At 52.7% G+C, this 134,253-nt stretch overlaps 11 protein-coding genes across 18 annotated transcripts in view; 5 read left to right on the plus strand and 6 right to left on the minus strand.

The window, feature by feature from the left end:
* Window positions 1–3,952: 3,952 nt before the first annotated feature.
* Window positions 3,953–7,743, plus strand: B9D1 (B9 domain containing 1). Of its 2 annotated transcripts, XM_026704435.2 has the most exons (7): window positions 3,953–4,100; window positions 4,819–4,887; window positions 5,390–5,501; window positions 5,607–5,703; window positions 6,000–6,062; window positions 6,429–6,496; window positions 6,883–7,743. In XM_026704435.2, exons 1-7 carry the CDS (start codon window positions 4,029–4,031, stop codon window positions 7,026–7,028), a joined length of 627 nt encoding a protein of 208 aa, XP_026560220.1. In that variant the 5' UTR covers window positions 3,953–4,028; the 3' UTR covers window positions 7,029–7,743. The 2 variants fall into 2 exon arrangements, with proteins under 2 accessions (XP_026560220.1, XP_087768934.1); XM_087912808.1 differs by lacking the exon at window positions 6,000–6,062.
* Window positions 7,744–12,575: 4,832 nt separating this feature from the next.
* On the minus strand, window positions 12,576–32,797 carry EPN2 (epsin 2). 2 transcript variants are annotated; one of them, XM_026704432.2, is made up of 9 exons: window positions 32,692–32,797; window positions 21,649–22,432; window positions 19,475–19,587; window positions 18,538–18,630; window positions 18,085–18,244; window positions 16,651–16,827; window positions 15,724–15,813; window positions 15,126–15,350; window positions 12,576–14,488 (listed from the first exon to the last, which is right to left on the minus strand). In XM_026704432.2, the coding sequence occupies exons 2-9, from the start codon at window positions 22,241–22,243 to the stop codon at window positions 14,142–14,144; spliced, it is 1,800 nt and encodes a 599-aa protein (XP_026560217.1). In that variant the 5' UTR covers window positions 22,244–22,432; window positions 32,692–32,797; the 3' UTR covers window positions 12,576–14,141. The 2 variants fall into 2 exon arrangements, with proteins under 2 accessions (XP_026560217.1, XP_087768933.1); XM_087912807.1 differs by lacking the exon at window positions 32,692–32,797 and adding an exon at window positions 31,309–31,516.
* Window positions 32,798–38,099: 5,302 nt separating this feature from the next.
* Window positions 38,100–46,335, plus strand: GRAP (GRB2 related adaptor protein). Of its 2 annotated transcripts, XM_026704431.2 has the most exons (5): window positions 38,100–38,393; window positions 39,177–39,274; window positions 40,669–40,791; window positions 45,301–45,469; window positions 45,864–46,335. In XM_026704431.2, exons 1-5 carry the CDS (start codon window positions 38,316–38,318, stop codon window positions 46,047–46,049), a joined length of 654 nt encoding a protein of 217 aa, XP_026560216.1. In that variant the 5' UTR covers window positions 38,100–38,315; the 3' UTR covers window positions 46,050–46,335. The 2 variants fall into 2 exon arrangements, with proteins under 2 accessions (XP_026560216.1, XP_087768932.1); XM_087912806.1 differs by lacking the exons at window positions 45,301–45,469; window positions 45,864–46,335 and adding an exon at window positions 43,125–43,462 and having other exon boundaries at window positions 38,175–38,393.
* A 496-nt stretch (window positions 46,336–46,831) lies between these two features.
* Window positions 46,832–87,796, minus strand: SLC5A10 (solute carrier family 5 member 10). The gene is made up of 14 exons (XM_026704430.2): window positions 87,736–87,796; window positions 86,813–86,917; window positions 86,569–86,628; window positions 86,105–86,209; window positions 81,626–81,731; window positions 80,914–80,994; window positions 79,194–79,399; window positions 78,174–78,309; window positions 55,240–55,347; window positions 54,959–55,109; window positions 49,331–49,499; window positions 48,744–48,959; window positions 47,747–47,843; window positions 46,832–47,370 (listed from the first exon to the last, which is right to left on the minus strand). Exons 4-14 carry the CDS (start codon window positions 86,198–86,200, stop codon window positions 47,195–47,197), a joined length of 1,542 nt encoding a protein of 513 aa, XP_026560215.1. The 5' UTR covers window positions 86,201–86,209; window positions 86,569–86,628; window positions 86,813–86,917; window positions 87,736–87,796; the 3' UTR covers window positions 46,832–47,194.
* Window positions 57,175–80,673, plus strand: SACK1G (scaffolding CK1 anchoring protein G). 2 transcript variants are annotated; one of them, XM_026704429.2, is made up of 5 exons: window positions 57,175–58,350; window positions 69,421–69,588; window positions 73,421–73,545; window positions 74,242–75,699; window positions 78,727–80,673. In XM_026704429.2, exons 1-5 carry the CDS (start codon window positions 57,868–57,870, stop codon window positions 78,980–78,982), a joined length of 2,490 nt encoding a protein of 829 aa, XP_026560214.1. In that variant the 5' UTR covers window positions 57,175–57,867; the 3' UTR covers window positions 78,983–80,673. The 2 variants fall into 2 exon arrangements, with proteins under 2 accessions (XP_026560214.1, XP_026560213.1); XM_026704428.2 differs by having other exon boundaries at window positions 57,176–58,350; window positions 74,242–75,775.
* Window positions 87,797–90,486: 2,690 nt separating the features above from the next.
* Window positions 90,487–100,236, minus strand: PRPSAP2 (phosphoribosyl pyrophosphate synthetase associated protein 2). 3 transcript variants are annotated; one of them, XM_026704426.2, is made up of 12 exons: window positions 100,189–100,236; window positions 96,458–96,536; window positions 95,594–95,746; window positions 95,258–95,310; window positions 94,764–94,830; window positions 94,319–94,491; window positions 94,111–94,226; window positions 93,719–93,774; window positions 93,313–93,461; window positions 92,792–92,862; window positions 92,372–92,518; window positions 90,487–91,958 (listed from the first exon to the last, which is right to left on the minus strand). In XM_026704426.2, exons 3-12 carry the CDS (start codon window positions 95,710–95,712, stop codon window positions 91,800–91,802), a joined length of 1,110 nt encoding a protein of 369 aa, XP_026560211.1. In that variant the 5' UTR covers window positions 95,713–95,746; window positions 96,458–96,536; window positions 100,189–100,236; the 3' UTR covers window positions 90,487–91,799. The 3 variants fall into 3 exon arrangements, with proteins under 3 accessions (XP_026560211.1, XP_026560209.1, XP_026560210.1); XM_026704424.2 differs by having other exon boundaries at window positions 100,072–100,236; XM_026704425.2 differs by lacking the exon at window positions 100,189–100,236 and adding an exon at window positions 98,229–98,505.
* A 468-nt stretch (window positions 100,237–100,704) lies between these two features.
* Window positions 100,705–102,688, minus strand: LOC113438981 (chemerin-like receptor 1). Its single transcript, XM_026704617.2, has 2 exons — window positions 102,458–102,688; window positions 100,705–101,980 (listed from the first exon to the last, which is right to left on the minus strand). Exon 2 carries the CDS (start codon window positions 101,963–101,965, stop codon window positions 100,925–100,927), a length of 1,041 nt encoding a protein of 346 aa, XP_026560402.1. The 5' UTR covers window positions 101,966–101,980; window positions 102,458–102,688; the 3' UTR covers window positions 100,705–100,924.
* Window positions 102,689–103,652: 964 nt separating this feature from the next.
* Window positions 103,653–111,220, plus strand: SHMT1 (serine hydroxymethyltransferase 1). Its single transcript, XM_026704421.2, has 12 exons — window positions 103,653–103,693; window positions 105,518–105,638; window positions 106,354–106,499; window positions 106,931–107,046; window positions 107,189–107,349; window positions 107,574–107,655; window positions 107,966–108,178; window positions 108,292–108,408; window positions 108,669–108,791; window positions 108,994–109,110; window positions 109,579–109,689; window positions 110,273–111,220. The coding sequence occupies exons 2-12, from the start codon at window positions 105,540–105,542 to the stop codon at window positions 110,443–110,445; spliced, it is 1,458 nt and encodes a 485-aa protein (XP_026560206.1). The 5' UTR covers window positions 103,653–103,693; window positions 105,518–105,539; the 3' UTR covers window positions 110,446–111,220.
* On the minus strand, window positions 111,162–116,739 carry SMCR8 (SMCR8-C9orf72 complex subunit). Its single transcript, XM_026704419.2, has 2 exons — window positions 114,301–116,739; window positions 111,162–113,324 (listed from the first exon to the last, which is right to left on the minus strand). Exons 1-2 carry the CDS (start codon window positions 116,634–116,636, stop codon window positions 112,871–112,873), a joined length of 2,790 nt encoding a protein of 929 aa, XP_026560204.1. The 5' UTR covers window positions 116,637–116,739; the 3' UTR covers window positions 111,162–112,870.
* A 241-nt stretch (window positions 116,740–116,980) lies between these two features.
* Window positions 116,981–128,999, plus strand: TOP3A (DNA topoisomerase III alpha). 2 transcript variants are annotated; one of them, XM_087912809.1, is made up of 19 exons: window positions 116,981–117,032; window positions 118,688–118,747; window positions 119,001–119,074; window positions 119,236–119,311; window positions 119,524–119,632; window positions 119,848–119,991; window positions 120,307–120,477; window positions 121,018–121,118; window positions 121,206–121,280; window positions 121,656–121,738; window positions 122,350–122,557; window positions 122,913–123,098; window positions 123,450–123,579; window positions 124,826–124,939; window positions 125,038–125,203; window positions 125,764–125,907; window positions 126,100–126,222; window positions 126,882–127,576; window positions 128,237–128,999. In XM_087912809.1, the coding sequence occupies exons 2-19, from the start codon at window positions 118,697–118,699 to the stop codon at window positions 128,407–128,409; spliced, it is 2,823 nt and encodes a 940-aa protein (XP_087768935.1). In that variant the 5' UTR covers window positions 116,981–117,032; window positions 118,688–118,696; the 3' UTR covers window positions 128,410–128,999. The 2 variants fall into 2 exon arrangements, with proteins under 2 accessions (XP_087768935.1, XP_026560203.1); XM_026704418.2 differs by lacking the exon at window positions 116,981–117,032 and adding an exon at window positions 117,211–117,987.
* Window positions 129,000–129,428: 429 nt separating this feature from the next.
* The window catches only part of MIEF2 (mitochondrial elongation factor 2), a 5,969-nt gene continuing 1,144 nt past the window's right edge, over window positions 129,429–134,253 (minus strand). The window contains exons 2-4 of the mRNA XM_026704422.2: window positions 132,409–132,675; window positions 131,176–131,350; window positions 129,429–130,631 (exon numbers count right to left, since the gene is read on the minus strand). Coding sequence (XP_026560207.1) covers window positions 129,574–130,631; window positions 131,176–131,350; window positions 132,409–132,555 — 1,380 coding nt within the window. The 5' untranslated portion in view covers window positions 132,556–132,675 and the 3' untranslated portion in view covers window positions 129,429–129,573. The remainder of the gene's footprint in view (window positions 130,632–131,175; window positions 131,351–132,408; window positions 132,676–134,253) is intronic.

The following is a 134,253-nucleotide window of genomic DNA, read 5'->3' on the forward strand; positions in this document are numbered from 1 at the left end:
TGAAGTCAGATTTAATGGAGAATGTCAGTTGAATTATTTATCCCCAAGAGCCTGTACAAATATTGAGGAAGATTATTAGCCTTTATGCCACTTCCAACATCTTTCCACGATGAGAGATGAAATATGATTTTTCACTGAATGAGGGCCGCATCCACAATTGTTCAGGGGCAGGAGAGACTGTCTTTAAGCAAAGGAGGGAGGCAGAGAGAGAGACTTTCAAGTCAATAAAATTAGACTTGTCCTCTCTAAGCATTAAGCATCTCATTATTTCAGGTGAGACGGATACCAATGACTCATCATTACAATCCATGTAAAGATACAGCAGCTTTCTGCAGCTCAGCCATCTCTTACGATAACCGTCAACTCCAGACAGGGAATAAAGAGGCTAAGCCATTCCTGCTGGACTGGATTCTTGGCCCATCTTGTCCAGCACTTCCTTCTTGCGGAGGCCAACCAACTGCCCAAGGAAGCCCACCAGTCTTCCAGTCTTGACCAACCTGTTGACCAAGGAGCAGAGATCATCCTTCTCTTGATGTTTCAGGCCAAGGGTGGTAAACCTGACCCAGGAAGAGTCCAGATGTGGCCAAAGGGCCAAGTTGCTGACCCTCTCAACGGAGGCCCCATTCTCCAGCTGAGTTTCAGAGTCGCTCCTCCTGGCTGGCAGGATTGAGAGAGTTAATGGGGTGTCCCTGAGAAGAAGCACCCAACTGCCAAACCATTTTCTTTGATGCTGGAGTGAGTCACTTGTTAAGGCAGGAGGACAGGTACTCCAAGCGCCTTTCAGAAACAACTGGGCCAAGGAGGGACCGAAATGCAGACACCAACCAAGAGGCCCCTCCTTGTCTTCTCTCTTTTCCTCCCTGTTGAAAGAATTAGGATTTATATACTTGCTTTCTTCCAGAGAAGGCTTTGATTTATGCTTCTTATACAAGACAACATTGTGCGCAAGCAGGAAGAAGAGAAATAGGAGGAAATCATGTTTTCAGCCTTGGCAAAGAAACACTCTGCCATCACCAAGGCGAAGGGGGTGTAGGAGGGATCTGAAATGCGATTGCTAATTGCAAGCAGAGAGATCTACATCCCCCGGAAGGGTTCGCTTGAGGTTCCCCAGCAAAGCTAACTCCAGGTTGCCACCCAAACGCGGCTGCTGCTGCTGGTGCTGCAGAAAAGCAATCGGGGGGTGCTGCAGCTCCAGGAATCCCCCCCCTGCTCAGGCCTGATGCCCCCCGCCCTTCCTTCTGATGGAGAAGCCAAGGGGCTGTTTCGATAAACTGGGCTGCCCCCCAGGAGACCCAAAGTCCTGTTTGGATCGTGACCACAAAGGTGAAGAGGTCCTTGGCTGGGGCTACTAAGAGGATACCGAAGGCCTAAACTCTTAGGCCTGCTTGGTGAAGCCGTGAATAATGGATTTCAAGGTTTTGCGGTCATTAGCTAGTGCTGCTGCAACACCCCCATCGCTGTTCTTCTACACCTTGGCCAGGAATCCCCCAGGTGTCCTCAACCACCACAAGGTATCATTGAGCCGGATGAAACTCACAAGTTCCCTCTCCTATGGAAGATACTTCCCATTCCTGGGTCTGAATTTCTAGGAGAGCACACAGGACTAGAAGCTCACCTAAATAAAATCCACCCCAAACAAAAGTGAAGGCAAAAATCTGGACCTGGTGTGACCATTGGTGACCAATGGTCCTGGGAGCAACCGGAAGGTGCATTGGGGTGGGGGGCTCCCCCTGTTCCCCTTGAGGAATCTTGGATGCTGCTGCTCCCAAAGCCACGCAGGCTTGAGGAGTGCTGCAGGTTTCCACCTCCTACCCCAATTTCCAAAAGCTGCTTGAATGCAGCCCTTTCACCTTTCTAAAGCTTTCACAACAGTGACGTGGCTTTTGTGGCTGGGGCCAGAATTTGGGAGAAATGAGCAAAGAGGCCAGAAGGTTCCTCGGGTGGGGGGCAGACACGGCCGTTGCATCGGCCCTGCCTGGGGGAACCAAATCAAGAAAGCTGACACGGTAAGGAAGAGTCTAGGAGCTTCGCAAATTGGGCTCGGCAGAACTCACACACAAACATACACACACACACACACACACACACACCCATCATGCACTTGGCAAGAGTTCTTCGTGGAGCAAAGCCGCCGCAGCTTCAGAAGATGATGCCCTGGCATTTGAATGAAGTGACGGTCAAAGGGCAGGTTTTCTCCAACGCCTGTTACAAGGAACTCTCTTGGTTCGCTGTCTCCCAGGCTGCCAATTAAGGACAGGACACAGAGCAGGGCCTGGGAACTCGAGGGAGACCAGCAAGAGTCCCAGAATAGTTCATCCAGGCTGGTTCTTCCCCAACCACTTTGTCAGTCTGCTGCTTCTCCCCATCCAGTAGGGAGGCCAGGAGGACTCAAGATTTGGGGCTGTCTCTGCTCAGGCGTTGTGGCAGGAGACCCAGGCCAGAACCTCCAACAGGAGCAGGCTGCAGAAGGCAGGTTAGCACTGGCGGCCCAAGGAGATTTTTTTCTTATCCAGAATAATTCCTGCATTGCCCTCCAACTGGCTTTCCAACAAGCAACCATAGACAAAGCAGGGACAAAACCACAAAGCACAGTTTACACATGTACCAAAACAAAATAAGAAAGCCAAAGCAACAAAAACAGAGATATTCCCCAGTTCCCAGAACATTCTGGAGTTGAGCAAAACACAGAGAGAGAGTCAGTAGCGCTCCCCCCACATACACACATACACACATACACTTTCCGCTCTGAAAAAAACAGGCTGCAGGAAGTCTCCCGCTGCTCCCACCCGAGGGTTGGCTGGCTGCTTATTTATTTATTTATTGTTTAGCGGGTTCATATTCCTGCCCATCTCATATACTGGACTGGAGGTTGTTATCCAGGGCATTAAGAAAGTAACGAACTGGGAAACCACTTGAGAGGGGTGGTGATGATGGAGAAAGATTAAACTTGTCCACAACCCAACAACTCTGGGCAGCTCACAACAATCAAAAGAAATTGCAATCATGTCATAATTGAATTAGATAATTGAACAGGGACATCTAGTGGTGGCAGAAACCCAGCCTGGCTTAGAGAAGCTTCCGCAATAAAAATAGGGAAAACGCTAACAAAATTTAAGAGCTTTTAAGCTCCAAGGCGGCCCTCTTTTTTGTGGTTATTTCATCTTTTCATCTTACAAATACCAGTCTCTAGACTTGGAATTTTCTGGCCATTTGGGTTCAATCAGCCAGCTCAGCATCAGGTATATAGTCACTATATATAGTATATAGTCACTATACATAGCATGTTGAAGTCTCAATGCACGAGGGATTGTTTTGGTTGTTTTTGCAAAGCTGCTGTGTCAAATTTAGTAAATCCAACAGCTCCAAATATTGAGTGAATCTCTTTCATACAGTGCCCCAAACTCCCCATTACTGCTGGTATTATAGTTGCCTGTTTTCTTCCAAAGCCTTTCAACCTTAATGTGCAAATTCCAGTTTAAGAGATGTTTCTACAACAGGCGTGCCACGTTTCCACCTTTCTCAAAATATTACCCCCTGCGAATAGAATGCAGTTGCTAGAATGGTACTTTTAAGGCAGGAGTCTGGCAACTTTTAAGATTTGGGGACTCCAACTCCCAGAATTCCCCAGCCAGCTTAAAGTTGAAGCCTGCAAGTCTTAAAGTGGCCAAGGTTGGAGACCCCTGCTTTAAAGAGGCAGCTTTGGTTCAAGTTCCCTGGTTGACCCCCGGAGAGGGGAGTGTCATCCCCGTGAAGGGGAGCGGGGAAGGTTTACTCGCAAAGTGTCCGGGCAAATGTAGAGTGGCTAAATCCGGACCGCCCTGGAGGTCACTAGCTAAGGTTGTCGGAAAGGCTCCCGTATGCACACCACAGGGCAAGCGCCTGAACAGCGTAGTCCTCCTGGCCAAGAAGTCCAGCCCTTTCGCGCAAAGGCGGAAATTGTCCCCAGAGGCTCGCCGTCCGCCGTTGCCAGGGAGGGCGGAGGACGCGCCCTTAGCGACGGGCCTCTCCCTGCCGCTCTGCGAGGCCCGATGGCGACCAACCCCACCGCCAACCCCACCGTCTTCCTCCTCATGGTCAGCGGACAGGTCGAGAGCGCGCAGGTGGGTCAGTGGGCCGGCTTCATCCAGCGGCCCCCCGAATGGCGTGGCGAGCCGGCGCACTTTTGTTTCCTCCCCCCTTCCGGAGGGCGACTTGGTATCTCCCGCCCGGGCGCCGCCTATGCGGTGGCGCATTCCAAGTCCAATGGGGGGGGGGGTGGATTCTCGAATCCGGTGTCTTGCAAACACAGGACACCCGTCCCGGTTTCTGAGTCCCGGGTCCCCCTTTTTGCGCTTAGGGAAACCCATCGGAGGGGGTCCAGATGGGCGTCCAACGGTGCAGCTTTTATCGCCCGGATGCAGTTTGCAACTGCAAGGCGATGCGGGAGGGTTGCTCTTGCGCGATGTTCTGCTGCGCTCTGAATTCTGAAACCTTGCACCGTAGCTCCCCCAAACTACATTTGAGGAGGGGGGGTATTCTAAGGGTGCTGCAGCGGGCGCCCAGTTGGGGAAGGTGCCCATTCTGCGCTCCTGAGGTCTGAACAGCCCCGCCTGCGATTGCTGCAAAGAGACCCCCACTCCCTCCTGTTCCCCACTTGCTTTCTGCCCCCTCCGTGAGACAGGCCAGTCGGAGAGAGGGAGACCCTTCTGGGAAAGGGGCCGTTTTCTCTTATGTCAGTCGCTGGAAGAAGCGAGTCCTTTTCCACGCGTGGCTTGGTAGGTACAGTGGCAGGTTGGATCTCCGGTCAGATTTAAACCCCGGACTTTCTCCTCTTTGCAGTTTCCAGAATTTGACGAGCTCTATTGCAAGTACTGCTTCGTGTACGGCCCCGACTGGGCTCCGATTACGGTGGGTCCCCCCTTTGTTAGCTGTGGAAAGGGATTCCGCTTAGGGGGGCAACCCCCACAGAGCGAGCCCATTGCAGCCTGAAGCCCCCTCCTTGCCAATAAGAAATGCACAAGGGGTTAAAAGAAAAAAAAGGGGGGGGTAGGGGGGGGTTCCTGCTTGTCACTCTTGGCCACAGGAGGACCTGCTGAAATGTGGGTTCCAACTTCTGTGGCATGGAGCTTTGGGCTCCAGGCAGAAAAGGGGAGGCGAGACCACCTGGTCACCTTGCAGAATGGAGGTCTCCAAACCTGGCCCCTTTAAGACTTGTGGACTTCAGCAGAGCTGGCTGGAGAATTCTGGGAGTTGAAGTCCACAAGCCTTAAAGGGGCCAGGTTTGGAGACCCCTGTTTTAGAACATAGATTAGGAGAGTTGGAAGGGGGCACCCTGCTCAACCTCTCTGCTTGCGCCAGCTCCGGGTGCCCCCAAGATGGTTCCAGCTCCGTCCCCTTGGCTTTCCCGTAGGGCCTGGAAGAAGGCATCTCACAGATCACGTCCAAGAGCCGGAATGTCCAGCAAAACCTGGTCTGGAACTTCCCCATCGACGTCACCTTCAAAAGCACCAACCCCTTTGGCTGTAGGTGGGGAGGACCCGGGGGGAAGGGAGATGGGCCTGGGGACTGTTTTGGGAGGTGGGAAAGGCCAAACTCGCCTGCGATTGTGGTCCTTTCTGTCCTTGCAGGGCCACAGATCGTCATCAGTGTGTATGGCCCTGATTTTTTTGGGAATGATGTGGTTCGGGGATACGGAGCCGTCCACGTCCCTTTTACACCTGGCAGGTGAGATCGTCACCCTGGCAAACCTCTCTTGTTCCGGCGCTTGGTGCAGTTTCGATGCGTGAAAGTAGCCCTCGTCCTTCTTTGGACTGTAATTTACTCAAGAGTATTTGATTCTTTGGGGCACCAGAAACTCAGGGAAGCAAACCAGCTTAGGCACCTTATTAGTGATTTTGTTTACCTGCCTGGGATAGAGGCAGAACCAAGTTTGGCGTGGGAAGGAGGACCAGATTCGGGGTTCATTATTTCTGTTGATCAAATCTCCTGCTACTTTTGGATTGCCCAAATTCTGTTTTCAGGCACCAGAGGATCCTCCCAATGTTCATTCCAGAATCAACCTCCAGACTGCAAAAGTTAACAAGGTGACTGCATCGTTTGTCCAATTTTTTTTTTTTTTTGAGGAATTGTTCTCTTTTGAAAACAAGATATTTTTGCCTGCTGAAAAAGCAACGGTTGCTTGGTTGGCTGGTGGGTTTCTCCATCATACACTCCTCTTGCTCCGTCCCTCACACTTTTTCAGAGAAAATCACTAGTGAAAAAGGATTCATGAATTTTCAGTTTGGTGGAGAATGTGGTGATTTATATATATATATATATTCAGGGAAGAAGAAATTCCAGGATGGAGGGAGCTGTACAGGTGTTTGTTGGCATGAAGTCCTCAGGACTTTGGCTGAATAGACCCCGGCTGGGGTGACTTGATTCAACCTTCCGTTTTGTCTTTCTCCCAGCTGGCTGACGGGCAGATATCCCGAATTCACTGACCCCAAGGTGGTAGCCCAGGGCGAAGGCCGTGAAGGTAGGTACTTGGGAGTGGTTTTGCCTACTGTGGTTTTGCCGGGCAAAGATGCCCTTGCATCCGGAGAGAAGAACGTGTGCCCATATGTTGCCAAAAGTGAGAGCTTGCTTATGGTTGAGGCTATCCCTACGTCGGTCAGGGGATGCCAGCCGCCAGTAAGTTTAGGATGGGCAGAAAGCAAGGAATGCCATGAAGAAGACCGCCAGAGCTCAGAATTCCAAGCGTTAGGGAGAATGCCACGCATTTGTGCCCCGTGCCAGCTTATGGGGCTGCCCTATTAGCCACAGAACCCCAGACAAGAAGCCTCTTGGCTCTGATCCATTTCGTCCATAGTAATGGGGTTGCTTTGTAATAGCCCTGCTAAGCCTCCGTTTGCTCCTTTTCAGTGACCCGGGTTCGCTCACAAGGCTTCGTCACAGTGTCCTTCAACGTGGTGACCAAGGACATGAAGAAGCTGGGCTACGATGTCAGCTCACCAACCCTCGCCAGCTCCTCACGCACCTCGGTGACAGACGCGATGTATAAATTCTAAACTTGCAATTTGGGGTCCTGCAAGACGCAACTCGGAACTGACCAAGGTTATCAGATAAAAGTGTTTCTGTGCCAACCCAGGAGAATCCCAGACCAGACCAGTGCAGATGTACAGAAATCACAGTGCCTGAGGGGTTTGCAAAGTGGATGTGGGTATGATGGCCAGTTGTGGCTATGATAAGCCATTGGCAGTGGGGCATTGCTTCACTTTGGGGGGCATTTGCTGGGTGGGCCAGAAGCATCGCTGACTTTTGATTATTGCCACAAGTTAAGTAGAAACCGTTTCTGTATGCGTGCACGCACTCTTTCACACAAACACATCCAGACATGATTAGGGTTATCAGGAGGGGTTGGGTGAGAAAGGAGACTTTCTGGTTGCATTGTGCCATTTTAGCACCATCACAGAGTATTCTCATAGTTTGCATTAATAGCCCATGTGTCTGTGGGCGTATAAGGAGGAAGGAGGAAGAAGAAGTGAGTTTAAAGCTATGCAAATTATTTCTAATTTCAATATGTCAAGTAGGATCTAAAACAAAAACACTGGTCTATTTTTTTTTTCAAGTTACAGGTTTTATAAGAATCTCTTATCCCCATAAAGGTCTTGGAGCGTGGACTTGATTTTCAGTTTAAAATACAACCTGGTTTAGGAATTTGTACAGTTTCCAAATAAATCATTTCTGCACGGTCTTTGATGGACCATTAAAACGAAAAACAAACCCTGGTCCATGCCTGCTTGTTGTTTTGTAGCAGCAGGAAAACATTAAACGGTGTGTAGTTCTTTTTTTTTTTTAGAAAGCTAGAAAAGGGATTCGGTGGATAAAAGCTGCCCTGAGGCTCCGGGCCACCCAACGGCCTTGTTAAAAGTCAGAATTCACTCAGCAGGGGGAGACACAGCCTGGGAAAATCCAAGCCGCTCCCGCCTCAGAAACTCTGCAGCTTAATCTGCTCCGAATTGCCCCCCCCCCGTGAGAGCCGCGAATGGCTGCTGTGCGTGTTGCAAGCGGGGCGTCCTTTGGATCCCAGAAGGAACCCTTCACTCAGCATCCAACCTTGGAAGGCAGCTCCGAGGATGCCCAAGTAGCGCATCTCCAGTCTAGGTGGGGCAGGCTTTCTGGCTTGGCTGGCCTAACCACATGCAAAACCTTCCCTTCCTTGTTAGCGAAGGGTCAGCCAACAACCTGAAGAGTGGAGAACTGGAGACGGAAACGGTCCTCAAAGGAATCGCACCTTGACGTAGTTTGACAAACGCCTCCAGGAAGAGTAAACGTTTATCAGGCCAACCACTGCAGTAACTGAGACAGGTGTGGGCGTTAAATTTACTGCTGTGCTAATTCCAAAGAGGAATATACACTATAGGTGCCCCCACTTACAACGCAAACAAAGCTCTAGCAGAGTTGGCGGTGTGTGTGGGGGGAAGGAATGGTTGGTTTTGGAAGTCAACCTGCTACGAAGAAGGGCCACTCCGGGGGCAGAGAGAAGGCACATGAACTTAACCAACATTGGCCATTTTAAAGAGGTTTTCTTGAAATCCCAGGCTGCCTCAATTCTTCTCCTGGCCGTGAAAGCCAACCCACCAGATCATTTTTCAGGTCGGCGCAGAAACAGAGGATCCCTGGAGTTTTTTGTGGCCACCAACCGCAAAAGAATCTCCCAGAAAGGAAGTGCTGGATGCCAAGAGCTTCCCTCTGTCCACCTATTTTCCTCACGTGCCTGGAACTTCCTGTTCTCATCATCCTGTTATCACCCCGATCGATCTCTTCCGGAAATTCCAGCTCCTCTCTGGTTTGCGGGTTAAGAGGATCGCAAACAGTGAGATTGCAGAAGTTTTTAACAGCAAAGTGCCGAGAGATTATTTTACATTCTGCTAATCTCCAAGCAGTTATGTTCTGCCTACCGAATTAGGAAAATCTGCCCTTTTAGTGTCAAATATCTCTAGCTCAGGTGGAGGATAACGGTGGAGATTTGTTCTCTGAGCTTGTAGGTTGGCTTCCAAAGGTTTCGTTTCCACGCTAGCTAACCTCTTAACCACCCTAGCTAACCTTCCATGCCAGCAGAATTTAGGGGATGTCCGTGTTCCGCTCATCAGACCCATCACAAGACCCTCACCTGAGCGTCACCAAATTCCCACCTCAAGATCTAATGACCACATGAAGGAGCAGGAGAACACAGACGCTGACATCCCATGAATTCTGCTGGAGAGGATAGCTTGGAGGAGGAACCTCCTGCATGGATGGATGGGCGGGAGAGGATGGGAACAAATCCAGAGAGCGATGGCAGTTCTGGGACATCTCAAGAACTTCTGGTTGCTGCAGGAAATCCAGTCGGTCACAGTGGAAAACAAGCTTGCCAAATGCCAGGGAGGGACCCAGAGGAGTCATAGCTTTGGCTGGATGAAGAGCTCTGGAATGCCAGGACATCCTCCGCCCACCTGCAGCTCCGGGTCTCGTGAAGTAGGCCTTCAAAGGAGCCCTTCTCCTGGCATGGAAGCAGGAGCAGGAGGGTTTGAAGCAGCCGGCAATTCAGGGTGGGCCGGGGGGTTGACCAGAGGTGCTGGTGCACGAGCCACAGAAGGGCTCCCATCTGAACCAGCAGAGAAACCAAAGGAGCAAAGGAATTGCAGAGATCCTGTTCCAAGGGCACCAGTTTCTCTCCTGGACATGAGATGGAGACTCAAGCACAGCCACTTCGAAGTTCAGGTGGGCTCCACAGTCCATGACTCAGACTGAGATGGTCTTTTCCCATGACTTGATATGGTCTAACAGGAGGCATTCGGAGAATGTTTTTCTAGCACTAACCAACGTTGCCGCTCCACAAAATGATGGAAAGATCTGGGCCAGCTAGGTCACCAACAGATTAAGGAACAGAATTGGGACGACAAGGGTGATGTCTGCAGACGGAGCTTTCCAAAGTAAAGAAAATTGCTTTGTTGGAAGCCAGAGTGCTAATCTAATTGCTCCCTCATTGGTCGCGGATGAAATGGAAGTACATTTCATCTGTAGGGAAGAGCAGGCCAGCTGCCTGATCAAAGGCTCCATTTGGTGTCTGGAAGGATGAAGAGTTAAATTGGAGGCAGAATTATCAGGAAAAATGGAAGAACTATCACAGAAGTGCATAAAACAGATTCCACAAATGAGCGGTGTGCAAATCTAGAGGGACAAGTGATGTAATGTTCTGCTGGGAGGAGAAGAGAAGAGCCAGAACTTGGGGAGGTGGAGGAAGTGGGGCCCACTGGCTGCTGCTATGAACAGATGGCTTGAGCAACAGTTTGGTCCGTGGTTGGTGTTTTGGTTTTTTAAAAAAACCCTACAAAACCAATTATTAGGGGGGAGAGTAGGCAGACCAGTCCTTCAGAGGACCAGAGCAGCCACATTCATGGATGCTGCGAAATGCCTGCATCTCCCCGGCCATTTCCCCGCCTTCCTGTCCTCCTGCTGGGGGCTTTGGCAGCAAGCAGCCTCTAGTTGGCTTTCGGTTGACCTCCCCAAGACAAAAATGTCTTAAGCAGCGTTGGCGCTGATTGGCGCTGGGCTCTTCTGCCATACGGTGAAATAGGGTGCAGCTCTTGTCAACGTTGGCTGGGACATCCCAGTCCATCAAGTGCTCCGAACAGGGTTTTCTTAGGAAATTTTCATCCAGGAATCAAGACACGGAACAAACCCGAATCCAAACTGACTACCTTCCACCCGGAGGGCCAGGGACACATCAGCCAAAGTGGCGGAGAACAGGGAGAAATCTCCCCGGGGCCACCATGGAAGAGTGGCACCCGCCAATATCTTTAAATCATCGTCTCTCCTGCCTCAAACTAGGGTCTTCCAGATGTCCTGGACTACGAGGACCATAATTCTAAGCCGGCTCATTTTATCCCAGCTTCCCCTCTGGACAACCCTTCAAGGTTGGAAGTTCTATGGGGGAACCCATCAAGGGTCATGCATGCCATTGGCACAGAGATATTATTATTTATTATTATTATTTAAAGAACACCCATAAGCCTTCGCTGGATGAGGGAATATCTGCTAGCGTTAGAGATATTCCCTCTCTAACAGTCTGGGAATATATGAGCAATATGTGTTTAATTCTGACAAGACACTGAATTCTGACAAGCCCCAGCTTTCTATGGCTGAGTGACCATCACGCTCGCTTCTGCTATAAGGGGACATTATATGATACAGCGGTACAAAGGATAAACGATAGCCGATAAAAAATTCAACAGCATGTATTCGAAGTAGCCCGTTTCCAACAGTTAGGAAAGTAGCTCCAAACGTTTCCCTAAAGATTCTGCCACAGAAGCCAAGTCAGGCTAGAGATTTATGTCCTGCTCCATACAAAACAGGTGATAGAAAATGGAGCGGAAAGAAATTGGGTGTCATCACTTTCCTTGAACTAGGGAGACTTTTTTAAAAAAAAATCTGGTACAAAGAATGTTATCTTTTTAGTCCCTTTTCTCTATCCCCACATGTGGGTGGGTGGCCAGCCAACACTACCTCCTGTCTCGAACCCTCAACCGTTTGCCCATGTATGCTAGCCCTCTTTCCTCTTACTGAGAAACTCAGTGCAAAAAGACAGACTTGGCCGAATAAAAATTGAGCAAATAAAAGGAGAAATGAATTAATTTAACCAGAAAATCTCTTTAGGAGAATTCTGAAGTTTAGGTCACTTCAAAGAAGGCGGGATTGGAAGAGAAGAGGACAGTTAATAATGTTGTTAGTCTACATTAATTGGAAGGAAAGCAATCCCAGGAAGGTGACATGTTTAATTTAAACTATTAAAAAACCTTTGGCTACTTAAGAAAAAAAAAATCACCAGACAACAACACTCCTGTTGACTGCAGACGAAATGCTTATTTGGCATTCTGTGCCTGGGTTAGCTCCATATAGTACAAGCTCTTTTCTTCCACTTGACCATGCTGGCCACACAAGGCAAGCGCAGAAGCTGGAAGAGGACCTGGGTGGAGAAGGCCACACTAGGGTGTTCAAGGCTACCCAGTGTGAAATGGCCTGTTGTGAGGAATCAAACACAACAACTGTGCCGCAAGGTAAAGGACACGAAATGAGAAGTGGAGGCAGCTGGCAATTGAAACGCCCTCGCTTGTACACATTAACCGTGCAATGTCTGTCTGTCATGATGGCATCCTGGATTATCAGATATCTTCCCTCAGGGCCACCAGCAAAGCACCCCTCTTGCCACTTTCAACCACACCACTGCTTTTGACAAAGTTTGCCATGACCCCCGCTGGCACAGTCCGCCCACCCCGGCACGGATGTTTCTTCAAAAGAATAAATGATTAAAAGCTACCCAACAGCTGTCCCTATTGCGCACAGCGAGGGTGCAGCATCAAGAGACCTCGTCCAGCGGAGAACATCTGTGTGCAAGCACCCATACGTGTTTATGCGTGCTTTCTTGTAGTTGCCATTTGAAAAGAAAGCAAGAATCTTCAAAGAGTTATTAACTACTTAAACCTGAGTAGGACTTAGTAGGAAAAAAATGAGCCGAAAGAATCAAGTTTACTTTTTGGAGAAGATTGTAAACAGAGCCAAGTAACACCATGGAGTGCATTCTTTAGTTAGAAGAGTTTAGTTAATTAAAAGTAACATTCATACAGCAATGTTTTGTTTTTTTAAGTTGGTGAAAGTATTACAAGAGAGAAGTCATTTATTTTCCATGATCTTCAACCTCTCAAAGGCTTCCAGAAGGTTTTTTTTAACATGAAGTGGAGAGATGGAGTCATAAAACGGGGAAACTGAAAGGCAACTGTAGTGTTTTCCTTTTTAAATGTCACCTTAGCCATATTCCTCTCAAAATTCATGTTACAGGAGCTATTCTATTCACCCCCCCCCAATACAAATGTCTTTGTTCAAAAGTAGGTGGGTTTGTCGATATTCCCTTTAAAATTCTCTTCATGAAAACCAAGAGCTAAAATATTTATATATAAATAAGAAACATTAAATCAAAAAAAGAAGAAGAGAACTGGAAAAGAAAGATGGTATCTTAATTTTTCCACTAAACCTGATAAATCTATCAAAACTATCGACTGTTAAATAAGAACATTATAAAAATTAGCAAGAGTGAAAACGGAACGCTCACCTGGCGAACTCAAATCCAAAACGGCCCTGTCCTTAAAAGTGCAAAAGTATACAAGGATTACTGCATAATAACAAAAGGTCACCCCCAGATCAGTTCCCGAGTATTACCCCAGTATTACCTCGGTATCCCCCACCCTATGCCTTTTTTAAAGCCTTGCATTGCAAGTCAAATTAAAAGGGCACGTGTAACTAATTCCCAAATGAAGCCACCATCAGAAAGCACGGAGCCAAAGCCAGCCCTGAACACCAGGGCAGCCTGCCAGCCCTTCCGAGGGAAGCCACGGGCCGTCCGTGGTTAAGTGTAGAAATTCAACACTGCATACAAAACAGCACACTTGCGGGGTTTCACAAAAACTTTGCGGGACTTCACAGAGCTTGCTTCGGTTCTCCTCCCGCAGACGAGCTCGCCCGGCCCTCCCCACCTGATTCTCAGAGGGGAGGGGGGGGAGGAAAGGGAGGCACAGTTTTGCTGGACATTTTAGTGTGCAAGGATGTATAGAGAAAACAAAGGCCAGGTGCCTCTTTCGCCAAGACTGGTAAGGACTCTGGGTGAACCAAACAGTCTAGAAGAAGAGCGTGTGGTTATGTGCACACATGTTCACTGGCACTCTCTGAGTCTCGAACGGGTGTTTGCAAGCACGGGGTCGGGGCTGGCTCGGGCTGCGGCACTTCCGGGTGCGGCTCATGGTCCTACAAAACAACACAGGGAGGGGGGGCTCTTTGAGGTGGCAAACTCTTCCTATTACCTTGAAATGAGTAACGAAAAGGAGGGAGCAGAAACTGACTCTGGTGACAAACGGCGAAGCGTTTCTGCTGCAAGGCTGCCGAGAACCCGAGCGAGAAGTACCACCTGCGGCCAAAGGGCAGGCTGGGCGAATGGCCGAGGGCACCGGGAGTCCCCGCCGAAGGCGGCTACATACAGCAGCCCGCCAGGCTAGCCGCCCCGGTCTCCGGCACTGGCGGTTCAGCCCAAGCCAGCCTCAGAGGAGGTCCTGCCCGCCTTTCCCAGGGGGGCTCCGCACTCCGGCCTTCCTTCAGAGGAGGAAAGGGTTGGTGGCGTTGGCCGGCTGAGAGACCGAGGCGGGCATCCCCGGGTGGCGGAGAGGCTGTGCCACGGACCCCATCGCGCCCACGCTGCTCACGCCCGGGCCCATCTGGGTTAGAGGGGCCACCGGGCCCGCAGCTGGCAGGGGGGCCAGGACCACGGGAGCCACAGAAGGAAGGGCCCCCAGTTCCGGCCCCAGCGCCGCGTTGAAGGACAGGCTGCCTCCGAGGACGGGGCTGGCCCGCATCTGATTGAGAGTGAGGGGCTGCGGCTGGTTCACTTGGAAGGGGTTGACTGTGGCTGGAGAAGGAGAAGCCGACGACGCTGACGACGATCCTGGGAGCAGAGAAGAGGGGGGAAGAGTCAGTCCACGGCCTCCACGGCCTCCAGTCGGACAGCAGCAAAGAGCTACCCAAGCACATGGTTGCCACCGAGGCCCCGTTCGGTGCAAGGCCAAGAGGCAGGGGCCCTCCCGATGGGCCGTGCAACGCCCACTGCCCAGGAATGGGGGCAGAGGAGGGTCTGCAGCACCCCAGAATCCAGATTCCGCGGCTGGTGGCCAACCAGGAGGGCAACTGAGCAACTCCGGTCTGGGTGGAAATGAAACATGGAACCAGGGTCCTCTCACTGGCCCACAGGAGCCCCCGAGTCGCCCCAAACCTTTCCTCCCAGGCAATTCCCCCCACCCCCCACCCCCAAACCTCCACTGAGCAGTGTGGAGAAACTCCAGCAGCCTCTCAGCTGGCTGGGGAATTCTGGGAGTTGAAGTCCACACTTCTTCCTGTGCTTTAGGATGACTGCCTCAACTGGGCTTCAGCTGACTCCCCAAGAGCCCACCTTGTGTTTCTGGGTCCTGTTCCCGCCACGCAAAACATTTATTCCCTCCAAACGCAGCTACCAAATAAGCGCATCGTGACATCAGCTGCTGCCCTTGAATTCACCTGCCCGTTTCCCACCTTCGGCAATGACGTACCTGGAGCCAAGAAAGGGTTGAGGGACGGTGCTGGCTGGAGGGGCTTGGATACCAAGGAGTCCAGATTCACCAGAGCAGCATTGGAGCCCAAGAAAGACTCGGGCGTTTTCCGAGCGGCGCTCTGTTTACTGCAGGAGGAGGAGGAGGAGGAGGAGAAGGCGGCTGGCTGGCAGTCCGAGAGGTCCGGGCTGGTAGTCCCACTGTTCTGGGCCGACAAAGCAGAACCTGAACCGCGGGAAAGGAAGAAAAGACGGCTCTTGGAAAAGATCGCTCTCAAAAGGACACGTTCCCTCTACTAGGCCGGGCGCTTCCCTCAAACGTTAGCCGGTTGCTTTACTCGTCCCTCTGGTTTTTCTTTTTTCTTTCTGCTTCGTCCAAGGGACTGAAATCCCAGCCTGACCAAGCACTGACCCTGAGAACGCCGACCTGTTTTCCTAAATCTTCACAGGAGTCAGGTTCTCCCTTGTGGCTTTTTTTTTTCTTCTGCTTCTTCTTCTAATTTGGGGGAGGCTATCAAGATCATCCAGCGGTGTTTTCCCGCCAGGTGTCCAAGCCCCCTTTCAGAGCAGCCCAACTACGGGGTCCATTTCAAAGATACCTTGCTTAGTAGTCCGAAGGGTGTCGAATTCAGAAAAGTCGTCTTTAATTGTCCCGTTCAAATTGCTGAAGAGGTCGAAAGATTTGCTACCTGCAATGCAAAACAAGAATCTTGCCACCACAGCCAGGCCTCTTTCTCTATAATCCTAGAAAAATACTGTCTCCGCCAACACCTGCCAATCAGGGTGTTAATTCTCTCTCTCTCTCTCATTAGTGGAGGACAAGATAACTGGTTTCACCCAGCTGCAAAACTCCACCCGAGAATCTTGGCCACCCTGACTGGAGAGGCTGGGATCAGGGCCTTTCCATGTTTGGCTGAGCCACCAGCTCTTGACCCCTGCAGGATGCCCTCACCTAGGGGTCTCCCCCCTCGGCAACTTTCGACTCTGGGACTTGAAATCCACAAATGTTATCAAGTTGCCAAGATTGGAGACCCCTGCCCTAACCTATTTAGCTTCATCAGGAAACCTCTGCTAGGTTCCTTCAGCCCACCCGCCAAAGATTCGGGTGAGTGAATTCCCAGCACATGAGCCTCTCGGGCTCCAGACCGATTGAAGTGGATTTCTTTCAAGAAACAGACCAAGCTACCAGTGGCCTCAGGAATGGAATGGAATGGAAGTGAGAGGAGTCCTGACACAGGAACGCCTGCATCCTAGGAAAACTCCCCCAAGTAAAAAACTGTTTTGCCCAGGGGGGAATGTCTGGGGAATAAAAGGAAAGCGTTAGAATGTCCGCCGCTTCTCCTTTGCTGAAGAGAGACGGCCGTCACCTTTCATTGTTTTAAAGAAAGCCTTCCCATCCCTTGAGCTGGGCTGTTCTTATTTCCCACCTCTGCATCCGCGTGACGGTCATTCTGCCCCCACGTCCAGCCCCTTCTCACCCACAGGCCAGAGAAGATGCCTCAGACTTAGCCAGGCATCCTACTTACCAGAAGCAGAGATTGGCTTGTTGACTGGTGCTGTTCCCCAGGGGTCCACGGCTGTCTTGGTTGCCACAGACGAGGGCTGGGAAGGAGCCCAAGGATCGGCACTCTTTGGGAGAGGCTGGGCAGCTGAGGAGGCCGCGGGGGCTCCCCACGGATCAACGGAGGTGGCTGGTTTGGCACCTGCAGGCAAAGGAGGTACAAACCCCGAAGCTTCACAGCAAAGTCAGACCTTACCAGCGAGAGGGCAACTTCCGTTTGGAGGGGTTTATCTATTTAACCCTAATCCCAAGTCAGATGCTCCCCAACAGGACCAGGGGCAAATAGCACACACACAACCTTTAGAACCCTAAGTCAAAATTTGGTGCGCCATTTTTCACAAGAGAAATCCTAAACTCACACATGGGATTTCAAGTAGGGCAAAGGAATCTTTTGCTGCTTCTGTTGAAGTTAAACAAGGAGCCATTAAGAATCCTTCTTGATCTTCTCAGACACTTAAGATCCACTTATCCGGATCTACTTGCTGCCTGTCCAAGGCATATTACCGTATAACTCATTCATTATAAACTAGTGTCTGGCAGGATTTTTTAATTATTATTTTTTAAAAAACTTAAAACGTTGTTTCTTGATTAGCATAGCATGATTAAGTGACAGAATTAAAATATCAAGTCACTATTCACCCCGTCTTCTTGGCACATTGATTTGAAACATGAGAAACCAAATTCTGTTGGTTGGTTGTGTTGAAAACACACACGCGCACACATTAAGACGTTGATTCACATCTACAAACAGGTGCAGGTTCCCAGTCACTGTGTCCCGAAGATGGGAAAGACCGCAGAGCTTTCCGGAGAAAGCAGCTAATCTCTTCGCTGCTGCCTCCATTTCCTGCAAACGTGTCAACCATTCCAGGCAAGAAGGGCGAACTGCCTGGGGCTTCCCCTAAGTGGAAGCTTCCCGAACAAGCTGCTCTTTCATGAATCGGGTGACAAAAGCGGGCAGACGCAGCAATGGCAGCCCTGGAGGACAAGACCCCCTTCTGAGAAGGCGCTGACTGAATGCCACTGGAAACCCAGTCCAGCTAAGCGAGACTTAAAGGCCTCTGTTCCGCTCTGAGCCGCCCTTTTCAGCGGCATTTAGATGCATAAATCTGATTTCTTCAGCCCCCTCCGAGGGAGCCAAGGAGCTGGCAAGCTAAAACAAGGGCCCGCTATCATCGAATCGAGTCAAAGCCCGCAAGGCATCGTCGCAGCTGCAGGCCCGTTTCCTTCAACCTTGGGGCGGGGGATGGGTGGCATCTCCCTGGGTTTAGGAATAAAATGTTCCCCCAAATCCCGGCCTTCCCAAAGACACCGAACTACAAGGGAGACCCTCCGGGGACCGGCACCACCTCGAGGGCTCTGGGGGAGAGGGCAGCAGCAGACCCCTTTGCCCCACTCTTACCGAACGATTGCCAGGGATCGGAGGGGGCGGTGCTGGCTGGAGCGGCCCTCCAAGGGTCGGCCTTCTTGATTGCAGCTGGGGGCTTCCAAGACTCTCCCTTGGGGGCCGGGGTGGCGGCGGAAGAAGGCAGCGCGTCCATGAGGTCCAGCAACGCTGCGTGCTGCTGACAAAGGTTATTTTTAGCCGGGAACAAACATTCCACGGGACCCCCACAAATCCCCCTTTTTTTCAAAAAGGAAGACGACGGGAGCGCAGGGAAGGGGGCAAAACGCCCCATTTCACGCTTTTCAGGAGCCCCCGGCTGATCCCTTGGCCTTTTCATCCCAGTACGGAAGGGACGCCCCCTTAGGCTAAACACTCTTGTCTCTGAACAGTTGCAGTGCTGGCTCTGTTTCTAATCCGTCCCACCCTCCCCGCGAGCTCCGAGAATTCTTTGCAAAGGATACCGCCTACCTCCTTCTTTTTGGGAAATTTGACAGTATCTCTGCGACTTTCTTCCAACGCCATCTGCAACCTCAAATCATCGCCGCGGCGCAGGCGCTCTTCCTGCAGAGAGGAGGAGGGGGGAGGCTTAAACCAGGGTCCCACAATGGCTCAAGCAAAGCCACAAGTCCGGCTCGGGACTCGTCCGTGCCCTCCCCTTGGCGTGACAGGGAAGGGCACTTTGCTCTGCTGGCACTTTGCTGGCCTAGGCTACAGCCAACACTCCCAGCCCAGTTGCGTCACAGGTAACAGCTTCATTACCTATTCATCTACACATCCCAGGGAGTTGAAATCCACAAGGCTTAAGACGTTGACACGTCTGGAGAGCCCTGATCTGGTGGGCACCAAAACCAAAGAAGCTAAAGCGCCCGCTCTCCACTCCTGCTTCACCTCCCCTGCAGAGGCACGGGTGCCTCGAAGACTCAGAATTTTCCACTCTCGTCCACTGAATGTTTTAGAAGCCAGACTGGGAAACTGGCCCTCAAGGCCTAATCGCAGACTTGCAAAGGTTTTGCTTAGGATTTGACTGATGGTTCCAGAGTGGCCCAATGGGGTGATTCACATCCATTCCCCAAAAGGCTGCCGCTTTCCTTTGATCGTGCGTAACGCGTAACAGCTGTCAGACGCTTCCACGGATCGTCAGCTCCTTGCTTAACCATGACAGCCAAGCTGGGAGGCACGTTTCCAGGAGCCATTTGCAGTTCATAGAGGGATTGGGGCGGTGCCGACAGGGCCCCTGCAGGGTTGCGGAACCGGCCCCCTGCTAATCCAACCCACCACACCCAGAAGGGGAGGGAACCGAGGGCTGTGCTCCTCCCAGCCCTTTGCCTCCTTTCACCTTTCCGGAGGAGACAGCCGAGCAACCCCAGGTGTACCGGGTGATGCTGCTGCTCTGGGAGAAACCCACCTGTTCTGCCACTTCTCTGCTCATGGCCAAAGCCAGCTGCAGCTGCAGTTCCTCTTCCCCGCTGGTCTGAGGCCGGGCCTGCTCCAGTTCCGAAGACACTCTTGGTGAAGTAGCTGCAAGGGGAAAACGGGCACAAGCTCGGCTCTCTCCGAGCAGCTCAGCTGCTGAGGCCTCCCCTTGGCCACCTCAGCCGTCCTCCTCCGCAGGGTCAGCGCCACGTCCACAACTGAGGCCAAGTGGGGGGGGGGGAACGGGACACACATTCCTCTCATCTACCTTTGAACGGTAAGGTCCCCGGGCAGACTAGATTAGATTAGATTAGAACCCAACCCAACCCAACCCTCCTTTTAGTAAGAAACAGATAACCCAGAATTGTAAACTGCCAAATCTGCCTGAGGAAAAGTAAACAGGAGGTTTACAGTCACAGATCTTTGGGGCTGGGAAGAGGGGATTCGCAAAGATGGTTCTCCACTCTAACTTGCCCTCTCCCCAAAAGTGACGGGAGGGGCAGGCTGAGGTTCCCCATTTCGCAGGCTGCACATACAGACTGATCCGAAAGCCGGGTGGGGTGCCAGGAGGGTCTGATTGGGTAGGGGCCCCTAGGCCCCCCACCCTTTAAGATTGACGCTGACACTCTTGAAGGCAGGCCCTAAACTGGACTCACCCTAAACACAGAACTGCTGCCTCTCTCTCTCTCTGCCAGCATGAGGCCCTATCAGGTGGCACCAGCAAGCCGGGCCGAGGGGCAACCTAACAGCCTGGGAGGCTCTTACGGCTGGGAAAGGTTTCCTCTGCTGACACGCACCCCACTGTCTGCCGTTATTCCTTGGAAAAAGGGCACACTTAACGTACAGAAATCCCCAGGCCTCTATCCCAGGCCTCTTCTGTAGGTCAAGCTAGAAGGGCAAAGTAGACAATCCTCATAAAGAAATATTGCCCAAAAGCTACTACGCTCTCCCTGGCATTCTGCTTCCTCCCCAGGCCTGCTTCGGTCCATGAAGCATTCGTCTGGACGCGACGTCAAACCAAGCGAAAGGTTCACCCTCCCCCGGATCCAGACCAGGAAGCCTTGATAAGGACGATTCCAGGCACACCAAGGACAGAGAGCAAAACCCTCCGGACTCAGCGCGGTTGGCCCGAGTACATCTGGTTAGGACAGCTCACCTCCCTCAGTTTCCACATTCAGCTAACTGCAAGTTGTTTCTGAGGCATGCTTAAAATTTCTCCGGGATTTAAAATCACAGCAGCCTTTCGGACTGAGATGCGCCGACTTCCCCGTTACATTTTATAAAACGGTGCCTGCAAATGGGAGCGACCTACCTCCACCTTCCACTCCACATTTGAAACCCCTGATGTCATGAGGAGACCAGCAAGGACAGCTCAATCACCACCATTTCTTAGATTTCCGGAGCGTCCCGGCGTTGCAGTGAAAGCCTCGTCTCCCAACGGCCCAGCCTAAACGGTTTCCTTGTAAGCCATGAAGGGACCCTTTGTTATCCTGCTACAAAGCGCCTGATCATTCCCTCAGATGTTTGCGCAAGATGGCACTGAGTAGATCCAATTCGGACACTCTGAGACCTGCCCTGTCGCCGCTTCCCAAAACCTTTGGATGCCCAAACTACAAGGAAGTCAAAAACTGGAGCTCTGCCATGGGGCAACTCCAGGCTGGGTTCCCCGACACTAGAAGTGACCCACATCCCAGAGGGTATTTCAGCTGGCTGAGCCTTCTGGGGAACCCCAGGGCTCCCCACTAGGTGTGTCTGAGAAACGTTGCCCAAAGGGGGGGGGAAGGATGGCAACCAGGCTTCTCACAGACTCACAGAAATTACCTTAGAAAATTACTATTACCGGTCCAAGAATCTAGTACTCCAACCTTTCAGCTCTAACAGTTCAATGAGACATTTCTCCATCTCTATAAAGATGCAACAAAATTCTCTACCAGAGAAGAAGACTCCAAATTATAACCAAGCGGGATGGGATGGAACACCTGCAGGGAGGTGTCTCCAACACCGTTTCCAACCCAACTCCAGGGCTTCTTATTCTGCTCCGGAGAACATCCAAGCACCAGCCGAGCGAGGGCCAGACCCCAGTAGCTGGTTCGCAGGCCCGCCTCTCCTCCCGTCGGAAGAGGGGCAGAGTGCGGAAGGACCCCAAAGCCCACAACCTGCACTTACACCCATGGTAGGAAGCTGGGGAGCCTCCCGATTTCCCGTACTCTTGCTCGGAGTAGCTGGTGGACAGATTGGGCTGGCTGGACCCTCGACCGAAGGAGATCTGGTTGCTCCCCACCCCGGTGGCCACCTGAGCCATTCGTTCTTTGGTCTTCAGGGCCTGGGCCCTCTCGGCCTTGAGACGCTCGTCGTCCTTCAGCAGGGAGACCAACTGCTTGGACTTCTCGCGCACGTTGATGCCCTGGTCCTTCCCGTCCCGATCCACGTACTGGAAGTCCTTCAACGTCTGGATGGCAAAGATGTTCTCCTTGCACTGCTGGGCCACCCGCTCCGACCCGGTCTTGATCAGGTAATCCAGCAGGGTCAGAGCCTTGTAGACGTGCCTCCAGTTCTTGCCGTGGTCGTTCAGCCGCTTCCAGATCATGCTCATGATTTCCGAGAAGGCCACCACGTTGTACGTCAGGTCTGCAATCTCGGTCATTAAGGAGCTGGAGGGGCCCCAGGGGTCGTTGGAAGTCGCTTCCCGGACCTTAATTTCGGCCTCCGAATAATTGTTCACAATGTTCTTCATCTGCCGCCTGATCGACGAAGTTGTCATTTTTGCCGCCTGCTCCGTCAAGGCAGATCTCTCCCCAAAGTCCTCAGGGATCGGCCGCCAGGCCAACGGTTCCCCCCCTGCAGGTCCCTCGGGCAGGACGATGGAGTGAGAACAACCGACGGGCAGCGAGGTCCGATACAGTCATTTCCTCTCCTCATCAACGGTATGAAAGGAGCCGGGGAGCTTGGCCTGAAAGGGAGGGGGAACCCCGTTAGTAACCCCGTGACAATGGCTCCCTTGCATTTCAAAAGGTGGCCGGACCCAACTCCGGCATCCCACCCACCCGGACATGGCGGAAGGGGACTGTCCATTGGCTCACGGGACCGGAGCTTGCCTCAGCGGCACCTAGCTAGCTACATCACAGCCAAGGCCGCTCCCGAAAGAGGCTCCCAGCCCCACTCCCAGCGATGCTAGGCAGCCCCGTGCAAGCAGTAGCGCTCCAAGAGCTCTTCACCGGAGCCCCCAGACACAGAGAGAGAGAGGACCGCCGGGAGCAGCTCGCATTGCCAGCTAAAGGACCAGGAGGAGCAGGGAACCATGGCCACAGACAAGATGGCAGCCGCTCCTGGAAGCCACTTCTGTTGAGATCGTTTCCCCTCCTCCCTCTGGCCGGTTCCCTGAATCACGGAGCCCCCAGGGACGTAACCTCAGGGCCGAGAACCCACCCTGGCGCACCCGAGATAGGTGTAAGGGCGCCTCCTCTGACCCGCTTCTGCCAAGGCGCCCTCAGGCAGAGCAGAAAAGATAAGACAGATCATCCTTGGGTAAATATAGAAAAGACATGATAAATGGCTTTCATTAGAAGCAAAGCATTACATTAGCAGGGAATTAGCTCTTCTTTAAAGAGGCCCTGGCCGATTATTACTTTGCTGATGAATCGTCCAGGAAACGTGTGAACTCAGCAGAAACGGGGTCTCCACGGGGCCCTGAAGCTGCAACTGCAGCACGAATCAAAATTAAAACTTTATGCAGCAGCTGCTTGGCGAAAACACCCGAACGCGAGTGGACTTGTCCAAGAGAAAAGAGAGGAGGAGGAGGAGGAGGAGGAGAGGGGGAACTGCTCGGGCAGTTGCAGCAAACTGTCAGACGATTGTCCCTCGCTTCTCTCGGGCTCCTGTGATTTATTCCTGCAACTGAAGCTGTATCTGCAATTAGGCCTCCTGATATGCCTGGTGCGGCCACTGGATCCCACCTCGAAAACACTTTGCCTTTTCTGGCCTTCTCAGCCAACGGGCAGCCTGTGACTCAGGCGGAAGGAAGGCAGGGCTATGAACAGCGGAGGAGAGAAAGCGGGGCAGAGGGGGACGCATGTGCAGATTGGAAGCTAAATTCTTCCCCAAACCACATCATGGCAAACGGTCCTTTCGCCCTTGGGAGCTTCTTTGGAGTCCTGTCCTTGGACAAAAACCTTGGACAAAGCATTTCACAATCTCAGAAGCAGCTTCAGATGCTCACAATAGTTGTGGTCCCTAAGGGCCATAAGCCTCGTTTCTAACACAATCTAGGCTCTGTCATGAAAGGAGCAGCTGACACTTTCAGGCAGTTTTGTTTACAGAAGTAAGTGATCCGCCACCGACTTCAGAAATTCTAACTTGTGGTTTCCAAATCCTCAGCGGATTTTAACCTGCGTAGCTTTCCAAAGTCACAATATAGCTTGGGCTCCCCGTTTTAGAGATAGGGCCTTTCTTTTCATTAAGTAGGAGGCCATAGACGTATCTATACAGAGAAGGAATAAATGTTTATATTTATCAGCAATAGGCAGATTAATACAATTCAGCATTCAAAACTCCAAAATGAAGAGCAGAAAACACGAATAATTAGCACCAGGCACAGTGTTTTAGCGTACCTTCAGTCCTGAGGGTTAACTCAAGGTACCCCAGGGGTGTCCAACCGTGACAACTTTAATAGTTGCAGACTTCAACTTCAATGGCTGGCTGGGGAATTCTGGGAGTTGAAGTCCACAAGTGTTAAAGAGGCCAAAGCTGGACACCCCTGAGTGACACTCTCCCACTTGTTAGAGAGCACAGGGCAAAAGGAGATTCATACCGTAATACTCTGTGGGTAAGGAAAGTAAATCACAATTTATTGAAACTGCAGGAAAGTTCTGAGTTTTCAGGATAATAAAAGGCATTTACGTAGCTACAGGTTTTTTAAAAAGCCGATCAAAAGCAACAGCCAGAAGATGTTCCTGCGTTCTTCTAGCGAAAATGTAAAACGTGCCAGAAATGTTTCTTGTTCCAGGTCTGACACCACTTTGGGGAGGGGGGGGGAAGCACAGGATGGCCCAGGCCCCATCTGTTGACTTGGAATCAAACCCCACCAGACTTCAAAGGGGAGCCCGGGACCCCCTGCAGCTCTGGAATCCAACTCTTTCCGGTGGTACAAAAGGAGCCAAAGAGACCCCCAACCTCTCCTCCCCACTGCCCTCCAATTCTAAATGGTCCCTTTTTCGGTGACCTGTGGGGGGGGGGGGTGAACAGAGAACTGGGTTTTCATTACGGCCATTGCTCCAATCTTTCATGAGAGACTTGAGGGAGAAGTCACAAATCACCAGACACCAATAAGACAAAGAGGCTGCGCATTTGACGGGGGGGGGGGGGGGGGGGGGGAAATCAAAAGATTTGTTTCCAGAGCTAAACAGGAAAATGAATCCTATCTTTCATTCTGTCACATGCAAACATACAGACGGTTAACAGATGCCATAAAACTCGGCATTAGGCGTAAAAGTCCACATGCAGGACACACGTCAGATCTTTCCTGCCTTAGTAAAAAAAAAAGGGGGGGCGGGGGAGCCTATCAACAGAAGAACAGCAAGGAGTCCTGGAATTTTCTTGCCTTCCAACTGTCCAAACATGAAGTTCTGCAGGGGGAAGAAAAAAAGAAGAAGAATCAAGCCAAGGTTTAGAAAGTAAAATGTACTCCAGGAGAGGAGAAGAAGAAGGAGGGAATCCGTGTCGTTTCTCTAAAGCACAAACTACTTTACTTCATACAAGTCTCCTGTTTCATCATTCAGGTAACAGCTGCCTAGGCAAACAGAGACCGTGGTGACAGAGTCCCCCCCTTTAAAACTTTAATAGGATTGTCTCACTTGAAGGCAGGCTGACATGCGCCTACTTTTATTTTATCTTCTCCTTCTTCTGCGCTATCCTCTAATCACTCGGGGCTTCTAGAACGAAAGCTTCAGCAAGGAATTGGGGCGAATCTGTTCCCAACTCTCTGACTCTGCAACTTTGCAGTTGGGACTGAGGTGCTTTCGGGAGAATTTTTCTATGGGAAAACAGGGATTACCGGCCAAGTCTATGTGCCTCGGATTCCTGAGGGACCTCATCCGCTGTACCATCGTGCCCCAAGGAGCTTAGGAGTGCCCACCCGCCATCAAGGGATCTGCCTTTCCCCAGCAGGATGAGTTCATCGTGGGCCTTTCGTGCGTGTTGCGCACTTCAAGGCGCGTTACACAATTGGGTGCTTTTGAAACAAAAGCCAGAAGAGATCCTGTTGAACCATCAACATAAATCACTGAGAAGAGAGGAGGAGGAGGAGGAGGAGGAAAACAGGAAACCTGATTCATGAGGAACAACAAGTCCACCAAGTATTTCTGAGATTAAAACACAAACACATTGCTATTTAAGGAATGGAGAGACAGCAGAGAGCTGTAGATATGTGAAGAAGGCCTCAAACCATTCCAGCCCTGGAATTATGCTAATATCATCGCATTGCCCAATGTAGGCTTCCTATCAACAGTACAGCAAAGAGTCATGTAGATAAACACAAACAGACTGTCTGGAGAGGAATGGAGCTGCAATTCAACGTATCTAGATGGTGCAAGGATGGGGAAAGCTAGATTAGAGAGAGAATAAAATCAAATTTCCATACCCAGAGTTTTCTTGGGGTGCAGAGTAGGACCACTGCAGATCTTACACACTGCTGTGGAAACAGAGAAGAAAACCCATTTCATACTTCTCTTGATTTTACAAGGTGTAGAGCCATGTTTATGATAAGATGGGATGTGCCACAGGAAAAGATTTCCCAAATGCTAAATGACAATTTGCTCATTTTAAAATAAAGCTTACAAAATTCAGAACACTTGGCTTGCAATAAATGGTATTGTGAACAATCTGGACATTGCAGGCACAACATCCGTGTTACCAAACCCTCCAGACAATCCTTGCTCAATGATCTTGCATTAGGACATATTAAACTCTCCGCTTTATTGAAATGAAAAACAGGAAGTGTTTGCAAATCACTCCAAAGTACCCTTGCCTTACTGAAGTGCCAACTCTGTTTTTGGTCAAAGGGACTGTAGCAAACTGGCTAAAAAAGGGGGCAACTTTGTCAAGAGTTATCTGTAACATTATTGATTCAACTAAGGCTATAGACAGTTCAAGTATTCAAGACACAAATGTTGCCAAGCCAGCAAGCAATAACAAACAAACAAAACCCTAAACATATACCTGGAATTGGATGTTTGACATAATCTTTTCTTACTTTTGTCCCCTGAAATGCAGAGTTCGTGTAGCATAAAATATACTTAATTTAATTAAGGAGTTAATTTTAATATTCTACCTGCCTTCAGCTAAACCGAGGCGGCATAGAGGATAAAAATCAAGACGTCGTCGTATACTAAGCCGAACAACGAAAGTTTTGTTTGCTTGTTCTCTGCTTCATTTATGCAAGAACAGTTTCATTCTTTAATTGCAGATTCAGAGAGCTGACTAAACCTCATAAATCACAATAGCCCAGAGAAGCTATTATTTACTCTTTCAAGATTAACTCAATGAGATCAAGAGGATACCAGCCTCATGGACCAGTGAACATCGTCAAACAACTTTCAAAACACGAGTATCACTTTAAAGAAGAAAGAAATTATATTATAAAGAAGATCCAGAATTTAACTCCACTTAAATCCCTTAAGTAAGCCGGCAACTACAATCTGGGGGAAGAAGGTGAATCTGTTTTTTGAACCTTTAAAGGAGTTAAAGAGTGTCTGTCTACACATGAAGAACATCCTGAGAAGCAAACATTTTCCACTTCTTCTTTTCTTCATCGCAAGGCATGCAACAAACAATTAACCATTAAAGTTGCTTCCAAAGTCATAAAAGTCTCCCCCAAGCACGTTGGGAAGCTACAGAAACTACAGGGGCATTGAGCACGGGAATCCTTTCTGGCTACTAAAAACCAAGTTTGAAAACAAATACTTTCCATCAGCCATTTATGTCAGTGAGGCTGGCTTAGGACAAGCGAGTTAAAACCTGAAATTCAGGAGAAGCGAGGAACCGGCCTAGAATTCTGTACTTTTCCACTGCCACTCCTTCCATCTTCCCAAGGTCTCAAAGCATGCAGGGATTAAGGGGGGGGGGGCGCGATGCCCCAGGGCCCTACGCAGGAGGATAGCTGAAATTCCCTCTCCTCACACACGGCCCTGCTTCCGGCAAGCAGCTCGCGCTCTGAGGGGTGCCGCGTGGGAAAAGCAGAGAGGGGCCTCTATTTTTACTGTAAGCAAGGCCCGTCACCCAACTCCGCAGTCACTCGGAGAGCAACAGGATGAAGAGATGACATTCGTGGCAGGGCTTGTTTCATACCTTGGGAAGGCTTGTGCTTCGCTCTCACCGACTCACCCTCCCAGCTAGGAAGGGAACTGGTCAAACTTGCAAGCCAGCGTTTCTGCACCTTAGTCCAGCTGTTATAAGCCAGGGGCATCTCAGGTTTGGAGCATAACTTCTCAAACTGACCTATGGTCCACGGAGCAGATTCAGCAGACTGAGTTTCGCTAGCCCTTTCTGTGACCTCAACGGGCAAACGGTTGAGCAACGTCTTTTTGGTTCAGGGTAGCTAAGAACCGCAAGCCAAGCTGTGTTTAGGGAAATGTGTGACTATTACTAATCTTCATCAGATCAGCTTCCAAAGAACCCAGGAAAATAGTTTCAAGATCCAGCAGAAATCCTGCATCTTATGGGAACACAACAGCCGGTTTCTATGTATGTTGGGCTCCGAGTTCACCTCCTAAAAAAGCGCCCTCTTACTATGCTCAGCAAGAGAGGAACCAAAAATAACTGGGGCCAATAAGGAAGGGTTTGCTTGATGGATTCACACCACAGCCCTGATGTCGCCCTGGGTAACCTATTTAAGTCACTGAGAGGCGGCCTTTCCAGGCCTTCCAGGGAAGCTCACAAACCATCAGGCTCATAAAGTGGATTACAACTGCTTTCCCATAAACTGCATTAATATATTTGTATCACATTTATGCTGCAATGAATTAAAAATTAAAAACAAAAGATGAATAAGTTAAACAGCAAATGAAACAATAGCAATTTAAAACGAAATTAAACACAGGCTGCCTTATAGCCCTGTAAAGTGCCAGTTTCTCAGCTTTGTGACTGAGATCCAGACTTCATGTTGTTCTGCAGATGTGATACAGTGTAGTATCTACAGTTCACAGCAAACATGGTCTTTGGCCATATTGGCTGGGAACTAAATGTAATATATAGATGTACTTATGCCAATATATGTGTGTGTGTGTGTGTGTGTGTGTGTTTTCTGAGGTTCTCGGGTATTTGTATGTGGATCTTTGGTTGTTCGGGTTTTCTCCAGCGTAGATTCGAAGTATCTGAGGATCGTTGATGAAGTCTCATTCATCATCTTCAGGCTTCTGTCTTCGGCTCTGTGCTTCTCAGAGTTCACTGAGAAGCACAGAGCCAAGACAGAAGCCTGAAGATGATGAATGAGACTTCATCAAAACGTTGCCTAGATACTTCGAATCTTATGCGGGAGAAAACCCAAACAACCAAAGATCGATCGATCTATCTATCTATCTATCTATCTATCTATCTATCTATCTATCTATCTATCATCTATCTATCTATCTATCTAATGTTTTCTTAAGTTTTTGTGGGTACTTACATGTATGGTATTCAGCTTTGTTCGGGTATTTTCCCACGTCATTATAGTTGTGCTTTTAAAGTTGTAGCAACGTTTCAGCAGAATCTCATCTGCCATCATCAGACGAACACAATACCGAAGCCTGATGATGGCAGATGAGATTCTGCTGAAACATTGCTACAACTTTAAAAGCACAACTATAATGATGTGGGAAAATACCTGAACAAAGCTGAATACCATATTGTCATAAGTATATCTATATATTACATTTAGTTCCCAGCCAATGCACACACACACACACACACACACACACACACACATCATGTGTTACTTTACTCTAGAAAGCTGCAGACAAACCAAAATACTCATTATCTACAAGTCAAGACTTGAACGTTCATGTTGTGTAGTTAGACTGGTTTATTTGATCCCTGGCAAATGGCACTATTCTTCCGCATGAAACTTACTTGCAAGACGTCAGTTAAGATCAGAACGAATGAAAGGAATCTGAAGACATATCGCTAAATGATGGGAGAATGCTTCCGGTTTTAATTCAAAGGCTACAATTTGCCACACACATATGGTGGCAATTACTTCCATTAAATTAGTGGGGCTTAATTCTGAGCAGAAATAGTCTGTTAATAACATTACAAAAAAAATATGTATTCCAATTATATGGCAATGTGTTTACCTTTCTCCGACAATGATAATAAAATACAGACAACTCATATTGTCGAAATGCCACAAATATTTTTTTGCAATGTATTTTGACCTGGAAGCTGCTAAACTGCCAGACAAAATAATCACCACAAATTTCCATTGCAACAACCCTGAAGTTAGGCGTGTGGGTTGCAGTGTCAGTCCCTGCATACGATCAGCCTTTCCTACCCGCAGAAGAATTTTGACACTCTCTATGGGGCTGTTCAGGAGAGCTACATAAATTTAATCTCATGCTTGGCTGACCATGCCTCACATATTTCGGTATAATTTACTCCCAGGTAGGCTTCCACAGAGTCAATTGACAATTGAACATTTCTAAGTGACGCAGAGGCAGTTCATACATATTAAGACTCCTAACTAACTCGGGTGCACAAAAAGGGCACGCACTCCTTCTCAATGAAGTTATCCTAACTCTCTTCACTTGACTTTCTTAAGGAAAAAAAGGAGGGGAAACCCCAATCACAACCCCACTGCACAGATTTCACAAGCTCCGTACCAGCATGCCAGCCCAACTTACAACCGGCTTTCTTCAACATACCACCTCCAGAAACAAGAGGCCAACAACTCGCAAAATTCCAGCACTATCAGCGGAAATTCTTAGCTAATCTCCAAGGCTGAGCAGGGCCCGAAGAACCCATTAACGCTTGGATGGGAGACCACAAGAAGTATCAGAGCTGCAGACTAGACTAGAAAGTAGAACAAAATAAATCCCAGAACAGCAGAACGTACCTGTCTAAGAAGTTAGGTGTGTCTCCACAAAACCACTTGGAGTTGATTTACTATTCCATCTTTACTTAGTTCTAATCCTCTTAAAAGGCACCAAGTGAAGGAAGGTTACTGTACCCAATGCATCTATAACCAAAACTGGAAATTATCGCTTAATTGCAATCAGCCACTATTTTTTAATACTGGCATAAATGTAAGTGCATTTTCTCAACTGCGCTGCTGTACAACAGGGAAGAAAACAAATTTCATCACTGCAAGTCCCTGTGCATTAAAATGTTAAACTCATATTTATATGACATTCAAGTATCTCCCAAACTACACAGACTTCTAATAAAATGTTTTAAAATTCAGTAGTTTGGTAGAGAACCCAGAACGTTTGCAAGGGCAGAACGAACGATTCAGAAAGGAATTATGATCTGCTGATGTGCACAATGCAACAGAAAATAATAGAAAAATAGCTGGAAAATTATTGAACATCAGACCTCTCCTTTCTGACAATTCTGATTCCAATTGACAGAGCAGAAGGAGAAAACGTATTTCCCAGCTACTGACTGTTCTGGGGTTGCTGGAACAACCTTGGATGACACAAAAGAAAGACCGCCAGATTTCACTGCCATGAATAAAAATAACTGCTGCTCTCATCCTAAATGAAAATGACAAAAAAGGACAAAGAAAATCCAGGGTGTTAGGATCTGACCTGCCATACACATCCTTTCAGAATGACTCCTTCACAAAGACGTACCCACCCAACACAAAACACAGTCCCGACTGCAGGAATTCCCAGCTCCGAGAAGACCGCACAGATTCACCGTTCCACCAACGTGTCTGAAGCACCGAAAGCCGTCTGCATTTCAAATCTGATTCCGGATTTGGAGAAAAGAGGCGGCAGAGACTCTCAGGAATCTTGGTTGTGTCACCCACACCACACCTTAGGCCATTCTCCACCCTGTGTGTGTGTATGTGTGTGTGTGTGTGTGTGTGTGTGTGTGTGTTTCAGATAAAGACAAACATCTCCCAGACATGCAGAGAAGCTCCCATAACTCAGACCGACCACTTGATTGACACCTTTCGGATATTCAGGAGCTCAAACACTGGCCTTCTTTCCTTTTGCACACACACAACTGACCCCACCCCACCCCCAAATTCTTCCCTTGTGGGTCCATTTTAGATAATTGCACAACTTTGGTCCCATTTTTGCGTTGAAGCTCCATCCACTTCCAAGTGCAAGCCACACCCACGAGAAAACCACAACAATAATGGGGAATATAAGCTGGTCACAGCTTTCCGCCTATCCCTAATTCTGCCAAAAGGCCACAAGCTTCGGGGTGGGATTGGCTTTGAATCAAAGGCACAAAAGCTGCATGAAACCTGCCTCGGCCGCTGCTGCCGGCTCCCGAATTTCCTCGCTACCCCAAAATTAAAAATTAAAATGAAATTAAAATGAAATGTCCTCCTCCCAAGGCCCCCTCCGATCAGGAGAGGTTGATGAACGGTCCCCCATCTGCATCAGCCAGGAATAGTTGGGGATACAGCCAGGAAAGCAAAAAAAAGGGGGGGTGCAAAAAGGGGGTCAGCCCTTCCCTTAGATGCCCCCCATGCAAACCCATTTCGAAGGGGGAGGGGTCTTTGTTGTGCAGGGAGCATCTTTTACCCAAGGGGGAATGAAATGGGGCGGGGAAGGGGGAAGTCACACCAAGGCAGGGTTGACCCCATGCCCCCCCCTTTCTGGCCCCACAGGACCCCCCACCCTTCAAAAAAACCCTCTCCTTTCTTCCCCTTCCCCCCCACCCAAAGAAACACAGAATAACCCCCCACACCCACAAAAGCGAGCCCTCCCCAACGTGGTTCCCCCCTTCCCTCCGTGGGGTGGCACCCCCTCCCCACCCAGAGACCGCCCCCGTCAGTGGGTGGGGTGGGGGCGCCAGCGGAAGCCCTCCTCCCTCCAAGCCCCTGGGGCAGGCCAGGGTCGGGGGGGGCTCCCTTCAAAAGGGGGGGGCTGCGTCTCGGGGAGCAGAGGGGCAGCCAGAGACCCCCCTGAGCGACCCTCCCCCGAAAGAGCCTCCGGAGCAGCCCCGGGGGGGCTCCTCAGACCCGGGGCCGGCCCCGTCTCCCTGCTCGGCGTCTCCCACCTGCTGCCGGCGGGCGTTGCTGGGCTCCGGGCTCCGGCGGCCGCCGCCGCCGCCTTCGACACCCGCCGCCCACACGCGCCATCCAACATGGCGGCCCCGCCGAGGGAGGAGGGGGGGAGGGGGAGAGAGAGAGAGGAGGGGAGGGGAGGGGCGCGCTCCCGGCCGGCCGGCGTGCCCACGTGAGGGCGTGCGCGCAGCCGGAGAGGGGTCCCCGCCTCCTCCCCCTCGCGCAGGCGCCCTGGCTGCCGAGGAGCCCGGGATTCGCGCGTGCGCCTTCGCAGCCGGCTGGCATGCAGCAGCACCGTGGAGAGCGCGCGCGCGCGCGAGCGAATGCAGAGATGCATGGATGCAGCTGCCCCCCCACCCCGGCATCCGCGCCCGCATGCATGGGCCGCCTCATTAAACGGTCCGAAAGCGACAAAAAGGGTTGCAAAAGCTGCCCAGGGATGCGCTGTGACCCGGTGCGCTTTTGCAATCCGGGTTTCCCAAGCTTGCATCTTTCCACTCGCAGAATTATTCCCCCAGCCCGGTCGGAGAACCGCCCCACAGGGCCGGGCGAGAGGAAGCCGGTGGGGCGAAAATGCAGCCCTGCCCAGATCCTTCTCCCACTAAGAACTGCACGGCCAACTGAAAGCATCTCTCCCTCCCCCCAAGGGGCCATGGAGATTCTCGGTCCTCCAGGTCCTGGTTCTGCCAAAGGTGCTTTTTTCTTCTTCCCCGGGAGCCAACTGGACCTTCTTGGTTTTTCTTTGAAGACGTTTCACTTCTCATCCCAGAAGCTTCTTCGGCTCCCCTCAAGGAGCCCCACCCTCTGATGGAGCAACCTTCAGGGCCTGCCTGGAATAGCTGCTTTCACTTCACTTTGCTTCTGGGGCACCTTCCTTGGCGGGTGGGATTCTGACCCCAGGTGTCAAAGCGGGGCTAGGGCTCTGCTCTTTTCCTGAGGAAGAGCCCCCCTCAAAAGCATAGTGCCCCCAAAGCCAACCCCTCTCGCTGGGCTGAACAGCCGTCGCCTGCAGGAGCCCTTGGATGGGCAGGGAACAGCTGGACTGCCCTGCAATTGTGTGTCCACGGGGTGCTTCATTTGCTGCCAAGCCAGCGGTATGTGCACATGGAGGCAGCATCGGAAATAAATATCTTTTATTGTGTTTGTTTCTGAGCAAATGCAGCCCAACCTCTGCCAAATCACGTTTTCTCCCTCCACCCTTTGATGAGGCTGAATCTTAGGAGGCGGCTCTGGGGCTCTGGCTTGTGTGCAGTTCAGCCTCCAAATCTCAGCGGGGTTCTGTGTTAGAAGGTCTGTCTGCAAAACACACACACAGGGGGACACACACACACAGGCAGCCCCCTCCCCCAGCTTCCAGAGTCATTAAAGAGATCAATAGAAGAACAAAGGGCTGTGTCAGAACTGCAAAATCGGACCTCAGGATAGAAAATGGAGCATAGCCGGACAGATGCCCAGGTTAGTGTGGTAATAAACGTAATAAATCAAGCATAAGAAAAGGTTTGTTTGCACACCAGAATCTTAATTTTCCACGTGCCCATTGCCCCAATCCCAAGGCAGCCCTCTTTTTAGAGCTGACGGTTGGCACAATAGGACCCAACACGCAGCTACGCCCAACGTTTGAAAATGGAGAAGCAAAAGGGAAAAAAATGGTAGGTTTCTGAGGATTTCCTGTGTGTGTAGCAGGGTGAGGACAGGAGAATCTTCAGGAGGCCTTCTGGGCTCCCGAGAGATGGTGCTTTCGCCTGGGTGGGCGTCGGGCGGGTTGCTGAGAAAGGGAGGGAGGGAGATTGATTGGTTTGGCTGGATATTTCCATATGCCAAGCAAGATAGGCAAGTAATAATTTATTCTAATTGGCACCCTGCTGCATTCTTCTCCTCTTTGATGAAAATGCCCAGCTGCTGCCTCTTCCTCCCAACACCTGGAGGAACCAGTGGTTAATGGAGGAGGAGGAGGAGGGGGGCGAAGGCCTCTCTTCTGCAGTCGCTTATTACTTTAGGAAGTTCAAGAGGCAAAGACCACGTCTCTCTTTGAAGAGAAGGCAAATCCCAGCAAGCTGGGCTTGTTTTTTATATTTCACACCCAGTTGGGTGCTTTCAATCCTGGCACCAACTGTGACTGTGATCTCCTTGGGCCGATGCCAGGGCGTTGGGGGCCCCTGTGTCGCCCAGATGCAACTGGGCCTTCCTCCCCTCTTAAAAAATGCCAGCCCCAGACAGGAAGGCTAAGCCAGTTGGCTCCCCTTCACCCTCTTCAGTTCTCGGTGGATTGATTCGGATCCAGATGTTCCCTGTTCTAGAGTGACCCCCTGAACCACTCCCCTCGCTGGGTCCCCTTTGGCTCAAAGCAGCATTTGTCTGCCTCCGCTATCTTAAGACAGGTGGACTTCAACTCCCAGAATTCCCCAGCCAGCATGGGTAAGATTTGAATTCCCAGAATCCCCAGGCCGGCATGCCAGCCGGGGAATCCTGGGAGTCGAAGTCCACAAGCCCTAAAGCCGCTAAGGTTTCGGGAAAGGTGTTGACCCTTGGAGGGAGCTCTTCTGGGCACAGGGGCCTTCCCGAGCCCTGCTGGACTGAGTCTGGAAGACAGGAAGCGTTTTTTCACGATGGCTGCCTTTCCCCAAAGGGGATGCCCTACCGCACGCTCTCCCCCAGCCTGACCGTCATCCACAGGGCAGCATGAAGGAGCTTTGGAACAGATGAATGGGCAGCCCCTCCCTCGCACACACACCCCCGGGGCTCCCCCTTCCTGAGATTCCCCCCCCCTCCCTGCACACCGAGGGACCCTGGAGCGTTTTAATGAAGGGCTGGCACACCAGCTAATCTCCCTCCTGCCTCTGCTTCCTGGCCTACGCATATTTTCGAGTGGGGGTGTCAGATCCCCCATGGATCTCCTGGAAGTCTGCCAGCATTTATGCAGGAAGAGCCGGGTCTGCTGAGATGCACTCACCAGACGAAGCATCCCGTTGCAGTGCTCTCACTTGCAGCCCCCGGCCATGTGCAGAGCCCCAGAACCTCTTCCCAAGGAATCTCGGGGTGGGGGTGGGGGGGGGAGGCTATGGCTGCCGTGTCCCCTTCTCCCGCCTCCTCTCCCCTATTTCGACATCCCTTTGCACCGTTGGAATCGCGTTCCTCTAATGCTCGGCCAAACGGGCTGTTTCCACCAGATCAGGAAAAGCAAAGGAAGCAGTAAAAATATAAAATAAAAATAGCATGGCTGCACATGATGCGTCTGACAGCAGCCAGGAAGTATTTGGCAACTCTGTAAGAAGACATCGACGGGAGCTGAAGAAAAGCAGCCTTCAGAACTGGAGACCTCTGGGGCCTGCCTGTCCCAGGGTGGGGCTGTTGCTGGAGTTGTCACTCACCAGCCGAAAAAAAAAATCGATAATAAATTCCTAAATGGAACTATTAAAATCATTTGGAAAAAAAATAGAGAGCCTGTAGGTGCTTTGGTTAAAATGTTGGATGGATACAGATTCTGGTTAACTCTTAAGTCATGCAACACCCTTTGGGCCAGTCATCATCTCAGCCTGCCTTGCAGGACTGTCGTGCAGGGCAAAATAGACCTTGCGCTGAGCCTAGATCCAGTAAAAGTGCATACCCGGTAAAAAAAAATATGCCTGCGGATGCCTTTCTCCCTGAGTAGAGGCTTGGAAAGGGTTCTCCCCTCCTTGATTTGTTCCTGGTTGTCCTTTCAAACTGGAATGCCAGGCTGCAGATCCTGCCACCCACCCACCCACCCGCTAGCTGGCTGCGTTCACACAATCTGCTTCCCCAGGCTGAGGAGGGAGGGAGGGAGGAAAAAGAACCGCGGGGGCCTTTGCTCAGCATGCTAAGCTCGGCGGGCATCGGCCAGCACGCTGAGTCAGTCAGCTGGGTACTTTTACGGTGCTGTGCCTATCCTGCGCTGCCCAGAATGCAGTGGGCTGGGCCAGCGTGCAAATGTTCTTAAACAGACAACCAGCAACCTTTACAAAGCGAGCCTATTGGGAGCCAAACCAGGGTTTGATTCAGTCACCAGCTTAAGGGTGAAGTGAGCGCAGGCAACTTGGGAATCTTATTTTTCCGGGAAGGAGAAGAACCAGGGAACCCAGCAACCTGCTCAGAGGAAGCCAAAAGGCTTCAGGGAGATTGAGGAAAACTATTCTGAGCTGCATCCCTCCGTGGTCCTGGCATTTGCCAAACGAGAGTCCAAGGGCATCTACAGGGCGCCAAGGGATGCCAGCCACGTTTGGCCCAGCAAAGCTCCTTTGCCCGTCTTCACCTACCTATTGCACCCACCGTGCTTGCCAGCCAGAAGAGAAAATGTGCTGCCTTGGAGCAAAAGGCCAGAGCAACACGGACCCCCCTGCCCAGCTGCGCATCAGGAGGCCCCACACGCACCTCTGCCCAGGCGATGCCCTTCGTGCTGCGGATGCCCCAGTGCTTGAAGTGGGGTCAGTCTGGAAAAATGATCTCTCTCTTTCTCGCCCCCCCGCCCCTCCTGTCCTGTCAAGGGAGCGACAGAGGGGGGCTTTTAGGGGTTTCTTCTCCTGGGCTCCCCAGGATGCACCAGAAGGCAGGACAAGAAACAACGGGTGGAACCTCATCCAGGAGACAAAACAACCTGGAGTGGTGGAGAAGCCGCCTGATAGCCACAACAATTAGCCGGCGGGACAACTTTTGCCTGCCGAAGTTGGAGGTGCTCCATCCCTGGTTAAGAAGAGACGGGAGAGCCTCTTGGTCTGGAATGGGGTAGGGTCTCCTGCTCTTGCAGGGGGGGTGGACTACAAGACCTCCAGGGTCCCTTCCAGCTCTATTGGATGGGTGGATGGGTGCACTTCAAGCCTCTGGTTAGGCAGAAGACGGTCCAAGGCCGCCTCGCCACCTGGTGGCCAAATGGGGCATTTTAGAAGGAGTTGGGCAGATGTTTGGGCAACTGCTTTGGCCGCAGGGCCACTGACACACACCCACCCCCACCCCACCCCGCGGATCCGTTGGGCAAGAGGGAAAGGCAGTGGGGCAGTGGGGCAGTGGGGCAGCAGGACCCCCCAAACTCCGAGCGGAGACTTTCCAAGCTCACCTTCTGCATCCGTTACACAAACTCAACAAATTATTGTGTGTGGTTTTTCCCCACCTAGAAAAGCAACAGGAGCCTTTCGAGGGGGAAAGAGGCTTGCCTGGGTTGGCGGCTTCGGCCAGGGGAAAAAAATAAGCCCCCTTTGCCTCTTTAGAAGCTGGTGATGGGTTCGAGCAGATGCGCCTGCCTCGAGCACAAGCCGCGCAGGCGGCAGGAAACCTTGCGCTGGAGCCCCCTGGGAGGAGAGGAGGAGGAATTCCCCGCTGTGAGGTTGCTTTCTGCAGGTGCAGCTTCTTTCGTCCTCCAGCAAACATAGTCAAATATACTTCCTGTCTCATTTCTACGCACATATTTTTTTCCCCTGTTCCTTTTTCTGGCCCCAAACTACCTCCTGACCTGTGGCTGGAAGGAAAACTTTGGGGGCTGATCTGCACGGGAGACGGGAGGCAACTCGGCCTGGTACTTCTCAAGAGAAACCCCTGGCTGGCTTTCTCAAGGGGCCTTCGTTGGACAAGCAAGTCCGGCCAACTGGGCTGGAGAAGGACCAGCCCCAACATGGAGGCCCTTGCCCTGTATAACTTCCAGGCGTCCGAGAAGGATGAGTTGGCCTTTAAGAAGGGAGACACGCTGAAGGTAAACTTGGCCGGGGGTGGGGGTGGGGGCGGTCAGGGCTGTTGGCAGATCAAACCTCACCTGCATTTGTTCTAAAACAACCAAAAATCAGATCCAGTTGGACTGCTGAACAAAATCTGTCATCTGAAGCAAGTTGAGAGATGAGAGGTAGGTAGATAGATGGAGGGAGGGAGGGAGGGAGGGAGGGAGGGAGGGATGGATGGAGACAGATAGAGATAGAGATAGAAGAGAGAAAGATGGTGATGGATGGGTAAATAGTGAGAAATAGAGGGAGGATAGATAGATAGATAGATAGATAGATAGATAGATAGATAGATAGATAGATAGATAGATAGATAGATAGATAGATAGATAGATAGATAGATAGATAGATAGATAGATAGATAGATTATAGATAGATAGATGAGAGAGAGAGAGAGAGATGATAGATAGATAGACTGACAGATGGATGGATGAGAGAGCGTGGGTATAGTTCCGATCCACCTTGCTAAAATTCCCCAAATAAAACAAGCATTATTAATCCCGCTTTTGCCAGAGCCTTCTCTCTCTCTGAAAAGGGCGCCCCGGAGCCATTTGGACGGCATCCTTGGGGCCCTGAGCTCCAGGAAAGCATTCTCTCCTCGAGCTTCACATCGTCCCCTGGGCTTCCTCCACGGCAAGATGGAGCCTGCCTTTATCTCCCCCCACCCCCAGCTCCAACCCCTCCCCTCGGCAGCCTCCTGCCCCTTCCCCCCCCCACGGCTCCAGCCAGAGGTTTGCTTATCCCTCCTTTTGAACCCACAGATTCTGAACATGGAAGAGGACCAGAACTGGTACAAGGCAGAGCTCTGTGGGCTGGAAGGCTTCGTCCCCAAAAACTACATCAAAATGAAAGCTCATCCGTAAGTAGCGCTTTCTTCCCCGCTTGGGCAAGACAGATGAAAGTCGGCAGAGGGGCGGTTGCCGTTGTTGATATCATCAGTTAATTCCCTCCTAGCGGGGACCTGGCCTGCTTAGTAGGACGCCACGGAGAGAAAGTCAGCGAGCGTTCCTTCAGCCCCACTTTGCCCATCGATTTCTACATTTGTGTCTCTTCTCTGTGCGCATAAACAAGCATACAGCATGCATAAATTAAAATGCATGGCAGTTTGTTGGCTTCATCCCATCAAGATCAATTCCAGCCACAGCAAGGATGCCAGACCTGGGTCACCGTTGGGCCCCCACGAAGCCCAAAGCAGCCCCCTCGCAAGGCCGAGGGGCGGTGGACGATTGCAAGAGCAGCCCAGAGAGTTTTCTTACAGGGCTCCGGTTGACATTTTTTGTTTTCTCTCCCCACCCAGCCCCCTTGGTTCAATATTCAAATGGGGGTGGGGGGTGGGGGTGGGTGGGAGGGGAAACCGAGCTGAGCTTCAGCCATGCGTTGCCTTGCAAAACAGGCGTCCTGAGAGAAGAAGAAGAAGGGAAGATCAGAGAGCGAAGGCACCTGGGGGGTCTTCTAGTCTAGCTCAAGCAGGAGGCCCTGGCTGGCTGGGGAATTCTGGGAGTTGAAGTCCACAAGCCTTAAACTTTCTATGTTGACCCCCCCGCCCCCCCGCCTTATATCGTTCGGGACCAATGGCTGCCCAATTTCTTCTTAAAACCCTCCGGTGATGGAGCACCCACAACTAGGTTGGATCTCTCCTTCCATCCGTGGCTCTTTGTCCTGCCTTCAGGGGCTTTGGAGCAGAGGTGGGCCCCTCCCTCTTCTTTGGGGCAGCCCCTCCAACGTTGGGAGGCTGCTACCGCCTGAAGAGATGATGGTGTTAGACCCGCCTGGAGTTGGGGGCTGCTCTGCTCAGAGCGCTTTGATGAAGAGAGACGGCCTAACCTCTGACCAGGGTCTCTTGCCCCACCCCGTGGATTTCCTTCCTCCCCATTCATTCATTCCCCTTGTGCCTTTCCCTGGTCCGGCCTCAGCTGCCGAGCGGTTGTCCCCAGGCAGAGCCGGCCCGGAGAATCCCAGCCGTGAGCTACTTCTGCAGGGTTAGGCACGAACCCTGAGTTTCTCCTGCACGCAAGAGAGACCAGTTCCGGTTCTCACCGAAAGGAGCTCAAGCAGAACCATCCACTCTCGTTCTGACAGAGTCCAAAAATAAACCGAGGCTGCTTTCATGAGCACCCTCTGAAGGGACCAAAGGGGAACCGAAACATCCTTGGCAGCCCCCGGGGGGGGGGGGGCTGTCACCTTTGATAGGTTGGGAACCTTGACCTGCTGCCTCTCGCCCCTAATCCCCACCTCCTGCCTCTGCCCCTCCAGGTGGTATTCTGGCAAAATCTCCCGGCAAGGCGCTGAAAAGGCCCTCCTCAAACGACGGTTCCGGGGCATGTTTCTCATCCGGGAGAGCGAAAGCAGCCCGGGGGATTTCTCCATCTCTGTGAAGTAAGTCCTTTGCCTCGAGGCCGCGGGAGTCGGGGGGTCCCTCTGCAGTTGAGATGCCCGTCAAGGGAACCCTGGGGAGACTCCTGCTGCGCGCAACTGTTGCCGTCGGCTGCAGCTCAGGGCACCAGAGGGTGCTCTCCACTCACCGGGAAGCAGCCGACGCAGCCTTTCCAGGAAAGAAACCGCCCAGGGCGCTTGGAAGGAGCCAATTTCCCAGCTTTGGGAAATGAGCAAGCAATTAAAAGGATATAACTGAGGGTTCCTACCAGTGCAAAGCGTGCTTCCGCTTCCGCAGTACACGGAATTGGCTATTCAGCGGCAGGTTCTTTGGCTTCTAGTGGTAGCCCACCCACCTGAAATGCCTGGGAGTTTCCGGGAGTTGAAGTCCACGCATCTTAAAGTCAAAAATGCGGCTCTACGCCCCTCGGAGTCACCCAGCACCTTCCTTCCCTCTCTGTGCTCCTCCCACCCCTCTGGGGGTGACAAGTTGGGGAGGGCCCCCTCCTCCTCCTCCTCCGTGCACATCTGGAGGGGTCCTTCCCAGCCCCTTCTCGCCCCCCCCACACCTGCCATGACCATCTTGGCACAAGCCAGGCAAGCAACAAAGCCACCATCCAAACAAAGCTGCTCTGCTGAAGGAGGTGCCCGGGAGGGAGGGTGGCGAGAGGATACAATTCAGGTTCATGTTCAGACTGATGCGCACAGCCTGGCACGCCAACCACCCAGCGAGTTTTCTGTGCCAAGGGCAACCCATTAGGGAGAGAGAAACCCGGGGGGGGGAGGGAAATGTGACTTCATCCACCCCTTTGCCAGCCTGGCACCTTTTCTTCATCTCGACCCACTTTGTATTCAAAGTCAAATCCGGGCCTTTTCTCTTTGCTTTTGTTCAAAGGCGACTCCTCTGCTTCCAAGGGACTAGAAACTTGTAGCAACAAGCCCCAAAGCTATCTATTAAACATGACAGAACTGACCTCTCCTTTATTTACCAGGGAGTGGTTCTGCTCTCCCTGAGCACAGTTCTTGGCTGGCGGCTGCAGGATTTGCCCCTGGAGGGGGATCCGACCAGGCACATCAGGCCAGCGGATTTCTTTCCCCCTGTACTCACCGTGAAGGACCTCGATCGGCCCCGCTCCCCCCCCACCCCCCTCAACCGCAGCCAGCATTCGTTAGAGGCCACAACTCCACAACTTCACACTTTGCCTTAAGTCTTCCGTGCTGCTTAACGGGGTGGGAGTGTTTAAACCAGGAGTCTCCACACCTGGCACTTCAACTCCCAGAATTCCCCAGCCACCTTGGCTTTGCTTTGCTACGCTGGCTGGGAATTCTGGGAGATGGAGACCCCAAGTCTTAAAGTTGCCAAGTTTGGAGGCCCCGGATCTAAGTTCAAGTAGTCCTTGACTTATGACCATGGTTGGGAACCAGAATTTCTGTTGCTGAGCAAGGCAAGTAGTTAAGTGAATCATGCTCAATTTGACGATGGTTTTTTTGCCACGGTCGTTATGCAGATCACTGGGGTTGTTCAAGGAATGATGTGGTCATTAAGCAAACCCGACTTCGCTTATTGACAAACCGGCATGGTGGTTTGCAAACCAAGATTTCCAGCTGAGCCAGATGTGCAAAGTCATTTCAAGGGAGGCGCCCAGGAAGCTCTCAGTTGGAAGGGGTCCCTCTTCTTGACTTCCTTTCCAAGGGATCGAATGGCCCTAGGTGTGTTTCCAAAATGCCACAGGTGAGAGGCCCAGGTGTCAGCGGGCCCTTGTGTGTCCTGTCCTGTTCTAAGGGAGGGGAAGGAAAACCAAGCTGAGCTGGTGGAAGAGGCCGGGATGATTCGTCCTAGATCAACAAGGGAGTTGAGTTTCCAGAGACAGCAATGAAAAGTTGCTTCCTTCGTGCCCTCAATTATATGGCCAAAATGGTGGAGTCACCCTGGGTGGATTGGCAAGGCCAAAGGGCTGTAGAAACCCCGTTCCAGGATCCCAGGCACATCGATGTACTGAGATCTCATCACCTATAAGCCTTGCTGTCTCTGCCCAGTTCCAGAAGAGGAAGTGGACCTGCCCTTCCAGAAGAAGAGGGCAAACTAGGCCCAAGCCTGAGGTCTCCTCCCCTGCTTGGACCAGAGGAACAGACCGGTTTCCCCAAAGGTGCTCCAGAACCTGCAAAGTCAGGTCAACCTTTGCAGGGCTCCATCCTGGTGCCTCTTTCTAAGAGATGTCAACAGGCCAGACATCGTTTCCTCCTGACCTGGAAAACCACAGAGCTTGAACTTGCGTCGAGTTCTCTGCCCAAATTAAGCTGTGGTTGCTGTCTAATTTTACCATCGTTTTTCCTAGGATCATGGGGCGCAGTTTTCATCAACAGGGCGTAGAAAGGACAGCTCTGCAGCTTACTCCTGTGTCAGCAGAAAATAGGCAGGTGGCTTTTGAAGAACTACCAAGGATAGGAAGCCGCTTTGCATGGGATCTTCTGCCACTTTCACATGACCCAGAAAGGGATCTGAGTAAGAAGAGTCCTTCTCTGCCCAACATGCTGGCTTCCATGTGGCCAGCGTGGCTGGGAATTAAGGGGGCTACATTCCCAAAATGTCAGGAGTGGGTTGAGGAGATTGACGTGGGATCATGACGGGTAAAGCGGCTTCTCCTGGAGTCCCGTTTGATTCTTCCTTCACATGGCGGGTCTCCAAAACCCAGGAAGGCCTTAACCCAGTCGTCGTAACTTAGGATCTCTTTAATGTTCAGGGCGGAATAGGGGATTTTCTGCCTGAAAAAGCGCTGTGTCCCCTTCCCAAGTGTCCCGATGAAGAGAGGTTGACCCAAACCCATCTTGGGCAAATCCATCCATTGAAGTTCTATAGCTGCCCATCCCGTCTGGGCAGCTTACAATTCAACACCGTCCATTTTTCTTCTCCTACAGTTGGGTCTTCTTCAAACCAACCCTCAAAGCTTTCTGAATAGTTGCTTCCTCCCCTCCCTAGCAGGCCCCATCCCTCCAACCGTTGCCTCCGCAACGACACGACGCCCGCTGCCCCATCTCCAGACTGTTCTTCTCATCTCAGGCATCAGGTGGGCACTTGAGGCCTCGGCACCCAGAGCCAAGAAATGTGCTTCCTGGCACATCGCCTAAAATCAAAACATCGCTCAGACTCTCTGGGGTGTTTAATCTGCGACTTTGCGGATGCAAGTTGTCACTTGACACAGGAGCTGTGAAAGCAAAGCTGTTTTCCCGTCGCTTCTTTGTGTTTATACCAGCTTTGTGCCTCTCCTGTTTCAGCAGCCGAAAGCTTAGGAGGCAGAGTGATGAGAACAGGGTGTAATTATGGCTTAACCCCAGTGCTGGAATTGCCAAGGATGGGACTTTTTTTTAAAAAAAGCAATTTGCGGCTGGGCAGCTAAATTGCCAAATAAAAGTTTCTTTTGGAGGTGATTTGGAACTTCCCTGGGCATTTAGAAGCAGAAGGGTAAAAATTGCACCAAGTTTCTGGCCTCTGATCATTTTCCAAAGGCGGCAATTTTGAGAGGGGTGGACTTCAACTCCCAGCATTCCCCAACCAGTATGCCTTGCTGGGGAATCCTGGGAGTTAAAATCCACAAGTCTTAAAGTTTGGAACATCCCTTTGGAAAATATTGGGTTTAACCCTGGCAGTTCAGGAGACCGTCGTCAAAGGCACCAGTTCTCCACCATCTCCAGAGGTTTTTGGCCTGTGACTGTCAACGGTTATTTTGCCCCAAGACAACCAAACCCAGCAGTTACCTGGCTGGAAATAAGGCCTTTTGCAGTTATATCAGACATACAACACCGACTGTCATCAACCCCACCTGGCTGTCCACCTCACATCTCACATACTGAGACCTGGCGAAGGTTGGCAAGCAAGTTGCACGCCGAGGGTGCGCTCTTTGTGAGTCAAGGCTGTGGGGATTAGCAGGAGCTCCGGAGGTCAGCCTGCAGGCGAATTGCTCTTCTTCCTTCCTTCTCTTGGTTTAAAGGAAGCCTCGGCACAAGAGCCAAGGAGCCTAGATGGGAGAGCTTGGGCGAGGTCCCCACCGAGAGGCCAAAGCCCTCACTCGTGCCAGGTTGCGTCCTTCCTGTGGCAAACAGACTTTAAATAAAAGGTTTAAAATAGATAAAATAGATGCAGAAAGCGAAGTTGCTTTAGTAAGGTGGAATATCAGCGTTGGAAGGGACCTGGGAGGTGTTCTGGTTAGGCAGGAGAGCCTTTACGGTCTCCGAGTAATGGCTGTCCAATCTGATGGGCGGGGGAGACTGTCTTGTTATCCGGTCTTTGCGGTAGACACACGACAAGGAAGGTCGCCCTTCTTCTTTCTCCGTGATGGACTCTGGTCCGTGAAATTATTTCCTAGAACCATCAACCTGGAGGGCCACTGAGGCCATCAAGCCAACCCCTGCTCCGTAGAAGAAGCCCAATCCACCCCGCAAGTGCCCGGCTGTGCTCCAAGCACCCCGCTCTCCTCCTCAGCCCTAAACTTCATCCACCCTCTGCTTCCCTCCTAGCTACGGAGACCAAGTGCTGCATTTCAAAGTTCTCCGAGATAAAAGGGGCAAGTACCACCTCTGGGAGGAGAAGTTCAACTCCATCAATGAACTGGTGGACTTCTACCGAACCACCAGCATCGACAAGAAGAGGCAGGTCTTCCTGAAAGACCACGGAGAAGCCGAGGAGGTAAGGAACCCACCCAGCCTCCCCTCGCTTTTTCCCCGTCCTGTTGTAACGGTGAATAGTTGTAAACAAGTGGTTGGCAAGTCAAGGGCTACTTGGAATTGCACCCCTTAATTTAGAAGATGGCCTCTTCTGGAGCCTCCCTTGACCTCCTGGGCTCCCACTGCCCACCAAGCCAAGGCTGACCTTGGAGAACGTCTTGCCTTGGGAGCTTCTAGCCAAGTGGACAAAGGCACCCCAGATCTTCTGTCTCACTGAATGATCCCCAACCTCTCGCTCCAAGAACGCCCATCTCATCCCCCACCCCATTCAACCACAGAGCTGGGACAAGGGCAGGGGGAGGAGGAGGGAATTGCTAACAAGACCCCACATTTCCTTTCCCCCCTTTCGCCCGCAGCCCAGGAAGCCGACGTTCGTCCAAGCCCAGTTCGACTTCTTGGCCGAGAAGCCCTCGCAGCTGAGCTTCTGCAGAGGGGACGTCCTCAAGATTCTGGACTGCTCAGACCCTCACTGGTGGAGAGGGAAGCTGGGGGTGAAGACGGGCCTTTTCCCTCGGAACTACGTTTTCCCCCTGCGCATGTGACCTGCCCGGCTCACTCAACCATCCCTTCTGGGCCTTCCCTTCTCTGGCACGAGGTCAGCCGATGTTCTCACTCGGCCCTCAACCAGAGCCAGGCAAAACGTTTCATTACTTTTGCACTCCGACCTTAAAAGAGGAACCCCCAGACGGCCGTTCGGAGGCTGGACCTTTGGGGCTCATTGCAGACTGAAATGCTTTGCGGGCCGATCCCCGTCACTCACCTGGAGCCCAAACAAACCTCTGGAGTTTTCTAATTATTTTGCCTTATAAAACAACGTATTTCTAGCCTTAGAACGGCCGTGCAGCTTCAATCAAAGCGCTGTCCTAAGTCAGCCCTTCTTCACAACTGCCTTATGGTCCAACCATCTGATGTTTTCAAAGAGCTGCCTGAATTTACGTGCTGGAATGACCTACAGCAAGAAATCTGATCCGCTGGTGGTTCCTACCACCTCACATTGGTAGGGGGGAAAAAACTACAGTTCTCAGCATCCCTTGACAAGATGCGTGGACCGCAAACTTACAGTGGAGGGGTCCCTCCTAGAGATGCCCTGCAGAGCATGCTGGCCAGGGAATTCTGGGAGTTGAAATCCACCCATCTTAGAGTGGCCGAGGTTAGAAACACAGCTCTGGATGCTGTCTTGGTCTCAGAGCCCTCTTGACTGCTACAGAAGGTCTGCTGCAAACCTTCAGCCTCCAAGTGGCCCTCGGACCCCCCCCAGGGGCCCTCCAAGGAGGCGGGGCAACAGTTCTCATCTTCCTAAAGCTGCTCTTACCTGCCAGAGAGACAAGTTTCCAAAATTGATTTATTGGGTTTTATCTTCTGTGCCACTAGGCGACTTGAAGAGCCGAGCAAAGTGGCAACCAGGACTTACAAACTGAACGCCCCCCCGCCCCGCCCCCCCCAAGTCATTTCTTTCATTCCTAGGGGGAAAAAAAATCTCTTGATGAAATAAAAGTTTTCCCTTTAAACCCCCGAGTCCCTTTTGGAGAAATTTTCTTCAAATCCTTCTTCCAAAAGCCCCTTTGCTTTGCCAAGAACCCCCAGGGCGGAAATCTATTGAGAAGCACCCCCAACCCGCCCCCCACTTTAAGGCCCCTTGGAACGCAGCCCCCTCCCTCCCTCCTGCCCCCACCCCACAGAAACCCCTTCAAGCGAAGTAAGCGTAGAAAAAGAGGTTGATGCAGAGGAGGACCAGGGCGTTGGCAGAGCAGACCCGGGACCAGAAGCCGGCTGCCCTCTGGGTGCTCCGGCCACCCTTCCCTGGGGCACCTTCAGCCTCCCTCTCGGTGCAGAAGGACCCCGGCTGGGGGATTCCTGGGGCAGCTGGCAGGGAGGAGAGAAGGAGAAGCCTACGGTCAAAATCAGGGTGCTCAGAGACGGCGCTCTCCCCAGACATCACTGCCACCCAACCTCCATGCGCAGGAGCAGTCCACCTTAGAGTAGGAACGCCAGGGGGAACAATCAAGGTTTGCCTCCTGCTTGCAAACCAAGGCCATTTCATGACTTGCAGGTGTCCGCCAGCCCTAGCAGGGGCTGGATGGCCTTTGGGTGCCCCTCCCCCCCCCAAATGTAAGCCATTCACTTTCTGTCCCTGGGAGGCTGGCTCTGCTTTTTTCTTGTCTTCATCCTCAGAGAAGAGCTGGCTTGGCATCAACCCTGGGATGCAAAGAGGAGTTTGGCTCCTGGCCCAGAGACCCACCGTCTTTCCCCGGGCCGGGCAGGGACGGGGCTCCGGAGAGATGGGCAGGTGAAGGCGCCTCCAGGGACCGCCGAGTCCACCAAGTCACGTCCTTTATCTACGGTGGTTTCCAAAAGAGGAAAAGAGAATTGTGGCAGCTGATAAAACATGAACCCCGACTCTTCCCTTCCCTTCCTTACCCTTTTCTTCCCTCTCCCCCTCCCCTCCCCTCCCCACTAGTAGGGGGGATCTTGCCTGGGGCCATAAGAAGAGGACTGTTTTGGGGGGAGGGGGTGGACCAGTTCCCAGCCCAGGACATCCTTCTGACGGCCCCTTCCACCTTCTCCTATTTTTCCTCTCCAGGGCCAAGGGACAAAAGCCTTCATCCCCCCCCCCCTCCATCCTGGAAACGGGCACGGAAGCCCCCAGACCCAGTCCGGGAAACCTGGCTGGTTCCCCAGGGAGGAGTCGGAGTGGATCCCAGGACAGGCTGTTCCCCAGCACTTCTAGGGGGGCAAAAGGCTGCCGTGTTTGGGGAGGTGGCTGTTTCTGAGGGCGGGGAAGTGGGGGGGGAGACTCACTGCTGGGAGGGGCAGCTTCGCCCTCCCCCCTCCCTCCCATCAGCCCAGGAATGCAGGACCGGCTCACCCATCGTGCTTAGGTGCGGCGTGGCCGGTCGGAGGCTCTGAAGCTCGGCGTCCTTAGCCCAGCGGCTTCTCAGTTGTGGCTTCGGCTCAGCCGGAGACACAACCCAGCCCTTCTCTGAGTCAGCCGGCAGAGCAGCAGCCATGCATCCAGCCTGGAGATCAAGCTCGCCTCTCCCACCCCCAACCCCAGCGGTGGGGCCAGGCGAAGCCCCCAATTCTCCCCCCTGCCCCCAAATGCTCCGCTACTAACTCCGTCCTTCCTGGCCCTCCAGTTTGGAAAGGGAGGGGATTTGGCCCTCCCTGGGGCACCTCTGCGGATGCCCCCAGCCATGCCCTCCAGGGGCTGTGCCACCCCACCTTTCCGGACTCACCTGGGCTTCAGACGGGGGCGGCGTCAGCCAGCTGATGCCCACCACGCTGGCCGCAGTCAGGAGACACAGGAGGGGAGCGAAGTGGAGGTAGTGCAGATCCCTCACAAACGGGGGCCGATGGTCCAGGACGCCGCAGCGGGGGGCCGGGTAGGCGAACTCCAAGGCCATCCGGCTCAGCCCCACTGCCAGCCCCACCGCCAGGCCCCAAAAGGCCCCCTGCACAAGGAGACCAGGGCCGTCTAGACCAGGGGAGTCCCCCGCTGGCAACGTCAAGGCTCCCAGCATGCCCCAACCAAGGCTACGGTAAGGGTCGTTCTTTGGGGTCCATGCACCTTTCTCTCCAAATCCAGGTGAGCCACACACGGCCTCCCCAAGGCCAGCGTCCCGTAACAACCGTCCAACACACCCCAAGGCTCTCCTGAACCGGGATGGGTGGTTTTGTACCCTGGCCAGGTGTGCAAAGGGCTGCATGGATTGGTTGTGCCTCCCCGAGCACCACTGGGGCAGCCAGAGGTCCAGCGCTGTTGAAGACAACGAAGGCACACACTCACCCACTCACACACACACACACAAAACACCGAAGTCACCTGCTCGTTGGCTCTCTTCCAAAACACGGCCAGGAGAAAGACGGCGGTGACGGGAGGGGCCAGATAGCTGGTGACCGACTGGATGTAGATGAAGAGCTGACCGCTGTTGGAGCTCTGCAGGATGGGCAGCCACCCCACACTCACCGCCACCAGGATGACGGTCACCACCCTGCCAAAGCAGCAAAGACACAGGTGCCCTTTGCCCTTCCCTGCTCACCTTCCCCCTTTTCCACCTCCAGAATCACCCGGGGGGGGGGCTACAAAAAGGGGTCTCACAGCCGGATCCTGGAAGGTGGACTTTCCTAGGGATTGTGTCCCTCTGCCGGAAAAGATTGAGGGGTCCGTTGTCCCTGTTGAGGATCATTTTTGTTCCTGCGATGGTCATTGACTGCAATAAACCTCCTTCCCTTCTTTCTTCTCCTTCCTTTTTTCCCCCCTTTTCCCTCCCTTTCTTCTCTTTCCTTCTCCTTCTTTCTCCCTTCTTTTCTTCCTTCCCCTTCCTTCCCCTTCCTTCTCCTCCTTTCTCCCTTTTCTTTTCTCCCTTCTTCTTTCCTTCTCCTTCTTTCTCCTTCATTGCTTCCTTCTCCTTTCCTTTCCTTCTCCTCCTTTCTCCCTTTTCTCCACCTTCCTGATTACAAAGGTTTCCCCCAACTCAAATAATATTTGAACGCTGTCGGGCAACCCTCCGGCCTCACTGAAACATTCGCTTATTTTAAGGTTTCTGTTTCCTTAAGGTTTCACGTTCTCCTGCCAAGCCAAGGATGGTCCTGAATGGCTAAATGAGGGACACGACCCAGCCAACCCTGAACCCCCGACTTCCGTCCCAGGAAGGAGAGCGGGGGCTGGGAGAGGGAGCTTGGCAGGCAGCCTAGACAGCCAGCTGATAAAACGGGACCTGAATCCAACCCAGAAGTGTAATTTGAGAAAGCGTCTCCGAAACGACCTCCCCGCGTTGTCTGAGAAGCAAAGGCAAAGGGGACCGAGGGGGGGGGGGGCGGCATGGAAGCTCTTTCCACTTCCTGTTCTTCCATCCTTACAATCAAGGTGTCGGTTTCCCGGCCTGGGCTACCTCAGAGGGTTGACACACCCGTCCCAGCACACCCACGTCCCCTTGCAACCCATCGTACGATGGAGGGACGGATTTTGCAAGCTTGTGGAAACTCAGCTGAGTCACTCTGGATTTCAGGGGCAACCCTAGCCGAAGCCACTCATGGCAGCACCCACATTCGGAAGTGACGGTGTCACCTGTTTCTCCCAAGCGTGACGGCCTGAGAGTCACTGCGGAAGGAATTCAGCCTATCAACACCTCTGAAGCCATCACTCAACAACGCCCCGGCCAGGAACGGTGCCTCGTGGCTTATGACCCCCACACCAGGAGGCACACCAAATTCTGGGAAGCCACCAAAGAAAAAGGAGGTTAAGGCCTTCCGCTCCCACCATGCAAAACCCACAAATCCTCGCAATGCACCATCAGCCCTGAGAAAAACCATGACAAATAGAAGAAGCAGCAAACAAGTCCAGGCACATCATTATGATAACTCTTTATTTATACCTCGGGCCAAAAAAGCCAATCAGGCCTTAATTAATGCATCCCCTTATTCTGGTAGCTCTCCTGGGGGAAAAGAAGGAAGGTTGCTAAGGCGGAAGATCGCAGAGACCTAAAGTCGATGCTGCCTTTTCAACTCGACCTTGAAAAATCAGCCTTTCAGGGAAAGAGCTTCCGCCCCGAAGCCCAGCATGGAATTTTAGGAACTGCAAAAAGGGAAATGATGGCAGGGCGAGGCGAGCAAGTGAGAAATGCTAAACATCGTTAATGCAACATAACATGAATGTCTTTGTTGTCCAATTTTGAATAGTCACCTTGGCAGCTTCCTGTTGTCCTATGGAAAGCACCTTATGGCCAGGGAGGGCAAGCGACAGACATGCTTTCCCCGGTTCCTGAAGCAATTAGGCAGTTAACTTTTTAAACTTTTAACTTTTCGGACATTTAAATGCCTGGAGGTAGGTTTTTGTGGAAGACTAAAGAAGGTATAAACCAGCCAACTTTATAACCAATCAACTTTAAGACGCGTGGACTTCAACTCCCAGAATTCCCCAGCCAGCCACGGGAGCGGAAGTCCACGTGTCTTAAAGTTGCTCAGATTGAGGAGTTTTGGTATACATGTTTGGCAAGAAAGGAGGCTAATTGGCAGGTGAGCGTTTGCAGTCCAGCACACCTGGGCAGCGTTGGGTGGAGAATCTTCTCGAAGGTTTGACAGCTTCATAATCCTGATTGTTACTGTTCCCAGCCTAGGATGAGAAAGGGCCACGCAGACGTTTTAATTGACCCGCTGGGTTAGCCAACCCGGCAGGGCTGTCCTCAAACAGCCGCCACGTCCTGGGAAAAGGCACTTTGGCATAACTGCCCATCTGTCTCCAAGCTTTTGGGCGAGTCACGATGGCCGCCTCCTCCTCCTCCTCCTCCTCCTCCCCTCGCTTCTTTCAAAGCCAAGCCAGGGCAGTGGCCCAGTCCTGCCCGTTGCAGGCATTTCTCAATCAGCATTAAGAACAAGAAACTTCTCCAGGCCGGGGAGGTAAACAAGACTTGAAGGAGGGCAGAAAAGGTCACTGGCCTGGTTGGCACGAGGAGGTCATGAGGCGCCTGGGGTCATCCCTGCAGGCTCCAGAGGTTGGGCCAGCTGAAGGTCCACCCCCATGAAGGATGGACTCCACAGGGGTGCGGGGTTAGGGGTGCAGGGGGCCGGGGTTCAGCATGGGGGGAGCCACAGGTGGGGGTGGGAAGCCATCACCATCACCCTTGAGGAGGCACCGGGTCTGCAGCCCCCAGCCAGCCTGCCAACCAGCGCTAAGAGGGGGGGCTTCGGGTGGCTGGGAACAGAGGCAACGGGGCGGCAGAGACTCTTCAGCCCAAACGTTCCTCCTGCGGGGCCAGCGCTGCAGTTCACCAGCCTCGCTTCAAGCAGCTCAGGAGATCGGGCCCGGATGGCAAAGGGCATCGTGGCTGCAGAGCCCCCCCACCCATCCTGCCATGGACCCAGTCCTTGAATGACCCAATTCTCCCCCCCCCCTCCGCACAGCCACCCTTTGGCTTCCAGCCCCATCCTCCTTGCGTGCCACTCCCCTTGCGGGGGGAGATGACGCAAGGGCATTGATACTGCAGGCAAACGGGAAGAGAAGGAAGAGGCGCCTCGGCCTTATAAGGACAAGCACAGCTTTTGGGTTACCTGCCGAGACAGGATCTCTGTTTTTCCAAGCGGGGCAACTGTTTGCTTCTTCCCCATGGCAACCGGGGACTCGGTCCCCACCTGGCAGCTTCAGCCTCAGCTCCTGAAAATCAGCTGCTCCTCCCTGGATCAAGCGGGGTGCCAGAGCGCAGAAGGGCCCCTCAGGCTCCTGGTCCACAATCCAAGTCCCACCCGACCCTCCATCAGAAGCAGAGGGGGACCTCCCGAACTCTCCCCCCGCCCCTCAGTCTCCCTGCCCCCCAGCCCGTCCCACATTGCGGAAACCCCCGAGGCTGACGCAGGGGCGTGCCCATCTCCCCCGCAGCTTTCTTTCCCCGCCCGGTTGCGCCCAGCGGGCATCGCAGCCCCTCTCCGCACATCACAAGCGGAGCGATGAGCCGCCAAGAGATGCCATTGAGTGGCGGAAGGGCCCGCCTTGCCCAACGCTGCGCTGAGGGGAGTCCAGCCTGCGGCCACTCATGCGCTCGCTCACTCGGGCGATGGGGCTGTGCCCCGCAAATCATGCCAGGCCCAGAGGTGCCCTCAGCTGCCAGAGGTGGGGAATTGTGCCCCTCGGGCAGGTAGGGAAAGCCGGCCTCCTGCAGCAGCCCTGAAGCGGGGACCGCCCTTTAATTCGAAAACACCCGCCCCCCCATTTTCCTGCTTAACCTTTAACGATCTTCATGGCTCCCGGCTTGCATTAGCCACGGGGAGTCTTCTACTTGCAACCATTCGTTTAGCGACCGTTCAAAGTTGCAGCAGCCCTGAAGAAAGGGACTCGGGAGCAGATTTCTACTTATGACCGTCACAGCCTCCCCAAATCAGGGGTCACGTGATCGCATTCCTGCCAATCTTTCCAGCCGATTCCCGGCAAGCAGAGTCCGTGGGAGGAGCCGGATTCGCATAAGGACTGCATGACTCACTCAACGGCTGCAGTGAATTGCTTAACAAGCATGTTTTTTAAAAAAAGGCCGTAAAATCAGGCACGATTCACTGAACGACCTCCTTGCTTAGCAACAGGAATTCTGGTCCCGGTGGTCGTCACAAGCCGAGGACTAAGCGCTCTTAAAAGGGCAGCGTGAGGTTGAGATCAATGCAAGAAATCTGGGCAATCTCACAATATTGCCGGTAAAGGAAGCGTACGGCGAGTTCAACAGAGCCATTTCCTGACAGTGATAACAATTAACCAGTGGAACTCCTTGCCAGCAGAAGTTGTGCTCCATCACTGGAAGTTTTTAAGAAGAGACTGGACAGTCACTTGTCTGAACTTGGTCTCCTGCTTAAGTAGGGGGTTGGACTAGAAGACCTCCAAGGTCCCTTCCAACTCATCACCCTGCATTGTCTAATTCATGCGGCCTGAGATGGTCCATCAATCAGATTTACAGAGAAAGACAGATAGTCACCTATGGTGAACACAGCACTCCTGCCAATCAGTCCAACATAAACTTACAGGTATTTTTTTTTAAAAAACCCAATAATCCCTGGAAACTATAGAGCTGGGACGCACACGGGGGGTGAAATTTTGCAGGGCGAGGAATTCCAGAGGATGACAGCCACAACATTGGCGGCTGCTCTTCCTCGCTGCCTGCTTGCCAGACAGGCCGATGAAACGGGGCATCGCTCGGTGATTCATCGTGATGAAGGTCGGTGTGCAATTCAGACAATCACCACTCGAGCTCTCGCTGTGTCACGCAAACAATGAAACAGTTGCTGAAGTCAGCAGATGCCGGTGAGATTGTTGAGCCCATTTTACAGGAAGAGAAACTGAGTGGCGGCTGAGACTGGAAAATTACCCAGGAGAAGAAGAGGAAGGCGAGAAGAATCCCGACCTGGGACTGGAGCCAGGTCTCAAATCGTTTCGCCCAATGTGGGGCCTTCCCTACAGACTGGAAATCCCACCGTCGCTCCAAGATTGCATCTAGCATGTTTTTGGAAGAAGAAGTACCTTCACACCTCTGGAGTGGGAACCTCCCTTTCTGGCTAGTGTCATCAGGCCCCAGATAAGGCAGCTAAAACACGGCTTGTCCCTTCAGCATCCCATCAAGGTTGCCTTTGACTCTTCAACTTCCCTTTTCAACACGATCCCGGGGACAAACCCCAGATGTGCCAAGCCGGAGATGAATTACATCCCACGTCTCTGATCCCAGTTTCCCGTTTCCTCCTCGTTGTCCAACAGCTAGCCAACATTCACAGATATCTGGTTTGCCCAGCCCTTGCTGGCTTACTCTAGACACCCCTTCCTCCGTGGACATTCTACCAAACTTCTGCACATGTTTAAGTTCTTCCTTCACTCCTAAAGTAGGCAGTGCTGGTTTAGCTACGAAATATGGGACAGCAGACTTAACCGGATTGTGGATTTCTCTGAAGGCCTGAGCAGAACCCGCCAATATCCCATCGCTCTCACCTTCCGACCAGCAGCAGCTCCTTCTCACTGGCCTCCTGCCGGACCTTCCTCCAGATGTCCATGGTGAAGAGGGCACTGCTGCTGTTGAAGATGGACGTCAGGGAGGACATGAGGGCAGCCATCATCACCGCCACCATTAAGCCCCGAAGACCTGGCAGGTGGTGGAAAAGTCAGGTGTTCAAGGCAACCCCTAAATTTGGGGGAGGAGAAGGGGAGGAAGGCCACCTGGAGTGTGAAGCTGCCCCCATCAAGGCAAGTGACACCACCTGGTCTTCACCTACCGCTGGGCATGAGCTCCATCACCAACTTGGGATAGGCAATGTTGGCACATCCAACTTCTGTTCCACAGACGAGAGCGCATTCCTCTGGATCAACGCATCCAACAGCATCTGAAATCCACACAAACACGAGGGACCCTCAACTTACTGGGTCTCCAGCCATAGGCTGCCCTCCCTCCCTTGGGAAGGATCCAACTGCTCCCAAGACCCAGAGGCCAAAATTCCCGCATTCGACCCAGAAAACTTTTCTGGTATATTGTTCCATCATATTATACAATCTCTTCGGACGCATATAATTCATTCATTTCTTTCTTGTCATGGCTTTTGTCTTATGTAAGACACCTGGTGTTCGTGGGAGCCGAGTGTTTTTAAACCCAGGTCCGCGAATAAACAAACAAAGGACCTGCAACTGGCCTCATTAGATCTGCGGAGTGGCCACGGGATCTGATGAAGTAAGACGTAATTCTCGAAGGCTTTTCATGAAATTGTTTAGTCTGAAAATAAGGAGCTCCCAGACTCCGCCTGATAATTAACCAGCCCAAGTCATAATACTAATGGGGCCTCATTAGGGATTATTATATTAGACATTCAAGGCAAGAACAGCAACTTCCGTAGGAGCCCAGCATGGCCGTGGATATCACACCCCAAAAACCTTCCCCACGCATTGCAAGAAGGGGGACACACACACACACACACCCCACCCCACAAGCAGAAGGTCTCTGAGCACCAGCTGTGGGTCAGGACCCGTCAGGAGCAGTGGGCTTGCCTTCCTGCCCTGGGCGGAGAAGGTGGGTGAGGGGTTATCGGCAAAAGAAAGGAAGGGGAGACAGAAACCGTGGACCCAGCTTCCCCAGGGAAACTGCAACCCACATCCTATTGTTGTTGTTGTGGGTTGCACAGTCAGCCAGGTGTTCAGGCTGGAGCTGGCCCTTTTATCCACCTAGGGAGGCCTTCTTCCCAAGGACTCGGGAGAGGGAGGAGGGGATGTTGTTTAATAACTTGCAAGGTCTCCTCGGAGGATGCCAGAAGCAAAACTGACTTTTGCAATTGGCTGAGAGTAATTTTGTTATTGTCATCCTCATCCGAGTCCTCCTCCTTATTTAATCGAGCTGCCCATTCCAGCCACTTACCAAATACAACAGCAATTAAAACAATTAAACACACAAAGCAAATAAAACAACACAGCCGGCATTCAAACAACAAAAAAAGCCAACCACCATACAGTCCCAAACACAGAACAGCGCAGTCCAAACGTGAGCCCCCCCCCAGCCTTGGGGTGTTTTGGGGGACCCCAGAGGATGCCACCCCTGTCTCTGGGGCGGGGGAGGCTGCTCCAAAGGAGGGGGGGCGATAGAAAAGGCGGGTTTCCTCAGTTCCACGAGAGAGCAACCTTTCACATGCAAGCGACCTGGAGCGGCCCCGTGTAGGGAAGAGGGGCAGAACCAACTCGAGAAAGGCCGTCCCGCCCTCCCCGGGCATTCCAGGGGGCCAAGACCCTCCCCCCTCCTGCCCCTTCCCCATCTTCTTCCAGACCCTCCCGAGGATCCCTCGACCCCCTCCTGCTGTTTGCAAAGAAGGAGCGGAAACTTTGCCCGTGTTTGGAAAAGGCGCCGGCTGCCTTGCGCGCTCGGGAGGCCAAAGTCTGACTGGCTGTCCGGCCAGCCTCTGACCCGCCCAGCCCCCCTCTCCCGCCGGCCTGGAAGAGCCGAGATCCGACTGGGGCGGTGAGTCAGTTTCCTGCCTCCCCTCCGGAGCCGGGCAGGTTTTGGCACCGCGAGAGCCCCGCGTGGGACAGGCAGGAACCGGGGCCGTCGGAGGGCGGGCGGGGCCACCTGGGACGGCAGGTGAAGCCAGGAGGAGGCGGAGGCGGAGGAGGAGCGGCTTACTCAGCCGGGTCGGGACTTTTCTCCCTCCTCCTCCTCCTCCTCCTTTCTCCACCTCCTCTTCTCACGGGGACTTCACTCCAGGCAGACGCCGCCGGAGGTTCCAGCTGTCGCCCGGCCAGATCCGGCACCTCAGGAGCGCGCCCGGCGAGGCAGCCCAGCTGGCAGAGAAGGGAGGCCGGGAGGAAGAGGAGGGCACCGGACGAGGGGCGCCGAGGAGACGAAGCTCCGGAGAACCAGAGACCCGTCCGACCCTGGGCAGATGCCTTCCGGCTGAATTCCTCCACCTTTCGTCACCGGCGCCTCGGGGCATCTGGAAAGCGGAGGGTGGCGGTGAGGAGAGGGGATTATACTGGGACGTTTCTGACGGAGGAGGAGGAGGAGGAGGAGGATCCGCCGAGGGAGCCGTCGTTTGGGGAAGGGGACGGCTTCCGGAGCCTGCTTTCCACCCTTCGTGGTCTGTTTACAGGACTTTCGGAAGAGGAAGACTCGGGGAGCATGGGGAGACTCCTTGGTACTTTGGGTTCTACGAGATGAGATGAGGGACCAGGCCAGGAACTGGACGTGGAGGCCAGAAGACTCTGAAGCATCCACAACTTTGGCGAAGACTTCTCAAGAGCCGGAGAACTCCGTTCACTGCTGCTAGCTGCCCAACTCAGGAATAACCACTAAGTTATTTCTTCCACGCACCTGAGCTTGTCTTGATTCTTGGAGGAGCAGACCCTCCTCCTGGTTTTCGAGCCCAGCCATGGCCTTCTCCCAGGTCCAGTGCCTGGACGACAGTCACGTCAACTGGAGGTCCAGTGAATCCAAGCCCGAATTCTTCTACAGCGAGGAGCAGAGGCTGGCCTTGGAAGCTCTGGTAGCCAAAGGGCCGGACGCCTTCTACGAAGTTCTCAAGAAGGAGAACATCCGAGACTTCCTGTCCGAGCTGGAGCTCAAAAAAGTCCTGGAGACCTTGGAAACCTACGACCCGGGTGCGGACTTTCCCCTTAAGGAGAGGAGTGGCTGCGTGGACAGTGGCAGCCAGAGCGATGGCCAAGGCCCCGGGCCTTCTTTGGAATACTGGCCGGAAAGATCAGACCGATCCATCCCGCAACTGGACCTTGGCTGGCCAGAGGCCATTGCGTACCGTGGGGTGACCCGGGCGGCCGTCTACATGCAGCCACCCATTGACTGCCAGCCCCACATTAAAGAGGTCGTGCGCAAGATGATCTTCCAGGCTCAGAAGGTGAGAGGGCTGGGGGTGCCGTGTGTGTGTGTGTGTGTGTGTGTGTGTGTGTGTGTGTGTTGGGTTAGATGTCTCGGGAGCTTCCGGGGAGGACCGCCTGGAGGGTGAGCCACCACAGAGCTGGTCTGGTGTCTCGGTGAGCTCATCCCGGAGTTTGCTTATGGCCGCTCTCTGGCCTGGTGGCAGGTGAGTTCCCAGGATGAGGCCCCATCTCCCACCCAGAGGACGGGAGAAGTGGTGGAGCGACAGGTGGAAGAACTAATGGTTAGAAAGCCGGCATCCGTGATGCTGGAAAGACTGGGGAGATAGAATGGGGTGGAAGGAAGAGGCCCCCATCCCCAGAAACTGACTCCCCAAAACGGAGCCAAAACCTCCGTTTTTCATTCTTTCAACTCTCAGCTCCTCGCCTTCCATAACCCCAAATAGCTATTTGTGGAGAAAAGTCCTCGCACTGAAGGGGGCTTCCAAGTCTTGCTGAAAGGCTGAGGGTGGGTTTTTTGAAGCACTTCCTTTGCTTCTGGCCTTGGGGTCTCCCAGGTCTAAACACGGCACAAAACCAGCCTTGTTTGTTTCACTTAGAAAAAGAAATGGAACAGGGAGGGAATTGGATTCAGTGCACGATGCACAGCTGGGGAAAGGCCATGTGCTTCCAAGGCCCCAGGCAACTTTCAGTCTCAGTGTTCCCAACTGTAAAATGGGAGTAACTGTGACCTAGATTTTTCAGGCTGTTGCAAGAAAGAGATAAAAGGCTACTTATTAAAATTCAACCCCCATATTATAAACAACTACCTCAATCAAAAGTAACTGCAAATGGTCTCCAGGTACTCTCACTTGATTAACATATTTCAAAACCTCCAGTCCAGCCCTGGACATTCCTCTCCCTCCTCCTCCTCCCTCCTAATTCACTTTCAACTCAGATTAATTAAAATTGGGAGAGTGAGATCCAGGCCCTGATTCGTTTTCAATCTGTAGAGCTTCGGTTGACGTTTAGCAATCGAGCATCCGCAGCTGGCGCGAAGGTGATTTTCATTGCAAAAGACAAAGCTGCCAGCCCAGAATAAATACATAAATTTATTTACTTTTACAACATTAGGTTGGGAAACGAAAGCTGTCAACGTGCAAATAAAGGTGTTTTCTACGATGTGCCTGCTGGCGGATTCCCACACATTTATATCTCTCTTGAATTCAGTATCAAAGAGTATTTTGTAGAGGTAAAAGGAACCAAAACCCCATTTTTTAAATCTTCAGTTGCCTGTCATCAAGTCATAATGAGAAATGAAATGTATTATGAGAAATGAAATATAATGCCTGTAATTATATTTGGAAGATGTTGAGCTTGTGCCAGTCCATCGCATTCCAAGTTGGGGAGAAGTTGGTTTTGTCGGGAAGATTAGAGACCCCACCATGCAAGGGGTCCACAGTCAAAAGAGTCAAGGTGGCAGTCACAACTGTGACATCAGGCAGGGAGCGTACTTTGCTGTCATCTGGACTGTTATCTGTAGGAAAGCGCACATCCACAGGTTGATGACAATTATGTTACACTCCATTGCAAAAGCAAGGATGGTCTTGGAGGGGAAAAATCTGCAATATTCTAAATAGATGCAGTCCAGGGAAAAACACTCTACCAGGTGACAAGAATAATGGGGGGGAGAGGAGTGTGGGGAGAGAGTAAAGGGAAAGTCTTTGGAACATCAGAAACCTGAGAATGCTGGTTGGTTTGGTGAGCCTCTGCTTAGGGCAAAGTCTATTCATACCTTTGCATGAAAAGGAAATAATATAATTCTAGAAGCATAACTGATTTCACTGCTTACTACGAATGATGGAGAAAATTAGCAGCTGGAAGGATGATGAGATGTTCTAAATGTGGAGCCAACCTTTTGTATACCAGTATCAAGGTGGCCTTTTCAAAATATCGAAAGAATACAGAGCTTTATGATGGGCAGAAGGTGTTCAGATTCTTGTTCTTTAGTTTTTCTTTGCTGAGAAATATACATGACTGTGAGAAAGTAAGTTTACCTTGTGTTTATTGATTTAGAGAAAGCATTTGATAAAGTTGAATAGGCCTGACATTCGGAATGTTTTTCACAAACATGGAACGGAAGGTTGGTTGCTAAGTATAAAAAAATGGCATAGGATGGAGGTGTGAGAATTAACCGATGCTTTGCGAATGGGTCAACTGAAAGCAGGGCATCACACCTGAGGACTGTTTACTGCATTTCTGGATAAACATGTCAGAATAACCTTTGGTGACAGACATGTCTTGTTTTGATGATGTGGACACATCTGTATTTTTCTATGCAAATGATGCCATGTTGTTGCCATCTTGTCGTCAACTGAAAATTAATACAGCCAAGACTATGGAAGTTGCATCTGAGAGGGAAAACAGAGTGAATGGTTGCAAGTCTATGCATAAATGGTGAAAAACTAAAGCGAGTCGATTAGTCAGCAACTGACTTGAAAATCTGGGTTCACAAGTTACCTTAAGCCAGGATTGTCTAATTGATTGGTTGCATTGACTCTTGATGAGTAAGAGCAGCTGAATTCACACATTCTAGGTAAGTTTATCTCCAGAAATCAACAAGCCCCTGATTGCTTCACGCTGGATCTCAGGGCGCTGAGTTTTTGTTGAGCTGATCCATCCGGACTCCACCAAGAACTGACTTGGACAAGCTTGGGCTTGTGAAACCCTTCTAGCCATAACATCAAAGTGTCCTTAGGAGATTAAGCTTCTCTTTTGAGCTGCCTTGGCTTAACTTAGAATTGGTTAGGCACCAAGAATCTGTTTTATTTGCAGTAGCAAAAGTGATCATCTTGCGTTTCTAAGAAGCCTGCAGAAAATGGCAAAATGGCCACTTTTTTCAACATAAAATGAAAATGGTTCTCAGTATTTCAAAGCTTCCCTAGGGGATTCTGGTGCCTGTCGTCCCCTGCCCAGGTGTTTCTCTTAGGGAAGAGTCAGAAAATGTGGTGGCAGGTCTTGGATGGAAACATAACTCTTGGAGCTGGGAAATCTCCTATAATGTCTGATGAAGTTCCGGGTTCTGCCTACTTCAAAACAGGTCTTCTCGTGGACAAAAGGCACACTCCAGGTTCAAAGGTGCTTTCTGAACAGAAACGGAGCCTTCAGTGTAGAACTATTCAAAAGCTCTAGAGAGATTGACAGCTCACTGACAGCTTGGCTGACTTGACCAAGGAGCCTGAATCTGAACACATCAGTGGGACCTTATGAAGAAGGGCAGGTCTGGATGCCTTCAGTTGGGTGATTCCAAATTTCAGCAACCTCCAGGGCTACGTCAACGTGATCTGTGGGGTTTCTAGTTTTTAGAAGAACTCGGCAGCTGAATTGCACCCATTAAGGAGTGACAACAGAAGGCAAGAAAAGTAGAGTTGGAGAGCGAGACAGGCAGCATATAAATTTAATAAATCATTAAATTCTCAACATTCAAAACTAGTTTCTCATATTGTCTGGGACAATTCCACCTGTCTCTTTTCGGGCCACTGAATCACAGACCAGACGCCTTTAGGGCAGGTCAAATTCCACGTCATTTCTGTGTCACATTTTCTCACAACATTTAATTTTCAAGATCTGTTGCCAACAGCTGCCATTGGCAAACCCTACAGCAACAGCCTAGATTGGGAAGTCAAAAAGATCCTGCAAAAATCCAGAAACAAATCTCCAGTGCAGTTGTTTATGAAACAACTCAAATTGGTGGGGAAATTTTCTTTTCAAGTGGCCCCTCCAGGGCAGCTGAGTGCTGATGAGATCCTGTCTCTTCTGGCATATTTTTCTTCGGGGTTCCTTTGTTCATCCTTGCTCTGAACGGTATTATTTGAACATTGCTCCAGGTCTCCAAATGGATGTTTTTGAGACCACAGCTGCTTCTTTTTTTCGCAAATCTCACAAATGAGAATTCTCTCTACAAACAAAAGGCTCCAATTTGTCTTTTTCCATTCCTGATCCATGCAAACCTGTTGCACTCTGTTGCACAAACATTATTTTGCCTCCTGAACCAATCCAGGGTGATCTACTCGAGAAATGGACCTTGGTCATAACAGCCCTTTGGAAAAAATGGAAAATGTGTTCTTGGAAGCAATCGAGCAAAAAGACAACCTGAGCAGATCAAAGGTCTGACAAGATATGAGCTTCCTGTATCCTTCCCTTAACACTTCTTTTCAAACCTGCACGGGTGACACAGTGGTTTTCCCAACAGCCACACTCAGCGGTGTGTTTCTGGATGCAGAGCCAACCAAGGGTGTTGATTAAGACCAGGGCTCTCCAAACTTGACAATGTGGAAGACTTGTGGACTTCTGCTCCCAGAATTCCTCAGCCAGCATTGCTTAAAGTTGCCAAGTTTAGAATAACAGACTTGGGCGGGGCCATGGAGGTCATCTAGTCCAACCCCCTGCTCAAGCAGGAGACCCTATACCATTCGAGACAAGTGACTGTCCAGCCTCTTCTTAAAAACCTCCAGTGATGGAGCCCCCACAACTTCTGAGGGTGGTTCCACTGGTGGATTGTTCTCCCTGTCAGGGACTTTCTCCTTAATTCCAGGTTGCTTCTGAGCTTGATGAGTTTCCATCCATTGCTTCTTGTCTTCCTTCTCGTGCTTTGGAGAGTAGGTAGGCCGCCTCTTTTGGGGGGCAGCCCCTTAGATATTGGCACAATGCTACCATGTCACCTGTAGCCCTTCTTTTCATTAAACGAGTGTTGAGACCCCTGGTTAAGGGCGTGGAAAAACAGCATGGGTCTGGCTGGCCCCTCATTGCATCCTCTAGATTTAAGACAAGCTACTTCAGAAGCAATGGCGGCCACTGGACGGCCCAGTCTTCCAAGGCCACAAACAGGCTGGGAGAAACCTGACATTGCTTCCTAATCCACTCAAAAATGCAGACCAGCCACATAGTCTAAATAACTGCAGAATAGTAAAACTCCAGTGATGGAGAGAGACCTAAGAAAGGATAAGGATCTGTAGCTCACAGCAGGCCAACGGGCGGAAAGTGGCTTGTTTTACGGTGGACAAAACGAAGCAAAGAGAGGAAGCCCACAGGAGGAAAAATCCCTTTTCTAAACTGGAGGAGAGCTTGGGAAACTTGGCTTCTTACTCCGGCATTTGACAATCAGAGAACTCAATTCAGTTGGACTCTGGACAGAGAGCAGGATTTATTTTGGCAGGGGAGGGGGGGAGAACCATTAATCCACCGTTTGGAGGGTGATGCTGAATGATATTCCTGAAACGTTTCCTTGGGCGGGTTTGTGAAGCATTCAACAGCAGCATCCTGTCCAGAAACTATACGTTTATCTATAAACATATAAATAGTATTACGCACGAATCAATCTAACTCTGCATGGTCCTTTTTGAGAGAGAAAGCTGCTTCCTGTAAGTTTCAACTTTGAGACCTGGAGACAGAAATCCTGGTTAAGAAAATCGCAAACCAGGATATCTTGGGGTGTTTTTTGGACTGCGATGTCCGTGAAATCTTTAGCAGAAATTCCGCTTTGGTCTGGGACAAAGATACCTGGTTCTCTTTTGGAAAAGGCTGAAAACTTTTAATGTTTTTTTTTTTTAAATTTTTTTGCAGGGACTATATGCTCTTTGTCTCTGTTTTAATCGATAATTGAACAGAATAACCTTTTCGCTCAGCTGCCTGGAAACCTGCCTCAGAAGAAAGGACCTTTTTGCCTCCTGCTGTTGGTACAAGGGCTGGGAGGGACCTCAGAGGACTTCTAGACCAACCCCCTACTCAAGGCATCCTGGTCGAATGGTTGTACCGTTTATTCAAGTGTATCTTTAGGCTCTCGGATCAGCCGCTGGTGCTAGTTACCTAGCAGGGGCAGGTAAATGCTGAGCTGACAGGGCTCTGCCTATTTCCCCCGGTAGCCAAAGCACTAAAAAGAATTATTGACTCACAAAGGAGGAGGAACAAACACTGACCGGCTGCACCGGGGCCTCTGCAAACAGCCCTGACTTCTCGGTTCTGCTCTGCTGATCCAGCTAGGATCGCTCAGCCTGACCTCCCGATTACCCCGTTGCTAACAGCACAGCCCCTGGCCAAACCTTCCGGCCCCGGATTCTTTCTGCAAAGCTGCCCTTCCCCACCTGTGCACCTTTCCACACCTCTCGCAGAGCCCGGGGCTTCCCTGGGGAGAGGCAGTCTACCTGCAGAGGCAGCGGCAAGATTGCGGGGTAGGTGCCTCGATCGCAGAGGGTCTGGTCGGCCCAGGGAGAGAACTGGACACAGAGAAGGATAAAGATTTATAAGGCAGCCTTCCCTCCCGCTCCCCATTTCCAAGGGTGGGATCTCAGGGGCACTTTTCTCAATCTCTGCAACTTTTAAGGTATCTGGACTTCAACTCCCAGAATTCCCCAGCCAGCATGACGGAAACAGGGAGGAGGTCGGATGCTGGGAAGGGGGCAGGGCTGCTCATTCCCGTTCAAAGCCCCTGGTGGATTGTAGGGCACTGACAGACAGCAAGAAGATGGACGGATGGAAGGCTATGGCGGAATCAGGGAGCCTGAAGGTTGCCACCTGGGGGGGCAGCCAGACAGAAGAAGATGGATCCTTTTCCAAGCATGCTTTTTGGGGAGGGGGGGTCCCAAGCTAGCCAGCTGCTCTGAGTGGACCTCTACCCAAAAGTAACCAAGTTTGTCTAAGGCAGAGATGAACCGTTTGAGAACTCCTCAAGAACATCCCGCCCTGAAGAAACAAGAGTTCGGGACAACCGGTGTCTTCCCCAAGCAAATCGTCTCAGGACAACAGAATTATCCGTTGCGAAAGCAAAAAAACTAAAAAAATATCAGGATCTTTTTTTCAGCAAGCAGAAGCCGCTTCAGGAGAAGATTTGGGACCCAAGAGACACTCACGGTTTGTTCTCCGAAGAGCTTCGAAAACAGGTTCCGTGTGCCTGGCCCAAGATGAAAGCCAGAGACGGCAACATCTGGGAGCGCCTGAAGGGGAATTTTGCCCTTAATTATGCCAACAAATCTGATCCCAGTGAAGGTGGCAGGAGGAACAAAACATTACTTTGCAAGGGAAATCGGAGACCCAGAAGTCAGCACCAGTTCCACACCCACACGGACGTCCACAGGATGTGGTCACAAAAGGTCCACCCACAGTCACAGGCGTCAGGAACGTTCCACGTGTCCATATTTTCTGCGTGCTGGAACGTCCACGTGGAACTTCGATCCCACCAACTTAGGGCCCCTATCTGGCCTTTTGGGGACCCCCCCCCAGCCCACAAACTGGTCTCCCTGACAAATTATTTCCCTGCCTCCCCCCCTCCTGCTCTTCCCATCACACCTGGGGACTGAGCAAAACCACCCACGGTTTCTCAATTGTCGCCCGGATTATGTGCACGGCGATATAAGTGCCGTGCTTGGTTCATGGCGCATTTGCGAGATGCTCAGGATGGAGCGGGATTATTAAGCGTGATTAAAAGGCCTTGCCTTAGAGACAGCGAGCTAATTGCTCCGCGTGACAAGGGGAGCTTAAGTAGGCCAGGGGAGAGGCCTCCGCTCGCTCATGAGGTGGCATTTAACAGCTTGGCTTGGTGGTGTACACAAGCCACTCAGCCTTCCAGGCGTGCCTCGGTTGCCCAATCTGCCAAAAGCAGGTTACATGGCTGCGTCCTGACCTCCCATGGAGAAGAGGCCCTGTTCAATCATGATCGCCTCGCCCAGAGATACATCTTCCAAGGCCTGGAATGAAGGCGCAGCCGATCAAAAGGAACCGAAAGACGATGGTTGAGAAAACACGGTTGAGACAGCCTGTTCAACGTTGAGCCCGTTCCCTCCCACTGGGCAAACCCCAAAACAGCTGGCACCGTGGCCAGATCCTGACACGTCTCAGTCGCAACAGGTCCACAAGCACCACGTAGGCAAAGGGTGGCCTCGTGAGGACCTCTCGGTTTGGGAGTTCGGCATGTGGCGATGGTCGATCTATCTCAGCCGCTTCTAGAGGCCTCTTAGCCACCTATGGTCCACCTGGTGTGTCCTGGGGAGGGCAGGAGGGGGCACACTAGGGATCTGGACTTCTTTGCCACCGAGGAATTTTGGGTTCTTGGGTCAAGGTAACTGGGTGGGGCCTCTTTCCTCGAGGACATCCCCGTAAGTAGGACATGGGAGAGCCACAGACACTGTCTCCACCATTTCTGGATGGCGATTTTTTCCCCAAGAATCCCCTGCAAGACCCCTGTTGGAAACTGGGGAGCAGAGCAAACAAAAGACCACCTTCCCCAGAAGGCAGTGGCGATTCCAGAGAGTCGAGCTTTTGCAACGTGACCTGTTAGAGAACGGGTTCCCACTTTGCAACCTCGCAGCTTATGTAGGGACTCAAACACAGACAGGCCCAAAGTGTGTTCTGCTGGCTCTTTCACGTGCGTGTGTGTGTGTGTGTGAGAGAGAGAGGGGAGGGGAGAGGGAGAGAATGAATTAATTCCTGGCACAAACAGCTCTGAACTTAATCAGCTCCTGAACTGCGTTTCTCCCCTTTTCCTTCTTTCAACCAACAACTGATGCGCCCGTGCAACAGATCAGAGCCAGATCCAAAAACCTTCGCCCAAAACTGGATCCTGCCCCAATAACCACATTTTGGGTTTTCCCAGGTGTCCAAAACCTTATTCTGCACCGACGGTCCACGCAATCCACTCGGCGAGATCAATCAAAGTCAAAACCATACAGACTCAGCTCGATTAAATCTCGGATCGTTTCAGGGTGTTGCACAAATCCAGCCTGTTTGGCTGGTTCACTTTTGGCGTATTGTGAGGATCCAGAATCCTGTGACTTACGTTTCTTTTTAAAAAGGAGGTTTGGCTACCGAGATCCTTGATTTTTCCCTTTAAGCAAGAAAAGTCAGTTAAAGTCTTGCCTATAAGAACCAGAAGCAACCTTCATTTAAGTTTTTTAGAGTTTGGGTGTTTTTCTATTGTTGTTGTTGTTTGATTGTTTATGTGTGCCTGTTTGGTTTGTTTTTAACTGTGTGGGCAGCTGATAGTTGGGTGTGAAAAATGAGTGGCTGTACAAACTGAATGAATGACCTTTGCTTGTAAATAAATCCCATTAGACCAGGGGTGTCCAACCTTGGCAACTTTAAGACTTGTGGACTTCAACTCCCAGAATTCCTCAGCCAGCAAAGCTGGCTGAGGAATTCTGGGAGTTGAAGTCCACAAGTCTTAAAGTTGCCAAGGTTGGACACCCCTGCATTAGACCCTCTCTCCCTCCCTCCCTCTCTCTCTCTCTCTCTCTCTCTCTCTCTCTCTCTCTCTCTCACACACACACACACACACACACACACAAAAGAATGCCTTACTGAAATGTTTTCCAGCCTTGCAACTTTGCAGATTTTAACTCGTGCTGGCTGGGGAATTCTGAAAGTTGAAGTCCACACGTCTTAAAAGTTGCCAAAATTGAGAAATATTCCCTTACAGCCAACAATGCAATTCTCACAAGTTAGGAGGCTGCCAAGATTTGGAGAACCGGGGTGCAAAAACTCACAGAAAAAGGGGGGTGTCCTCCCCTTAATTTATGGGGGTCTCAATTCCTGGGGAAAGGAAAGGGCTTGCCTTGAACCCACACATTCCTCTAGGCCCCCAAAACCTGCTTCCTACAGTTTCTTGGAGTCTCTAAAATGGGGAGCCAAGCAAGGGAGCACCACCCCCTTCTCACTTCACCTCCGCTGCTCCCGATCGCGTTTCAAGTCTCTCCTGTTAGTTTTGCCGCCTGCCTCAGTTTCCCTTTGCTGACCCGGTGAATTTCCTGATCTTGAATGAAACCTCTCGGGCCAAGAACCGACTCTTGTAAGAGCTACAGTGCGCCACTCGAAGCCAGAGCTCATGCCAGAGAAATTATCCCCTCTTTTTCTCTTACAAGATGTAAACACGCCTTGGCTCCTTTTGGAGCAGGTGGGGTTGCGTCAACTCCATATCTCCCACGAAGTGCGTAAAAACAAAAGTATTTTTTTCGCCAGCTCTTGTTTGGAGAAACAGGCCCACCCACACAGTTGGGACCCAGATGGAAAAGATTCTCCTTTTGGAGAGGCTGGCCAAGCGAGAGAGAGGGATATTTTTTTTTAGTGCAACATGGAACCAGCCCCTCTTAGAACACCTTTGGGCTTACAGCAAGCCTCTTTCGGCAGAAGCAGAGATTGGGATACTGATGTTTAGGAATTGGGGCTCTTTGTTCCTCTTTGGAAGTTGGAGCTGCCCCAAACTCAGCCTTTGAAGAGGGGGGACTCTCTATGGAGAGTCATCCAAGTCATGGTTGTCCCAAAGGTGGACTTTCGGGGGGGGGGGGTTTCTTGAAGACGCTTCGCTTTTCCTGCAAGAAACTTTTGGGGAGAAACCATGCACTGATAACTTAATAGCCAGGAATGCTCCTGGGGGGGAAGACGGTCTGCGTTGAGGGTTTGTCACGGGAAAATGGGTTTTGTTCTGCCCCCCCAAACATTGGTATGTTGTTCCCATACAAGCAATTAACAAACGCCACCAGCTCAAAGATGGAGGGTGGGTTTCACAAGGCATCCAATCCTGGGCTCTTGAATATTTGGGGTGAAATGGAGAACCAGGGTGTGTTGATCCAAGGAGAAAGTTCTAGGAAGTTTACGGGGTGGAATCAAGGAGCAACATTTGTTCTACTCCAGCACGTAAAGGGCGGTGAGATGAGAGCCAGTGAGTCCCAGGCCAGGCAAAATCGTTAGGTAAACCTTGAACCCAAAACCTCCCAGTCTGAAGGCTGGGAAGAGAACAGCCCAATTTCCATTGACTTGAAAAGGGAGGAAGACAAAATGTAGAATTTGAACCTTGAAGTGGGCATGGAGAAAGAGCGTAATTGTTCCGTTCTACACGAGGAAGATCTTCTATGCAGATAGTTTCTGTCAAGCCGTTAAGAGAGCCGCATTGTGGGGTGATGGAGCCGGTGAATCAAGATTTATCGCCGTGCTTGGTGTGAATCGGGCACCTCCAGAAATGCTGGGATTACCACTCCCAGAATCCCCAGCCAACTAAGGTAAGGCCAGGTCTGGAAATGCTCCCCTTCTGCTCCCGTGGCTGAGGTCTCTTTTCTCCCTCTCGGCAGGTGATCGCGGTGGTCATGGACATGTTCACGGACGTTGACATCTTCAAGGACCTCCTGGACATTGGCTTCAAGCGGAAAGTGGCCGTCTACATCATCATAGACGAATCTAACCTGAAATATTTTCTCCAGATGTGCGAGCGAGCCCAGATGCACGCCGGCCACCTGAAGGTAAACCAGCCCCGAGCCTAGCAAACGGTCCAGTTGGAAGGTTGTCCGTGAAAGGGAAGAGGGTGCTTAAGAGGAAACCTCTTGTAGCCTGAGCTGATGTCTTCATTGGCCAGTTCAGGGTATAATTACTTTCACGTTTTGCAATAATTGCCACTTCCCCAAATTCCTTTAAGCCTTGGCTTCGGAGAGGGCAGCGCTTGCCAGCCCATCACATCCATGCTGGAGCACCCAAGCGCTTGCGGAAAGAGTCTCCATGGCACCAGTTGGCCGAGATATTGATCTCTTGCAAGCACATTCCTGGGCTTTGCCTGGTCTCTTCCAGTCGGTCTTCCAGCCACTCTGAGAGGAGAAGAGAGCAGAATTTCACAATGATTCCAGCTTCTAAGCTAAGCGAGATCCTAGCCCTCCTTAATGGAAAGGTAGCTTCAAGAGTCTTGATTAACGCCAAGAAATCTTTATTGCCCCCCTCAAGTCAACCCCTGAGTGCTGATGACGTTAGGGACAAGTTTCCAGTTTCCTTGGCCATAGTTTCAGAAGTGACTTTGCCAGGATCTTCTTTCTTGGATAGGGGGAGAACGACTGGCAGAACGCAAGGTCTCTCAGAGAGTTGGAAGGGACCCTGGAGGTCCTCTAGTCCAACCCCCTGCTCAGGCAGGAGAGCCCATTTCAAACAAACGGTTGCCCAGTCTCTTCTTGAGAACCTCCAGGGATAGAGCACCCACAATCCCTGGTGGAAATCCCTTCCACCGGTTCATTGTTTTCACTGTTTTCTAACTTGTGTAGACCGAAACAGGTAGCGAGGCGGCTCAGGTCCATTTCCCAGGCCAAGGACCAATTGTCGGAGGCCTGAATAGCTCCTTATTCCCAATGACCAACAAATCTGCATTTTGCAGGGGCTCACCAACACGACAAGAAGTTATAAAATCTGAGGAAAAAAACAGCACACCTCTTGCATTATATATAGCGACGAAGACAGTCTTTTACACCTCGGTTGGTTGGCTCGGTGGCTAAGATGCTGAGCTTGTCGATCAGACAGGTCGGCAGTTCCGCGGTTCAAATCCCCAGCGCCGCCTAACAGAGTGAGCTCCCATTGCTTGTCCCAGCTTCTGCCAACCTAGCAGATTGAAAGCATGTCAAAGAAATGCAAGTAGAAAAATAGGGACCCCTTTGGTGGGAAGGGAACGGTGTTCCTCCGTGCGCCTTCAGCATTTAGTCCTGCCGGCCACATGACCACGGAGACGTCTTCGGACAGCGCGTGGCTCTTCGGCTTCGTAACAGAGATGAGCACTGGTGCCCCCTAGAGCCGGAAACGACTAGCATGGATGTGCAAGGGGAACCTTCACTGGTTGTTTCAAACCGTTCAGCCCACCATACACACATCCTAAGATTCGTCGTCCCCATTTTGCCAATGAAGCAAATGGGGGCTGTGGAAAAGAAGGATGGATGGAAGGCCATGGGTGAGCTTTGAGCGGAGGTGGATTTCCCACATGCTATGCCAGAAGGCGGCTGGTGATGGAACCGGGTGTGTTGTAGTCTTCGCATCAGAGCATGCTTGGCCGTCTTGAAACACTGCTGAAAGAGATACGGGGCTGAGCAGATGAGCTCACGCCGTGCCCTTTGCTCTCTTGCTGGCCACAGGCACTTCTATTCCACGGGCCAAAGGTGAGCCCCCCCCCCGCCCCCCGTCGGTCTCCTTTTCAAAACACAGAACTGCACTTTACCCATTGGGAGAATGTAAACTGAAAACACCTTTGCCTTGAATTGCCCTGGAGGAAGGCCTCGTCCCGCTTGCATTCCAGCTCACCTGTTTTCTTTGAAAACTCTTGTTTTACGCGGCTCCACCTTTAGCACATAACGCCAACAAAAGGCCTGGCTGTGGAAGGGAGCTTGTATTTATTCATTTCAAAGCTCATAAGCTGCTCCAATCAAAACCAACTGTATTTGCTTCAAAGGTCTGGAGATGTTTGCTCGTGTGGGCTCCAGAGGGACTCCAGGAAGCTGGATTCTCCAGGGCTGTAGAGTAGCGTTTCTTAACCTTAAGAACTTGTAAGGTTTGTGGATTTCAACTCCCAGAATTCCCCAGCCAGCTGTGGGAACTGAAGTCCACACAGTCCCACCTTTGAGGTCCTAAAATCCCACCATTTCCTTTGGGGGAACAGCAGCTCCCTTCCCATCGGCCTTGGGGTCCACATGAGGACACCTGAGCTTCAGCATCATCCTACCTGGCAAGAGTCGGCAGGCAGGTGCGCGGAGTCAGCCACAAGGCACCCTGGGAAATGTCTCCAGCTCGCCGAGCACAGGTTTGCCCAGTGACTCAGCCCTTGGCTGGAGCTTTGATGCTGTTCCTCTTGGCTGATTGTTCCCGTTTTTTTGTGTCCTGCTCCTCCGGCTCAATCAACAAATTGCTGTCACTTAAGACAGCTGCCTCAACCACATTTTCCCCCCTTACTTTGTTGTCAATTCAGGCTGCTTATTTTCCATGGACTGTGTGTGTGCGCTTGCTTTTCTTCCGTGAAAGGGAGGGGAGTAAACATAACGTCATCCATTAACTGCAGAACAAAACAAGGAGTTCAGCCTTAAAATACCGGCTGGGTGAGGAAGGGCCTGAAGAATGAAAAAAATATGCCTGGTTTTGGAACGAGAACAATTAAAGGTTAATTGAGCCCTTGGTCTCCACCTTCTGCCAGGAGATTTTCTCTCCGCTTCCCTTTGACCCAAACTTTTATAGAAGTTCTCAAGGACTGTTAAAGCAGCCCTCTTCCGGATCAGCCATCGGGGTTTGTTGGCTTTTTGCCAACCCATGGCCCTTCTCAAATTCAGGACATCTCAAAGTTGAGCGTAGTCACACCAAAGGCAATAAAGACGGGGAAAATCCAGCCCTGGGCTTTCTGCCGGCTTTCCCAAGAACTCTGCACGTGGCCTTTGGTTAGCCCCTCAAGTCCCCTTCCAGCTTCATTGGCCTGCTCCTTCCGGCCTGCCCTTCGTTTGCCCGCGTCGACTTGTTTCTACAAGGAAACTTTTACGTTTCTGTCTTCAGCTTCCCGCTTATCTTTATTTCTCCCTTTAAAACATTTCTGCAGGTCGTCCTCAGCTTACAGCCATAATACAGGCTGCCCAGTATGGTCGTTTTAAGGTGGAATGGTCCTAAAACGGGTCACCACATAACCGACCCGATTTTTGCAAACTTTTTTTTTTTGCAGTCATTCAGCAAATGTGCCAACTGGTTTGCAATGGGGTGTTTTGGGCAAAAAAATAAATAAAACCCAACCCAGAAGCAAATTTCAGTTTTCAGCAGAAACATCATATAACCCTCAGAGTGCATGAATGTGCGGGATAAGGCTCGTCCGCCAGGGAAATGGGTTTAGCTCAGCGCTTTCTCAACACGGAGGAGGCTCCATTACAGGGAGCGCACAACACATGTTGGCATGTTGCAATTCTGCACTTTTCTGGCTTTCACACACCACAACTTCCTACATCCTGCTTTCACTCCAGCCCCTCCCTTCACCAAAGCCAAGAGAGGTTTGCAAAACAGGCATCGCACAGTCCAAATTATTCGGGCTTTGCAAAGATGCTTCGGTAATCAGCTTGGCTGCCTTTTCTCCCTTGCAGCAAACAGGTATTGTGCTGAATAAGTCAACCTTGGATGGCCGGCTTTGATCGGCCAGGCCACACCTGCTCCCGGCTCTGCCCTCCGCCCATCCGGGTTGGAAACCACAACTCTGGCTCCCAGGGGCCCAGAATGCAAAGAAATGTCCTTTAAATGCCAATTGCCCGATCGCCCGATCTTTCTTCCACTGTTTTCCAGCTCACTTCTGTCCTTTTGTGTCTGCAGCACCTCCGCGTCGGCACGATTGGGGGCACCGAGTTTTTCACCCGCTCCGCCATGACATTCAAGGGGGCCTTGGCTCAGAAGTTCATGTTTGTGGATGGGGACAAAGCCATGTGTGGCTCCTACAGGTAGGTGGAGAACCTGGAAAAGCCCCGGTTTGGGGTCCCACTCGCTTCAGGGGGCTCTGCACGCAGAGGAAGGATGCTGTGGGAGAGCTGGGGGGTGGGGGCGTAAAAGACCTCCTAGGGGAGACCCTTCAGCCCAAGAGAGCCTTCCACTCTCATGGGGGAGATCAGACAGAAAATTGGGGGCATTGCTACACCCAAAGCTTTAATGCTTAGCTCCTTCTCACGACCCACAACCAAAACGAACAAGCAGCAACTATTAAGATTTTGCACACAAAAATGGTCTAGATGTGCACTGAACCCAAGTATTTGGCTATAAAAAACACACCCTTGCGTGGTTTGTCATAGTGCTTCTCAACCTGGGCAGGTTTAAGAGGTGTGGACTTCAGAAGTCCCTGGGCTGGAGAATTCTGGGCATTGAAGTCCACGCCTCTTAATAGCAATAGCACTTAGACTTAGATATCACTTTGTAGTGCTTTGCAGCTCTTTCCAAGCGGTCTATAGAGTCAGCCTCTTGCCCCCAACAATCTGGGTCCTCTCCTTCTGGGAATCGAAGTCCACCTCTGCCCAGGTAGAGAAACCCCACCATCCTGGGAGGTTTGAATAGAGCTACTCCTTAGCCAATTTTCCTTTGAAACGTTTTCTTCAAGGTCAAGAAACTGTCAGTCCCCAACTTCACCCTCTCATCTTCCCTTCCAGCTTCACCTGGTCAGCCGCGAGGACCGATCGGAACGTCATTTCCGTCCTTTCGGGCCAGGTGGTGGAGGCCTTTGACAAGCAGTTCCAGGAGCTGTACCTCATGTCCCGGAGCGTCAGCCTCAAGTCCATCCCCATGGGGGAGGAACCGGAACCTGAGCCAGTCATCCTACCTTCGGTCGTCTCGCTGACCCCGACCAACTCCACGGTGAAGAAACTGGTCAATCCGAAGTACGCGTTGGTCAAGGCCAAAAGCACCGAGCAGGTGGTCAGCGGCAAAGCCAGCAGTGACAAAGTCCTCACTGAACCACAGGCAGAAGTCCAGAGCAAGGTCGTCCCTGAAGACCGTGTGTCTGAGAGGCCCAGCAACCTCATGGAGAAGGTGCCACCCATCCACCCAGGTCTCCTCAACCTGGAGAAGGCCAACATGTTTGACTACCTGCCCACCTGGGTGGAGCCCGACCCAGAACCCGGAAGCGAAGTTCTGGGCTACATCAACATCATTGACCCCAAGGTGAAGAACATCCAGCTTTCTCAAATCAACCGCATCAAGGTGTGTGATGTCTCCAAGGCCAACGCCCAACACAAGCAGCTCCTCAAGCAACAAAAGGTCCTCGAGGCCAAGAACAGAGCCGGTCAAGAAGGGGCCAAGAACAAACCTTCTCAGACTCCCCCACCCCTGGTGGAATCCGCCCCGTCTCCAGCCCGTCCCCAGGAACCTCTCCCCAAACCCTTGGCCACCAGCCCCACGGAAAAGGCTCCCAGGCACCTGGTCAACGGGGAGACAATCGCCACTCTGGCCAACAACAAGCACTTGAAGCAAATGCTGGACCCCCAAGCAGAGAGCGGAAGCGCCGCTGCCCCAGTGCCCAAACCCAGGAGAGCCCATGCGAAGGACCCCGTCCCCAAGAAAACAGGACACGCGGAGGAGAGGATGGTGACGGCCGGAGACCCCGTTGTGCACCAGCCAGGGACCAAGGCCACAAACCCATCCCCCAAAGAAGGGACCCCGCAGGTTGCCAACGCAGGGAACCATCTCAAGGTGAGCATGGAAAGCGCTGGGACTGAGGAAGGAAACGCCCTTTTCCCCGTAAACGGGGTGCAGAGTGGTGAGGGGGAGGCGGAAGAGGAAGAGGAGGAAGACTACGTGACCCTCAGTGACCACGGAAGCCTCTCCAACAGCTCCCCTGCCCATAGCTGCCACCTCTCCAGCGCATCCAACCACTTGGACGGACACGGGGGGGCGGGCCAGAAGTGCCCCCTGAGGAGGACCAACTCCGACTTCCTTCTCAACGGAGAGAGGCCCGGCCTTCACCACTTGCAGCGGAAACTGAGTGAGCCTTACATCAGCCGGGGGACCTTTGTAAGCCCCCTGGGGAGCCCCCCACCAAGGCTTTCTCCGCCTCTGGAGGAAGCTGCTGAAAGGAGGAGGCAGAAAAGTGACAGCCTGGAGGAGACGAGGTGCGTTTGGGGAAGGGGCCATCCCCCGCATGCTTTACCTGCTGGCTACATTACCTGTACGAGCGAGGCTCCACAGGTAGGCATCTCTGTGGTAGCTTTCCACCCTTAGCATGTGGGTTCAGCTTTAGGAAACCACCCAGCAGGGTTCCCTATAGCGGAAAACGTGGGTCTCCTCTAACACAGAACTTGGGCAGGGACGGTCCCAGCCGTCCCCGGAGAGAAGGGCCGCTGGAGAGGCGACTCCTTGTGGGAGCTCCTTTCTCCGAGGGGGGCTGGGAGGCCAGGATGACCCTGGGGTGCTGCTGCTCAGAGACACTCTTGTATTCAATAGCTGCAAAGACGGAGAGAAGACAAGAGTCTTATCTCATTGAGCATCGTATCTTCTCAGTAGGCCACCAAACATGGCATCCGCCCAGCTGTTCTGTTCTGCCAATGCTGGAGGTCAGGAACGGGCATTAAGATCACAAACAGCTCCACCCTCTCTGAATTGGTCTCTTCTCCTTTCAGAGCCATCCAAGTTGATGGCCTTCACCGCCCCTTGGGCCAGCACTTCCAGAGTTTCCCTGTGAGAGCACCGTAAGGCAGCTCTAAGAAATATCCCTCTGGATCAGAGGCCAACAGCAATAACCAGCAATCGATAACCCAACCCTGGGCCTTGGTCGTGCCTTCCAACCCAACCCAACCCCATCAGCTCATAAAAACGTTCGTTGTGTCCACCAGCATTTCTGTGGGGTATTGAGGGGTGATCCTTTGGGCTGGGAATTACGGGAAGCAAAGCCCAGGCCAGATCCACCAAATAGGAACAAAAATAGAACAGTTGTACAATAAGGGTTGATATTGGGAGCTGTCCACGTAGGATGGGCATCCATTATAGCCATTGGTCACAAATGGGGATCGTTTGAAGTCGCTCTGGGTTGATCTCTCAGCAGTGAAGTTACAAGAAATTACAATCGAAAGCGGTAATTGTTAGTCTCTCTGGCCCTCCCATCCAGAGAACTGCAATTAGCTCTAGCTGCTTAATCTCGTGGCCCCAGAGGCAAAATGTCTTCCAGGCCCACATTTCTCTCCCATCTTTGGATTGCAACACTTTCTCACATTGAGCCACCTCTTCTCCTCCCAGAACTCCTTCTGGTGATATGGGGACCAAACTGGCAGCTCCACAGTTCTGATTTCCTCCCAAAATGATCAAGTCTTTCCCAAGAGCTCAGCTCTTGGGAAGACAGACCTTGGTCTGCACTAAGCCACCTGGGGAAGAGCCATCCAGAGGTCAACCTTGCTTCTCCCAAAGGGCTTCAAACCCAGAATTAGGACCAATGCTAAGTGGAGATGCCGGGCCTTGTCATGTCCAGCTGCCATGTCCAGCTCCATCCAAAGCCTCAGAGTCCAAATATGTGGTAGCTGAAGACCATCAAAGGAAGGAGAAGAGCTTCAGCAGAAGAAGACTGCTCACACCCAAAGGTTGCGATGGGGTGTCTAAAGCCAACCACGTCCTTTTGTGGCTCCCCAGGACGCTTTGTGACCGACAATCTCCAATGGGTGATTTCCCCCACCAGGTTCACACAAGCCATGTTCTGCTTGGTTCGTTCTTGGCTTGGCCTGCTTTCATGAATTTATTAGGTCATTAGTGTTTGTATTCTTGCTGCAATCGTACGCCTCTTGGTGATGGAGACATAATATATATACTCATGTATATAAAGTGCAGGAAGAATAAAAACAATGCCATCAAAATTATATTGAAATGGAGCAATACATCATTACATAAAAGCCAGTGCAGTTATCCAGCTAATTAAATGGAAGGGCTCCACTTTAACCTTAACCTCAGCAACTCAAAGTTAGGTGGAGCTCAGCTCCCAGAATTCCCAGCCAGCAAATTAAAAAAAGAAAGAAAGAAAGCAACACAACAACAGCGACAATTATACAAAAGGCCTTTTGTGCATAGATATAAGGAGCACATTGGGCAAAGCTGCTGGTTATTACTATTAACCAGCGTTGTCAACAAACCACAGTTGACTAACCAGACTTTATCCTAATACCGGACAGTCCTGAATTCTAGCATTAGGAGGAGGAGAAGTGCAGTAACCTTGATGGGAATCAGACAAGCTATGGAGAGAAACACCTCCCCTCTCCACCCACACAGGCCTCCTGAGATGCTTGACAGGTTTCGTGCACAGGTTTCGTGCAATCACTTTGCACCCTTGGGGTGATTTCCGGAGGGTGACTTTCTCAACTGTGTTCAGGAAGTGAGCAAGTGATCCCAGTCCAGGGAGGGCAGAGCAGAAACTGACCCCCAGCAAGGCCAGTCAATTGCCCTGCGCCAGGGCACCGAAGAAGTCCACGGCACCATTCTCCTGTCCCGGGCCAGCTGCATTGGCCAAGCTGAGCACATGGGCCCACCTGGCAGCCACTTTCCTGGGCTAGGCTGGGTGCCCCAGAACCATGGCCTGTTTTATTTTATTTTTTGACATGCGCCTTACCTGGGTAGAGAATTCGGCTAATCATGCCTGGCATAACAATGACAAACATTGGCAGCATTTTCAGGTAGCTGGCAAGGATGGAGGCGGCCTTGGCGTGGTTGAGACTCCGGGCCGAGAGGGACCTCTGGACAATGACCTGGAAAGACACGACACAAGTGTGGATTCTCCCAGAACTGAAAAACCAACCCACGTTGGTTAGGGAATTCTAGGAGGTGAAGTCCATCCGTCTGAAAGCTGGCACGGTTGAGGAACACGGACCCTCTGCCTCTCTTTGCAACTTTCAGACGGATGGACTTACCTCCCAGAGCTGGAGGGAGTTGAAGTCCACTTGGACTTCTTAAAAGTTGCCAACCTTCCGAAACACGAATGTAAATTTAATCTGCGGAGTCAAAACAGTTATTTCCAATACATTTATGGGAGCTGGACTCTGTCTCTCAGCCCTTTGCAAAACTCAGCTGCGGACTGGACACAACTGCACGCAGATGTTTCAAGGGCCCTTTTCCCCTTGTCGATGCTGACACTCAACTGCTCCTGTTTTCTGCTCTCTCCACAGGGCCCCCAACTGTTCTGCTATGGATCCCGGGTGCGAGTGTCAGCAGAACGAGGCAAAAGCCATCCCCAGCAGCAGAAAAGCTCTGAGGAGGGCAAACGGCCACAGGACAGAACTGGGGCCAAGAAAGTTGCCCCAACCTCAGGCAACCCCTTGTTCTGGCAAAGGAAGAACTTCACCTTGGCTAAGAATGCCCAGCCCAGCCCCGTCACCCACCGAGGGGGCACAAGCGCCCCAAGAGCCCCTGGTCAGTCCCTGACCCCACTCCCCGAAAGCCAGAAGTCACCAAAAGAAACAAGGACTCCGCTGGGCATCCCTCTGTCCAAGCTCTCCCAGTCGAAGCACCTGAAGACCAAGGTCTCCCAACTGGAGCCCAAACAGAAGCCAGCTGGGACCTCCCACCCCAAGGACCAGTAAGGCCGGTGGAGGCACCCGCGTGACTAGTGGGGGCTGGGCTGCTTTGCAATTACCTGGTCGGTGCACCAGTACCACGTGGCCAAGACGGTCAGGCCCAGAGTCATGCCTGTCCAGGGCAGGTCTCCGCTGACGGGATCCCGGAAGAGGTGCATAGCGTCCCGCCTGGGCAGGTGGCAAGTGGTGTTGGGGACAATCTTGGATGGGGTGGCAGCTAAGTAGGCCTCCTCCAGGTTGTGGTAGCCCCCGATCCGGTGGAAGGCTGCCCAAAATAAAAATCAGTGGGGCAGGAAGGGAGAGGACCCACGAACAATGGCCAAGCAACCCCCACCACGCCCCCCCTTGTCTGTGTTCCTCCAAAGCCAACCGTTCCCATGTCCCTCCTTTGTCCCCAAAGAATGGGGGGGGGGGCGTCCTACCCACTCAGGAGGTGAGAGGAGAAGAAGGGGGCTAACACATTGTGCCCCGAAGCAGAGGTCACGGGCCGCGAGAAGCAGCTAGGTCCTCTTTGTAGGCCATCTTGGGTTCAGTCCCGTTCAAGAGTCAAACTCCAGTTGAGCCTAAGTCTTGGGTCCACCTCTGAAGCACCATCTAACCATGAGGAGCAGCCAAGGGCTCACCGCCTCTTCCACCAACTCCTCAGCTGCCCCAAACCCTTCAATAAGCCAGAAGAATCTGTGGTGCATCTACAGGGCACCATGTTGAGCAAAGTTGCGCTAACAGCAATCTCCACCAGAGACCCCAAAGGAAGCTGCTCGCAATGTCCCCAGAGGCCCATCTGCACCTCCAGCAAGGGGGGAAATCCCACCTTCTGAGATTTGGCCCCCTGCACCCACGCATCTCACAGGTGTCAGGGCCCCACTGATGAAGCCAGAGTGGCATCACAGACACCCCCAAAGCCACCCTGGCATCCCATGCCCCGTAATGACAATGCGGTGTTGGCATTGCCCTCCCTTCCTTTCTATGCATCTCCCCACAGCCCCCCTGGTGCCCCTGGGCACTCGACCCCAACTGGTTAGCTCACTCACCTTCCCCTTGACAGATTTCACTCCCAGGAAGCTAAAGACAGGAGCTGAAAATTCAAATTCCACCCTACGTATGACTTGAATTTTGGGAGGAAAAGGGCCAGGCATCCCAAACAGAACAGAATAACAGAGTTGGAAGGGACCTTGTAGGTCATCTAGTCCAACCCCCCCCCGCCCAAGCAGGAGACCCTACACCATTTCTGGCCGATCTCTGGCAGTCCAATCTCATCTGGAAAGCCTCCGGTGGTGAAGCTCCCACAACTTCTAAAAGAGAAGATGGGAAGTCCAAGGAAATGACCGTATGGAGGAGGTGGGCAGCGCACCAGCCAGCCAGCCAGCCGGGAGGGTCCTAAGGAGCCCTGGCAGGCTCCGCCTTCGGTTGGCCGTCCGATTCCAGCATAAATGCTGCTAAGAGTTGGGGTGCCTGGGAGGGATGGCCTTCGCGTACCACGTGTCCAAAACCATTGTTTACAAATGTAGAAAGAGAATAAAGGTCTTTAAGCTGCAGAAACACGTCTGGCTCTTTCCACCCAACAGGACTGAATTGGGTGGGTGAAATAACTGGAATATAAGAAAGGACCGTCCCTGCCCTGAAAGACACAGGAAAGCCTTCCGGGGGGGGGAGATGCAGGGGGGTCCTCCTGCTCCCAACGGAACTTCTGCCTTTCCCCGGGATTGTCTCCCCTGACCTCCACCTCCTCTCCTCCAGGTGCCAAGGGCAGAAGGCAAAAGGCAGGCCCCGAGTCCTCACCGAGGGCCGTCAAGATGATCGCACCAACCACCATGATGAGGGTCTGCAGAGCGTCGGTGTAGATGACAGCCGTCAGCCCACCTGCAACAATGCAGGGTGCAAGGGGTTGACACAACGGGCTGGAAACAAGGGAGGAAACCTTTGTGGCTCAGGGTTCAACTGTGGGTTCCTTGGTGCCCTCTGAGTTTTCCTGCAGACGTTTCAGGACCCAACTGGGCAACTGCTCCCTGGACGTACTGACGATGTTGCCTAGTTGGGTCATGAGACATCTGCAGGAAAACTCAGAGGGCATCCAATGAGTCGGTTTCCCCTCAAACAACCCTAGTGTGCTTGGAACCAAAAGCTAAGAGGTAGGAAGTCTCCCTCCGGTCACCTTCTGGTGGCTTCACAGCCAAGTCTTGGCAGGTGGCAGCTCTCAATCCTTACCTAGAGCCTGAGATAAGCAGGTGCAGCCTAATTGCTAGTCGGATGGGGGCTGCACTGCCAAGGCAGCAGGTGAAAAGAAGAAGGAAACGGCAAACAGCTTGCTTTGTTGCAAAAAAAAAAATATTATATATATATATGGGCCGTCAAAGCAACAAAGCCTACAGGAAACCCCCCACTGACAGCCACAACCGGGACCAGAACTCCTAGTTCAACTCGGGGAAGGTGAGAAGGGCCCCATCAGGGTCCTGCAGGAGGCCAACCTGGGCGGAGAGCCTCTCCGTCTCACCTGCGATGGTGTAGACAGCAGTCACCCCCAGCATCAAGAGGGTGGAGAGGTAGAGGTCCCAGCCGAGGCAGACCTGGACGAAGAGCGCTCCGGAGTACAAGTCTGTCTGCAAGAGAAAACCCAGCCCCGGTTCAATTCCCTTTGAGTGCCCTGGGGGGGATCTGGCGGGGAAAAATCCACCTTTGCAAGGCGGTTGGGCATCAGGAGGCGCAAAGGGGAGGGTCACGCCGCACAGACACCCAGTTGTCGCAGCCCTACATTTCGGCAAGAAACCCTCCGAGCCCGGCCCCTAAACGTTGGTTTTGCCAGAAGGAATTCCAGCCGGGCCCCGTGAAGCGACAGAGACAGTCTGGGTGCTTCCTGGCTGTGCACCTGCTCAGCGCTCTTGTCGACAAGCCTCGAGGGGCAAAATACCCCGGGGGAGATCTGGGGGCGCGTCCCTCGTTAGCTGCTTCGCGGGGAGGCACACCCAGCGGCCCAGGTGGGACAGAGAACCCCAGAAAGCTCCTCGGATCAAAACAGGCCATTTCCAAACTCCGGAGAGCTTCAGATTCGAAGATGCCACCATGTTTGAGGCAGGACTTGGCAGCCTGTCATTAGCCTGTGGAACTCACTGCCCTGAGACATGAGAGGATCACCGAGAGCCCAGGTGGCTTTTGGAGGAGGCAACACAAGCACAAGGAAAGGGAGGGGCTGCACTAATGGTTGATGAGCCGGGATGGTTAAGATCTGAGTCAACCGGAATCCAGGGAAGCATCTTGGAGGGAAAGGGAGGAAGAAAACGAATCTATCTTTTATTAAAAAAGAAAAAAATAAACCAGGGTGGTTGGTCATCCGACGGTCCTTCAGAGGTTTAGGCTGGACTTGGCATTTTTGTCCACCTATAGAGTCCTTGCCAAGGACCTGGGAGGGGCAGGTAGGGATGTTTTGAAGGTGCTAAAGGTTTCATCGCAGGATGTAAGCTGTCCCGAGCAAAGCTGCCTTCTGCAATTGACCGACGGGGATGGTGTCAACGCCGATGATGCCCAAGTGGTGCTCCAGAGAGGTTTTGGGACTGCACCCAAGGCACCTATGACCCTCGGGATTATCCTGGCTTTTGATTATGATTAACTGAGAGGCCCCCCGCCTAGAAAGAACCCGTGGACGAGGGGGGTGGGGGGCGGCTCAGAGAGGAAACCACCAGCTTCTTGGCGTGGCGGGTGGTGTCTCCTCTCCATTCCTGCTGGCTCAGCAGAGCCCGGCTGGCCTCTTTTTCCCTGCCAGGCAAAGGCGGAAGGCAGCAGGTGGGCGATGCCCAGAACTTTCACTCTCCCAGCTCGTACAATTTCTCCCTCGGGCAGCTGCCCCACCCGCCAGTCAGATGCCAAGCTCATCCTGCACGCCCAGTGCCAGCTCCACACTGGGCTACGGGGGAAAAAAAAATATTTTCTGGCCCTCCAGGGAGCCTGGCAGAGGGACCAGTGGCTCTTCCCAGCGTTGCTGTGGTCCCATTCGGGGCACTGCCCTACGAAGCCCCCTCTGCCCTCCTCCTGTGCGGCTTGGAACACGCACACCTGCTGCGCAGAGCATTTCCCCCCCGCCCCCCAGAGTCCCAGGGCTGAGGGCAGGACTTTTGGTTGCCCTCCTGCAGCGGAGCGATGCCTCCTTCCGGGTGAAGGCCAGCCCTTGCTTATTTCCCTTGAAGACCAGTTGAATGGCTGACCATCGACATCATCCAACGCTTGGCCATTCGGCCCCTTGATTCTGCAGTTGGGGGGAGGGTGCCTGGTCCCTTCCTGTGCTGAGTCCGGCCCCATCAAGCCCGAGAAGAGCTCCATCGACACCCCTGCCCGCCAAAGTGGCTCCATCCTCCACAGCCGCCTATCCAGGAAATTGCCCGGCGTGGTGAAGCCATCGGTGGCCCCGTGCAAGAGAATTCGGCAGTTCTGCTGGTCAAGGGAAGGAGGACCACCCCTCTGCTGGCCTTGGCCCAGCCCCTTCGACCCGGCCCCTTCCTCAGCCCGCAGAGGCAGCCACGTGAGCGGCCGGTAGCAGCACCCAAGTCAAAGGAATGCTCTGTAATTACTGCAGAGGGGTGGAGATGCCCGCTTGGGAGTTGGCAGCGTTGCACCCCGCTTAAAAACACACACGGGGCATTTCTTGCTTCGAAAGCCTCAAACCCCGAGACCTTCCAGTGTCCTCTTGCAAGCTGAGAGGGAAAACAAGGACTCTGGCAGACTGAGAGGCAGATAAGTCTGAGCGCCCCCCCGTCTCCCTCAAAACCAGGAGGAGAAACGCGCCCCCCACCCCCAGGGGGCTTGGCCCATTCATAAAACAGCAGCTGCAACAGCCGGGAAGCCCTTTGATCTCAGCAGCTCCTGGAAGGAAAAGGAGCAGAGCTGGGGGTGGGGCGGAATCTGCAGCTGTTTTGGGGTTATTACGCCCCCCCCCTTTGCAGCCGCTCAAAATTCAGGCATCAAAAAAAGAATTTAACCAATCAAAATCCAGCTCATCTATGGTGGAGGAAGCCATTGGCGAGCCCCAGAGGGCATTGCTGGATCCTTTGGGGTTCAGCCTGAACCCCCAATTATGAGCTGTGCCGTCCCGGGGGTGGGGCGGGGGGGCCACGTGATCCGCTTTTGCGACCTTCTGCCCGGCAAAGTCCAGCCAGATTCGCTGAACGAATTTAACAGCGGCAAGTGATTCACTTAACAGAGCAAGAAAAGGCAAACGTCTCACTCAACAACACAAGTTTGGGGCCCAATTGGGTTCGTGAGACGAGGACTGCCTGCAGGTGCTTCTGGGGAGCCCCGGGGCCACACCGGCTCCTCCAGGGAGCAACTCAATGGGCCACTGGAAAGCGATCAAGCCCCGGGTGGGCAGGACAAGCTCGGTTCTGGGGCGGCTCAAACCAGCCTCCCTTTGGTGACGGAAAAGGCCAAGCAAGGATGTCAATCATGGGAAGCAGCACCCACGTCACCTTTAGGCGTAACAAAGCGGCCCAGGTCACACCCCACAGCTGCCCACACCTGGCGGGATCTACACCGAAGCAAGAACGAAGAGGGAAGTTCAGGTTTTGCTCGGCCCTCCGTTGTCTTTCGGTAGAGAGGAATTCAACAGAAGCGAAGAGAGGCCGGAATCAAACAAGAGTGAATAATGGCCCTTATTTCCTGCCCGGCTCCTATCCCAACCTTCCCTTTGAGCTAATCATCGCTTCTCATCCTTCCTTTGCCAATTAAAATTTAGCAGGAATTATCTGATTGAAGCCAACTCCACGGCCAAGCCTCTCCACATCCAATTAAGGGAACCGGTTGTCGTGCAACGCCAAACCCCTGACAAAGGCATCCTTCCTGGACCTCCCAGCTCAGCAAATATAATAGAATAACAGAGTTGGAAGGGACCTGGGAGGTCATCTAGTCCAACCCGCTCCCCCCCCCAAGCTGGAGACCCTACACCGTTTCAGTCCAGTCCAGTCTCTCAGCACTGGAAAATCGAGGTTGGAAGCTTATGGCGTAAACCAATCATGGTGGTCAGCACACACTGGGTGTCACATCAAAAAAAAAGGTCTTGGGTGGCAAAATCTCCATCCGTGCGATCCGAAGACAACCGGCGCAGCGCTTGGACCCCAACGGCATTGACCAACTCTCCACTGGTCAACTGCAGGACGGAGCCACCTCCACCCTGTTCCTTTAACCCTGTCAAACCACAAACCAGACCCTCGGGAAGGACTCGGTGGGAGGATCAAAACACCAAATCCGGACTAAACACCTGGGTGACCAATCCTAACTGTTGTTATTGGTTTTTTTTTCTTTTTCTTTTTAAATCACCCTTTTCCGTGGGGAGAGTCTTTCTGGGTGAATCGGAGGGTTTGGCTACACCGGCCCAACCCAAACCTGTTGGGCTTTCAACCTCCCAATGGCCCCTCCTCCCAGTCCAGCCAGAAACCCCACCAGTGTAAAAACAACGGGATGGCCAACAGTGCCCCCCGCTGGACAAAGGCCTGAGTGCAGCCCTGGGAGTCCCTGCAGGGAGGACAAGGTGGGTGTGAGGTCTTCTTCCAAGGGGCTCCCCTCCCCTCCAAGGGTTCAGAGGCCATTTGAAGAAGCCAATTAAGGATCAGACAAATTAATTGATTAAACCAATTAAGGTTGCTTCCTGTGCATTGCCGGAGGGAGGGAGGGAGGGAGGGAGGAAAGAAGAAAGGAAAGAAAAATTAGAGAGAGGATAGGAGGGAGGGAGAGAGGGAGAGAGAGAAAGAAAGAAAGAAAGAAAGAAAGAAAGAAAGAAAGAAAGAAAGAAAGAAAGAAAGAAAGAAAGAAAGAAAGAAAGAAAGAAAGAGGAAGGAAGGAAGGAAGGAAGGAAGGAAGGAAGGAAGGAAGCTCTATAATTTGACATGCTTTAACTCCAGTTGGACCCACAGGCTGCCCACTATCACCATACCGGTCAGGCTCAAAAAAGGGGGCTCAGCCTTTGAGATGCAGAGGAAAGGGGGCCACTCACAGATATCTTGGTGAAGATGGAGAGCAGGAGTGACAAGAAGGACAGGCAGACTCGAATTCGCTCCCCTCCAAAGCGTCTCTGGAGATATTCCGGCATGGTGACGATCTGGGGGAAGAGAGGAAGGGTCAGTCTCCGGCCAGCCTGAAGGAAACCAAAGGGGCCGGTTGGAGGGGACGATGGGAAACCATGAGGAAGAGGAGGATGGAGCTAAAGGATGAAGAGCTTTGGATGGACGGCTAACACCAGATCGACCCCCCACTGGGAAGGTTTGGTTGGTTGCGGAGTTTCCGTGTCCGGTGAATCTGCCCCTCAGGATCTGCAAAGCAGCGGCTGCATCCACCCATCGAGGGTGGCGTCCCTGTCAGACTCTGGCTCAGCAAGCCAAGATTGAGCTCAATGGGGGAAGAGCGAGCCCCAAGGAGACCCTCGCAGGCAGCGCCAGGAGTGAAGGGCGGGGCACTCACCTCCGACGAAAGGTAGACGGGAACAAACAGCCAGGCCAAAGCCAGAAGCACGTAGGTGGCCTAAAAGGGGCCAAGAACCCAGACAGAGACGGTCAGCAGAAGGGGGCCAGCCTCAGCCAGGCCCGCCCTCTTTGCTGGCCATGCAGGTGGCGGGGGGATGACAGGACCCCAACCCACCCACCCGAAGGGGGGCGGCTGCTTGAACCCGGGTCCGGGCAGAGCTGAGCAGAGTTGAGCCCCTTACGTTCCACTCAAAGCCGGCCACGGCGACTCCTCCGGCCGCTCCGCTGCTGGCCAACCCGATGAAGAGTCCGGCTCCTTCGCTGCTGGCAAAGAGCGAGGCGCCAATCTGCAAAGGAAAAACCCGAAGGACGTTGAACTCCGCCGAACGACAACCAGAGCAAAACTCCTGGCTGGTGACGGTAACTGGAATTATTTATTAGATTTCTGTGCTGCCCACTTTGCTAGCCAAAGCGACTCTCGGCGGCCTGCACCAAGTTATTACTATGTGCTCAGGGAGCAAGCTACCCTGAGCATCCGAGCGTCACCAGCTGACCCACTAACCTATTAAAACGATAAAGCAAACAGAAAACTGTGACTTTTGCTTTAATCATTAACCGGATTGGTTTAATTGGTTTCGTAAAATATGGAAATCAGTGGTTTTACTGTGTGCTGCCCGGAGTCATCTTGAGCAGCCGTGTAAAATGATAGATAGATAGATAGATAGATAGATAGATAGATAGATAGATAGATAGATAGATAGATAGATAGATAGATAGATAGACAAGAAGGAAGGAAGGAAGGAAGGAAGGAAGGAAGGAAGGAAGGAAGGAAGGACAGACAGAAAGAGAGAAAAGAAAGAAAGAAAGAAAGAAAGAAAGAAAGAAAGAAAGAAAGAAAGAAAGAAAGAAAGGAAGGAAGGAAGGAAGGAAGGAAGGAAGGAAGGAAGGAAGGAAGGAAGGAAGGAAGGAAAGACAAATAAATAAATAAATAAATAAATTAGTGTTTCTCAACGGTGGCATTTTTAAAATAAGTGGACTTCAACTCCCAGACTTTCCCAGCCAGTTACAATAGACACAGAGGACGTATATAAGCAGCAGCAGATATATGCCCATATTCCTTGCAAGAGACCATAGGAATCCGTTACACCCAGTTGGAGTTACTCACCGGCCACCAGGCAATGTTCCTTCCAGCCAGAAAGTAACCACTCACGCTGTTCCTACTTGCCCGGCATGACGACTGCAAAGGGGAAGAGAGAACTGAGCCAGGAAAGGGGTGAAATTTATTCATTCTGCCTTTCCAGTCTCCCCATCACCTCTTTTCCAGCCCTGCCTCCCTCCTTCCCTCCCTCCCTCTGGGAATATACATCCTACTCTGCAATAAAACCCCACCCCGTGTTTATTTATTACCCTTATTCTTTCTTTAATGGCTCCTATCTTGTTGCTTTTCTTGTTCACTAGATCATTTCAGCCTGGACTGTCTGTTTGAGGTCATGTTTTTCAATGATTTATTACCCAAGACCGTCAACCAGCTCCTTTCTCTCTTCCTCCCTCTCCCCTTTTTTTATTCTTTTTATTTAATAGGCTGCAAATCAGCTCTAATGGGAAAAAAAGAAACCCAACCCAACCCTAGAATAACAACGATGCTGTCCCAGGATCACAAGCGGCGCTTTGAGAGAGAAGGGGCATCTCAGAGCCTCCCACGGAGCAATTCCAGCTCCCATAAACGGATGCCCGCTCCCAGCGAATTCAAAGGGGTCGGCTTAAGAAACGAGGCTGCTGTACCCAGATGCCAACTGCCAGGTTCAAAAGGAAATACGTCACCACCACCACCACGTCTGGAACGCCAAACGGCGGCGAAAGAGCGGGGATTTCTGCGTGGGAATTGTTCTCCATGGATGGACGGCGTATCTCAGCCCGAAGAGAAGAGCAGTTCGCTGTAGCTTCCTCCTGGCTGCTTCCAAGCCGAGGGGAATTGATCATTAAACCAGCAAGTGGCGGAACTCCCACAACTTTCCTCCAGAGATCAGGGGCGGCCCACCTGTCCAGCTAAAACAGCCTCAGATTTGGCCCAGGTCGTTTGGGCGTCCCGTGGCCAGGAGGCCGGAAGACTCGTCCCTTCTGATGACCTGAAGCCAAGGTTGGATCCTGCTTCTATTCCCCCTTCGGGTGGCTATGGAGGTTCTCCATCATCCAGGTCACAGTGGCCCCCAAAGTGCTTTCCCAAAAGGCAACTGGACTTTCTCGGGTTCAATTTTTTTCTTTTTTTTTGGAAAATGTTCCGCTTCTCATTCAAGAAGCTTCCTCACAACCAAAGAAACTTCTTAAACGAGAAGTGAAGTGTTTTCAAGGGGAAAAAAACAACAACCAAGAAAGTCCAGTTTAGGAAAGCACCTTTTGGGATCCATCCTTGGAAGTCTCGGGTAACTTTCCTCCATCTGCTATGGCAAGTGGGGGGGGGGCTACACCCACCCACACCCCCACAGAGGCACACGGACAATTTGACCACCTGAAAGGGCGCTTCTCCAACTTTCAGAAGATGCGCTGGGAGAAATCCTGGGCACCCTAAACTGATGCTGGCTTCTGTATCTGGCAAGCTCTCTTCGATAGGGTTGGAACGGCAGCTCCCACTACGGACCTGGGTGGATCCACGCTGGACTTGGCTATGGCTAGGAGGACCTGGACACGAGGACGCCCTTGAGGGACGAAGTCGATCCCTTTCACAGGGAGCAAATCCCTCTCCGTATCGGGTTGAAGCTTAAAAGCCAACCCCTTGGGCAATTTCCAATTTGGTTTCTTGACGATGGGTTTGCTATTTGCCCCCTCCGGCTTCCCAGCCTGTCCAGTGTGCCTTTGACATCACCGGGTGGCCTCCCACCCAAGGATGAATAGTTCTTGACTTGGCCTAGCGGAGACCAGCTAACAATGGCCTGGGGCTGCCCCCTCGTGGCGATGCTTTTAGGAAAAAAGTGAACTCCCATTTAAAACTGTGGAGGTAAGAGGCTTGTGTTAATTCTCAACCTCTACCTTCATACGCTTTTGGGGCAGCCTTAAAAACTCGGTTCTTCAAAAAGGAACATTTATTCACTCAATTTGTAAGGAAAGCTAAGGGCATGGTGCCTCTTGGGGGGTGGGGTGGGGGCTCATTGGATCTATTGATAATTGTAGCGGGTTGAAATCTAGACCTCTTTAAAGTTTCTAAGATTGCGAAACACAGCCTTAAAGATGGCTAGAATCTTTGAAGAACATTGCTGTAAAATTTCAAAAAAAAAAAAACCCCTACATGTCCAGGGAAGAAAAACTGGCCTCTTCATGGGTTGCATGAGATCATGGGTTGATCATGGGTTGATCATGGGATCCATTCTTTCACCTTAAGAGACCAAAGCCCCATTCAGCCCAATCTTACCAGCCTCCCCTTTTTCACCCCGTCCACCGCCCACCTCTTACAAACATTGACATGTCGTTAATGTGTCAACCTTTTCGTTTGCGTGTGGCATCCTTCAGTTAAGCGGTTGTGTTAAAGTCTAACCCCGGAGGGCTGGAGGATGCGGAAACGCCGTCATCCGAGACACACAGAAGGGATCATAAATGGCAACTCTGCACCCTTGAGAGGGGGGCAGTCAAGGTGCCAAGCGCCTGCTTTCAACAGGCGTAAAGTAACCGATACGCAGAGTGGATCAGTTCTCGGATGGGAGGCCACCCAGAGACCCAAGGGCTGCAGGCAAGATGGAAAAGTCAAAAGACACACTCCAAAATTCCAGAATGCCTGGCAAGAAAATTCCCCTCTCCCCAGCATCCAAATTCAACAGGGGGGGTCAGCATACACCAGATGTTGAACTATCTCTCACCCCCCACACACATTTTTCTCTCCCCAACAGCAAAGAGAGGACAACGACCGAACAAAGATTTCCTAAAAAGCTCATGCAAAACCAGAGTTGTTTTATTTGTGCCAGAAAATAAATACCAGTGCACGTTCCTTATGGTTTTTTTTTTCCCCTATAAAAGCATGTTTACAAAAAAAAAAACAACACACACACATCACGGAACTGCATACAACGGTGTGGTTTTCTTGTTTGGCTGGTCTCGGACACAAACTCGATGCCGTAGCTACCGTTTGTCGAACAACGCGCAAAAGCAAGCTGGGAGGCGCAGGAAGGAAGATTACGGGGTGCCTCGTCTTCCAGGAATGCCGCAGAATGCGTCCTGTGCGAATCTCATGGAAAGATAACGAAAAGACGCATACGAGGGATGGAGACGAACGGAAGCGGCTGCTTTCAATCCCAAGTAGCCGGGACTGACATGGCTGCTTTCATCCCAAGCTCTAAGGCGGCGTTTCCCAAGCTTGGCCTCTCTTAAGATGGGTGGACTTCAATTTCCAGGATTCAACTCCTATGAAAGCAGCCGCTTCCCTTCATTGCCCTCCCACGTGTGCAAGCGCGTTTTGTGCGAAGCGGCTATTTTCACATGACAAAAGAGCAGAGTCTGACATGGCTGCCTTTATCTCAAGCTCTATGGCTGTACTTCCCAAGCCTGGCCACTTTAAGATGGGTGGACTTCAAGTCCCAGAATTCCCTCGCCAGCTTGGATCCTGGGAGTTGAAGTCCACCCCTCTTAAAGCGGCCAAGCTTGAGAAAAAACTGTTCTAGTGGGAGTGCAGGACTCTTCCTATTTGCTGGGACGACATAGTCTTATGAACATGGGTCCGTCCCAGTTCCGGATCCATGCTGGAAATAAAATGCCCTTGAGGTGCAATCCTTCCTGCCGCCAAGATCACCCCAAATCCCTCCTACCTCCCCCCACCCCCCCATAAAGAGGAAAACCACCAGCAAGGTCAGGTTTCCCCGCCTGGGTTCCTTGCAAGGAAGCTGCAGCAGGAAAACCTCTGCCTGCGAGGGAGTCTTGGCTGCAAAAGAGCGCAGCTAACCGGACCGTCCCTAGAAGTCGAAAAGAGGGTCGCTGGTTTTTAATTCAAAACTTTTTTTTTTATAAAATCCTTTCTCTTTCGCAAGGAAAACAGCTCTGGGGAAGAAAGGGAAGACGCGGGAGGGGGAGGAGGTAAAAGCCACCTAATTAAATAAAAAAAAAAGGGGGGGGAATCTCATCGACATACAAAGATGAAGCTACAAAAAGTTTCACAGCTGGGTTTCTGTCCCGTGTCCAGTTTGGCCCCTAAAAAAAAACCCCCAAACCTCCTTCCTCTCCTTTTCCTTCCAGCCCACCCGCAAGCAACCGTCAGTCGTCCAGCCCTATGTTTCTGAAAAGGTACGACATGGATTCCCCGTTGTGGATTCTGCGGATGGCCTCCGAGAGGATCAGGCTGATGTCCACCGTCTTAATCTTGGGGCACTGAAGCTTCTGGATCTCGTGAGGGATGGTGTTGGTCACCACAACCTGAAACAAAGCGGATGCGAACTCGGTAAAATATTTCTAGGGCCTTTTTAGAGTGGGGGGGCTCACGCCGGGAACTGACTGACCTTGCCTGCGAAGTGCTTAGACCCTGTTTCTCAACCTCGGCCACTGGGAATCGGTGTGGACTTCAATTCCCAGAATTCCCCATCCGGCTTGGCCGGCTGGGGAATTCTGGGAAAGGAAGTCCACCCATTTTAAAAGTTGCCAAGGTTTTAAAAAAAACAACAACACTGGCCTGCCTTCCTTCTTGGGCACCCAGGCCCAGACGATGCGGGAGCAGGAGCCGAGACTTGAACCCGGGGGGCGGGAGATTCGAACCCAGGGCCTCCCGTGCCCACGTGCCACGCCACCCTTCCCCGGCTGCATTTCTGCCAGAGGGTCCTCCTCCCGCCTACCTCATCGATCGCCGACTCCTCTATCAACCGGGGGGCGTCGGAGGAGAGGAGGCCGTGGGTGGCCATGACGAAAATCTTATAGGCGCCTCGCTCCTTCAGGGTCTCTGCGGCCGCCAGGAAACTGTCCACGTCATCGATGATGTCATCCTGGCCGGGGAGACCAAGGGGGTCGTTAGAAGGGGCCGGGGGTTCACCTGCCTCCCGCTGGGGGACCTTCCACCCCGTCGTTTGCAGGGGGGGCCCTTGGCTTTTCCGGCCACGTTCCCGCAGGCCCCTCTGCACGGCGCAAGTTCCAGAAGCGGGGAAAGAGAAAGGGGTGTTCTTGAAATCGAGGCGGGAGACTCGCCCCCAAACTCCCGCCTCTTCTTGTACAGGCAGGCTCTGAGCCGCGCAGGCCTCCGGGCCGCGTCCGCCACCTACCACAATGATGGCTATTCGCCCCCCGACGTCTCCAACCACCGTGATGGGCGGCTTCTCTTTCGGAATCAGCACTGGCGAAAAGGAGGAGAGGAAACCGGGGTGGGGATTTCTGCCTCGGCCCCTGCAAAATGCCACCCCCCGCCCCCCGGACAAGGCGGTCTGCAGCCAACCCGGCTCTGATCAAGGAGACCGAGGAGGGGTCACCCTAAGAGGACCCAACTTCTGAATTTCTCATCGCTTTTAGAGCCCGAGAAGGTGGAGGGTTCCTTTCTGAGTTTCTCCCCCTACGTCCCCTCTTATCCGACCGTTCTCTGTTCCGCACCTCTTCCTCCTTCTCCCAAGGCCATCCGCGCTCTCAGTCCATCCCAGTCCCACACCCTCCACCCCTCCTTTGAGCGCAGCCCTCCAAACAAGGCGGATCCACACACACACACACACACCCAGAAATTCCCCCCTTGCCTTCCGCCCATGGATTTGCAGCCATGCAAGCCACGCCGCGCTCCCTGCCCGAGGCTACTTACTGGGGATCTCCAAGCTGGGGTGGATGGCAGCGGCGCTTTTGGCAGTTGGGGGCGAATGGCGCCCGTCCACCAGATCGGACTCAGCATCTTGAGCCTCTCCGTGGATGACGGCGATGCCCAGCCTCAGGCGCTCGGCAAACGACTGCGCCCTGCCGAGGAGGACAATGAGCCCACCGTGCCCTTGGCCTGGGCACAGGTGCCAGGAGAGGACCCTCACCCCCATAACAGGGGTGTCCAGCTGTGGCTGCTTTAAGACCCGTGGACCTCACAACCCTCAGAATTCCCCAGCCAGCCATGCTGGGAATCGAAGTCCGCAGGTCTTAAAGCGGCCAAGATCGGACACCCCTGCCCTTCTGAATTCTGGGGAAAGACTAGATGGGCTTAGGAAGCCGGCGACCCCACCTACCTCTTCGCAGAGGCAGGAGACTTGGCCACAATCACAGCGTTCCTGTAGTCCGGAATCTACACAACGAAAAGCAGAACCACCACACTCAGAGCTGGCCTGTTATGCTGACCGCGGAAGGGGCGTTTCAGGCGGCCCCGGATCCTTTCTTCTACGGGAGCTAGAGAAGCCAAAACCGGGGTGCTGCCTCTCCCCCCCCCCCACAAACTCCCCCAGATTCCAAGCTGCGATGCCCCCCGCGATTCGGGGCCATCTAAGCCCTAGAGATGACCTGCCTTTCCCCGTGGTTTCATTTTTGGCCTCCGTCCTAAAAGGAGCAGGGGGCTTGTCTTTACCCCCACCCACCGCATTTCATCCGCCCACCCCCGAGAGGCCGAGGATTCGGGCTGGCTCACCTCTTCCTGGATGTACTGCAGCAGAAACGGCGATGCTCTCAGGTTGTCCACCGGCACGTTGAAGAAGCCCTGGATTTCCTTTTGGTGCAAATCCATGGTGATCAGGTGAGTCAGCCCTTTGGGGAGGGCAGAAGGAATAACACGTCGGGGTTGGCCTTGCTCCGCCCGGGCTGCCCGTGTTAGCCGGGCGAGGGCGGAAGGCCCTTACCTGCCTTGCACATCATGGAGGCCAGGAGCTTGGAGACGATGGAGCCCCTCTTCCGCATCTTGCACTGCTTGCTGTAGGGGAAGTAGGGCACCACGCCGATGATGCTTTTGGCGCAGGAGGTCTTGCAGGCGTAGACCATGATCAGCAGCTCCATGATGATGGTGTTCACGTCCCTGGAAGGAGAGGACGCCAGTCCAGCCCACGGCCCTTCACCTGGGGGGATCGGCCTGGTTCCCCCCCCCGCCCCGCCCCAAGTTACAACTGGCCCTCCTCGCTGCTCCATAGGTGGAGTTAGAAGACCAACGTGGTAAGCGTGTCGGAGGACAGTCTGAAACACGCAACACACAACTGTCAAATTAAAGCATCGTTTTCGCAAACGGGCCAAGACGGACAAGCAGAACGAATTCGAGGAGGCTCATGTCCAGGCGGCGCTTGCAAAACTCACTTGGAAACCGTCTGGATGATGAAAACGTCTTTGCCCCTCACAGACTCCTGGATCTGCACCCTCGTTTCTACCAAAAAGGAAAAAAACAGAGGTGCTCAGGGCTTACGCACGAGTGTAAAGCAGGGGTCTTCGGCCTTGGCCACTTTAAGCTTGGTGGACTTCAACACCCAGGATTCCCCAGCCAGCAACGCTGGCTTTGGAGTTCTGGGAGTTGAAGTCCGCCAGCCTTAAAGTGGCCAAGGTTGGAGACCCCTGGTGTAAGATAAAGTACATCTCATTGTGATGTAAAATGGGAACCCACAACAACACTCCTCGGCCTCGTGGCTTTTGAAAGCCAGAACAAAGTGGGCCCCGTTGCAAACGAAAAGATTCTCCGGGAAGCGGGCATGCTGTGCTTGTGCCTGCGCAGCAGAGGAGGGCGAGACATTGAATGAACCGGTTGCTCCTCCCGTTCCAGCCTTCAGGGAGTGAGGCCACGGGGGCCCTCTACTCACCTCTGTTTGCCTCCTGGTACACCTGAACCTTGCCCATTTCCACACCCAGGCGCCTGTAGAACGATCCGAGAGAGAAAGCAAGGTCATGAAGAGGATCCATCAGGTATGGACTTCAGCTCCAAGGATTCTCCAGCCAGCAGGTGGACTAGTGAATTCTGGGAGTTGAAGTCCACAAGTCTTAAACTTGCCAAGTTTGAAGGCCCTTGCTCTAAATTCTGTGTGTGCGTGAGGGAGGGAGGGAGAGACTATCAACCATCCCCCACCCCACCCGCCCATATCAAAATCCTACTGCTGAAAACAGCCAGGGGGAAGGACGGGGGCGCAGGGGAGCCTTACTCCGCAATCCTTTTCGAGAGCTCCATGCAGGAGGGGTTGGAGTTGGCTGAGAAGAGGACCAGGCCACCCTTTGTGACATTCATGATGAGCCCAGGTCCAACAGGGGCCACACAAAACATCAAAACTGCCTTTGTCGTCCTGCCTTCGGATAGACTGCCAAAAAATAAAACAAAAAAGGTTTTAAAAAATCCCACCAAGGACTTTTCAGCAACCCTCAATCGAACAAAAGCTACTGAAATCTTGCATCTCAAGAGTTTGTGCAGGAGGCTTTAAAGCAACGGTCTTCCAACTTGGCCAGTTTAAGGCTTGTGGACTTCAACTCCCAGAATTCCTGAGCCAACATGGCTGGAGGAGGAGGAGGAATTCTGGTCCACAAGTCTTAAAGCTGCCAAGTTTGAAGATCCCTGATTTAAAGCGACGTTCCTCAACCTCCACCACTTTAAGATGGGCGGACTTTCAACTCCTACAATTCCCATCTTAAAGTAGTGGAGGTTGAAACAACTGACTGAGAGGACCTTGATTCCACCAGCTTTTCACCCAGCAACACAAGAGATGCCTTTCTGAAGGGGGAAAAAAAAACCTCATTTATAACCTCCCATCGTTCGAGGAACCTCATTTACCAAGTAGCTTAAGAATCCGAAGGCCGCACAAACCAGGGATGAATAAATGCAGGTACAGTCACCTAAACGTTAAGCCTTCCCGACCAAACAGATTTTGGCTCCACCACAGCAATGTTCTGACTCCAAAGCCTTGGACAGGCTTAACAGTCTACACACAACAATCAACGGTTAATTCAGCCATTTTTTTCCTTCCCCATTGGCTGTTTCCGACCACAGAAAAGCACTCCCAGTTCTTTGCACTTACAAATAAAGGTGTAATCCAGGAAAAGAGTTTAGGTAACTCAGCCCTCCGCTCTTCAGTCTTCTAGAATGTTGCTTTGCACCTGCAGAAAAAGTATATATACACATATACATATATACGTACATATATATAAAAGCAAGAAGTCTGTTTACTATCTTTGAAAACCAAAACCAGGAAATAACTTCAGTCACCCGCCAGCAAGTGTCGGATTAGGCTTAGACAAAGTCCCAGATCTCATGAGCGTTCCTTAAAATGCACCCCCGTCCCGTCTTGGGACATCGTCCAATGCCAAATTCATTACCCAGAGAGGATTAGTTTTCTCCTAACAAGAATTGGAATGTACACATTGTGCTAAAATCCAGAAATGTCTGGACCAATAAGAGATCCAAAGATTCTAACATGAAAAGTGCCCCTCTAATTGTGGCATCTATTCAGAAAAAAAATATTTTGAGCCAGAACTGCATCCAGCACCGGCCAACAACATTGTAAAAGTCTTTTTTCCCCCTTAAGTCTTGTCTCCAGGCAAACCAAAAATATTCTGTTTGTTGAGGTCTGGTGTCGTTTTCCTGCCCAAAGCAATTTGGAAAATCCCTTTCATACTTCATAAGACATTCTCTGCCTTTTCTGTGCAAATACATCAATCAGCCTCTTGTCCCCGAGCGAGCAGCCAGCCGTTGGGAAGGGGAGAGAAAGAGGAAAGGCACAAAAACACAACGACAATGCAGTGGAGAATGAAAACCACAATGCACAACCCAAAACCGGGTCTTGTGGCACAGGGGCCAATGGCAACTTCAACTGGCACGGGCCTTAAGGGTGGCAAGGAAGGCTGGCGGCTGCAAGCGAGTCGCAGGGCAAGGATGAATTTGTAAAATAAAAGCCAGGGTTCAATTGGTGAATCATGCAAATCCCCTAGGTGAACCGGCTGGAATCAGTGATTTGCGATGAAGCCGCACGAAGACCACATTCTGGGAGTGAAGCCCATGAAATAATAAAATCTCTACGTGGCAGACAGATCTCTTTCAAGTGCAAGAATCTTCCCAGAGGCCATTTTGGGATTCTCGTGTAATCAAGCCTGGTTTTCTGCAGCAGGTTCCCCCCGAAAAGGGATCAGGAAACCCATTCTGCTTCCTTCCCGGGATCCGCTTTGAAGTCACTGCAATCCTAGAGCCGAGGACCCCACGGCCGGCCCAGGGCTCCCCAAAAGCCGCATTTCACAGCCTCTCAGAAGGGCCAAATTCCCTCTTGGGGGGCAGGGAGAGAAAGAGAGACACCGTGATTTCCATCCCGTTTTCCTTGCCAGCTCTCTGTATTCCATCTCATCTACCTCTAAATAGAATTTAATCAAGGGGTGTGCTGAAATCCAGCAAGAGCACCCTCCGCTTCCTTGCCCGTCAGTGGGGACATCCAACGCACAAGATTCCTGCTGACCACAGAGCAGCCTTCTCTTTTGTTCACTTGACAGCCATGGATATTTCAAGTCGCCAGCAGGTCCTTCCTGCCTCCTGGCAGAGGGGGGACCAGGTGCGTGGGGCAGGTGTTGTACAATGTATGGGCTCCATCTGGATTTAGAAACATAGCTGTAGGCCACAACGGGAGGGAAAACTGCAAGAAAGCAGCCTTGGATGTGCAAGACCGCTAGTGAAGATTGCACACGCAGCTGTAAAAGTACCACAGAACAACGCCCCCCCCCCCCATAAAAATAAAAGGCACAGAGAAATAAAATAAAAGTGAGTTGAGGCAGAGAGGCTGTAAAACCGCAGAGGCTGATCTGAACCTGTTTAAACGCCATCGGGGCCACCATCCGTCTTCTCCCCTCCCTGCAGATTTTTTTGAGCGGCGGGACGTGGCAACAGGTAACTGGGCAGCAGAAAAGTCACCCCTCCATTCTGGTCCCTCCGCAAACCCAGCCGCACATTCAAATTCTGCAGGGAAATAAAATCCCTCCCAAAGCAAAAAGGGCATCGGCCCGACGGTAAACAACACGACGACTCAGGCCGCAGGGAGGAGAAAGTCCAGCCTCCGTGGAGCCGGGCTGAAGTCTGAGTGGGAAATACCCATGGACGTTTCTCCAGAAACGGGTGGACATTTGGGGGGGGGGGGTGTTCATCCAGCCTCCTCCAGGCTTGAGATTTCCAGGAAACCTCCCTCCTCCCAGCGCTTTCTCTGGCCTCCAAAGTTGCTGTTTTTTCAGCTGTTGCTTCGAGTCCTCCGAACCCCAAAACCACGCAGCCCCCTTCACCACATTCCTCCTCCTTCCACGCCTCGCTCACCCCCAAAAGGACAAAAACTTCATTTCAACGGCCCTTTTGCATTTTCTCTCCCCCATTGCATCTCCCCCCAAACTCAACCAGCCGCACCCGCAGTGACTTCATGAAAAAGGCCTAATTCCCAGAATGTCACATAGAGGGGCGGGTGAGTGGGGAGATGCACGCAAGATCACCCCCCCGGAATAAAGCAACCCCTAAATAAACCAGGCTCTGTGGAATTGGGGAGGGGGCCCTCATCTGCTCCCATTAAAGGGCCGCCCAGCTGTGCAGGAGCCCCCTAAAAACTCACCCCTAAAACCCCTTTCAGGGCTACCAGATAAGCAATGCAAGGGGGGACATCAGACGGAAAGGCCTCCCCCCGCCCCCGCTGAACCAGAAAGATGTTGGGGCCCTTAAGCAGACACATTACAATATATGTCATAATAAAATATAAGACCATATAGGATAATATAATATAGATCAGGCTATAAATTTCATTTTGATAGATGCTGATTAATGTATGTTTGAGTGAAAAAGGATTTATCCTATTCGTCCTCTTGCAATTAAGCTTTGGGGGAGGGGGGGAAACAAGGCATGTTTGAATGTCTCCAAGACCCCCCCCCCAGGAAACCTATTTTATCCCCTAACCTATTGCTCTTTGCAGTTCATTTTCCAGAAAAAAAGCAGGCGCTATCGATCCCACAGGAAGCTCGCTGAGATGAGTAGCGATATAAATGTGCAAATAAATAAAATAATACGGTCCTTCCGATTGAGTTCCGGGGGGGCAGGACAACCGGACATGCGTGCGAGGGGACCCACAGGGACCCTCAATATAAGGCATAATTCGATTATAGAGCAGAATAAGGGAGCAGGCGGAGGGATAATAGGACGAATATCCCTCTCCTTGCAGTTGGGAGGGGCACCCCAGACTCACACGTGTCTGCATGAGGCTGCAGGAAATCTATCATAGATTAAGAGGATTAAAAACCCCGTAATATACCATGTTAATTAAATTATACTATAAATTTAACACCCCCCCATTTCTGCAGAGGCAGCACAGATAAGATGCAGCCCATTATTTACAATGTAACGACAGAATAATAGAGAATATCCCACGGATCAAGACCACCCGAGGCCCCTTCCGGGTCAATTTGGGGAGCGGGGTCAGCACAGACGCCCCCCCCTCCAAGCCCAGGAAAGTCTGCCACAAATAGAATAAAGTGGCTTCCTGGGAGAATTCACGCAGCCTTGAATGGGGTCAATACTGACCACGACCCCCCCCCAATCACAAAGACCCCTCCCCAAGCAGCCCCCCCACCCAAGAGCCCCCTTTGACGGGGGGGAGGAGCGGCGGCGCGGGCGCATTCATACGTGCATCTTCCGTGTCCGCCCGGCCTTGCTCCGCTCTCCCCCGCCAGGAGACCCCCCCTCCCAGGGCGGGGCTTGTGGGGCGGGGGGGGTCGCGCCCCCACCACGACCACCACCCACCTGCGCCCCGCGGCGGGGCTGGCACGGCGGCGGCTGCAAAATGGCGGCGGGGCGGGGCGGCTCAGGCCCCGCCCCTGGCGACCCTCCGCCAATCCGAGCCCACGGCGGCGCTCTAAGCCCCCCTCCGGCCTTCTCCATCCTTCAGAGGCAGCGGCGGTCGGCCTCGCGGGGTCCTTGGACCGGGGAGCGGGCTTCAGCCCGGGAAAAGGGAGCCTGGGCTGCCCGGAAAGCAGTGCAACTCGCACTTTGCCGTCCGTTTCAAAGGGGGGGGGGGGTCTCCCCCAAAGACACATTGCATCCCCGGAAGGACCCCTCCCCAAATGCCATTGAAACCCACCCTTGAGGGCTGCCACACCTTTCTCGCATGGGGGATGGGCAGCTTTGGGGGTGCCCCGCCTTCCCTGTCCTGCTGGGCTTTGCTCAGGTAGAGGGGGGAGTTCCTGGCAAACCTGTCTTGCTCGTGGGGGGGGGGATATGGTGGGGGGGGTCCATCACAACAATTGCACTACATAAGACTGCTGCAAAGGAACTTTATTGCCACAGCATGTGCACAAAGAAATGTTTTATGGGCAGAGGGCAGGAAGGGGCCTTCTTGGTCAATTCAAATCTTCGAGCCCCCCGCCCCCCCCAGAACAGCTGGGTCCAGTTGGCCATTGCCAGACCCCCAAGTCCAACAGAAACCAGAGGGGGCCCCTCCTGCTTCATCCACGCCGTCAGCGAAACCTGCTTCCCCAGCCTAAGCCATCCGGATCTCCGTTTGGGAGGCGGCCCTGGATTTCCTCCTGCTGGACCAGGACAAGAGGGTGTCCTCCCCGAAGGCCCCCTCAAAGGCCCCCCGCACGGACCGCCGGAAGCTCTTCTGACCCATGAAGACATAGAGAAGCGGGTTGAGGCAGCTGTTGAAGAAAGCCAGGCTGGACGCCAGCGGGACGCCCAGGTGCAGCACCCTCTTGACCACTGGGCTGCCGGATGTCTTGGACATCTCCAGCAGGGAGAGGACGTGGTAGGGCGAGTAGCAGAGGAAGAAGGAGGCTGTCACGGCCGCAATGATCCGGAGAGGCTTGGGCGACTTGGCCAGGCGCCTGCGCTGCACCTGGAAAGCCACCACGCCGTGGCAGGTGGCGATCACCGTAAAGGGCAGCAAGAAGCCAAAGACGAACCTGGCCAGGATCATGGCTCTGTGCCTTTTCCGCCACAGGATCCGGCTCCCCTCGCTGGAGTAGTTGCTGGAGAGGGCAAAGTTGTTGTAGCAGCTGGTGGCATTCCTCGCACTCAGGGCCGTGTCTCGGAAGAGGAAGTATGGGGAGCTGATGAGCAAGGCTGCCCCCCAGGTCACCAGCGCGATGGCCCAGGCCAGCCGGGGCTTCCGGTGGTTCCTGGACCACACCGGCAGCACCACCAAGAGGCAGCGGTCCAGGCTGATGATGGTCAGGAGGAAGACGCTGGCGAACATGTTGAGGAAGGCCAGGCTGCTGTTGAGTTTGCAGAGGAAACGTCCGAAGGGCCAGTGGAAGTCCAGCGCCGTGTAGGCGATGCTCAGCGGCAGGAAGAAGGTGAAGACGAAGTCGGCCAGCGCCAGGTTGAGGAACCACACCACGTTCACCGTCTTCTCCATCTTGAAGCCGGCGATCCAGATGACCAGGCCGTTCCCGGTCACCCCCAGGAGACAGGCCACCCCGTAGACCGCGATGGAAAGGAGATGCAGGGTCCTTTCGATGCCCTGGGAGGGGCCGGGGGCTGAAGGGGTCAGGAAGGGCGAGAGGGAGGCGTTTTCCATTCGGAAGAGAGAATCCTGAAATGGGGTAAACGTCAAGTTGATCTCACTGGTGGAGGGGGCCAAGAACGGTTTAAAAAGTACAGAGAAAAGCAATCCAACGGGAAGAAAATGCCCCCCCCAAAAAAAAACACCTTGGATTGAAGCAAAATTTGGCCTAATGGCAATTACATTAATTTTATTTGAATATTAAGCGACACATTATTGTTTTTCTTACTTAGGAATATCGTATCGCGGCTCACATTTTCAAGCATTGTCCCCCTATTTCTGTTCCATATGAGGTTTGATTTCTACACTAGCTCCAGTTGGGATTTTGTTCTGCTTAAACCCCCCTTTTTAATTTTATTGTCAATATATTGATTTCCCTTGCTCCCTTTGATTTTTTAAAAAATCATTTCCCTCCTTCTCTTTTCCTCTATGCTGACAGAAATCCTCTTACTCTGTTCTTTTCCCTCTATTTCTCCTGGGAGGGGAGAAATATATGGGAAAACTCACCCCTCTTCTCTCCTCTTCCAACCGATGTCTCTCCCTGATCGAATTCTGGGTCGCTATCCCCACCGTGTCGCATTTTGTCTGTTCCTTTGGAAGAGGGATCTTCCCAGCGGTGATTCAGGGTGGCTTGAAGATTTTCCTTCTTCTTTCCATAAGTGTGACTTTAGGGGAATTTGATTTATTTAATATATTCCACCTCTCCTTCCTCAATCTGTTATTGATGGAACTTTAAGCCTTTAAAAAGAATTATTCAAACTGTGAATTTATTGGAATTCAGGTGCTTGATGGCGGAGGTTGGCTGCCCTGCTTAGATTATCTGGTTTCACTTACAGGGATGGAAAGAAACGGATTTAAACAAAGTTTAAATATTATTATTATTAATACTTAATAAGTCCAGGCTTAGACATGAAAACTGGCTGGGAAACTTTAGCCTGGTCTATAGTTAGCCTAACTATCTTAAGTTGTTTATAAAAATAATAAAGGTTGGATAAAACACATCTACAAAAAGAGCAAAGACATGACAAATTTGTCCCAATTGCAAGGATTCACACCAGCGTATCACAAACCTGGCAATTTAAGATCTGTGGACTTCAACTCCCAGGAATCCCCAGCCAGATATTGGCTGGGGGATTCTGGGAGTTGAAGTTCACAAAACTTTTCCGAGTCTGAGAAATCATAAATTTTACTGAATAGAATAAAGCGGGCCCTGCAGTCTTTCTCTCCAACAGCTCGCGTCTTCTATTGTTTAATTACAGCCAATCCTCGGAAGATCCTTTTACGGGGGTGCGGATGGAGCTGGGAATCCAATTTCGCGCAAAAAAAAAGTGGATTTTAAAATTTGGTTCCTGGGTGGGGCAAATGCATAACGAATACAGCCAGAAACTTTTCTGCTTGGGTTTTTATTTTGATCTCAACCCTCCGGATAGAAAAAAAGTTCAAAATCTCAGCCCGCGGATGCCTAATTATCTTGCGAAATCCGCGCATCTCTTTCCAAAATCTCTCCGATGCAAAAGAGCGCGCGGGAGGCGGGCCGGGCTGCTTTCTCCTGATTGGCTGTGACGCGCCGCGGTAAAATCCTCCGGGACGGTCAGGCGAGCGTGCTGATTGGCTGCGGCGCGGGCCAGAAAGTGCTGAACGTTCCATCCCCCGAGCGCGCGGGACCTCGTGGATTTAAGGCCGGAGTTTGCAGGGAGGCGCCTCCTTTTCGCGGGGGCGTCCGCCGTTGCACCGAGGATCCCGGTAAGTATTACGGTTTGGAGGTGGGGGGGAGAGGAGCCTTCTCCTTTTTTCCCTGCAGGATCTCGCGCCCTTTCCTACAGGGCTACTTCTCTGCATAACAGGCGGGAATTCAACGGGTCACTCCCGCTTTCTCTCCCCTGGCTGCCTCCTCCCTGGCTTTTGCAGCCCGTTGCAAAACGAGAGCCCAGCAGCCCTGCCAGGCTGCCATCCCCACCTCGGGCCGCTTGCAGATCGTCGGTAGCTTTAGGACGCTGCCTCTGGGTCAGCCCGTTTTTCTCCTGCCGGGGAAACAGATCTTAGAACGTTATTACAATATATTCGCGATCTAATATATGGGGTAAATCTCTGGTCTCCGGGACCGGCCCAGATTAGATTTCATGATAGAATCATGGTCCTGGGACCCGTGTATTTGCCTTCATTCGTGAGAATGCAATCTGCCTGCTGTGTGCAGACGAGCAGTTTACAGAAGTGTAGCAGGGATTTTAAAAACTTCCTTGGCAAGGGGACAGTGACAGAAGCGGTTCTACAAAAGGTGATTAAATAACTGAACAAGGTGGGAAGAGTGGTGAAAGAGAGGAATCCGTAAAGCAGCTGATTATACTGTCAATTTTCAGCATTGCAATCATTAGAAGCTGTGCGCCAAGTTCATATTCGCTCCTGAGATGCCAGGCAGGCCTTGAGCCAATAAAAGAGTAGGGTGTGAACTCTGGGAGCTTGCAAGCGTTTGCCCAGAAAGTTGTGTGCACCCGGACAGTTTGGCGTTCTTCAAATCTGATGGGGTTCCTGCCGCCCATGGCTTGTAAACAGGAAAGATAGGCAGAATTCCAACACTAGACAACAGGAGACTTTTGTTCCCCTGGGAAAGTTAATGTATAACTTGAAGTGGCCCAGGCAGAGACTGCTGGAGGGAGGGAGGGAGGGGCTGGGGTCAGCTGATGGGAAGCTGCTGGGCTGGTCCTGGAGCGCATTGCTCAGGACAGGGGTGTCTAATCTTGGTAACTTTAAGGCTTGTGGACTTTAATGCTCAGAATTCTGGGAGTTGAAGTCCAGAAGTCTTAAAAGTGGCCAAAGTTGGGCACTGCTGCCTTAGGGACTCCTGCTGCCCACCCACCCCCGGAAGGCACCCCCAGAACGCTGCTTCTGCAGCTGTCAGTTGGGCCGCTGTCCAGCAAGCTGCTTCCTTCCCTTTTCATCCCACCCCCTTTCCATGCCTCATTCACACAACATGCTAAAGAGAAGATTGCTTGAGAGCACTGGGCACCGCGCAAACACGGGGATGAATTCACGCAATCCCCCAGAACTGATTTTTCTCTACCGTAGCAACTTAAAGATGGGTGGACTTCAGTTCCCGGCACATGGGAATTCTGGGAGTTGAAGTCCACCCATCTTAAAGTTGGCCGGGGTGTGAAGACCTGGGCTAGCTAGCCGAAATCTAACGGTTTACAAAACATCCAGATTCAGACAAGGCAGGAGGCCTTGTGACTCTGGATACTGGATAGGGAACCAAGCCACAACATCACAACATGGGCTGCAGAACTGCCACTTCCCCCTTTCCTGGATGTTTAGAACCATTCATTCGTTCATCACATTTACGCACCTCCCGACTGACTACTGAAATAACTCCTTTGGTTTGCATTGATTCCCATCTTATAACTCTCCTTTGAAGAGCCACCCCCACACACACACCTTAAATCACTGCTAAATGCAAGGCGGAGACACTCCTTTTTGAGGGTGGCAACGGAATACTGATTTCGTTCTGGGTTGCAAAATACTTTGCGAGGTGCAGCGCTGGTGTTGTTTTTTACAAACTCAAGTCTTTGCCAGGTTCCTAGTACTTCCAGCTGCCATGGCCAGCACGAATGCCGGCGGGGACCAGGCCACCAGGGACCTCTGGGTCTCTCACAACAAGATGGTGATGGAAGCCCTGGACACCAATGATCCCGAGGTAGGCCGCTCGTCCGTTCCCTGCTGCTTCTTTGACGGGTGACCTCAACTGGGGGGAGGGGGGGGCTGTATTGATCCGGGTGGGCAGAGGCCACTGACCGGCAGCGTGACCTTCCATTGGGAGTTTTTAAGCTGGCTCAGCTCTTGCAGGTTGACACACCTCTCAGCCTTGCATGGGGAATGAGAGCAGCGAGCACAACGTGTTCCAAAGTTGGGTTTGTCGCAATCAATGGCTTGCGTTCCTCTTGAGTAAACAGCCTGGATGAGCTGCAGCGTCGCTGCTGGTGCAGCTTACGTGGGAAACGGCAGGGAACGCCCCCGTCCTCCCCTCTGGCTCTCCCGGAAGAATGTAGTAGGAAGATTGCTGTAATTGACCCACTCAGGGAATTTTAAACCTGCACTTCAGGAAACTTTCACGAGGGACGTTTATTTGCTGGGATGCTACAAAGATAGCATGCCAACTGATCAAGCCAGATAGCCAAGGCAGCCCCCAATGCAAAGCAAGATATATACTAATTATTTAGGAAAATTAGAAACTTCACATTTCAATACGCGAAGCACCTGATTCTCTCAAGATGAACTACTATAATATTCTATCCTTTACCCTTCCCTGGACACCTGAGTATGCCAAGCCTTCTCACCTGCAGCCCCAGACAGACACCCCCCCCTCTCAATCCTATTCCAGCAAGCCCCCCCTTTTTTTCTGCCCTCCCCAGGTCTATGATATTATCAAGAAAGAGAAGCGGCGACAGAGACTCGGGCTGGAGCTGATCGCATCCGAAAACTTTGCCAGCCGAGCCGTTCTGGAGGCGCTGGGCTCCTGCCTGAACAACAAATACTCAGAGGGATATCCGGGGCAGAGGTGGGGCTGGGAAGGAAGGCTGGTGGGTCTGGAGTTGGAGGAGACCCTTGGACCAGATGAGGCCTCTAAAGGGGACGCTAGGAGCAACCTATTTTTCCCCTCCCCTGCTTGGGTTGTGGATACGGTCCTTGACTTAAAACTGGGGCCTTGGTGGGGGTCAGGATCGGATACGTGAACGGGTAAAATGATAATCAGATCTACAGTTTTCTAGCTCTTCCCAGGGATGTTTTCTGAAACGTGGTTTGCAAGTGGCTGTGCAGCCTTTTCCCTCTGGTGGGGTGGCTTTGCTCCCCTGGGTGTTTAAGGGCCCTCGGAGATTTCTCCCCGCAAACCTACACGTTCCAAAGGTATATTTAAACCTGTGCAGACTTCAACGCCCAGAGTTCCCCAGCCAACGGTGGCTAAGGCTTCCACCTGTTTCTTTTTCTTAGATATTATGGTGGGACAGAATTTGTCGATGAGTTGGAAAGACTTTGCCAGAAGAGAGCCCTGGAGGCCTATGGGCTAGACCCCCAGAAGTGGGGGGTCAACGTCCAGCCCTATTCAGGTATTTTGCAAGCTCTTCTGGAACGGGCTGCAGCGGGCCTGTCGGGGGCGGCCCATACGGGCCCAAGAGGGCTGCTTTCACCCAACCGACCGGTGTTTGAACATGACTCAACGCGGCTCTTCTTGGCGTCGTTTTGTTTCAGGGTCCCCCGCAAACTTCGCTGTGTACACCGCCCTGGTTGAGCCCCACGGGAGGATCATGGGCCTGGATCTGCCGGACGGGGGTCACCTCACCCACGGCTTCATGACCGACAAGAAAAAAATCTCTGCCACGTCCATCTTCTTCGAGTCCATGCCCTACAAGGTGACTTCCATGCCCCGAGAGGGAGAGAGAGAGGGAGAGAGAGACCTACCCTTGGGAAATTGGCTCAGAGTTTGTGCAAAATTCAGGATTGCACTCCTCCCCGGGTGGAAAGAATTGGGGGAGGGGGATCCTCAGCCCGTTTGCTACGAGCCTTTCCTGGCTTGCCATGCGCCCCCTTCCCCTCCTTTTGACCCCCCCCCCTCCACTTCTTCATTTGGCTTCAGGTCAACCCCGAAACGGGCTACATTGACTATGACCATCTGGAGGAGAATGCCCGCCTCTTTCACCCAAAGCTGATCATTGCAGGTGAGCCTCCTTCTCTTCCGCTCCCCGGGGTTACTCAGAGGTCATCTGCTTGGGCCTGGGCACTCTTCCCCTGGCTGTGCTTCCCTGGTCTTACGAGCGCAACTTGAGAAAAGTCCGGGAACCAAAACGACAGGAGCACATTCGACATCCCGAATTGTGAAGATATCAACTCAAGGAGGAGAGACGTCCAGGCCGAGGGCCTTCCACGTCAGGAGCAGCTCCATCCTAGAAGCAAGTCCAGGGCCCCGCTGGCGCCTCCGTCCCTGGAGCCCGTTGGAGTAGCCCTCGCCCTCTCTCTCCCCCACCCTAGGGGTCAGCTGCTACTCCCGGAATTTGGACTACGCCCGGATGAGGAAGATCGCGGATGAGAACAGCGCCTACCTCATGGCTGACATGGCCCACATCAGCGGCTTGGTGGCCGCCGGCGTGGTGCCTTCCCCTTTCCAGCACTGTGACGTGGTTTCCACCACCACCCACAAAACCTTGCGGGGCTGCCGGGCAGGCATGATCTTCTACCGGAAAGGTGAGGGCTGCAGCGAGCAGGTGGCTGGTGCTCCGTCTTCCTGGGCTGAAACCCCTGGAGCCAATGGCCAGGCACCGGGCACCTTCCAAGCACCCTTCTTCCCTTCTCTCCAGGCGTCCGCAGCGTAGACCCCAAGACGGGGAAGGAGGTCCTATACAACCTGGAAAGCCTCATCAACCAGGCCGTCTTCCCTGGTCTCCAGGGAGGCCCTCACAATCACGCCATCGCAGGTGAGCAGCCCTCGAGCAAAAGACCATCACAGCCTGGGAACTGGGAGGAGGAGGAGGAAAACTGGCCAACGTATTCCTGCCGGCTTCCTTCGAGCTCACGCCAAGAAAAACATCCGGAGAAAACGGGTTGCATTGTCTGCTCTTTCCAGCCCCTCAGTCTGGCCTGGCCTGTCCCCCCACCCACCCACCCACCCCCGGGGGCATTACTATACAGAGGCACCACTTAATCCATCTTCCACTCTTTGGGGGGGTCGGGACAGGAATTGCTGTGGCTTTGAAACAAGCCATGACTCCCGAATTCAAGACGTACCAGCAGCAGGTGGTGGCCAACTGCAAGGCTTTGTCTGCCGCGCTCACCAGCTTGGGATATCATATCGTCACCGGTAAGAAAATGGGATCCTCTCCGGGACAATTTCCACACCTTGCCGGGTTTATTTCCGAGTAAATGCCTGGCAGGATTGTGTTGTGTGGCAGCCGTGGGTGTAGTTCTCCTCGGGTGTCTCCTCTGGAGCAGGCAGGGCTCCCCGGGAGGTGCTCTGTGCCGCCCTTCAACAGCTGTTCTTTGTGGGGGGGCTCTCCTTGCAGGGGGCTCCGATAACCACCTGATCCTGGTCGATCTGCGCAACCAGGGCACGGATGGGGGGCGAGCTGAACGGGTCCTGGAGCTCTGCTCCATCGCCTGCAACAAGAACACCTGTCCAGGTGAGGGAGGCTCGGCCGGAAGGGACATGCCTCGGCCCCAGGGGTTTTGCTGGCACGGGGTCTACAAGGACGGTGGCCGTTGGTTGGTGTCACCGCTTGGACCTTCTTAAGCAGGGGAAACAACGCAGTGGCCAAACTGGCCCCAAGCCTTGTGGCCAAGGGACCTCGATTCTGGCGACCCTAACCCCCATCCTTTGGGGGCCCCGTTGGCTGGGAGATGGGAACTGGGAGAGAGCAAAACCGCTGGGTTAGCCAAGGCTTGCCTCCCCCAGGCTAACAGTCCCAAGGGGGCTTGGACACACAGCCACACTTGCGCTGAAGTCGGTGCAATGTAGGCCTTCGAGACCGAACCGCAGTCCCGGAGCACAGCTGCTTGCAGGGATGACCGTCTGCTTCGGTCCCCAGCCGGCACCAACCAGCTTGCTTTTCCTGCAATTTAATCCCCGTCTTCCCCTCCCCTCCTTGTAGGAGACAAAAGCGCTTTGCGTCCCAGTGGGCTGAGATTGGGGACTCCGGCTCTCACCTCCAGAGGACTCCTGGAAGACGACTTCAAAAAAGTCGCTCACTTCATTCACAAAGGTGCGGGGTGGTCATTATACCTGCTTTGCCTGCCCTCACCCCCCACCCCCTCAGGCCAAACAGTGATGGTGTGAATCCTGGGAAGATGAGGAGGGGGTGGGTGGGATAGTGAAGGAAGTTTTAAGGAAGAATTCTCCAACCTTGGCCACTTTGAAGACTTGTGGACTTCAAATCCCAGCATGCATTGGGTGGGGAATTCTGGGAGTTGAAGTCCACAAGTCTTCAAAGTGGCCAAGGTTGGAGAGCCTAACTTTAAGGGAACTGGGTGAAACCTTGGGAGGGGAGGGAAGATCTGCAAAGCGGCAGAGCAAGCGTTGGCCAAGGGCAAAGGCTTCAGCAGGAAAAACACCCCCAAAGAAAGGTGTTCTTAAACCTAGAACGGGCTCCTGTGAGAAATGGGGGGGGCTCCCTTTCTCTGGAATAATAGAGGCAAAGTCCAGCCAGCTGGACCCCTTGATTCTTGCATCCCAGAGATTTCATTCCGCAGGGCTGGATTGGGCAACCTTCCCCACTGACCCTGTTGTTCAGTCTTGTTTCAGTGAAGTGCTTCAGCTCAGGCAGGTGTCTCTCTTCCCCCGTACAGGTATAGAGCTCACCTTGCAGGTCCAGAGCGACATGAACCCCAAAGCCACCCTGAAGGAGTTCAAGGAGAAGTTGGTGACGGAGCCGAAGTACCGAGGGCTGCTGAGGTCCCTCGAGCAGGAGGTGGAGGCCTTCGCCGATTCCTTCCCGCTTCCCGGCTTGCCTGTGTTGTAAAGGAGCCACACCTGGAATGGCAGCCCCCCGCCCCCACCCCAGCTGCTCTCTTGCGAAGGCAGCACCCCCCCCCCCAGTACCGTTTCCCTTGGCTCGGCCTCTGCCTTTTTAATCAGCTTTTCAAGCAAATTCTGTTCCTCCCCCTTTTAAAAAAACGCACCACGGCTGGCAAGGAAATGGAACAAGGGCAAATTTTAGCACCCACCCTCCCTGGAACAGAAATTAATGACAGGCCAGTCATTTGGGGGGGGGGGGGATTGTTCTCCAAACTCTTTTGCATTAAGTTACAGAACTTATTGCCACAATTTATAGGGATGACCCTACGATGGCCTGCCTTCCGTTCCCCTCGCAGCCTTTGCAGGAAACCTGGTGGCTGGCCAGGGAAGGAAGCAGGAAGCTGGACAATGCCGGGGTTTTCATTTTCTCTCGTACTCCAGAGCTTGTCCCGCGGTTTGTACTTCGAGTTCCCAAAAAGCAGAGGTGTGGTTCAAGGAAAGGGGCGCTTTTAATGACAAGCTGAGCAACATATTTGACACCAATTTCTCCCCACTCGCAATTTCTCTCCCCACCCACCACCGACAGTTGCCTTCACTGTACTAGATGCACAAGCCCAAACATACCGTCAGGACAGTTTTTACTAAGCACAATAAAATTAAGAATTTTACCACGAGTGTATGGGTTATATAGGCTTTAAAAAATACAACAATATATATATATATATATATTTGTATTTCAAAAAATATTTGCGCCCAAATAAATAATTTCCTTTTTTAAATATACACTTTTTTTTTTAAGTCACAGTAGCTTGGTGTTGAGTATTATTTCATCCAGTTCTTGCTCAGGATGTGACTTAATAGCACGGATGCATGAAGGCTGCCTGGATTTCTCTGAGGGGCCCCAGTTTCTGCTGCCTCCTAAGTGCCACCTATGCAAAAGCTCTGGGACCAAACCAGAAAATCAAACATGCAGAGATGAGAGACGCTGCTTGGAAAGTGACGAAATTGGCAATAAGAGGAAAAGTTCGGGGGGACCCTGGAAGGGCTGTGCTACGTCTACAGATACAACTATAAAGGCAGGCCAGCCAGCACCGGATCAACTCAAGCAAAGTCTACATGAAGTCGCAGCGGCTACATAGCAACTCCAGATTGCTCTCAAAAAGGCACAATGGCCCCGGACGGGCAGAGCCACCCAGCTACCACGCTGCACTCTCCTAAAGCAGCGTTCCTCAACCTTGGCCACTATCAGAGGTGTGGACTTCAACTCCCAGAATTCTCCAGCTGGCAATCCACACCTCTGACTGGCCAAGGTGGAGAAACACTGCCTGCAAACGCTCTGGTGCTTAAAGAACTAGGTGACACTTTCCAGCCGACTCTTAAGGATTGCGGGCAAACAAGTTTTAGGGTTTCTTAAATATGCCCAGAAACTGAACATTTTACTTCCAAATCTACTCTCTAGTCTTGCTGAAATGTAATTCTTTGGTGCCGTGCCAGTATGGATGACATCAATGAAACTGGCAACACAACCAACCCTCCCCAAAAATTTCACTGGGAGGAACAAGAAATCGATGCGTTGGAAATCTTTTTCAAATGAGTAAACGAAGTGCGCTCCAAAAAGCTTTCTCAAGCCTGGTCTTGTGCAATCCTGACCTACTACAGAAGGAAAAACTGGCGTGTTTTCGGCATGAGCTGGAATATTTTCAAGGGCAAGCAACAAAGATGTCAATCTACAATGTTCTTAGCCATCAAACTAAGGGCAGCTGGAGCAGCTTTCTTTATTAGCCAAGATCTAAGCCACCGTCTAGAGCAAAAGAACCGTTACCTTTGAAGGGCCTGGGTGCAGCTATGCTTACGCTGACCAGGTCACTAGAACTTGACCCAGCCAATTTGGGGTTCAAAAGTCTCAGGGGTCATATTATGGGAAACAGTGCGGTGTTTCAAAGTCACACAACGTAGCTGACAGACTGAGCTACTCTTAGGCCGAAACCCAAGCCATGTTAGGTTGTTACCCGAGGGGCACCCATCTTCACATCCTTAACAGTTTTCAGAGCTGCACCCTCTTCCCCATTCAGAAGTGCAACGCAACAGCAATAATTCACATTAGTTGGAATACTAACCCACATGCAAATGAGATGCACTGGAGATATCCCACCGATCTGCAAGAGACCCGACCGGAAGAACTCGCTCACAAACTCGGCTATCCCAGCTTCCTCAAGTTCATGACTGCCTGCCACATTCATGCCCCCTCCGTACAAAACGCTGCTCTCTTGCCTTTTGAGAGCCACCTGGCAGCGGTGCCAGGTGTCTGGAGTCTCACTTTAACCTCTTATCGCTCTCAGGGACAGTCCTGGAAGGGTGGAAGCCTGTTAAGGGCCACAGACGAATGTGGGGCGAGGAGGGACACTGGCAGGGCAGGCTCTGGAGGCCGCCTAAATTTTGTACAAGGAGCTGGGCAGGTAATCGAACCTGAGCACGGGGCTAACCCCGCAGATGGGATCCTGAATGTACTGCAATTTCAGAAGCTCGGCCAGATACTGGATCACTCTGCGGTCCTCGTTTGCCAGACCCAGCTGGACTTTCAAGAAGTTCTCCCGCCGCGCGGTGACCGAGTCCTCCGTCTCCCCTTCTCGGATGGGGAGGTGCAGGTGATGGCAGAAAGCGTAGAGGAAGGCCTTGGAGCAGAGCTGGGTGAGGAGGGTCTGGACGTGCACTTGGTAGGTGCTCCCTCGCTTGATCTGGGTGCGGTGGTCGGCCAGCCGGAGGATCAGGTGCCCTCGGTACTGCGGGCAGCGGAGGGTCTTGTGGTCGGCGTCCAGCACGCTGATGTATCGGCTGTATCGGCTGAGAGAATGCATCATGTTGGGGCCACCTGGAGAGGTTGACCTGCAAAGAGAAGGAACAGGTGCAAATGGGGTGGCTGGAAGACAAAAGGTGCCCTTGAGGCAGAGTGAAGCATCTTAAAGAGGAGGAGCCACCATTAAACCCTCTCAATGCCCACTATTGAAAAGGATCTTATAAGCACGTTTGCCCTTCTTTACTGCACTTTCTCGGGAGATCTTCGCTAAAGGATAGGATACTTTATTGCCTTTTGACAGCTAACTCCCTTATCTGTGTTCACCTGAACCCCTTCCCCCTATCCCAGCCTTTGTTAGAACAGAAGGAGAGCAGATCCCTTGTTTACTGAATAGGGGTAGGACACACCAATTGGCTACACAGATAAAACAATGCGATTGTGGCTGTTCAAATCTCAGCCTGGCCACGTCTACCAGCCACTGGAACTTGAGGAAGTTACTGGTGATTTTTAGCAGAACTGCAAGTTCCTCTTTCTCTCCTCATGCTGTGGTTCAAGTTTACCGCTTCCCCAGACACAGGAAACCAGCAACCTTTTCTTTTCAGTCAGCTGATCAACTGGTTGGCTTGAAACAAGAAGCCTTCTGCCAGGCACACCTGTCAAGAGTTGTTTGCCAAGATGGTCAGCTACAGAAACCAAATGAACAAACAGGTTAGCCATCTTGCTCCTGTCTAGCCGCCTTTCTCAATGTAGCTCACTTTCGATCCACCTTCCTTATGACCACCAAGTGTTGAGTAAAGAACATCCCTCAAAACGTATTTGAACAGGATAGTTACGCATAAGGCTAAACGTGCCAACATATGACACTCTTCTACTTCCACACCTCACCGCCCAGGCCCAGCCAACCGTCCAATACCGGCAGAGACCCATTTCAGATCTTGCCACTCAACATGGCAAGGTCAGAGGGAGGAGGGAGGAGCAGGCAATTCTCTCCTTGATGTGACATGGTGAGGACATTTCTGCAAGTATCCCCCTTGGGGGAGAAAGTCCAAGGGCCTGAAACATTACCTCTGGAGCCCCACCAGCTTCCACTTCTGAAAGTCCGTGATCTGCAAAGGCGAGGTAGCCCAGTGCTTCACGGGCTTGGCGTATGCGCCGGAATTGGGGACAAAAATGGAGAGGGCAGCAATGAGCTTCTCCACGGTGGCCTTGTCTTCTCCCAGCACCACCAGGGTCCTCCCGCTCAGCAGAGAGTAGATGGCAGGGTGGGCGAAGGGGTACTGCCGGATGAAGCGCAAGGCGCTCTGCCCAGCCTTCTTGGGCTTTTCTCCCAGGAGAGCAGCGGGGGACGGGGTCCGGTCGGAGTTGGTGGACGCCGCGCTGCTCATGTAACTCGTGGAATCCGAGCATTTATCCAGGCTCATTTTTCTGGTTTCTCGGCCATCACAGAGGTAATGAGGATCGAGTTCGTAGGCAAGGAGGCCTCCCAGGACCCCATCGTGGGAGCAGTCTGTGAAGTTCACCTGAAACCCTGCGTCACCTGGCCTGTATGGCTGTGGGGGGATGCTGACCACGCCGTCGTCATCGCTGTGTCTGGGAGGCACATTGGCTTGACCCTCAAGGAAGTTGGGGCTCTCTTTGCCAATGCAGCAAGAAGCATCCCCCGGAGGGGCTTCAGGTGCAGGGCTGCCTTCCACCTCCTCTTCGGTGCTGTCCAGAGTTAAGTCACGGCTGAACAGGAAGCCCTCCTCTTCTTCGCCACCGTAAGGATCTTCGTTAATGGCACTTGGGTAGCTTGCTTTAAAATCGTCTGGGATCAGGGCCTCTGAGGGGCAGGTACTGAGGACTTCGATGCTGTCTCCGCTAATGGTCCTGCTGCTGGCGGCTTTCTCCCTCACCACGGGGGGGCTGGGGGGCGCTTGTAGCAACCCTGACTGACTTTCAGAGTGGACAGAAGTGGTGGCCGATTTCTCCGTTCCCAAAACTTCAATGCTTTCGCCGCTGCTGACGCTCCCTTTCAGGTCGACATCTAGAAGTTCGACATTGTCATAAGGGACAGAGTGGGAGACCTCTGGGTCTTGCCTGTCTTCAACCTCTGGATCCATCTTAATCGGCACAGACTCCACACTGGATTTGTAAGAGGCAAGGTCGATGAGTATCTCAGGACTTGGTCCGCTTTCCAAACAAGCCACGTTGGGAGGGTCCAGGTTCTGCCCCGGACTGACTTCAAAGGGCTTTTCCTGCTGCTCCTCATCCAGGAGAGACACATCTTCAAAAAGAAAGCTGGCGAATGCCTGCTGCTTCAGGAGGGCTCTGCTGATGCGGTTGATCAGGAGGTAGCAAACGTCGCCCCGGAACATCTTCTCGATCCGGTGCAAGCGGTCGAGGGTCTGGCTGAAGGAGCGCTCCTCGCAGAGTTCCTGCAGGGTTTTCAGCTTCTTGTCAAAGCACTTGCTGGATTTGGCCTGGATGAGCTTCGGGGTGTAGGAGGAGCCCTGGGGACAAGGCGGTGGCAACGTATCATCAACCGGTAACTCTGGCTGGGCGTCCTCTCCAGTCGGCTCGCAGGGAGGCCCGCTGGCCTGCTTCCGCCGTCCGGGTGGATAGGATCGGATCTGCCGGAGCAGGTCGCGGTGCTCGATGATGGCCTTCTCCACGCTGGCCAGCTCGTTGGCCTTCTCGATGGCTCGGCTGGAGTAGCAGCCTTTCGCCAGGCTGCGCTTCTGCAGCTCGGTCTCGCGGTGCAGCACGGACCGGGTATAGTCCAGGTCGCGCAGCTTCTTCTCCAGTTCACGGGCGAAGGCCCTGCGGTTGCCGTCCTTCAGGCCCTCGGAGGCTCCTGAGAACTGGGCCGAGAGCTCCGGGAAGAGGCGCATGACCTTGCGCTCGTCGGCTGACACGTAGGCCAGGCAGAAGGGCCGCACGAATCCACGTGCTTCCAGGTCGTAGAGTGTCAGGTGGTGCACATAGGCGAAGGCACCCGCCTTGGAGTCGCCCAGCACCACCTGCGAGTCCCGGGCGAAGCGCAGGCGCGGGTAGGGGCCTCCCGGGGCTGCCCCCGCCGCGCAGGCCTGGTAGTCCACTGACATGATGCGCAAGGCGAAGTAGTTCAGGTCGAAGCCCCCTGGAGCCTCCCCGGCCGGCACCGTCAGCAGCGGCTGCGGGCCCACCTGCTCCGAGAACTCGGCCACCAGCAGGAAGTCGCGCGGGAAGGGCGGCGGACAGCCCCCCGAGCCGCCCCCCAAGCCGCCCCGCCGGGACCACGGGTGGGCGCCGCGGCCTGGCGCGGGCAGCAGCGGCACCGAGTACTCCTCGGGCAGGCCCGGCTCGCGCGCCGCTGCCGCCGCCTCCTCGGCCGCCGCCTCCTCCTTGGCGAAGGCCACCACGTCGGGCGCGCCGATCATCCTGACCGGAAAACGGGGATCGCGGCCTGGCTCGCCGGAATCGCCGCCGCTGCCTCAGCCCCCCAGCCGCCACCGGGCGGCCATCTTGGAGTCACATGACCCGTGGGCTGGGGACCTTGGCCCCGGAAGCAGTCGCACCGAGGGCAGGGGGAGGGCCCGTTGCGGTTATTGATAGGCTTACTGGATTGATTGACATTAACGGGAAGAGTTTATGGAAGAGTGGGGCGGAGCTAAGAAAAGGCCCGTCAAAAGAAGGGAGCGTTGAAGCGGCCCGCCCGAAGGGCACGCTGGGTGTTATAGTTCTGACTTTCACATGAGTATAACCATAAGGATGGTTAGATGGTTTTTAGATATAACTTCTCCCTCGTGTTCTCCCCAGAACAACAACCCTGAGAGGTGGGCTCCGGGGCTGAGCGACGGCGAGGCTTTATTTATTGCCACCGGCTGCTTCCCCTTCCGCAAAGGGAATCCCCGAAGTTGCGCAAATCGCCGTCCTTTCACGGCAGGGCCGTAAAGCGAGCGAAACCCCGCCCCCTTCGCCTCTCCGCCAATCCGCTTTGCGGAGGGCGCTTACGACGCCGCTGGGCGCGAAATACGGCTGGGAGCTGAAGCGGGAAAGGAAAGGGAATCCGGGGAGGGGGAGCAGGTCGAACAGCCCCCACCCCTCCAGGAGCCAGTGGAGGAGGGGACTGGCTGGGGGAGGGTCTCACAGGCTGTGGGTGGGGGGTGGCAGCTCTGCCTTGCAGCTAAGGGGGCGCAGGGGCACCAGGGGCTTCCTCCACCCTGATCTTGGGGGAATAAAAAGTGGGGAGGGGGAGATTCACATAGCAGGCAGGTGGGCGGCCAGAAGGGCCTGAGGTCAACCTGGGCCTGGTGGGGGTCCCATTGGGGGCCAAGTAGGGGAAAAGCTGCCTGTGCCCACCCCCCAATAGGCTGGCATTGTCCTGGTGCTCCTGAGGGAAGGGGCACCCAGAGAACATTTGGGGTCCCCCCTCCACCTCTGGGACCTGTGAAAACTTGGGGGACCCGTCCCCCCAGCCCCAAGAAGGGACCCGCTCTCTTTCGGACCGGACCACCAGCGTTCTCCTCCCTTGCCGACAGACCTTTGTTGCCTGGAAAAGGAGCTGCCCAGGGCCCATGATGGGCCGGCCGGCCGGGTTTTAGGATGTTTGGCCAGGCCAGAGGATTGGCTTGGGGAACCGTGAGGTTCACCTGCTCCTCCAACCTTCGCTTCAGGCCGGCAGCAGAGACCATGGCACCTCGCAACCTCCAGAAGGTTCTCTGTGTGGCAGAGAAAAACGATGCAGCCCGCGGGATTGCAGACATCCTTTCGAACAGCAGGATGAGGAGGGTAGGAGAGCGGGGAAGCCGACTTTCTGGCCCTGAATGCGAGATTTCCCCTGGTCAGTGGGAAGATGCAGCGTGTGTGGGATGACCTGACGGGAGAAGCTGAAATCAATGTCCAACTTGCTCGTCTGGATTCCAATTTATAAAATGAGCCGAAAATCAGACTGGCAAAGGCGTGGGAAATTCACACATCATTTCTACCATACGTTCTCGGAGAACGGCTGTTAAAGTACACAAAATCTGTCATGATCCCAGGCATGCATTTCTGTGCAAGTTGATGGACTGGAAAACTCTTTAATTTCACATCTAGTCCATTGGTTCCTAAATTGGGGTTAATGACCACCAGGAGAATAATTTGGGCCTGTTGTAAGAGTAATGGAGCAATTTATAATTGCTTGTTTGTGAGTTGAAGATCCACCCTGGGACTCTAAAACAACAGCCTGGGATTTTGGGGTGGGGGGAATAATGACTTTATTTGAGACTGCAAAAAAGTAGTAAAAGGATCAAGGAGAATTTCTGGAGAAATTCTACGAAGAGCCAATAGTAGCAAAGTTACATCCTATATATAAATATCATGGATTACTGCTTGATAGCCGTAATCATCCCGAGAGATTTCTCACAGTATTTATCTGAGTATTGTATTGGTTCACTTATTTAGCTAAACTGATTTCTTGTTGATTAGAATTGTTTGCTTTTCTTTCCAGAGGGAAGGAATGTCCAAGTACAACAAGATCTATGAATTCCAGTATCACTTGTTTAACCAGGTTTGTGTCAAACAGTCCATCATAATTCTCTCTGTACCTCTTATCGCTACATGATGTAACAGTGATGTTATCCATCACTTTTACTTTATTGCTAGTTATATAAGTAAAAACCTAATGATGCAACCAAGTGGCAAAACAAGTATTCTTAATGAATTCAAACGGATAAAAAATAAGTTAGACTGTCAAGATACGAATCCATCTTTGCAAAGCAACAAATGGCCAAGAATAATTTATTTTTCTCTGTTTTATGCAGAATGTAACTTTGATTATGACATCTGTGTCCGGACATTTGCTGGCTCATGATTTCAAGGCACCATTTCGGAAATGGTACGTACCAACAGATCAGATGATTAACTTTCTGCAATTATATAATCAGATTTTGAACAAGGTAAATATCATTACAAGCATAGATGTCTCTAGAACCTAGATAGTATTTCTTTAAATGTTTGCTGTTTACTGCATGCCTTTCTCTGATGCTGTTCCAACAGGCATAGCTGTAACCCCCTGGTCCTTTTCGATGCAGAAATTGAGAAATTCTGCCCTGAAAACTACATGGACATTAAGGTTTGTGCTGCCTGCAGCCTCCTCTTTTAATAAGAGGCAAAGTATCGTTCCTCTTTTTCTGTGGCTGCAATTTCTGACTGAGGAATGCGCCTTATGTCCAGCCACGGTTACGTAACATAAAACACCGTTGGCGCATCTCTTATTTCAGGAGAGTGGCTCTTTCTCCTCCATTGTTTCATGTTGCTCTGTCATCCTATTATTACCAACTCCAGCGCACCCTCGAGCGAGAGGTTCGGCCGTGCCAGGCCCTGGTGATCTGGACCGATTGTGATCGCGAAGGGGAGAACATTGGCTTTGAAATCATTCACGTGTGTAAAGCAGGTGTGTGTGGAGAAAGGGTGAAGGGCTGGGCCTTCAACATGTGCCACATCCTCGTGTGATTCTTCCGGACAGACAGTCTGGCCAGGAAGCCATAGAGTTTTTAATCGGTTGAGTGAGGTTAAGAAAGTCTTCCAAATCACGAGGCGTTTTTCCCTCTGCGGGGCTTTTGTTTTGCTTGCCCTGACTGAGTGTGCCTCGAACCTTTCTTTGGACAGTGAAGCCAAACCTCCAGGTGTTCCGAGCCCGCTTCTCGGAGATCACACCCCGGGCTATCAGGTCCGCTTGCGAGAACCTCACCCAGCCAGATCCAAATGTCAACGATGCTGTGGAGGTGAGGCAAGAGCTGGATCTCAGAATAGGTAAGAGAGAAAGCAGACCGTAGACCCAAACGCCACCTTGAGATACGGGGGAGATCGATGTAACCGAACGTGGATTGTTGCCAGAGCTAACTAAGCGGCTTGACCTTTGTGGATGGGCCTTTCTAAAACCAAGCACTTCGTTTTGATTTACTTTCCGATAGCTGATGGTTAAAGTGACTTTTTATTTTTCCTGGGAGCTGTGATGTCCCCAGCTTTTGGGAAGAGTGGCTGTCCAATAACTCTTCCCCCCTTCCAATAGGGGAGTTGTGGTTTTCCTGTCACGTTGGGCCTTGTTTTTTCTGCTTCCTTGGCCAGGTGCTGCCTTTACCCGGTTCCAGACCCTGAGGCTTCAGAAGATCTTCCCAGAGGTGTTAGCGGAACAGCTCATCAGCTACGGGAGTTGCCAGTTCCCCACCCTGGGCTTCGTGGTGGAAAGGTTCAAAGCCATTCAAGCCTTCGTTCAAGAAACGTTCTACAGAATTAAAGGTGAGCAGGGTTCCGAAGGTGAGGCCCAAGCAGGGAAACACCTGGACCGAGAAGCCTGTCGTGGGAATTGGCTTCTCAGCTCGCAGTCTTGTTCTCTGCGTTATTAGCGTGGGGTCCCCAGTTTTGCATTTCCCACACCCCCTTGGTCTGGTGTGGTAGGGCTTGCGTGTCCTCATGCAGGCTTCAGGCAGTGCGTCCCTTTGTCGGCCATCCTTGGGGCTGCCCTCTGGGCTGAGTGCAGGTGCCCGCCTCGCAATGGATTCCACATCAACACACGCCTGTACTGCTGCCGCCTCGCTTCTCTCGTTTCATCTAGAATGGGGGCGACTTTGGCCTTTGTCGTCAAATTGCATTGTCTGCCTAAAGTGCAGAGGCTGCCTTGGTTCTCCAGCCGTTTCCATTTTAATGTTTTGGACTCCGGCAGCTGAGAAGAAGAATCTCTTTCCCTCCCAGGCGAGCCTCTTTCTGCAGCTGCAAGCGGAACGAGGCCGCAGGTTGCCTTGGGTGAGGCCGAGCCTTGATCTATCTTCTCCCCCGCAGTGACTCACGACCACGAAGAGGGTACCGTGGATTTCAGCTGGAAGAGACACCGTCTCTTCAGCCACACGGCGTGCCTTGTCCTCTACCAGATGTGCATGGAGGTAGGTAAGCCGGCCGGCCTGTCTTCTTCCTTTTGCACTTGGCAAAGAGCTTTGAAGAACCTTGTCTTCCGCACACCTCTGTCTTAGGCGCCTCAGGCCACCGTCGTGGAGGTTGGAAGCAAACCCAAGAGCAAATGGAGACCTCTTCCGCTGGACACCGTGGTACGCTTTGGAAAAAGGCGACCGTTTAAAGTCAGAATAAGAAAAGCTCCCAGCTGAGCTTCTGACCCAAACCCCCTTGGTAGACCCTCTTTCGCAAGCCTTAACCTGGACGTTCAGAGGAGACAGGGAAGTGACTAAATCTGAGCGCTATTTGGCCTTCTCTGGTGGGAAGTCCATCCCTAAACTGATCTTTTAATCGTGGGAATGTCTCATTGAGAGAATCGCATGGTTATTCCTGGGTTGAGAAGTGTCGCCAGAGGCAAGCTGGTGTTCTTGCTTCCAGGAATCCCATTGATTTTACGTGGGCAGAGGGGCATATTTTGCCAGGTAGGGATCAAGCGTATTTTCCCTCCTCTTCGCCTTCTTCTGCCATAGGAACTTGAGAAATTGGCTTCCCGTAAGCTGAAAATAAACGCCAAGGAAACCATGAAGATTGCCGAGAAGCTGTATACCCAAGGGTAGGAAGAGCAGCTATTTTTCTGAGGGTAACTCCCTGCAGGGCGAAGTGGTGGGGGCTAATGGGACGGTGCCCTTTCAGTTCCGTGGGGTTTTTCTTTCGCCAGGAAGATTTATGTTACAATTCCTTCTCTCCCGTCTCTCTAGAGACGCTGCAAGCTAGAAACACAACTAAGCAAAGGGTTGTGTAAAACCAGATGGGATCAGGAGGCTGAAAATGCATCTCCCGAGAGGAGAGATTTAAGGGAGCCCGCGTTGCTCTGAGGAAGGGATTGGCGGGGTGGGGCGTTAGGGCAGCTCTCTTCAAATACCCCACAAGGGGTGGAGGGAGGAACTGCGAGGCCTTGCAACCTCCTAGCTGGAATGGCCTGTAACGGAGTAAATAATTAAGGTTTCCCGTCCTCGCAGAGGGCAGAAAAGGCTATTGTCTTAAGAACAGAAAAAAGATTCCTTTTGAAAAGAGGCCAGAAGAATCGTCTGGCAGTTGAAATGATATGAGAGGCTGTTCATAGCAAATGGGCAGCAGCCTCCAGGGGTCCCCCGGATCTTGCGTTGGGCCATTCATCAAAAGCACTTCTTAAAAAGTAACACCCCCCTTTCCTGGTTTTTAAAGGTACATAAGTTACCCCCGAACAGAGACCAACATTTTCCCCAAAGACTTAAACCTCTCGCAGCTCGTGCAGCTTCAGACCCAAGACCCCCACTGGGGAGCCTTTGCGCAAAGGATCCTGGACCAAGGTGGGCCAACCCCACGGCGGGGGACAAAATCCGATCAGGCTCATCCTCCCATACATCCCACCAAACACGCCGGGAATCTGCAGGTGAGTCCCCGAGACCGACTGGCCAACCTCAGGTGTGCAGCTCTGCTTCCAAAGAGAGAGCGGGTTGTAACCGGTGCGTTTGGATCGGAGAAGTAAACGAGGCGGCGCTTACAAAATGCCCTTTTATCAGAGGGCAAGAATATGTTTCCTTCTGGTTCAAAGTCTTCCCTCTGGGAATATTTATTCCTAGAATCTCCAGGTGGGTTTTTCAGGCCGACTCCAGATCTCATTTGAAAGGGGGAAATGTCTAGGGAGCATGGGCCGAATTCCTTGCCGCTCGTGGAAGAGAAAAGGTTTATCTCGACACCTGTGCAAATCCATTTCTCCTCCTCCCCTTTCCATTGTGCCCTCCAAGGGCAACGACCAGCGCCTGTATGAATTCATCGTCCGCCACTTCCTGGCCTGCTGCTCCGAAGACGCGAAGGGGCAGGAAACCACGGTGGAGATTGAGATTTCCAACGAGCGCTTCGTGGCTCATGGGCTGATGATCCTGGCCAGAAATTACCTGGAAGTTTATCCTTACGAAAGGTGGAGTGACAAGGTGGGAGCGCTCGATAGGTGGAAGCAGGGGGCGAGGGGCAACTCCTGAGGAGAGGTTGTAGTAGCTTAAGAGGGGGAGAAAAACTCCTCCTCCCTCACAGTCCCCGTTTGAGCTACCGATGCGGAGGTAGTCTTCAACGTACCAACCATCAGTCACTCGCAGACCCTTTGAAGTTACAAGAAGACCCACTTTGTGACGGTCACGACTTAGGACCATAAGGGCCAGGCTCCATTCCGGGTGTAGGTCAAAGTCTACTGCATCCTTTCCTCGTTTCTCCCGTCCTTCCTTAGCTCTCCCACGTAACCCCGTTTCCCCCTGCCTTGTCTTCCTCCGCACCCCCAAACTCTGCAGGTTATCCCCCTCTACGAGCAGGGCTCCTGCTTCCAGCCCACCACGGTGGAGATGGTGGAAGGGGAGACCAGCCCACCCCAGCTGCTCACCGAAGCGGACCTCATTTCCCTGATGGAGAAGCACGGCATCGGTCAGTTCTGCCTTGGCTCTGGATCAGGGATGGTCTCTCACTCGTCTTCAGAGTTTATTTGGTGTATTTTTAAAAAACGTATGTACGTTGCCCATCTTGCTGGAGACCTAAGGGTATTCCCATACACCGGTGGCTCCTTCGCCAGAACCTTTTTGGTTCCCTGCCGCAGAGCGTTTCGCTGACACAAGCCTTCCCTGGGAGGCAAGCTCTGGTGGCAGAATTCGATCAGTCTCACAGAGCGGTAAGGGGGAGAGGAAGGGGCCGAGGACTGTAGGCGTCCTGGGCAACAGCAGAGGACCAGGGTATTGAGGCTGGGCTGGATTGGGTCGCTGTTGGCGTCAGGACGGAAGCAACCGAACCCCCTTGGTTTAAGGCGTGAATGTTGCCAGGGGTGGGCAGAGCTCACCTCTAGGGCTTGTAAGTGAGGACTACAATTCCCAGCATGCAGTTGGGGAATCGTTGAGAGCCAAATCTCTGGAAGGCGAAAGGTTGGGCTTAGGGTCAGTTGATGGAAAGTGCTCCCAAACTCGCCAGCTTTGAGACGTGTGGAATTCTGGGGGTGTGGTTCGCCGGCAGACGGTGCAGGCGGCAGAGGTATTGGACAGTGAGGACGAAAGGGAGCCAGTCAGGGAGTCTGGGGAGGACTCGGATGAGGGTCCCGCGTCCGATGCAGAGGTGGGGCCAGGACCATCGGGGAGTGAGGTGCTGCCTCTGGGGCCTCCGGAGTCTGGCAGCAGCGAGGCAGAGGAACAAGGGGAGCCTGTTCCCAGTGCGGCTGTGCGCAGAGCTGCTAGAAGGCGAGAGCAGCTGAAGCAGAAGGGGCGACTCAGGAGTAAGGTTGGGGGGTGATTGCCCCTCCCCTAAGGGATAAAAATCAGGCCAAGGTGACTAACACTTTGCAGGAAGCAAAGCAGTTCAATATTTTGCGAGTCCTTCTTGAAACTCTGCGTATTCTGGGGTTTTTCTTTTTTCTAGTACTGTTCTAATTAATGGGGGATACTTTTTTTGGCAGCATTCCACAGCACTGACAGGCGTGCGCTTATCTGTTTAAGTTAGTTTTGGCTGTGAATGAAAATAATTCCCAGTGTTGCATTAAAATGGGTTTTGCTTTTCAAACAAGTTTGTGTTTAATCACGCCTAATGAAGCCTGGGTCAGAACGTCTGGAGGGGCGGAGTCCTCTCCCCCTCTCAAAAGTTGCTGGGTTGAGAGCAACCTGGCCCACTCATGCCAACGCTTGGCTTCCAGGAACAGACGCCACCCACGCGGAGCACATCGAGACCATCAAGTCCCGCATGTACGTGGGGCTCACCCCGGACCAGCGCTTCCTTCCGGGACACCTGGGCATGGGGCTGGTGGAAGGTAAGGATGGACCCCGTCTAAAAACCCGGCTCCCCCATTGAGCCTCTCCTCCGCCCACTCCTCTTTCTGCCTGTTCTCCCCCCCACCCCCACCCCCAGGCTACGACTCCATGGGCTACGAGATGTCCAAGCCGGATCTCCGAGCCGAACTCGAAAACGACCTGAAGCTGATTTGCGAGGGGAAGAAGGACAAATCCGCCGTGCTCCGAGAGCAGATCCAGAAATACAAGCAAGTCTTCGTGGCCGCTGTGACCAAGGCCAAAAAGTGAGGGCTGAAAGATTCCCACCCCCCTCAAGGAAAATTATGTGTGTGGGGGGGGGGTGTTGTAGCCCCTGCCTGGACCAGCTCAGTTGGCAGTGGATGGAGAGGAGAAGAAGGGTGGCCAGGAGGAGCCGCAGATGAATCCCTCCTTTCAACCTTTGCGTCTTATCTACACGGGGAAGTGCCTATTTCAGAAACGGGGGGAAAAAGCAGGCACATCCCAGAACTTTTACCCAGTCAGTGCTGCTAGCTCAGTGCGGGACAGTGTTTAGGTCCTTCCTTGATCAAGATCAATTGTGTAAGCAAAGTACCAGGTAATTATGTGTTTATTTAGCTGTCCAAAAGAAACCAGGTGCGGAACAAAATAAATACACCGTCATGAGAGCTTAAAGCAACAGTTACGGAGAGGCACAACCCAACACCACGTGGAAAGCCACAAGCGGCTTCTGCCTGGACTCTCTCAGAAATCCCTCCGGAAATAATGTGCACAAACGCTTAGGATCCACGTAGCTGATGGCAGTGAGAAATACGCCCGCTTCATTTTTGTTTTTTGTTTTTTTCAGGTTGGATGAGGCCTTGGCTCAGTATTTTGGGGAGATGACCCAGGTGGCGCAGGAGGATGACATTTACCCAGCCATGCCCGATCCGGTTCGGAAATGCCCCCAGTGCAACTCTGACATGATCCTGAAGACCAAGAAGAACGGAGGGTGCGTTGGGATGCTGCAAGAAACACGGTTTCTTAAACATGGTTTAAACAGAAGAGGTTTTCTAGCAAGTTTGCCCACCCAAAAAAAAAGCACTAATTGCAGAAACATTGAGCCAACCAGACCCATTTGGGCGGTTGATCCGTAACTGCGTCTCTTCGGCTGGTTCTGACGTTTCCACTTGTGTTTCTCTAGCTTTTATCTCAGCTGCTTGGGCTACCCTGCTTGTAAGTCCTCAGTCTGGTTTCCCGACTCCGTGCTGGAAGTCAGCAAGGACGAGTCTGTCTGTGGCATCTGCAAGCCGCCTCCGGTGCATCGGTGAGTCTCGCACGGGGGTCCCTTGAGCTTCGCTTCTGCTGCCGTTCGGAATGTCCGGAGCTGCTAAGTTTTGCACGCTTTGGAATTTCAGGGCGCGTTTGCATTCCGGCTGAGGGTTGGCTATGTTCCCCGCCCTCCAATTCAGGAAACCTGTGAGGGGAGATTTATCTGGCTGCCTCAGGCACAAAACCTGCCCTCAGCGCCCCCAGTTGGAGGGAAGCCCCCTTTTCAGAGCCGTGGTGGCGCATGGTTAGAAGGCAGGATTGCAGGGATGACTCTGCCGACTGCCAGCAGTTCGACCTCAAGGTTGACTCAGCCTTCCATCCTTCCGAGGTTGGTAAAATGAGGACCCAGGTTGCTGGGGGTGATACGCTGCTGACTCTGTAAACCGCCTAGAGAGGGCTGTGAAGCGGCATGTAAGTCTAAGTGCGGTTGCTGCTCAGTGCCTGGGAATATGCAGCTGTTTGAGCGGACCAGATTTCTCCTAACCTAAAGCCTTCCCTCCCTTTCCTTTCCCACATCTTAATACCCCTGGGCAGATCTTGGAGTCCGTTGGCAGGGGGCCATTTGGACACAGGGGCCGAGCAGAAGCTTCCGTGCTGTGGGGCTGCAGTGCCAGGGGCCCGGGGCCAATTGCTTCCCTTTCTCTCCCCCTGCAGGCTGAAACTGAAGTTCAAGCGAGGCAGCCTCCCCGCCGTGATGCCCCTGGAGTTTGTGGGTTGCGTTGGTGGCTGCGATGAAAATCTCAGGCAGATCCTAGACCTCAAGTACCTGCAAGGACCAGCCAGGGCTCCCACTCAGCCGAGGAATCCCCCCGGGGAAGCCCCTGGCCCCCTTAACGGCACCATCCGCAGCCGTGGCCAGCGCCTGCTGGCTCCCGTGCCCCCTCCTCCTGTGCCGGCACACGGGGCTCCTCCCGCGCTCGCCAATGCAGCCAGGAATGATGCCGTGATGTGCAACTGTGGCGAGGAGGCAATTCTTCTCACCGTCCGCAAAGAAGGGCCCAACCAAGGCAGGCAGTTCTACAAATGCAACACCGGCAGCTGCCGATTCTTCCTCTGGTCCGACCAGCAGGAGCCCGACTGGAGGCCCAACGGGACATCCGGGTTCCTGGCCCCACCCCAGGGCTCTTCCCTGCCGGGGCAAAGGGGCTCCGCGGGGCCCCGGAGGGCGGGCTCTGATCCCGGAGCCAGCGCTGGCCAAGGAAGCCCCCTCTGCAGGTGCGACCAGCCCGTGACGATCAGGACAGTGCAGAAAGACGGGCCCAACAAGGGGCGGCTGTTCCACACCTGCTCCAAGCCGCGGGAGCAGCAGTGCGGCTTTTTCGAGTGGGCGGATGAGAGCTTGAGGCCAGGTAGGTGAGGAGCGGGCAGGTTTGGTGGGTGGGCAGGGTGGAACGTGCAGCTGGAGGGAGCGGTGGGGGGAACGCTGGCAGCGACACCTCCGTTTTCTGGGAAGGTGGGGCAGCGCATTCCAGAGGGGGACCAAGTTAAGAGGAGAGTCAGATCTCAGCAACCGTAAAACTTGGGCCCTTGAAATCCCAGCTGTGGAATTCTGGCACTTGCGGTCCACAAGCCTTAAAAGCTGCCAGGGTTGGGGCACCTCTGGGTTAGACAGTTACAGCTTTAATCTGGCACGCTTCTATCTGCCGGGTGTCGGCAAACAGAGGTCCACTTGAATGGATCTCACCACTGTTTCATTTCCGGACGTGGACCCGACAGCAAGGTTTGTATGATGATGCTCCTTTAAATAAACTTTCCGTAAGAGCTTCCCTTATAAGCTTGGGACCCTGCCCAGTTCCAAAGGACAGGAATGTCCTGCCAGCAAGACCCTGAAGTAGGAGAGGGGTGAGGGGCTGCAGCTCTCTGCAGAGATGGCTTCCATTTTATCCCACCCAAAGGTGTTGGGAAAACGACGTTTAAACTCCTGGCCACCAGAGGATACCAAAATGGAGAGAATCCATCCTCAGGTGACTTAAATACTCCCCTAACTTTCTCCTCTCCTCCCGCTGCAGCCACCTCCACCTTTCCTCCTTCCATGGGCGAGTGGGCCCAACGGGGCCCTGGGGCCAAAGCGAAAAGATCAGACAGCGACTCTTCTTTGATGGCGCCTACGAAGAAACCACGGACGTGCAGCGTTTGCCACCAGCCTGGCCACACCAAGACCACGTGTCCCCAGAATCGCTGAAGCAGCGTGGGCCACGGACGAGACTCGAGGGCCTTCTGGAAGGCTGGGCTTCCTCCTTGCAGGCTTCAGTTCTCCACCTTGAGTTTGAAAATATAGGTGGGACCGTGGAGGCAGGTGTTTCTCAACCGTGGCCGCTTGAAGGTGGGTGGACTTCAACTCCCAGAATTCTGGGCACGGAAGCCCCCCCTCCCGTCTTCAAATGGCCACGGTTGAGAAACCCAACTTTAGACTGTAACACTATGCTGATGTTTTGATTTTTAAAAGCTTTTCTTCTCTTTGGGAATTTAAACGAGGAAGGGTCGTTTCTCAAAGACCTGGAACTCACTGTAGGACTGATGCTTTCTTAGGGAACCTGCTTCCAAAGCTGAACAAACTTTTCCTCTATACAAATCCTATTCCACCCTCCCTGTTACTGGAATAATCATAATTTATTCAAAAGGAAAATATATGTGTACAAAACCCAGAGAGTTTAGTATTTCTAAAATTCCTCTCCTGCTCAATGCTATGTTCTGAATGCTAAGGGCAGCTCCTGCCTGCTCTCAACGGATGTGGATAATATTTTTTTAAATTAAAATATATATTTGGCTTAAGCTACGACGTGTTGGGTGTGCCGGTATTCCAACCCCCCTACATAAGCAGTACTGAAAACATCACAAGTTAACATCAGAAGTTGGTTCCTGGGTGCTCAGAAGAAACCTGAGCTTGTTTGCTTGCTTGCTTTATTGATTGATTTATTCGTAAAAATCAGAAGAACTCTCTCCGGGGCAGCTGCCAAGCAGAGGGGCCTCCGCAGCCCTCACTCCGAGCCCTGGAGAGAGCGCATTACGTTCAGAGGTGCACATCCACAAGATTTCGGAACTCAAGCAATGGGGAAATCCGAGAGGAGGGAAGGGGAATCGGCTACCCTCTGCCCCCTCAGCCCTCCAGTCCTGCCCCAGGGAGAAAGAAAAGACTCCCCGGAGAACATCCGCTCCGAAGGGCAAAAGAATCCGGCAAGAGAGCGAGTACAAAGGGCTTGTAATCAAGGGCCATTTTACTTCAAGAGCTAATACTTTCATTCGGTGCAAAAGAATTGCAATTGGGGGGGGGGGGGAGAAGGAGGGGGTGTGAAGAGACCCCTTTCAAGTCGTCTCCACCCGAAAGGAAGCCAGGGCTCTCTCCACTTTACAAACCCAGCCCATCCGCGAGGTCGGGCGCAGCTAACGCCTCGTACAAGGTGCAGCCGATCTCGTCAATCTCCTCCGGGAGCAAGTGGCTCAAGAGGTCAATCCTGTCATCGAAGAAGCAAGGGAGGGAACCTTTGGCCAGGTACTGGACCAGCTCCTCCAAGACCTGCTGGAGCCTCACGGCCAGCATGGCCTCGGGCCAGTCCGGCTCTGTGAGGCTCAGGTGGAGGATAACGTGAGTCAAGTCGCTGCCGGTGATTTTGCTCCAAAAAGGGTGTTTTTCAAACGTGGCCTTCAAGATGAGGAGGCAACACTGCCGGATGCCGCCGTCTCGGGCATCCAGCTCTTTCAGCTTGGAAACCTCCGCCGCGTAAAAACTCTGCTGCCAGAGGTTCTCCACAGGTTCCCCCGAAAAGGTGGCGAGGAAAACCTTGCCCTCCATTTCCACTCTCGGGCAGAGGGTGATGTCCAGGAGGACCTGCTCGTGCCGGACTTCCAACTTCAGCTCCCTGGGAGCCATGGAAGGCCGGATGATGCATTCCAGCAGGCTGCCGATGACCGGCCAGTTGACGGAGGCCACCAAGGTCTTCAGGAGGGCGTCGTTGATCGAGTTGGACGATAAGTACCCGCCGACAATGAACTTGTCCCAGGGGCTACTCCCCCGTGTGAAATACTCCAGGCCCCGCCGTTTGATCATCCCATACCACGAGTTATCCATGAGCGTCTCTTCCCCACGGATGAAGTGCCAAAGGTGGTCTTCTAGGACCAAGGGAAGGTGGAAGACCACCTCCAGCTGGCGTTGGCCAACGAGGTCGTCGCAAAGGTAGCCGCTCAGGGAAATGTTCTCAAAGGGCAGGTCCAAAGATTTGTTTTTCAGGAAGGTCTGCAGCTCCACCCGGATTTCTTCGGCCAGCTGCTTCCCAGCAGCCTTTTCCGTCTCAGAGACGTAGATGTGATCCCTGTAGAATGAGAGGAGCTTCTCCTGAAGGGTGAGGCAGAGCAGGGACTTGGACTGCCCCAAGGAGACCCCGGAGGGCAGGGCAAGATCTTTCGTGTCTGCAAGGAAGGTACAGAGAAAAGGGGGTCAGTTACAGGAAACCCATGGCCGGCTCACTGACCGAAAAGGTCTTCTAGTTCAGGGCTCTCCAACCGCGGCCACTTTAAGACTTGTGGACTTCAACTCCCAGAATTCAAAGCAAAGCTGGCTGAGGAACTCTGGGTGTTGAAGTCCAGAAGTCCTAAAGTGGCCAAGGATGGGGACCCCTGGTCTAGTCAGTCTGAGAGGAGTTCAGAGATGGAACCAAGGACCCGAAAAGCTGGTGGTTCTCCTTCCTTAGTTGTGTTCAGGCCAAAGCCGGACAATCACTAACCGGGGATGCTTTAATTTGGATTTTGGCACTTCTTAGGGACTTGGGGTGGATGGGTTGGAACCAGGGGGCCCATCCAACTCTGGGGTTAGATATCTGGGGTTTAAGTGTGCAAGGCCACCCTGGGAGGAACACCCACCCTCCTCCACCACCACAGGAGCATTGGGTCAGGTCTCCTCAGGGAGTGGCCCCATCCTGGAAAGACCAGCCCCCTCCCCCACGCCCAGCCTCACCCTGCGCAGGGGCAGCCGTGACGGGGGACAGCAGGGGCTCCTCGACCTCTTGCCGTTGTGCTTTGGACGCCCCCTTGATCAGGCTTAGCTCTTGCCAGCTCTCCTCCAGGGACTTCTGCTTGGCTTTCATGTCGTCCTCGTCATCGCCTGGTGGGCTGGTGGCTCTGTCAATGAACTGGAGGAGAGACCCCGCCCCAATTAGCAGGAGCCACTCTTCTCCGGAGGCAGCCCCACCCTTCGCTGAAGGGGCAATTGTTGCCTGCAGCCAGACGGCTGGAGGTTTCCTTGGGGAAACATCTGGGCACATCTGGACCTCTATGAGGCTAGTTCCAGGCTGCTCTGCAACCAGGCGCCCTCACCCCAACACACACACACACACACACACACCCCAATGTCAAAATAAGCTTTGAATGGCAAACTTCTTGAGAAGGGATGGATGCAGCCACAAATGTTGGCTAGCTGCCCATTTCATGTGTAAACAGATTGGCTTAACCGGGTTATTCACTTCACAACTGTGGCAAGGAAGGTGGTATAATGGAGGCGAAACCTCGCTGGACAAATGTCTCGCTTAGTAACAAAAATTTGGGGCTCCGCTGTGGCCGTTAAGTCCAGGACTGCCTATACTTTTTCCTACTTTTTACGGTTCTAGACAGGCCAGAACTGGGACATTTCAAGGACTGGAAAGGCCATAACCTGCGTCACGAAATTAAAAAGCAACGTAGGCGGCACTTCTGCTCGGTTAATCCCTCCGCTTTCAAGATACGAGGCTCTGGCCTGTTTGGCTGGCAGCTTGAACGAAGGGTTTACTCACCCCCCGTCTCCCAACAAAATGCACCCACAACAGCTGCATGTGAGCCCACCCTCGCACACACACCACACACATTTAATGCTCCACTGAGCCACAACAGAAGGAGAAGCACTAAAAGAAAAAATTGTGTTTGTGGCTCTTTTGCAAATTACAAATCCGCAAGTAATCCTCTGTGAGTTTCATCAGCCAAAAAGAGGCCAGCGGAAATATTTAGGACAAAAATAGGCTTTGCCCAACCCGTCCCGAGCGGAGCTGGAAGGACGGTGCTTCTGCAGGCCTGGCAGTTGAGCAAAGAGGACCCCCACATTCAATGTCCACTAACAAAAGGCAGCCAGCAACGAGCCGGGCCTGCTCCCTAAAGGCACATTCGTCATCACACAAAAGACACGGGTCGCCCGTGGCAGAGAAGGGCCGGTGGGTCTCACCCTCTTGACCGCCAGTGTTGCCAGGGCCAACACAGCTGCACCGCTGACCCCCAGCACCACCCGGGCGTTGGCCAGCACCAGGTCCACCAGGCTGCCCAGGCTGCTCTCGTCCTGCCTCTTGCCCTGCTTGCCAGCAAAGGTTGCCATCGTCCGTCTCCAGAAGCCGGTGCCAACTTGGCTAGTGCCACGGGAAAGTCTTTATGGGCGCAACCAAGAGAAGGCAGGAAGAGTCAACGAGGACCAGGGCATTCTTGGAAGCTTTCAGGCCTGGAAGAGGCAGAGAAGAGAATTAGCCACCAAATTATCTACCTGGCTCTCTCGGTGCTTCTCAACCTTGGCAGCTCTTAAGATGGATGGACTTCAACTCCCAGAATTCCCCGGGCTGCCTGTACCCACCCAGGGAAAAGAGTCAGTCAAGAGTCCAGCAGCCAATCTCGGTGGGGCCAGAGCAGTGCCTTCCTCCCCCGCCACAATCCAGCTGGCATTTATGAGTCAGAACACTCCGCAAGGCGTCACCATGGGGACCCAGAACCATGCAAAATCCAGCCCGGATCCTGCCAGCCCCAGAAAGCCGCCAGCTTTCGGTCCCGGTGGCTTCCCCTGCCCAGATCCAGAATAAAAGTGCTTTGCTGCAGATGCCGCCCCCGAAGCCAGAGGCCCCCAGAAATGTCCTTCACTGGAGCTCAGTGGATTCTCCCACCCGTCCCCAGACCTCCAAAGACAGACAGCTGAATCCCTCGACTCCGGAGCAGGCGGGGTCAGGTTTCTGGCTGCTATTTTGGGAGCAGGGTAACAATATTTCCGGTGCTCTGGCAGCCTCCCCATTGCCAGCCAGTGCCCCAGGCTGAAATCAAGGCAGGGATGGGCCAGACGCCACAATGGGCCGACAAGCAGAGGGCTCCTAAGCATGTGCAGAATGCACTGCCCAGTCACTCGGAGGACCTTGTCCAGCTGAATGCAGCCAACAAACTCAGCTCATTTTGTGCCTGTGCTGCTTTCAGCGGCCAATTTCTTAGGAGGGAGCCTAACCTAGCCCCCTGACCCATTTCTTCCGGGATCGAAGGAATCCTTACTTGGACCACACCTGCAATTTTAGGGCGGCCGTTCTCCCAGGTTCCACACGCCTGCCATTTCACCTTTCCCCCTTTATTATTAATTCTGTTTATGGCCTGGCTTGGATACGCTTGAAAAGGATTTTTGGGGGGAGAGGGGAGAACTGGAAAATGACCTTTTCTAGGCTAAATCCTAGAAGCTGGGTGAGGCCAGTGGCCCGGGGTGGGTCTGACCCCTCTCCATACCTCAATACGCACCATCAAATAATGCACCAGCCAGCAAAGCGACCGAGTCTGCAGGGGCTGTTTCTCTCAAGGTTTAATCCCCCACCCCGGCCTTTCCAGCACACCAAACTGGTCCCCCCACCTCTCTGACAGTCCGAGAGCTTTGAGCCCACTGGGCTGTTGCAAAATTACGGCTTGTCAAGAAAGCAGAAAACAAAACCTCAGATTTTGCAAGGTCACCCAGGAAACTAGATGTGTGGTACAAAATGGGTGGGTGGGATGATGATACCAGGGATCCTAAACTGGAATCCAAAATAAATGGGGGCTACCTAGCATGGAATTTAGTTATATTGCTTGCGCCGGGAGGCAGACTTACCCCCCCCTTCCCTTTTTTGTCAAAAGCCACAATAGGAGGTGTCATGCTAGAGACCTTAGCAGAGGCGGCCAGGCTGCAGATTCCAGTCCCCTCAGGCCTTTGTGGCTACTAGAAAAATGTGTTTATTTAGAAAATGCTCATGGCTGCCAGGGCAAAATAATTCTGGATGGCTAAAAACCAAAAACCAAGGAA

Source organism: Pseudonaja textilis, chromosome 14 (genome assembly GCF_049901715.1).
Source record: "Pseudonaja textilis isolate UNSWEBS1 chromosome 14, rPseTex1.2, whole genome shotgun sequence".
In the NCBI taxonomy this organism is placed as follows: domain Eukaryota; kingdom Metazoa; phylum Chordata; class Lepidosauria; order Squamata; family Elapidae; genus Pseudonaja; species Pseudonaja textilis.

What these genes read in the sequence shown, in the direction of transcription:
- TOP3A (XM_026704418.2), top strand. Translation starts at nt 117,802, where the DNA reads ATGTTTGGCCAGGCCAGAGGATTGGCTTGGGGAACCGTGAGGTTCACC. An exon ending in AGTATCACTTGTTTAACCAG is followed by an intron (nt 118,748 to 119,000) that starts GTTTGTGTCAAA and finishes TGTTTTATGCAG; the next exon opens with AATGTAACTTTGATTATGAC. An exon ending in TCTACCAGATGTGCATGGAG is followed by an intron (nt 121,119 to 121,205) that starts GTAGGTAAGCCG and finishes CCTCTGTCTTAG; the next exon opens with GCGCCTCAGGCCACCGTCGT.
- SHMT1 (XM_026704421.2), top strand. Translation starts at nt 105,540, where the DNA reads ATGGCCAGCACGAATGCCGGCGGGGACCAGGCCACCAGGGACCTCTGG. An exon ending in TGGACACCAATGATCCCGAG is followed by an intron (nt 105,639 to 106,353) that starts GTAGGCCGCTCG and finishes TGCCCTCCCCAG; the next exon opens with GTCTATGATATTATCAAGAA. An exon ending in TCACAATCACGCCATCGCAG is followed by an intron (nt 108,409 to 108,668) that starts GTGAGCAGCCCT and finishes GGGTCGGGACAG; the next exon opens with GAATTGCTGTGGCTTTGAAA.
- B9D1 (XM_026704435.2), top strand. Translation starts at nt 4,029, where the DNA reads ATGGCGACCAACCCCACCGCCAACCCCACCGTCTTCCTCCTCATGGTC. An exon ending in GACAGGTCGAGAGCGCGCAG is followed by an intron (nt 4,101 to 4,818) that starts GTGGGTCAGTGG and finishes TCCTCTTTGCAG; the next exon opens with TTTCCAGAATTTGACGAGCT. An exon ending in AAGCACCAACCCCTTTGGCT is followed by an intron (nt 5,502 to 5,606) that starts GTAGGTGGGGAG and finishes CTGTCCTTGCAG; the next exon opens with GGCCACAGATCGTCATCAGT.
- GRAP (XM_026704431.2), top strand. Translation starts at nt 38,316, where the DNA reads ATGGAGGCCCTTGCCCTGTATAACTTCCAGGCGTCCGAGAAGGATGAG. An exon ending in AGAAGGGAGACACGCTGAAG is followed by an intron (nt 38,394 to 39,176) that starts GTAAACTTGGCC and finishes TTGAACCCACAG; the next exon opens with ATTCTGAACATGGAAGAGGA. An exon ending in ACCACGGAGAAGCCGAGGAG is followed by an intron (nt 45,470 to 45,863) that starts GTAAGGAACCCA and finishes TTTCGCCCGCAG; the next exon opens with CCCAGGAAGCCGACGTTCGT.
- EPN2 (XM_026704432.2), bottom strand. Translation starts at nt 22,243, where the DNA reads ATGACAACTTCGTCGATCAGGCGGCAGATGAAGAACATTGTGAACAAT. An exon ending in CCCAGCTTCCTACCATGGGT is followed by an intron (nt 19,588 to 21,648) that starts GTAAGTGCAGGT and finishes TTCCCCTTGCAG; the next exon opens with CTACTTCACCAAGAGTGTCT. An exon ending in CAAGCCAATCTCTGCTTCTG is followed by an intron (nt 15,814 to 16,650) that starts GTAAGTAGGATG and finishes TTTGCATTGCAG; the next exon opens with GTAGCAAATCTTTCGACCTC.
- PRPSAP2 (XM_026704426.2), bottom strand. Translation starts at nt 95,712, where the DNA reads ATGTTTTGTGTGGCCCCTGTTGGACCTGGGCTCATCATGAATGTCACA. An exon ending in CCCCAGCTTGGAGATCCCCA is followed by an intron (nt 92,863 to 93,312) that starts GTAAGTAGCCTC and finishes CCTTTTCGCCAG; the next exon opens with TGCTGATTCCGAAAGAGAAG. An exon ending in AGGAGTCGGCGATCGATGAG is followed by an intron (nt 91,959 to 92,371) that starts GTAGGCGGGAGG and finishes GCTTTGTTTCAG; the next exon opens with GTTGTGGTGACCAACACCAT.
- LOC113438981 (XM_026704617.2), bottom strand. Translation starts at nt 101,965, where the DNA reads ATGGAAAACGCCTCCCTCTCGCCCTTCCTGACCCCTTCAGCCCCCGGC.
- SMCR8 (XM_026704419.2), bottom strand. Translation starts at nt 116,636, where the DNA reads ATGATCGGCGCGCCCGACGTGGTGGCCTTCGCCAAGGAGGAGGCGGCG. An exon ending in AAGCTGGTGGGGCTCCAGAG is followed by an intron (nt 113,325 to 114,300) that starts GTAATGTTTCAG and finishes TTCTCTTTGCAG; the next exon opens with GTCAACCTCTCCAGGTGGCC.
- SACK1G (XM_026704428.2), top strand. Translation starts at nt 57,868, where the DNA reads ATGGCCTTCTCCCAGGTCCAGTGCCTGGACGACAGTCACGTCAACTGG. An exon ending in GCCATGTGTGGCTCCTACAG is followed by an intron (nt 73,546 to 74,241) that starts GTAGGTGGAGAA and finishes CTTCCCTTCCAG; the next exon opens with CTTCACCTGGTCAGCCGCGA. An exon ending in GTACGAGCGAGGCTCCACAG is followed by an intron (nt 75,776 to 78,726) that starts GTAGGCATCTCT and finishes CTCTCTCCACAG; the next exon opens with GGCCCCCAACTGTTCTGCTA.
- SLC5A10 (XM_026704430.2), bottom strand. Translation starts at nt 86,200, where the DNA reads ATGCCGGAATATCTCCAGAGACGCTTTGGAGGGGAGCGAATTCGAGTC. An exon ending in TGCTGTCTACACCATCGCAG is followed by an intron (nt 80,995 to 81,625) that starts GTGAGACGGAGA and finishes GCATTGTTGCAG; the next exon opens with GTGGGCTGACGGCTGTCATC. An exon ending in GCCCGGCCCGGGGAAAGACG is followed by an intron (nt 47,371 to 47,746) that starts GTGGGTCTCTGG and finishes CCTCCCTGCCAG; the next exon opens with CTGCCCCAGGAATCCCCCAG.